This window comes from Acanthochromis polyacanthus, chromosome 24, assembly GCF_021347895.1.
Source record: "Acanthochromis polyacanthus isolate Apoly-LR-REF ecotype Palm Island chromosome 24, KAUST_Apoly_ChrSc, whole genome shotgun sequence".
Taxonomy (NCBI): Eukaryota; Metazoa; Chordata; class Actinopteri; family Pomacentridae; genus Acanthochromis; species Acanthochromis polyacanthus.
This window is the reverse complement of record NC_067136.1, coordinates 2,108,249-2,252,427: the sequence shown is the minus strand read 5'-3', so window position 1 is coordinate 2,252,427 and position 144,179 is coordinate 2,108,249. Positions and strand designations below refer to the sequence as shown.

General features: G+C 40.4%; 2 protein-coding genes and 4 long non-coding RNA genes across 24 annotated transcripts; 4 read left to right on the top strand and 2 right to left on the bottom strand.

Annotated features, from left to right (window-relative positions):
* Positions 1–24,722: 24,722 nt before the first annotated feature.
* On the top strand, positions 24,723–28,692 carry LOC127532537 (uncharacterized). Of its 4 annotated transcripts, none has more exons than XR_007939954.1 (7): positions 24,723–25,028; positions 25,131–25,230; positions 26,160–26,235; positions 26,842–26,948; positions 27,052–27,167; positions 27,300–27,418; positions 27,942–28,692. It is a non-coding gene; the product is annotated as an uncharacterized LOC127532537 (long non-coding RNA). The 4 variants fall into 4 exon arrangements; XR_007939952.1 differs by having other exon boundaries at positions 26,829–26,948; XR_007939953.1 differs by having other exon boundaries at positions 26,829–26,948; positions 27,296–27,418.
* Positions 28,693–36,549: 7,857 nt separating this feature from the next.
* On the bottom strand, positions 36,550–101,265 carry LOC127532539 (uncharacterized). The gene is made up of 6 exons (XR_007939959.1): positions 99,208–101,265; positions 97,184–98,331; positions 97,001–97,092; positions 96,731–96,885; positions 37,741–39,369; positions 36,550–37,646 (listed from the first exon to the last, which is right to left on the bottom strand). It is a non-coding gene; the product is annotated as an uncharacterized LOC127532539 (long non-coding RNA).
* Positions 48,706–94,201, bottom strand: LOC110972189 (butyrophilin subfamily 3 member A2-like). Of its 14 annotated transcripts, none has more exons than XM_051944341.1 (13): positions 85,794–86,340; positions 84,029–84,122; positions 83,534–83,875; positions 80,882–81,123; positions 64,365–64,404; positions 64,161–64,286; positions 63,965–64,011; positions 62,502–62,618; positions 62,135–62,203; positions 61,528–61,611; positions 52,853–52,933; positions 52,481–52,588; positions 48,706–52,385 (listed from the first exon to the last, which is right to left on the bottom strand). In XM_051944341.1, exons 1-13 carry the CDS (start codon positions 85,800–85,802, stop codon positions 52,248–52,250), a joined length of 1,497 nt encoding a protein of 498 aa, XP_051800301.1. In that variant the 5' UTR covers positions 85,803–86,340; the 3' UTR covers positions 48,706–52,247. The 14 variants fall into 14 exon arrangements, 12 of the variants coding, with proteins under 12 accessions (XP_051800301.1, XP_051800305.1, XP_051800303.1 ...); XM_051944345.1 differs by lacking the exons at positions 80,882–81,123; positions 83,534–83,875; positions 84,029–84,122; positions 85,794–86,340 and adding exons at positions 69,285–69,626; positions 69,780–69,873; positions 73,393–73,444; positions 85,395–85,785 and having other exon boundaries at positions 64,365–64,649; XM_051944343.1 differs by lacking the exons at positions 80,882–81,123; positions 83,534–83,875; positions 85,794–86,340 and adding exons at positions 69,285–69,626; positions 93,985–94,201 and having other exon boundaries at positions 64,365–64,649.
* LOC127532534 (uncharacterized) lies at positions 69,343–92,248 on the top strand. The gene is made up of 4 exons (XR_007939949.1): positions 69,343–69,498; positions 83,748–83,889; positions 88,932–90,429; positions 91,487–92,248. It is a non-coding gene; the product is annotated as an uncharacterized LOC127532534 (long non-coding RNA).
* LOC127532538 (uncharacterized) lies at positions 73,338–81,257 on the top strand. 3 transcript variants are annotated; one of them, XR_007939956.1, is made up of 4 exons: positions 73,338–73,509; positions 75,757–75,888; positions 76,674–76,784; positions 80,926–81,257. It is a non-coding gene; the product is annotated as an uncharacterized LOC127532538 (long non-coding RNA). The 3 variants fall into 3 exon arrangements; XR_007939958.1 differs by lacking the exon at positions 73,338–73,509 and adding an exon at positions 74,223–74,240; XR_007939957.1 differs by lacking the exon at positions 73,338–73,509 and adding an exon at positions 75,510–75,620.
* A 26,625-nt stretch (positions 101,266–127,890) lies between the features above and the next one.
* On the top strand, positions 127,891–142,329 carry LOC127532732 (uncharacterized). The gene is made up of 7 exons (XM_051944766.1): positions 127,891–127,949; positions 128,686–128,750; positions 130,353–130,682; positions 130,842–131,039; positions 137,130–137,291; positions 140,157–140,501; positions 140,571–142,329. Exons 2-7 carry the CDS (start codon positions 128,687–128,689, stop codon positions 140,816–140,818), a joined length of 1,347 nt encoding a protein of 448 aa, XP_051800726.1. The 5' UTR covers positions 127,891–127,949; position 128,686; the 3' UTR covers positions 140,819–142,329.
* Positions 142,330–144,179: the final 1,850 nt, after the last annotated feature.

Here is a 144,179-nt window from a genome sequence, read left to right as displayed (position 1 = left end):
CCCACTCGAGCGATGTGCCTGCAGCGCCGCCATCTTGGACCGGGGCCAGCCGAGGCAGCGGTGTATAGAAGTCTATGGAGGAGAGAGGTACTGCTGAATCTAAAAGTGGAATTATTCGCCAAATTTTGAACCGATTGCCAAACTGTTTGATTTTTAGAAACGTCACACGTGTAGCTACTACACAAGGTGCTCGGATATTTTTTTTACAATGCTGGTTTTGCCATAGATATATAGATAGATACTGCTATTATTACTACTGTTAATAATACTAATTATTATTACTACTCTTAATATTATATCAATTATTACTATTATTACTATTGTTTTTATCATTATTATTACTGTTATTATTACTATTATATCACGTGTATAAATCACGTTCTTTGGGAAAGCTTAAACATGTGAGAAAAAATAGTTCCATCATGAATCAGGGCTATTAGATCAATCAGATGCTGTATTCTAACCCACCAATTACTGCAGTAAGTTGCTAGGAACTAGATTCATAACATCGAATTTTAAACAAAAAATTGTCTCAGATCAGTTATTTCACCGGTAATCAGCTGTGTAATACACAGGATGATGCAGAGAGCTGTTAGATCATGGGTAGAAGCCAGACACGGAGCTAAGGGGTTCTATCCGTCTTCACGGCGTTTATTTCACTCTAGCTATTACAACCTGCTAACAATATATTATTCCTTACATACATCTTACATGTGAAAAGTAATCCCACATGCTCTTGTTCCCTTACAGCGCTCATTAGAGCATCCATAGGCTGAACAGAAGTCCGGCATCTAAGTGTTGAGTGGCAAAACCAGCTTTGTAAAAAAAATATCCGAGCACCTTGTGTAGTAGCTACACGTGTGACGTTTCTAAAAATCAAACAGTTTGGCAATCGGTTCATAATTCGGCGAATAATTCCACTTTTAGATTCAGCAGTACCTCTCTCCTCCATAGACTTCTATACACCGCTGCCTCGGCTGGCCCCGGTCCAAGATGGCGGCGCTGCAGGCACGTCTCTCGACAGCCTATGAGGCGTCTACCTATATATGTCTATGGTTTTTAGGCCTCGGAGGCAAGCCAGAGTCACTTGATTGGTTGAAATGCGGCGTAAACCAAAATGATACAGTTCAGCCGCCATTTTGACTCGCTTCATAAAAATATGGACAGAAATACAGTGAATATGAAACGCGCAGCGCCATCATGCGCCGCGTGCGCGCGCACGGAGCAGAGCTATTTGTGGATTATTTACTTATTTCAAGACATGTTTTGAAATAATATTATACTTGATAGCGTTTCCTGGATGCCAAAGCTTGGATTCTGGCCGGTTTTTGTGGATTATTTTCATCTTTGACCAGTAATAGAGCGTCCAAATGTGAGTTCTGCCCTTTAAATGTTTTGTTGTTTGTTGGAGAAATGTGTTTATATCACCCGCTGTGGTAATCACATCTGAAAGTGGTTTATACCGGCGGATTCATGAGAATCTAAGTTTTTCATGGGTGTATAGTGTTTGTATCATCGCATTTGCAGCTAAAAATGCTTATGCAGATAAACTTCAGCAGCCCGTATTCGGGCCGATGCAGCTTTAAACATTTTTCAAACTTTACTTCACCTGCATTCAAGTTATGTGATTTGAATGTCCGATTCCTTTTATGTTTGAAAATGGTAGGTATTGGGTGGTTTGTGAAGAAATTGGTCAGCGATACATTACACGTTATTACACATTCCCTTCTCAAGATTACACATTTTGACTTAAAGGCTACACATTGGTGTCTGGAGGGGTAAACAGGTCTGGTCTGGTGCTGCTAATCTTGAAAGGGAAGACTCAAGAAAGGACAACTGATGGTCCGGCGAGTATGTTTTGCAGCGGTACTCGTTTGTGCACGGTGTTTTCTTGCAGGATGACTGACGAAGTAAAGTGAGCATCCTGTGTGTGTTTCTGACTCTAACACACCTCTCATCAGTTATAGTTAGTTAAACATCGCGAGTTAACCACACAGCGTGCTGAGAGGATAAAGTGTGCCAGACTTCTTTTTGTTTCTGTACGTTTCTTTTGTCATGGGTAAAGTGCATCAGAGAGATGTATTATTTTACTGTCAGTGAGCTGCAGTGTGTTTCCTGTGTTTGTAGAGGCAATGAGGCAGAGGTTATATTATTACACTGAAACTATGCCATGTACATGTATATTCACTTAATTTTGGACTGGAAATGATTGTATTGAAATATAAATACAGCAACAGTAACAATTAGAATTAGAAGAATTTGAATTGTGATTTTCTCAACCTCTCATTTCAACATATCAGTATTTGTTTAGAACATTTGTATATGAATGTCTGTGTGTGTGTGTATATATATATATATATATATATATATATACACACACACACAAAATTAATATATATATATATATATATATATATATATATGATATCCATAAATATAAAATATATAGCTTTTATAACCTTGCTGTCTTGCGCAAAGTGGATAGTCAAATTCAATAAAAGCACAAATCAGTTTAAATACATGATTTCTACATCATTAAATAATTTTTTATGCTTTATTATTAGCACTATGAATAATAAAGGGCAGATTATGAATCAACACCATGGAGTAAATCTGTGGTCATACAGTGTATGTCTTGAAAAGGTATGAAATGTCACTGTGTGTGTGTGTGTGTGTGTGTGTGTGTGTGTGTGTGTGTGTGTGTGTGTGTGTGTGTGTGTGTGTGTGTGTGTGTGTGTGTGTGTGTGTGTGTGTGTGTGTGTGTGTGTGTTCTTGTACTTGCTACATGGTGAGTACCATTTTCTGCATTTAACTATCAAAGTGAGGACATTTTTACAAAGTGAGGACATTTTGGCCGGTCCTCACTTTGAAACAGCCATGTTTGAGGGTGAAGACTTGTTTTTAGAGAACAGGTATGAATTGAGGTTTGGTTAGGGTTAGAGTAAGGATTAAGTTTAGGCAATCAGTTGTGATGGTTAAGGTTAGGGTAAGGCTCTAGGAAATGCATTACGCCTATGGATGTCCTCACTAAGATAGAAGTACAAACATGTGTGTGTGTGTGTGTGTGTGTGTGTGTGTGTGTGTGTGTGTGTGTGTGTGTGTCAGATTGTGGTTTATCAATCATATTTCAATTTGCAGAGATGCCTCGTAAGGAGAGGAGATCGAAAGAAAAACAAAAGGAGCTGCGTGAGGCTGCGAAAGGCAGTGGATCACTCACCAGCTGGATCACAAAGAGCACAAAAGGTAAGAATGACACAGGTGTGACGTATGTTGTGATTTTATGTTTCATTCTTTAAGAATATCTGCTGCTACAATTCACCCAGGTATATTGTAGGTATGTTTCTGTGTGGTGTTTATGGTGTTTCAAATTCGTGCTCCATGTGCCCCCTTTGAACTTTGAGCACCTGCCCCTCCAAAGGTCTCTGCACGGCCCTGTATATATATATATATACAACAAAGCTGAAATATACAGCAAACTAAGTTATATAAAAGAGAAGGCCTCCACTAAACTCACTGAGTAAAACCTAGCCCCAATAAAACCACACCAAAAATAATTAAAACACCAGTGACTGTATAACATAAAAACGAAGCAGCAGCGGCAACTGCAAAGACAGAAATATGTTAGTTCCATATTTTTTTATACACACTGGGTGCTGAGTATTTACAAATAATAAAAACAAAATTACCTTGGCTGTACAGCACCCACCGACAACACACCGACCCCTGGAGATGATCGGCTTCTGTGATCTGGCAAGCAATAGTCCAGTGCAACAAGAGATGGTTCTGGTGTCTCTATCTGATGCCCATACTGAAGCAGAGCGTTTGTCCTTTCCCTGATTAGGAAACACACTGCAGGTAGTGATGGTCCTCTGATACCCGAGGCTTCAACACATGCGCGGTAGCTCATGAAGCAATCGTATCGAGCCACTGTGCCGACGCTTGATTTGGTCATGTGACTCGTGACGTTTGAATCACTTCAGTGACGTTTGAAGCACTCAACTGCTTCGAATCACCTGATTGGTTCGGTTTGTTTTGTGAATCACTTGGCGGGATTGAGTGTGTTCCGGGATAGGAGATCCCATAGTGTCGTTTATTTGAATGATTTTCCGCAGAGTAGGTTGGTTTTGTTGCTGCTGTTCGTTGCTTTGACAGTTAGCAGTGTATAGATAGCTATCTAGCTGTCTAGCTAGTTAGATAGATAAATAGATAAATAGATAGATAGATAGATAGATCTGCAGCAGGAGCCAATCAGGAAAAGGTCCTGTGTATGGCATAATTTCCATTTGCTGCCTGATATCAAGGTAACTACAACTGTTAAAAAAAATCGAAAAGAGTGGAAAGAAGATCTAAAGATGGACTTAACATCAGAGGACTGGGAACTGATTTGCACCAAAGCCCACACTCAGTCAATCAATACCTGATTTAAATTGCTATAATACAAATGGTTGTTGAGAACATGTATTACACCAGTTAAATTAAATAAATTTAACAGCAACATCCCAGATTTATGTGTTAAATGTAATGAGGCAAAGGGAACTTTATACCATTGTACAGTGCCTTGTGAAAGTATTCGGCCCCCTTGAACTTTTCAACCTTTCGCCACATTTCAGGCTTCAAACATAAAGATATAAAATTTAAATTTTTTGTCAAGAATCAACAACAAGTGGGACACAATCGTGAAGTGGAATGAAATTTATTGGATATTTTAAACTTTTTTAACAAATAAAAGCCTGAAAAGTGGGGCGTGCAATATTATTCGGCCCCCTTGCATTAATACTTTGTAGCGCCACCTTTTGCTGCAATTACAGCTGCAAGTCTCTTGGGGTATGTCTCTATCAGTTTTGCACATTGAGAGACTGAAATTCTTGCCCATTCTTCCTTGCAAAACAGCTCGAGCTCAGTGAGGTTGGATGGAGAGCGTTTGTGAACAGCAGTCTTCAGCTCTGCCCACAGATTCTGAATTGGATTCAGGTCTGGACTTTGACTTGGCCATTCTAACACCTGGATACGTTTATTTGTGAACCATTCCATTGTAGGTTTGGCTTTATGTTTTGGATCATTGTCCTGTTGGAAGATAAATCTCCGTCCCAGTCTCAGGTCTTTTGCAGACTCCAACAGGTTTTCTTCCAGAATGCTCCTATATTTGGCTCCATTCATCTTCCCATCAATTTGAACCATCTTCCCTGTCCCTGCTGAAGAAAAGCAGGCCCAAACCATGAGGCTGCCACCACCATGTTTGACAGTGGGGATGGTGTGTTCAGGGTGATGAGCTGTGCTGCTTTTAAGCCAAACATATCGTTTTGCATTGTGGCCAAAAAGTTGGATTCTGGTTTCATCTGACCAGAGCACCTTCTTCCACATGTTTGGTGTGTCTCCCAGGTGGCTTGTGGCAAACTTCAAACCAGACTTTTTATGGATATCTTTGAGAAATGGCTTTCTTCTTGCCACTCTTCCATAAAGGCCAGATTTGTGCAGTGTACGACTGATTGTTGTCCTATGGACAGACTCTCCCACCTCAGCTGTAGATCTCTGCAGTTCATCCAGAGTGATCATGGGCCTCTTGGCTGCATCTCTGATCAGTCTTCTCCTTGTTGGAGGTGAAAGTTTAGAGGGACGGCCGGGTCTTGGTAGATTTGCAGTGGTCTGATACTCCTTCCATTTCAATATGATTGCTTGCACAGCACTCCTTGAGATGTTTAAAGCTTGGGAAATCTTTTTGTATCCAAATCCAGCTTTAAACTTCTCCACAACAGTATCTCAGACCTGCCTGGTGTGTTCCTTGGTCTTCATGATGCTCTCTGCACTTTAAACAGAACCCTGAGACTATCACAGAGCAGGTGCATTTATACGGAGACTTGATTACACACAGGTGGATTCTATTTATCATCATCAGTCATTTAGGACAACATTGGATCATTCAGAGATCCTCACTGAACTTGGAGTGAGTTTGCTGCACTGAAAGTAAAGGGGCCGAATAATATTGCACACCCCACTTTTCAGGTATTTATTTGTTAAAAAAGTTTAAAATATCCAATAAATTTCGTTCCACTTCACGATTGTGTCCCAATTGTTGTTGATTCTTGACAAAAAATTAAAGTTTTATATCTTTATGTTTGAAGCCTGAAATGTGGCGAAAGGTTGAAAAGTTCAAGGGGGCCGAATACTTTCACAAGGCACTGTATGTGGGATTGCCCAAAGGTTAAAAAAATTCAGGGGGAAGATTTAACAAACAATGGAAAATATTATTTCTAAAAATATTACAATGAACCCTGCTCACTTTATTTTGGGACTTTATCCAAGGTGACATAAGTACACCAAGAGTGAGCGTATAATAATAGATTCAATCCTCCTGCATTCAAAAAAATTACATTACAACATTTTTTTGGAAAAAACTTGCATACCAAGATTAGTAGACTGGGTGAGGCAGATGTTAATAACCTTTCCTCTGGAAAGTGACACGTATGAAAAGGGAGACAGGATTTGCTTGAGAAAGCATGGGGACCCTTTATTGCTTTTTTGAAATCCATGAATTTAACAGATGAAAGTGATGAGGTGGAATGTACAGTTGTGATGTAAACCTCATGGAACTGCCAGAATGAGAAGAATGACAGGATTACCTGCTGTTCTGTATAAAGTACTGTATTTATGCATTTGCATGTATGAGAACATGTTTATTTCATTTTTTCCCCCCATCTCTTTCTCTTCATTTCCTTGTTTTATGAGGATCTGTTTAATATGCAAGTACCACATTATGTTTAAAAATATTTGCATAACTGAGTAAGTCTTGTAAGGTATACTGCAATGCATATATGTACCTGCATACAAAAACTGTTAATACATTGTTCACAAAAAAAATCCTATCCAGTTACACAAGCACACCCTCTTTACCAATTAACCCAAGACATACTTTGCCAAAATCCATAATATCATCTGTATTTGCACCAGCCTCATGTGAAAATTGCATCAGTCTGTACTTCTAGAGCACATCTCATGAATGTAGCAGCACCGTTTAAATGTTTCATAACACAGAATATCAGTGAAGAGTATATAGGGTTACAGACAGACATGGCAAATAAGAAACAGGCTCTTCAGTAGTTATTGTCATTATTATTGCTGGTATTATTATTTTTATTGTATCCACTATAACAGATACAATCATCTGATGTAGTGGAACAGGAACGTGCATGGCGAATCAAATCCAAAACAATCCATGAACCAATCAGAAACATGAATCAATTGCACTTCATTTTATTGACCACTAGATGTCCTACTCGAGTACTGAGTGTCAGTGAAGCCTCGAGTAATGAAGCATGTATTGGATAAAGTGTTGAAGCTTCAACAAAGGCTGAATCCCAAACCGCCCCCTACACACTCCCCCTACACTACCGAGTGTCACTCCAAAAGAAGTCACACTCGCAGCTGTGGAGGGCACTTTAATTGAAGGCGGAAGGTATAAATACGATCGTCAGGAATGGGACGCCCTGTCGCCTCACCGGAAAACGGAAGACGTCATCGCCATGGTAACAGAAAGACGCCTACTGTGCATGGCTGTAGCGCTGTGGCACAGGTTGCAACTAACAAGGATGCTGCTTCCAGAAGATGAAAGCGTCTTCGTTTGTTAGCACTGCTGCATCAGCAAGAGGTAAATGTTGCATTGCAGTGTCATCTGTGTATTTTGTAAAAGTGACATAATGTGATGCTACAAAACTCCGTGAGGGAATTCATTTAACTGTAAAATACGACTCCCGTCAGTTACACAAAACCTGAAATATCACATGAAATATGCACATAGGTTGCATCACCAAATTATCATGTCAGCTAATTATCGTGATGCATAAACTGTATACCACGATTGCAACTGATCATGACAACCCGTGCTCACGTAACGAAATGGTTTTTCTGTAAGTCATTTACGTGATGATGACAAAATGTGAGAAGATGGAGTTACTGATCAAACTGATATTTCTATATCCAGACAAAACAATAGTCTTTTCTCTTCCCAGGAAGGCACCATGCCTCCTTCACAGCATTTCTCTTCTTTGTAAAGAGGGAATCATGTGCTGTGCGGAGCCGCACCAGTTGTTTTGTTTTCTCCACCGTCCCTGTAAAAGCAGACAATCAGCGGGCAATGATGTAGGGGCTACATTCTGCTTCAAATAATTTGAAGTCATCCCACATGTTTTCCAATCCTATTATCTGGCATTTTAAATCCAACAAATGAATGAATAAATGAATTCTGTCAGTTGTGTTCAAATTTTAAAGTGTCAGGGGGTGCACAATTAAATCAAACGTCAGCAGCGAAGAAGGTTTGTTTCTTTTGTTTTATCTTTTTTCACCACTCTTTTTGTGATGTTCTGTCAGTGTGAAAAAGGCGTGGGAGAAATAAAGGACGCATGTGGAACTCACATCAATATGTTTGTTTCCTCCTCCATTTCGACGTTGCACTTCCTGAAAAATTTGTCCAGAGTGAGCATCGATGCAGACTCGCTATTTAAGGGCTGAACAGTCCACTCCCCCTCCGCACTACGCGGTTTGGGACAGCCCTTAATATGGAGGACCCTCCGCGGGAACGCGCAAACGGAGGGGTAGTGTGTAGGGATAGTGTGTAGGGGGCGGTTTGGGATTCAGCCAAAGCCTCGATCTCCCATCACTAACTGCAGGTGTGAGGCTGCCAGTAAGGCACCGGGAGGTGCCGGCATGTGGGGATGGGCACAGCGACCCCCAGTGGTGGGCGAACCCAACACACCGGTTACATCCATTTTCCCTGTAATGCCGTGCATGTTAAAAATAAACTTTTTTTTTACCTCGAGTATGTTCTAATTATTTTTTATGTTTACTTTAAAGTAATTTGAAATCCAAATTAATTATAAAAAATATACTTTCTGTGTACTGTTGAAGTGTACTTGAATGAAATACTTTCTGCACACATAATTAGTGTACTCACAGTATATTATTTTCAATGTGCTAACAATGTACTTAGTATACTAGTGATATATGATGAGACATACTAAAGTACAACTTAGTGTACTTATCTGTTCTATTCTGAGACACCATTAAGATGAACTATAATATACTGAAGTACAACTTTTTAATTTTTATTTAATTTTTGTAAATATATTTAAAATGCAATGACAACACATGAAGATTAAATTAGACTAAATTTATTAATAGTAACCTGAAAAGTGGATTAAAGTACACTGTAAATTCAACTAAAGAACATTATAAATAAGTACAGTATTAGTAGAGAAAAGTACTGAAGTATATTTAAGTTGATCTTAATGGTGTCTCAAAATAGTACAGTCAAGGATACTAAGTTGTATTTCAGTATATCTTAAGTATCAATAATGAATTATCATTAGTACACTAAGTACGTTTTTAGTACTCAAAAATAACACACTTTGAGTACAATAATTTTGTCCTCGTGAAGTACACTAAGTGTGCTTAAATTTAGTATGTTAAAGTATACTTTTTTTTCCGTCTGGGAGAGTTCATGTAGCAGCTCAGCTGGTTCAGAAGCAGGTTTAGAAAGAGTTGTGGGTTTAAAGCATGACTGGATATTTAAATAAAGATTCAGATTAAACTGAAAAGTCTCATTTACATTTTAAAGGATACAACTGATGATGATTTTTGTTATCGTTAGAAAACTTTATTGAAAACCAAACCAGTATAATGAACAGAAATCGTTATGATGATTACAGTTGCAAAAACAGTTTTAACACAAAGAACAGATACAAGTCAGCTACAGATCTGTAGATATTTAAAAACCACACAATGAAGAACATTCACTGAACTCTTGTTGCTGAAGTTCAGTGATGTGGAGGCAGATCCAGAGAGACACACTGGAGACTCAGATGACTTAGGTTGTGAGTAATGTTTACTGATATCAGGAGAAGTGACACCAACAGAGCAGCAGTACATGCAAGCAATGCCAGCAGCACTTCTGAGGATTCTCTCTGATCTTTGGCTTTATATTGGAGTTGGGAGAAGGTCAGATTTACATTACAGACCAATATGGAGACAACTGGTCTGCTTAGTCACATCACAATAGACGATATCTGATCTCCTGCAGTGTCTGTCTGTCTAAAGGCCATTATGACCTTAGAAAGGGGAAAGAGTCATTTTTCCTTCACAACTCTCATGACCTCAGATATTTTCTTACAAAGCTACAATATTAAATCCTAATACATCACACATCACTCTGAAATATCCAACAACATGCTCTATAAATGAATCCAGCTTTACAGGGATACGCTGATGTCTCTGCAGTTCATTACAACATTTTCACATGAGAAAGTTTTCACAGTTTAAATGTGTAGATTTCCACATGTATGTTGCATAAAATCACCTGTAAATCTGCCCTACCATGAATTTATCAACACAGCAACAGGATAAATAAGATATTTGTTCAGTTTTCTGAACAATTGACTCTGCTCTACTCCAAAACAATAAATGTCTCACATGACAGTTTGATATTTATTAGTTGGCTCTAACATGTCAACCGAAAACATGAACCTTCAAAGTAAAACAAATGAAAGATATCCTGTAAATACAGTTTACAGTTCATCCTTCTCGTCCTTCTCTTCCTCAAAGATGGTGTTGTCAGGCTTCTTAACCCATCTAAGTTTGAACCCTGCTGTGATCCCTTTCTCTTTCAGCTTCTTCTCCAGCTGAAAAACAAGTTCATGAGCAGAAAGAAAAGATTTTGATTCATCTTCTTGTTCTTACAGATTGATGTCCTCTTAAATTTAAATGTTAACATGAAACTATCTCATCTCACACTGACCAGTTTCTGGATGGCCTCCGTCACAGCGGGGTCATTCAGGTCCATTGCAGATTTCAGAACCCTCAGCTTGATCCGAAGCTGCTGCTTCTGTTTCTTCTGCTCTGTGGTCAAAATGGAAATACAGATTCATGAAAAATAGACTTGAGTGTCAGTGCAGCACAGTCAGTGTGAGTTTGTTTGAAGACAACTCACCGTAGTGGCACATGAAAGGACGTTTTTGGTCACAATGATCTTCTATCCACTTTCCAGCATTAGTAGCACCGATCACACTGGTAGCACAGTCTCCACTGTTATATGGTATGTTTCCAGTCAACCAGTTTTTGAATTCATGCTCTGTGCCATCTGACCAAGAGTACCAGGTTCTTCTGGACAGACCAACGAATACACCCCAATTTCCTGGTAACGCCTCCTGGATCAGTTTCCTCTCTTCTTCATTCCTGATGGAGGCCAGGTCTGTGTGGAACTTCCTGCAGTAGCTCTGAGCTTCCCCCCATGTCAGGGTCCATGAGGACTTATAGACATATGTTGGAGGAGAAGAAGCTGGCAAGAAATTTGAAAGTTCAGTCGGATTAATTTGCACACAAAAGCAATTTATTCTGACCAACAGTTTTAAACCATAAGAACCCACAGTGACACCAGTGAAACAAGCACTTTGAGTGCCCCAGTCTCTTCCTTGTAAAGCTTTATGTCTGACCTTAACTCATTAAATCCTTTAAGGAAAAATGGGTCTGGGTTCTTATAGGTTAAAATCCAATCTGCATGAAATCAAATGAAAAAAGTGTCAAATCTTCACATGTGAGTTACATCTTTACAAGACAAATGAAACAGTCAAAGCTGCCGTTCATTTCCTGTTTTGGGGCCTAAACACACACTTGAAGTAATAATTATACCACAGTCTGGAAAATGCACTTCATGTTACTGGATCACAGAAACCGAAACAAGTAACGTTTTACTCACCATCTGAATTGTCATAGCAGACAAATGGGCGTTGGCGGGAGCATGACATATCATACAGTAGATCTGTGTATACACCACTGCATATCTTCCACTCATCTCTGCGTTCATTTGGTCTACCACTGTCCCACTTGAGAAACAGCTGATTGTTGGTTCCGTAGTAGCCGTCATCTGTCATCGACCACGCCCAGCTGCTAGAATTGTCATACAGGCCAATCCATACTTTACCACTGTAGCCACTGCCAGCAGCTGCAATCAGTTGATCCACGTCTTCCATGTTGTCCACAGTAGCCAGGTCAGTGAACTTTTCTCTGCAGTACTGTTGGGCTTCACTCCAGGTCTTTGGTTCATCAATCAATTTGTAAAGATGAAGGCCTGAACAGAGCCCTGAAAAAGACACATTTTTCACCCTGAATGTGACATAATTTGTAGCAGTGACTGTTTCTCTGTGCTGCAGTTAACAAATCATTCACATTAAGGTTTAAAGTTTGTTGTTTTGGGTAAAATAAGCACTTTAACCTTTGAGTTTGGGTTAAAATGACTTGTTTGTTGAGGTCAGGACTGTCATGGTCCTGATGTCAACAAGTCAAATGATCACATGAATGTGACATAAAAACAATAATAAGACAGATGTGGATCAAACACACCCACAGGTTGGACACCAATGACTGCTGTGGACTGAAAATGGTCGTAAATGAAGCAAACGTGTCATATTTACATCATCCACATGTCTGAGGTTTGCTCTCCTTATTAAACCATTTTGTTCTGCTGAAATGTTTGATGCTACAAACATGCATTCATTCACATTTTCTTTTAAGAGTCTTCATAAAATTGTCTCTATCTTTAGATGTATCACATGGTTAAAGTTGGTGAAATGATAACAATAATAATACATATTATTTGTACAGCGCTTTTCAAAACACTCAAAGATACTTCACATATAAAATCATCAAACATTAAAATGATCGGGTTGGTAGGAGACAGATTCTTCATGGAACATGTTAGAAATCCAACAGTTGCTTCAAAAGTCAATGGAAAGAGTGACGTCAAGAACAGACATCAGAAATCAGATGTTTTACAAATGGGAATAAAATGACAGTTTCACTGTCTTCAATACACCAAAAATACAATTATTTGACATACATTTGCAGATGTTTTCACAGTTTTTGTAACTGTTAAAAGTCAAAATATTCCAGCATTTCTAAACATATTTGTGTGTAGCAGAACAACTTTTACCATGAATCCTACACATGCAGACTGACCTGATAAAAGGACGATGCACAGCAAGGCCCCGTTAACACCTGAGGATAAAACACATTCATCAGAACCTGTCAGCACATGCCAGCATTCTGAAGTTACACAAGATGTTGTTTGTTTCTTAACTTATCAGAAAAATACTACCTGGGTCTGATCTGTTGTCCTATTGTATGCACTGAAGAGACTAAAATCCATTTTCTTCTGCTTTTCTTATGTTTTTAAACATATTTCTTACCTGGTCTGCAGGCTGGTGACATCTCCAAACTCTCCACTTCTTCTCTCTTTATCTAAATCTCAGAATTTTAATGATTGTCCAGATTACAGCTGCAGTAATGTCTTCATGTCTCCCCTTTCCTCTCTCTTCTCCTTGTCTTGACCTTGCTTCTTCCTCTTAAAACAAATTTTCCTCCCTTGATTTGCAAAGCAATGAGTATCTCATCTGCTGACAGCAGTAATTAGATCCACCTGCCCCATGTCATGACATTTAGTTATTTGTTAAAGAAATAACTTCTGATTTACAGATGATGCATGTATGGATTAAAAAACAATTTGTCCCTATTGATGTGTAAAAGTCTCCCCATGGCATCATATTGTATCTCTTAAGAGTACATTTATATCCTTTCAGGTTTGTTTGCATGAAATCTTTTTAATTTTTGACACATTTTGTAAATTTTACAGTTATATGTGGTCATTTGTGTTTAATTGTTGTCCTTTTATGTCAGATTTTGGTCATATGTCAGATGTCGGTCCTAGTCCTGCTGGATCTGAGTGCTGCGTTTGACACAGTCGACCACAATATACTACTTAACCGACTGAAGAACTGGGTGGGACTATCCAGCACAGTACTCAACTGGTTCAAATCTTACCGAAAGAATAGGAATTACTTTGTGTCTATAGGTAACTTCACGTCTGAGCAGACAGTAATTACATGTGGAGTTCCCCAAGGTTCCATTCTGGGGCCTCTTCTGTTTAATATCTATATGCTCCCATTGGCTCAGATTATTGAAAACAATAATGTAAGTTACCATAGCTATGCAGATGACATGCAGATCTACATTACAATGTCCCCAGGAGACCATGGCCCTATACAGGTGCTGGGAAAGTGTATTGGACAGATAAATGAGTGGCTGTGTCAGAACTTTCTTCAGCTAAATAAAGACAAAACTGAGGTAATGGTTTTTGGAGCCAAGGAACGGTGATTAAAGGTGAGCCTAGCGCTTCAGTCTCTACAGTTAAAAACTGCAGACCAGGCCAGAAATCTGGGTGTGGTGATGGACTCAGAACTCAGTTTTGGAAAACACATTAAAGCAGTTACAAATTCAGCGTACCATCACTTAAAAATATCTCAAGAATTAAAGGGCTGATGTCTCAGCAGGACCTGGAAAAGCTAGTCCATGCATTTATTTTCAGTCGGCTTGATTACTGTAACAGTATCTTTACAGGTCTAGCTAAAAAAAAACTCAAACAACTGCAGCAGATTGAAAACTCTGCTGCTCGAGTCCTCACTAAAACCAAGAAAATAGATCATATCACTCAGCGGCTCGCAGGCGGGCCATTTTGATATCTGCATAAGCATTTTTCAAAATTGAACAAAACTGCAAACTCGATGATACAAACACTATCCACCCATGGAAAGCTTAGATTCTCATGAATCCGCCGGTATAAACCACTTTCAGATGTGATTACCACAGCGGGTAATATAAACACATTTGTCCGACAAACAACAAATCACGTAAACAGCATAACTCACCTTTGACGGCTTATAACTGGTCAAAGATGAAAATTTTCCACAAGAAACGGTCATAATCCAAGCTTGGGCATCCAGACAAAACTAGCAAGTAAAATATTTTGTCCAAAACATGTCTCGAAATAAGTAAATAATCCACAAATAGCTCGGCTCCGTGCGCGTACTCGTCGCGATGCGCGTTCCATGCTCCCTGAATTTCTCTTCATATATTTCTGTAAGTTTATGTAGAAATGTTTTTTTTGCGAACTACTGCTCAAAATGGCGACTGAACTCTAACCTTTTGATTGACACCGCGTTTCAACCAATCAAGTGACTCTGGCATGCCTCCCAGGCCTAAACAGCCAACCGTAGCCGAGACTGACAGATCTGGACTGACCTAATTTCCTTAGTAAATTCTGAGCAAATCACGTCGGAGGAAACTTTTGACTGACAGGTCTTGTAGCCAATGAGCCTGCTGAATAGCAGGATATAAATAGAGCCTCTGCTAGCAGGGTTGTGTGACTTTTCACACCTCTCCTCCGGGCTGCAGCAGCAGTCTCTCTCTGTCCCTCTCTGTCTGTGATACTGATCCACACTGAAGCTTATCTGAAGTGATTTTTTGAGTTCTGTATGAGTTTTTGGAGTGAAAATAATGTGAAAATGGACTGAAAAGTGAACATATACCATTGTGCCCAGGGAGTGCAGAGGGTGTACAGAGGGTGTTCAAAATTGACAGCGCCTGGCCATAGCCCTACAAATACATGTGTGAAACACTCATTTCTTGTAGTATTGCTCTGAAATTTTGACCTGAACTATGTAAGACCCCAGGCTGTTGCCCTCTTGTGGTTTCAAGCTCTCACAGTGCTGCCACACTTATTTTCAGGTGTTTTATTAGGGAAAAAATTTAGGCAAAAAAAGATTAATCCTAATTCAGTGTGTTCCAACTTAAAATATTCTGTGCCAGTAGCACCTAGAGTAATTCTGACTGCACTGGGTGAAAATTCAGGTCGTCAGCTTTCAAATGAGACCAGAACCATGCCTGTACTCCAAACAGTTCAAGAACAGCATTCAATTTACTTTGGGTGCATCTTCAGTAGAAATTTCAGGCGAAAATTGACTGAACCTTTAATGTCCTTACAGTGGCTTTGTGTCACTCAGAGGGTAGATTTCAATGTCCTGCTGCTGGTCTACAAAGCTTTAAATGGTCTAGGGCCAAAGAGTTCTAGATTATGTCGTCTTTCTTCAGAGGGCAAATTTAAATAGTCGTCCAACCACAGTTATGGAAAATGTTTCACAGCACAAAGTGGTCCAAATGAAGGTAAATGTGATAGTTGTGTAACAAAAAGGCCACTTCATGTCACAGACTGTGGCTCCATGCTTTGTTGATCAATGCAAACCAGATGTAAATCCACCTGTCCTCACCTGTTTAAACCAGTTTGCTAACATGAGGTTCCCAGTTGGGATACATGAAGAGACAAAAGAGAATACATTTAAAATGAGTCCAAAGACAAACATGATGGATCTATATTCTACAAGGCTCTTCATCACTCACAGGCCAAGTTGTTTTCTGTACCACTGGTTTCCACAGTTTTGAGCCCTGACCCTTAAAATAAAGAGATTTATGACTCCCACCATCTCTGGAGGAGAAACATGCAAACATTGTGCACACATGGACTAACAGGACAATCCAAACACTCCAAACATATCAACAAAACGACAGAACAAATAAGCCTCACAGCCTCAATATTCTGTAATTTAACAGAGGTTAGTCTCAGCATACATCATTTAAAGTAACATCCATGTGTAAACTATAGAACTGACTAAACATCCAGATTCGCGTCATGTCTGTCTTTGTGCAACAACAATCAGCATTTACATACTAATTTGTTTATCTGGGCTTAGGTTGTGATGACAACAGGTGAAGTAGGTCATTATGAGGGGTTCTGTTTCCACCACTGTCTTCCTGACAGGTTCCATCTCAGTTGTCGTCCTCTGGAGTGGACCCTCCAGATTCTTGTTTTTGACCTGCTCTTCAGACTGTCCTCACCACTGACCTTCTACTTGAAGGAACACCACATCAACTAGTGGTGGTAATGAAAGTGTTCCACATTATGTCGTCTTTCTTCAGAGGGTGAATTTAAATAGTCGTCCAACCACAGTTCTGGAAAATGTTTCATAGCACAAAGTAGTACAAATGAAGGTAACTGATAGTTGTGTAACAATAAGGCCACTTCATGTCACAGACTGTGGCGCCATGCTTTGCTGATCAATGCAAACCAGATGTAAATCCACCTGTCCTCACCTGTTTAAACCAGTTTGCTCATAAGTGGTTCCTGTTGGGATACATGAAGAGACAAAACATGAATGAAAATGAGTCCAAAGACAGACATGATGGATGTACATTACATAAGGCCATTCATCAGTTAGACAATAGACATGTTTTTTTCTTTACCACTGACTGGAGGTGAAACTTGCAACTTTATTCCTCACTGAGCCTTTCAATACTGAGCTGGACTGATAGAATGAACCACTCATGGTAGATAAGGATGTAAAAAAGAAGTCTAAATGTCCAAGTGTCAATCACACTCTACTCTAACTTCTGCCAGTGATTGGATCAACTTATGGTCCATCCTGTTCCTCCTCTCACACTGACTTCAAAGTTTTATTTGTTGGCATAAATGTGGATATTTTCCGTTTAATTGTTCTTTTTCTTGAAACTTTTTCATCAGAAGCCCAAACCTTTAGGAGCCACTTTAATGCTCCTGATTGTTGACGACATTTCAACATCATCTTGTTTCTACGTTGTGACATCAGACATCCGTATAACTCAGATTTTTTATGAATGAAAGCCTCTCTTGGCTGTGTGTGGAGGAGAGAAGGTGAGACCTTTAACCCCAAGAACACCAAAGCTACCATCAAGCATGGTGGTGGCAGTATCATGCTCTGGCTACTTTACACAAAGTAAATGAAACAATGAAGAAGGAGGATTACCTTCACATTCTTCAGGAATCCCAAAAATCATCATCAGAAAGTTGATCCTGGCCACAGTTGGATGTTTCAACAAGACAATGAGTCCAAACACACATCAGACGTGGTAAAGAAAAGGTTCCATCAGGATAGAATGAAGGTTCTAGACTGGTCTCCTCAAAGTCCTGACTTAAAGCCATCAAGAACCTGTGGACTGATGAAGAAACAAGTCTGAGGAGCTTCATAGTCCAGCTGTCTCCTCTGTAGATCTGTTGTTCAGCTGAATGTGTTTCCTGTTTCCTACTTCATTCTCCTGAATTAAATGTTTTCTAGAAAAGTCCAAACAGCCACAGTGTCCTGATGGATGTTCAAGTGGAAGACAATGCGGCGTCATTTTAATGTCTCTGAATCATCCTGTAGGCCTCCATGTTTTTCTAAATCATGGATGGATCTGGATTTTTGATGATGAACAATCTGGCAGACAGGTTCTTCATGTTGAGATCCTCTTTGATTACAAGCTCCGCCCTCTGTAGACAGATGGACGAACGGATTGACTGACAGAATGAACTAATCGTACAAACAAACAATAAACCACAGACAGTGAATGAATGAATCCAGATAAACATGTCATTAGTTTCCCCGATGGTCACTGGAAGCTGTTGGTAGAGTGGTGATCAGTTCAGAACTACTTTGTGAATCTGTAAATTCAGTCATTTCCAGAAGGACAATGATCACCGCTTGGCCTTTGTAGGAGGGAGAGGGAGGCTGCAGGATGAGGAGCTGAGATGATCTGCTGGATGAGTTGGTTCTGGAACGCAGAGACAAGGAGGAACTTTGGAAAAGTTACCTTGAAAAAGTGTTGAAGTGAAAATACTAAGAGTCAAATGTCAGAGTTCCAAAGAAAACCTTTGAGCTGTTGCATTATGAAAGTTAACTAAAGAAGGACAAAGAACCTTTTAAAGGAAGCCAAAGTTACAGAATAGAAGAGACGTAAAAATAAGCCAACAAAAGAAAATCCCCAAATTAATTAGAATGCATGTAAAAAGAAAGCCAGACAATTCAGTGACTTTCTTTTATCCAGAAAGTTTTGGAGCCAATTCAAAGCAGCATCTGACCAATCATGGATGTTTCTATCCCAAGGGGAGGTCTGGAGCTTCACTGTCCAGGAGAAGTCAGAGGAAAAACACCTTCAGAAGTTACTTTAAGATCATTTGTCAGAGCTAGAAATCCAGTTGGTAAATATCTCTGATGATCACGGATGTAAAATCTCACTAAACATGGAATCAAAATGACACCAAACATGAAATATTTCTGAGATAGTCAAAGATAGAAACATGCAGAGAAAGTGTGGATTTTCAGGATAGAGGACAGTAAACTTGTAATAGAAGTCAGGAAACAAGCATATCCATTGAACAATGAGAAGACTTTGAAACAGGAAGTGTAGATGCTCTGGATAAAAGTCTCTGTGTGTCTTTTACTGCAGTGACAGACAGAAGGAGGTGTTGCTGTTTCAGCTGTTCATCTTCCACAAACACTTCACATCTGATGTGTTCTTCTTCAGTCCTGGTCCTGATCCAGCTGCTATCATGGACTGAATCCAGATGTGGATGAATTTCCTTCATGTTCACACTGAAGCTGTTCACTTCATTATTGGATAGAAAGTTAATAGTAGACAGAAAGATGTTTGGGGGAGAGAAAGGTCAGGAGGTCACAGTGAAGAATGGAATCTCCTCCAGAGGTTTGCTTTTCCTCACTTTATGACTCTGATCAGGTTCTGGTGGAGGAAGGAGACGTCCTGTTGTCTCCAAGAGGACTGTGAGTGGTCATTGTGAAGGAAACATCTTTAGCTGTGTGACTTTTGGCTCTGCTGTCTTCTCAGATGGTTTCTGACCAAATTTCCAGCTGTGAAAAAGACTCTCTGGATCCTCAGTGTGTTGCTTTGGAATGTGTCTGTTGTTCTGCCTCAGTCGGCTCCAATAACCAGCACTGGTTGAATGGATTCACCTTCATTTCATCACACGTCTGTGGTCCAATCAGCTTTGAGAGCCCGCCTGCTCATGGACCAATAAGAGAGCAGCTGTTGAGGCCTGTTTCCTCTTTAAGCTGCAGGACAAGAACCACCACCACTCTGACAGGTGGTGATTTTCTGACTTTATTTCCTTTAAATGTTTCAAACTAATGGACTTCACTTCCAGCAGAAGCTGTTTTCTGCTGGAATCGTTGATTTAAATGAAGAAAAACAGCTAAATGTTGTGATTCATGTCAAACACAGTGAACCTCATGGTCTGACTGCACAGAAGTTCTTGTTGTCTCCGTTCCTCTTGTTCAGAAGCATTTTCCTCATTGTGATGCTGCATTTAAGTGAGAAACTACAAACATGTCTGATTAAATTAAACTGCAGCAACACAGGAAAAAGCTCATTAAAGAAATGTTAGTTTGAAGCTGACGACATCCCACCGTGCTTCTGTTGTTCATTCTAGGATGTTTTCTTCTATTTTTATACCAGTTCATTCCATCTGATGTGTTTGGTCTGGATTCAGTGTTTCATTTATTTTAGTTGTAAATTCTGTTGAACTCTTTTGCTGTTTGTGGACCCATGTGACCTGTTGTTCTGTTTGCATCCCTATGATCTAAAAAGCTTGTTATTCTGATGTTTCTGTACAGAAAATGAAGATTTTATGCTATAATTAGTATTTTCTGGTGACTGTGTTCAGTTCTATGAGGAAAGTTCTGCTGACTAAGTATCTGCTACATAAACTATTTCAACTGATTATTTTCTGGAGGTTTAAAGGAGGGAACAGAGAAAAAACTGACTTTCCACTGTGTGAGTGCTGTTTTTATTTCCACATTGAAGCTAAATGATACAGAAGGTGTTAAAAAGTTGTCATGTTTCTCTGCTTTCATGTAGATGAACCTTTTTGTGACTCTTTGAATGTAAATATTCCACTTTTATCTGAATTGTTTTTCTGCAGCATCGTTCAGATTTCATGGAGTCGCTGCAGTTTGCTGTAAAAGTTGACGGTTCTAAATAAGCTGCAAATGTGTTTTTGTGACATGAACTCATCTTTGTGTCTTTAGTGATGAATCTGCTGCTGTTTGGGAACCAGGAGCTGCAAAAATCCCTCTGATCCTCCCAGATGTGAATGAAAGTGTGATGAAGAAGAAGACGGAGTGAAAGACTGTAAATAGGTGAGAATGAATCAGGTAATGAGAAATCTGGAGGCTGATTCTCACATTTCATCCACAATCATGTCGTCTGCATCTCTGTTTGTTTATGTGGCACACCTAAAATTTGGTGACCACATTTTGTTTAATAAGACTTAATTTTTACAGTATTCCAGCCAGTACAATATTTTATATTAAACAAAGGACAGGAAAACAGCAGCATTCCAAGGGGGAACTGTTGACATGGGCACTGGGTCACCTTAGGTGGAGGGACACCGTGGCACCCCAGATGTCACAGACATAGGCTGTGTCCGAAATCGCATACTAACGTACTACTAATACTAAGTGTGACGTCAAAATAAGTATGTAGTGCGTTCACATTAGATAGTATGAAAAGACTGAGTACGCGAGAAATACCCGGATGTATACTATATCTGGAAAATTTTTAAGTATGCACGGTGACCACACTAGTCATACTCAACCGCCCCATAATGCTTTGCGAGCTATCCACCGAAATGGAAGCCTCCATGGGATATGTGGCCGGACCGGGGCGATTTTTATTTTATTTTATGTGGTTAAGTAGTCATCCTAATCACCCCACAGATTTGAGAAATAGGCGTTTTCTGACCAACGTTTTAAATTTGTCAGACGCCTCACAGCGTGCTACTGAATGCTAGCAGCTAGTTGCAGCAGCTAGTTTTACATACAGAACAAGTAGCAGCTACCTCCCATAGCCTGCAGCTACAACTGAAACGATTCGCATAATCTGGCTAATAACTGCATGAGGAGTGCCGGCTTGAAATTGCCACATTAATTATGCGACTGTTTGTTAGCGTAAAATCGACCTGAAGCCGGCATTCAGCCGAGATTATTTGATAGCTGTACTTCCGGTTTTTGTCGTCGGAGGTTTGAAATGCATTATGGGAAACGGAGCAGTATACTGCAGTGTGAACGGTCGGCATTCTAATCATACTTATAGTACGTAGTATACAGTATATACTCATTGAGAATGTAGTATGTAGTACGTTAGTATGCGATTTTGGACACAGCCATATATACATAGACGTCTCATTGACTGCGGCCGCCCACTCCAGCGGTGTGCCTGCAGCGCCGCCATCTTGGATCGGGGCCACTCGCTCCTACAATGCATTACTTCCATAGAGGAATGATGAGCTTATACAATTAAAGTTGTCATAAATCGCTCAATTCTCAAGGAATTTTGACGGGGTTTGCTTGTAACAAACACCAGACATGCTCCAGACATAGATTAGATAGATAGATAGATAGATAGATAGATAGATAGATAGATAGAGAGATAGATAGACAGAAAAAACAAACAAAAAACTATCAGAAAACATTCAGATGTGCTCAGGTTTTTATTGACTTTACATTTACAGCTTTACATTGGAGTACAATTATTATTTTTGTATTATTGTACTACTACTGTATTACTGTTATTGCTATTCATATAATTATCATTATATTCCTATAATAGTGCATGATTATTATTTATTATTTTTTATATTACAGTTACTCGTATTATTATTATTAATAAAACTATTACTTCTATTATTATTATTATTACTACTATTATATTACTCTTACCATTATTACTGCTATTATTATTACTACTACTATTACTATTATCATTATTGTTATTATTACTACTATTATTACTATTATATCAATTATTATTATTATTACTATTATTACTGCTATTATAACTATTATTTTTAATTGTTATTATTATTATTACTGTTACTACTACTATTATTACTATTATATCAATTATTATTATTATTACTATTATTACTGCTATTATTACTATTATTTTTAATCATTATTATTATTATTACTGTTACTACTACTATTATTACTATTATATCAATTATTATTATTATTACTATTATTACTGCTATTATAACTATTATTTTTAATTGTTATTATTATTATTACTGTTACTACTACTATTATTACTATTATATCAATTATTATTATTATTACTATTATTACTGCTATTATTACTATTATTTTTAATCATTATTATTATTACTGTTATAATTACTACAATTACTATTATATCACGTGTATAAATCACGTTCTTTGGGAAAGCTTAAACGTGTGAGAAAAGTAGCCAGAGATAAAGAATTATCTACAACAAAATATTTCCATCATAAATCAGGGCTATTATTAGATCAGATGCTGTATTCTAACCCACCAATTACTGCAGTAAGTCTGTTTTTTCTTTGTAACAGGCTGTTGCTAGGAACGCTAGATTCATAACATCGAATTTTAAACAAAAAATTGTCTCAGATTAGTTATTTCACCGGTAATCAGCTGTGTAATACACAGGATGATGTAGAGAGCTGTTAGATCATGGGTAGAAGCCAGACACGGAGCTGATGGGGTTCTATCCGTCTTGTCTGCATTTATTTCTCTCTAGCTATGACAACCTGCTAACAATATATTATTCCTTACATACATCTTACATGTGAAAAGTAATCCCACGAGCTCTTGTTTCCTTACAGCGCTCATTAGAGCATCCATAGGCTGAACAGAAGTCCGGAATCTTTATTTACCTTTATTTTTATTCATTTATTTCTTTTAACCTTTTTGCTTTTTTTCGTTTCTTGATTCATTTTATTTGGCTTGGTGAACTACCAGAGGTTAAAAAATAACGGTAAGGTAACTCAAGACTGAAAAATAATGTACATTTCAGAGTTCTACAGAAAGGCCTTTTTCAAGGAATAAGAAATGAGTGAAACACTTAAAGCTGTTCTGCAGTGATTGAGGTTGATCAAACCTTGAAAGTTGGTGCTACCAAACCCTACAGATGCCCCAATTTTTCTAGGTTACTTCCAACACCTCTGTCTGCAAAAAAATAGTGCTGGAACACACCGTGGCATCAGACCCTCCACAGCGTTGTTTAAAAAGTATTGTACTGCAGATAGTAGAGTGTTGCCATAAAAATGGAGAGAAAAAGGCTGTTAACAACAGAAGAGAGACAGACCATCAGAACACTTCAAAATGTAAGTTTTTCCCACAGAGAAATTGCAAATAAGTCAAGATGTCAGTGAGTTCAGTTTTCTTCACCATCAAAAGGTGGCGGCCAGCTTCCCACTTGGTCCTCCAACATGTTCCATCTCCATTGATGCCCTCCACAGTGGTCCCACCAGATATTTTGGTCTTTGTTCTGCCCTTCAGACTGTGTAGTTTTGCTTAGCCTTTAACCTAGAGTTGGTCTGTGTTGTTTCTTCCATCTCTACCAGTCCTTGTGTTCTCTTTTCCATGTTCCCTGTAGCTCTCCCAGCCTTGTCTTACCTGGTTTGTTCAGCCTCAGCTCTACATCCTAGCCTAGCCGCTAATTAATGTTGTGTCTTCTCCTGTGTGAAGCTATATGTGTTTAGTGTTTGTCCTCATCTCCCGACTCCTCTAGAAATTCATTTTCTTCATCGATTCTTTGCGCTGTGTCTTTGCTCCATGTATGTTGTCTCAGTTGTTTGTCTCTTGTATGTTTTATGGTGTCTTGGTTTTCTGAGTTCAGCCTCCCTAGTTCACGTCGCACTTTGTTTAGTTCGTTTAGTCACCTCTCCTTGCTAATTGGTTGTCTTGTCTGTTTCTGCTGGCTGCCCTTGGATTTCACCTTGTAATTCCATCCATCCATTATCTATCCATCGTCTTATCCTATGTGGGGTCTCAGGAGGGCTGGAGTTTATCCCAGCTGACTTAGGGTGAAGACAGGGGACACCTGGACAGATCTCAGTCCATCAAAGGGTCACACAGACAGACAACCAAGCAAACTTAATCTGAGCAAACAAAAATCTATTCTGCACTCAAAAAATGTATTTTTATATTTGCAACTATCCACATACACACACAGTCTTAATGCTTTTCACTCGGTTTTTCACTCTGCTCTCCTGTGGATCTCTGCTCTACGTCCTCGCTACGTCTCTCTCGCTCTCGCTCAACATCTGCTCTCTGCACACGCTCAAATCTGCCTTCACGCTCGGTCAACTCTGCACGGCGTTACAAATGTGCCACAATTCCAGCCAATCACAGACTTCTGATTCTATCCAATCGGGTCCCTGTTTCGGCCGCCTCTCGGAAGCGCTGTTAAAAACGATCGCTAAATCAACTGGAGTTCTGCTATATACGCTGGACTACGACAGATTTTCGGTGAGTATTGTTTTATTATTTAATTACATTAAATAAAGCACTATTTTGTTTAGTGTGTTGAATACAGGTGTAATGTTTTGGTACGGTTTTGCAGAAAGTCAGTCCTGCTTCCGCAACAAAACGAGGGATTTAGCAGATGTGCTAGCTAAACAACATGACAGATCCAAATAATGACAACCCAAATACTCCGCCACCATGTCAGGTTAGTTAAGATTTTTGGGTTTTTTAATTTTTTATTAGCTGTGCTTTTGATTAAACTTTCTATTAACCAACCTTTCAGATTAAAGCTGATTTACTAGCAGGAGTCAAAGCTGTAGAGCTTAAGCTAACCTAATAGCTAATGAAAACTTTGTTGGACATTAGTTTGATTTCAAAGTGTTAAATACTTTGTGTTTTGAAAGAACATATTAACTTTACATTTGGTATTGATTTAGGGTCAAAGTGCGGTTGAGTTAGCAGCCAGAAATCTAATAACTTTGTTGGTTAACACCATGGCCACAACTAGTTCACCAAGCCCTACAGAGACCAGACAGCCAGAGCCTAGAAATGGAACTGTACAGCAAGAGATGGCAAGGTTTGTGCATGTTTACTCAATCATATGTTTTTATTCATAATATTGTGAATTTGATGTTCTCATTTGGTTTGTGGATGTGTTTAACAGAGACATTTAAATTCATATATAATCAGAACTGAGAGAGTCTAAAAAAATCAAATTATCTAATATTTGACTATTTATATTATTTATAAATGCATACATATATATGTCCTGTACAGAGCTTTTCCAGGATACTTCAGATCAAACTTTAGTTGAGGTAAAAAGAGGTGTTTAACTTCCACCAAGCAGCCTCCTAGAACAACCAGCAAGACCATTACTCTCATTTTTTATCTGCTTCCAAAAAACACACTCTACACACCTTTGCCAGTTGAGGAGCTTGAACTCCTTCAAGCTGGCATGGGAAGACAGACGGTGTCGCTGCCTGACAACAGTGACCATGCAGAGGTACAGTAGTCAGTTCATAGTTTTGACTTTCCGTGTTTAAGGCGGTCATTGGGCAACACTTTTAACCCAAATTACAGGTTAACGTCTATATTGTAGTGTTTTATTTCTCTCTTTCTTTTCTTTGTTGTCAGATTTCAAAGGTCCTGGCTGAAACATTCCCAAAAATGGAAGATCTTTATGGGGGATGGCTCTTGCATAAGGCAACAGGTTTGTAAGGCCAGGATTGTGTATTTTTGTATCACATCCCACTCCTGTATTTGTAATTTATTTTAGTTGTACATAAGGGCTATTGCTGCTCAGGCATTTAGTTGTAAGCATTAGAGATGGCTCGTTGACCATAAATAGGTGTATTTTTAATTAGAATATGTTTGTGTTTCTTACAATAAATGTGGCAGTGGTCGACAGAAGCTCACTGTAATTCCACCAGAAGCAGAGAGTTATTCTGTAAGAACTCTGAGAGCTCAGTCAGTAGGGGGTAAAGCCACTATTTACATAGTGCCACTACAGGAGACATTAGACACCTCTCCTCTGCCTCCTGACTCGCAGCACTTTTCAAAGATGCCCAAGAAGACATGTTAGCAGTGTAATGAAGTGATGTCTCTGCAGATGCTTGCAATACACATTAAGACATGCAAAGGAAAATCACTTTCTGATGAGAGTGATGAAGAGGTGAGAAAAATAGTTTGTGTTTCATTGTGATGGAAATGACAAAACATAGTGTTTATTAAAGTGGCTGTTTTGTAAATCTGCAGTACTCTGAGCTATGCATACTTTCCCTTTCTACATTTTTCGCTTAACAGTGAACACTTTCAGGTTGAACATGTGGCTGATGCACAGTCTCTGATGTTGTTGGCTGATGAAGTTATAAACTGTGGATACACAAGCCAGATCAAGCTGGATAATAAACAAAACATCATTCGGTAAGAAACAACAACTGTCATTTAAATATTTTTGATTTTTAAACCAGTTTTTGATTTTTGTGTTCTTTCTTTCATAGTACTATTGTCTTGCACTCTACCACAGACTGATTCCAATGCTTCAGCCAGTGAGAAAGGGCATGGAACTGTATGGTCTGCTCAGTCAGAGGGCTGCAAACCCTGAAGCTTTACACACTCTTTGTTCCTGGGAAGATCATCAAAGTGAGCATTATTCATAACAGTTTAACTCACCGTGTTCTTGCAGACAATCCCCCTGTTCTGGATTTTGTTCTTTGTTATATATGTATATGAATTTTAACACCAATTGTATATTCACTTATTCTTTTTAGCCAGATGCTGATTTCATAATGATGAACTGCCGACCACAGCTCAGTGAAAAGGGGACATCTCGGGAGAGAACTGAAAGATTATAAACTTCATGCAAGATTTTTGCCAGGAGCTTGAAATATCAGGTACTATGCTATACAGGACTGCAGGCAAGTAACTAATAATCAGTACAGTTGAGGTATCCAGTAGGTCTGTTATGCTGTTATGCCACTTGTCCAATTTTTTTTAAATTTACTTATTTCGAACATGAAATTAACAGACAGCCGATGCAGCTTATACAAAATAAAACCGCAGCTAAAACAAGGCATCACATAAATTCACAAATCATACATGTTCGAAAGGGAGTGGGAAGAAGACAGAACTTATTTAATCCCACCCCAAACAAGGTTACTTTATTAACAATTTATTTCTATATAACCAAAATTAAATGGCAATAACATATAGCTATCTAACACACCAGAAGCAAGCGTCACAGCAAATCAGAACAAAGTGGTTCTGAGTGCTCACACTTATGATAGGGTTGTCTCTTCCAGGATGATAACCAGGCTATAAGATGATTACACGATTACTACATGATTATTTAAATTGAAATTCCTTAGTTCAAATTGTTTGTAACATGTTTTATTTCTTATATTTTAAACATCACAGTGCTGCAGTTGAGGAGCCCCACTCTCTTGGAGTTCAGCATGTGCTCCAGTGGTTGACTGGGAAAGCTCACATTCCCATCCTCCCTGATGAAAAGAGACATTTCAAAATAACATTCATGTTTGACCACGACTGCAGAGAGCCACTTGGAGATCACTCCATTTGTTACCAAACTGTGAGTGCATGCACTCGTACAGTAACTTTTCCAGTGCAGCATCTCAACACTTACACTGAATTCAGAAGACTTATGAGTGAAGCAGTTAGATATGGTGGTGGCTTCCACAGAGTTTAACAGAAACAGCCCTCTGGTAATCTGAAACAAAAAATGAGAAGCTATTTCTAAACATTAACTGATAGAATATGTTCATAGCTAATGAAAAAAGCAAAACAATTGTTCCTGTTAGCTCAGTGTTTGACTTCCTCTTCAGTCATACAGATTCCCTTTATACAGGGTTCTCTTGCTTTTATTAGTTAGAAAAGCTTCAATCATTTTTGTCACTGTGCTGGAATATTTGTTGACTTTCAAGTTCTTGTCCAAATGTCTATTGGTTGGACACCTGTTGCAAGAACCTGATGTATAAGTCACGACCATGTGACTCTGAGTGTTCCAGAGGGTTGATAGTTCTCTGAAGTTCTTCCAGGGCTTCATCATCCAGTGGGCACTCAAATTCAGGAACCACAACTGTGCCATGAGAGTCTTCCTGCAGCACAGCACTCTGCCAGTCAATGCCTGGGCCCTGAAGGTCCTTCGAATTCAAAACATATCAGTCAGGAATGGATACTTGTTGAAATACAGTTTTGGTATTTGTGTGAGTTTTTTTAATAATAAACACAACATTACAAAAAGTGATGCTTTATTTTTATTCATCAGCATAGAAATTACTTCATTAGAAGTAGAAACGAAAAAAAAAATCAGGATCATCCCACAAATCATGACATATTTCCTGATTCAGGCCTTATAAACAGTACAGTACTCTTCATTTTATGAAAATATGTGGGCTTTGTAAACTACAGTCTGTAATAGTCTAATCTTTCAGAATGCGTAGCAGATACGTACTGCTCAGTCTTACAATCAACTTCTTAAAATACATGTCCTACTTGTTTTTACATTGAACCTTGAGTCTCTCCCCCTCATCCAGATCTTGTAGACGTCCCATGCACCACAGCTGTTCAGGGGTGAGACCTCCCTCTGTCCGCAGAGAATGATTATTCCATCCTTCAATAAAGGTATCAAGATCTGCCCGGAGTCGAGGGACAAAGACGTAGTGCACACCAAAGAGAAGAGTGGCATCAGATATGTCAAGCAGACCATCCTCTTCCAGAGAGTGAAGAATGTCATGGTACTTTTTCCAGAGATGAAGCTCGATCTTCCTGTTCCTCGTGTGGCAAACATGAAATGTGCAATATCCAGGTTTTCTACTCCCTGATCTGCCCTAACCCTGTAACCAAAATAGATAAAGTTGTATCAGTAATAGTTAATGCAACTTATACAGATTTAATCAAACTTCATATAACTAGATAATCAGGTCAGAATACCTTGACGGTAAGCCATGAAGCTGGACCGATGTGATGAAGAATGAGAATGCAGCTTGTGCTCTGTTATTTGTTGCAGCATCCAAGTACAAGACCTGCAGTAAAACCACACGGATAATGTACAGATCTGTGTTTAGCTAACAGCATATTATAACATTGTTCTTTGTAGCATTTGGTATCTCATTTGTTGTGTTATTTTATTTTTAAAAAAACATCAATGTGGTATATCCTACAAACAAAAACACTCCATACAATGAGTTTATTAGACACATACAGCTGAAACCAAAGCAGCAAAATTTTTCATTGAAGCAATTGCACGTTTAAATAATATTCAAAAAATGTAATAAAGCAAAAAAAAATTGGATCTCAAATACACAACTTTATATTCATTTTACCTTCTGCAAAGTGAATGGGGCTGTAGTTCTGCCAACAGTTACTATCTGAGATATACTACATCTTTAAATAACTTTTTTATTAATGTTTTTGTGCTAGAAATGGTAGAAATGGTGAAAGTGTGACCAGCTCTGCTTCACTCGTCTCAATGATCATATACAGGGCACTTACAAAAAGACAATGTTTTTTTTTTTTTGTTTTTTTTTTTTTCTTTTCTTTTTTTTTTTTTGTCTGCAAGTCCGCTCAAAAAATGACACCAACCACTCATGGTGCCACTGCTTAAGCTTCATGTGCAATTTTTTTTCTTCTTTGTGACTGTGACCATCACCGGCCCTCATGGCAAATTAACCTACCATGTTTATTTCAAGCTGTTTTCTACATTATGCCATTGAGGGCTGTGCACACCCAAGTGAAACATAAAACAAACACAGGACAGACAGAAAGGTGAGGCATAGACAGTGTTCTAAGAGAAAAGGTGCATTTTATTTGTTTGTACTCTTTAATTCACACCTTAAAACCATTTACAAATCTAAAACCCTTCACAAACACCTAATACGACAAAGTCCCAACGGATCAATCATGAAGATGTCAGGAGGCCACAAGAAGGATAGATAGAGCAGAGTGAGATCCACAGACACTAACCCAGCAACCTCCACTGACTCAGCAACCGGAGGAACACACACTATTGAGTTTTGGTAGGTGCCGGTGTGGTGGGTCTGACATGCATGAAAACCTCCACCAAAAGGAGGGAGCTGTCCCCTCCAGCCCAAGGAGGTCCACCCAGCCCCCCCGCAGGAGCCACCAAGCGGAGACCCAGCCCAGGAGCCCGGAGCGACCCCCCCCCGACACAGCCAGAGCCCCAAGGCCCGGGCAGCAGAACGGGCCATAGCGGACCCCCACGGCGCCCCACCGGCCCACAGCCCCACTTCCCCCACGACCACCCGCCCTCCCCCCCGTCCCCCCCCACAACCCGACCCCCCCGCCCCCCAGACCCCAAACCCCCGCCCCCTCCACCGTCCCACCCCCCCGCCACCCACCCACGCCACCCCCCCTCCCCCACCATGCCGCCCACCCACAACCCACCCCCAACACCCCCCCGCCCCCCCACCAAGCCACCCCCCCACCCCTCGCCCAGCCACCCCACCCCACCCCATCCAACCACACCACCCACACCACCCACGCCACCCCTCCCACACCCAAATCCGGGAGGCCACCCGCTCACCGGAAAACAGCACCAAGGGACCGGGCAACGGCACCGAAAGGGCAGACGAGCCCAGCCCACCTCCGGCCGCCCAGAGAGACGTGACCCTGAGGGAGGGAGGGAGGGAGGGAGGGGAGGAGGGAGGGAGAGGAAGGAGCACCAGGGGAGGCGCAACAACCCAGGCCCTCGGGCCCGGCAGGGAGAAGCCCCGGAGATCACGCCAGTAAAACTATTGTGAGTTGCCCTGTTACTGAGTTCACCAGTTCCCCAACTGGTGAATACTCGCCCTGCACCGTGAATGTGACCCACCCAAGTGTATATACAAGTATGTGTGGTGTCTTAGGATTGGGGGGTCGGTGAGGCAGAGCACAGGGTAACGAAACCCCCACTCAGCCTCACCGCAAGCCCAAAATGTGAATGTGTATGTGGTGCGTTAAAATTGGGGGAAGAAGTGTCAGGGTGGGGGCATAGACGGGGGGCCACAGCACAACACTGCACTGGGGCCCATCCCGTCTAATGACGTCCCACCCCATAACCACCCACCCCCAGGTAGTGTGGTGCATTAAAATTGGAGGGGAATTGTGGAGTAGGAATATGACCTCTCCACCCCCCCCCGAGGGATATGTTGTGTGCCCTATGTGTATATTTACAAGTTGTATTGTGCGAAGCTTGTGAAGTGATTTAAGAGGAGCGATCAACGGGGCCCCACCCAGCCAGGCGGAGGAAGGTGCGCGCGCGCCCAGTGCCCCCCCATACACCCCCCCCACCCCAATCCCCAACCCCCCACCCTATTTTTCCAGTTAACAAGGATTGTTTTTTTGGCAATGGCGAGGGCTACAAGTAAACATTGAGATTGTTTGCGTGGTAGGTCCGTTGTTGTTAAGTCGCCAAGTAAACACAGACTTGGAGATAGAGGAATCCTGCAGTTTAAGATAGCGGAAAGTTTTTCTGAGATGTTGGTCCAGAAATTTTTTACGGGGGTGCACAGCCATAGAGCATGAAAATAAGTATCAGCAGTGTTCTGGGAGCACTGGAGACAGATGTCGGAGTCGGAGAATCCCATTTTGTTCATCATATATTGAGTAATATGTGTTCTATGGAGGATTTTGTATTGGATGAGTTGTAAGTTTGTGTGTTTTGTCATTTTAAATGCATTATCGCAAATTTGAGTCCAGAAGTCTGGTTCCGGAGATATAGATAGGTCTGACTCCCATTTAGAGATGGGTAAATGTATTGTATCAGTGCTTAAGAGTAACTTATATATTTTAGAGAGGTTTTTAGTTGTTGTCGGAGAGAGCTTTATGATTGCTTCAGCTAATGGCTGGAGCGTGCTTTGAAGTGTTGGGATTCGTTTCTTAATAATATTTTTAACTTGAAGATAATGTAAAAAATTCCCGTTTTTTATTTTGTATTTTTGAAGCAAGTTTGTATATGACATGAACGTATTATCTGAAAAGAGGTGGTGGAGATGTCTGATTCCATTCTGCTCCCAAACAGCTAAATGGAGCGGCTGATTGTTAACTTGAAAATCAGGGTTGTACCAAATGGGAGAAAACTTACAGGGCTCCAATTTAGAGTTTGCAATTTCTAATGCCTTCCACCAAGCGGTCAAGGTGGAGGAAATCATTGGGTTTTTAAAACAGTTATGTCGTTTGATGGATGTTGTAATAAAGAGTATGTCTGAAAGTCTGATGCTATTGCAATCCTTCTGTTCTAATTCTAACCAACAGTTGGCATCTATGGTAGGTTGTGTCCATAGAATAAGATATTGTAGCTGGTTAGCTAAATAATAATGCATAAAATTTGGTGCTTCTAGACCTCCTTCGGCTTTACTTTTCTGAAGAGTAGATAGACTGATTTTTGCTTTTTTATTATTCCAGTAAAATTTTGTGATAGCCGAGTCCAGCGACTGGAACCAGTTGGACGTTGGTTTGAATGGAATCATTGCAAAGAAGTAATTTATTTTTGGTAGGATTTTCATTTTGATAGTAGCTATTCGTCCCATAAGAGACATAGGGAGATTGTTCCAGCGCTGTAGGTCATTGGTGATGTTATCCAGTAATGGGGAAAAATTTAAGTGAGGTAATTCAGATAATTTAGGTGAAATTTTTATGCCTAAGTATTTTAAGTTGCCTGTAGGGAAAGAGTAGTGAGGGTCTTGGTCTGCAGGACTCCATGAATTTTCTGTGATCGGAAGTAATGTTGATTTTGTCCAATTTATGGAATAATCTGATAACTCTGAAAATGTAGTTATTAAATTAAATACTTCCCTTAATGAAATAGCCGGTTCTTCTAAATAAAGTAATATATCATCTGCGTATAAATTAATTTTGTGTTCTGTTGCCCCAGAGCGGATTCCTTGGATCCTGACATCCTGGCGCACAGCTGTTGCCAACGGCTCAATGAATATCGCAAATAACAAAGGAGAGAGTGGACAGCCCTGTCTGGTGCCTCTCTGTAAAGTGAAAGTCTTTGAGGCGATTCCATTAGTGGTGACAGTAGCTTTGGGAGAATCATATAGTGCTGATACCCAGTGAATAAATGACTCTCCAAAGCCAAGCTTATTTAAAACAGCAAAGAGGAAGGACCAGTTAACTTTGTCAAAGGCTTTTTCTGCATCCAACGATATAATAACTGCCTTTTTGTCCTGCCGCTGTGACATGTTAATCAAATTTAAGAGCCTTCTTACGTTGTTGGTAGAATGTCGACCTTTAATAAAGCCGGTTTGATCATTATGTATAATTGTTGAAATTACTGTCTCCAGTCTAGATGCCAAGGCCTTTGCAATAATTTTAATGTCGGTGTTAATTAGTGATATCGGGCGATAACTTGACGGAAGGGTCGGGTCTTTATCTGGTTTTAATAAAAGTTTAATTGCTGCTGTGTTCATATGAGGCCGTATGTGACCACTGGTTTTAATTTCTGTTACTAATCTAAAAAACAGTGGAGCCAGCGTTGACCAGAAGTGCTTCAGAAATTCGGCCGGAAAACCGTCTGGACCTGGTGCCTTACCATTAGGCATACTGTCTAGAGCACTGGACAGCTCATTTATGGACAGTGGAGCATCTAGGATATTTTTATGTTCAGTAGATAACTGAGGCATATTTAAACTAGTGAGAAATGCCTCAATATGCTCAGGGTTGGGTTTGTTATTTTCTGAATACAGATTCCAATAATAATTGTAGAAAATATGATTAATTTCTTCTGGTGATTGCGTATACTCACCAGTTGTCCCTTTTATCGCTGTTATAAGAGATTTTTCCCGATTGCGTTGGAGTTGGTTTGCAAGAAATTTACCTGATTTGTTATTATGCTCAAAGTTGTTGTATCTCAGTTGTTGTATTATGAACTCGGTCCTTTTGGATAACATCTCATCTAGCTGTATTTTTGTATTTTGTAATTCAGTCCATATCTGATTATTGGGGTTTGTTGTATATTCATCAGTTAGTTGTTTAATTTTATCTTCCAGATCTCTTTCTAATTTTTGGTCTTGTTTCTTTTTATACGATGAATATGAAATAATTTTACCTCTAAGTACTGCTTTCCCTGCTTCCCAGAGTAAAGATGGAGATGAGTTTGGGGAGTCATTCATTTCCAAATAGTCTGCCCACTCTCTCCTTATGATCTTATCGAACTCTTCATCTTTTAACAGTGAGATGTTAAAACGCCATGTCGGAGGTGGTTTAAAGGTGAGGTCAGTTTGTAAGGAGAGGGAGACTGGTGCATGGTCACTGATAATAATGGGGTGTATTCTTGTAGAAGCTTTCTCGGTAATAGAATTATTTGTAAGAAAAAAATCAATTCTTGAAAATGATCGATGCACCGAGGAATGGAAGGTGAATTCCTTCTTGGTTGGATTTTTTAGTCTCCAGCTGTCGCCAAGGCCAAAATCATCCATATATTCCTCTATTACTTTAGCAGATTGAGACTGCCTTGTACGTGTTGTGTTATTGGAGCGATCTACTGATGGATTTAGGACTGTGTTGAAGTCTCCTCCAATGATAACAGTTGAATTTGCTGTTAAATCAGATAGTTGAGAGAAAAATGAATGAAAAAAGGCCGGATCATCATTATTAGGGGCGTACAAATTCCCAATCGTATATTCTTTATTAAATATAGTTGCCTGGATAATAATGTATCTGCCTTCTGAGTCAACTATTATGTCATTTAAAGTAAAAAGTAGCCTCTTATGAATAAGTATAGAGACTCCTCTTTGTCTACTGTTATAAGAGGCAGAATAAACCTGATTGAAATTTAAGCCAGTAAGTAATTTTTCTTCAGATTTTTGTAGATGGGTTTCTTGTAGGAGACAAATGTCTGCTTTTAATTTTGAAAAATGGTCTAAGATTTTTATTCTTTTTGCCTGTGAGCGAGTGCCACACACATTCCAGGAGACCAGAGTTAGTTTATGCATATAGACAGTGTAAGTTCAGCCTTGGATGTATAGCTATGTGAGCAGATTACTGGTATTGGCATGTTATGAAATAAACTCAGTCTGCTGATAACGTTGGATGGGTGTATAGCAGGGTTTAGATCTATGATGGGTGTGGATAACAAGACTATAAAACATGTCAAACGTGAGCACAAAAAAACAAAGAACACTGGTGCCTCGACATATATAACAAACAAAAGATTTACATAGGGAGTTTGTGTGGGGGGAGAGGGGAGGTGTGAGTTTAGGTGGTTAGGGGAAGTAGAGGGAGGGGAGGTAGACAAAAAGGTGAACAGAAGGGGGTCAAACATAAAACAGTGAGCCATTATTATAAGTAGCCATTAAATACATATACATATATACATACCTTCATATATATACACACAATATATACATTATTTTATTGTAAATAAACAAAGCTCTTTCGTTTCACCATGCTGATCAGAACAGCCAGGGAGTGGTATTGGGGTCCCGGTACAGTTGGCCGTCGATATAAAGTTTATCTACAACCAAGGTAGACCGTTTCCCCTTCTGTCTGTTCTGCTTCAGTATGGGAAACAATACCTTCCGCCGCTCGTTTATCTCTCTCGGGAATTGATCGTTCATTCCGAAAGAGGTCCCTTTAAGCTCCCGTCCTTTACTTTTAACTAATTCTTTCTGTTTAAAATGTTCGAATTTAGCGATAATAGGACGGGATTTATTGGCTCTACGGGCTCCGAGCCTGTGAACGCGGTGAAAGGAAATATTATTCACCGTTTCCTGGGGAATTTTTAAAGCCGTTGTCATAAATTTCCTAATTTCTGTCTCCGGATTATCTGTGGTGCTTTCAGAGATTCCTGAAAATATTAAATTGTCCCGCATACTACGGGACTGGACATCCAGTACAGTTTCTTTAAGCGCTTTATTCTCCCTTTTAATCGTTTCCAGCTCGGTTGTAACTGCGGAAAAGTTAGAACGTAGTTCCGCGTTGTCCAGTTGGAGCTCACTTACCTGTTGATAAAAAAAAACAAAAAAAAAACAAAAAAAAAAAACAAAAAGACAATGTTGCTCTTCAGATTACTTGTATGTAAAAATGTATCCAGATGAGATATTAAATGTTTGATTACGTTATAATTATCATTAATTTCATACTGAAAGCCACTAGCTAAAACAAATACTCAAAACCAAGTTGAAAGGCTGGCATACTGATCTCTGTGTACTTGGCTGTGTTTCTTATTCCAAAGCCATCACCAATGATCTGTACCCTTTGGTTGAAGATTATGATCAAAGTACCTACAGTTTTAAACGGCTGTTCATAAAGCTAAGTCAGCCATGTCCAAGTTTCTGATATATACATAAGGATCAAATTACTCTGATTTATAGCTGCAAAACTTCACACATACAGTCATATAAATTTAAGAGTAAAAAATGACCTTCCTTGAGTAGCCATCCACTCCACCAAAGACTGCAATGTTGTACCTGTTCAAGATGGGGAGTACTATTTCAGTAAGGCTGCTCATGTGTGAGTCGTGTCAGCTAATTGCAGACTGTTCTAAATTGCAACAACTTTTTTTGAATGCAAATATTCTATTAAAAGATGTTTGGGGGACATGTTTAAATTAGGGGCTCCATAATGTATTCCCAAGTAACAAACAAGATAAACTTCACTGAAGTATTTTTAATGACATTCCTCTTTAAATGAAATAGTTAGTCTGAGCAAGCTTATTTACCTTATGAGTTTATGATTTGTGTCAATGTGGACAAGGGACAGAGGGCCTTGCACAGAGTAACTTGGTCAAACAACACATCCTATTTTAGTGAGCTGTGAGAAGATCACAGTTGAATATTACACGTAAAAACAAAAGCATTATTCTTAGATAGTGTATCTGTTCCATCAGTTTGTATGTTTGTCAAGTTTGTGAATTAATTGTTGCGGTGAGAGCTACTGATTGAGCTAGCAGCCAACAAATCTAGTGTCCCTTAGCAAGCGAATAGAAATATACAAATCAATGAAACAGACACACAGACTTTCATGCAAGCTTACATGACAAAATATGTTTGCAAAACCAACTACTTACATGTGGATGTGGTGCACCGTTGTGTTGTCGTTCAGGATCCGACATGGTACAGCTTTGCTAATCTTGGCTAATTAAACGAGGGTCCAGTGGCTCTGAAATGTGGATTTAAACATTACACTTGTACTTTAACACACTAAACAAAATAGTGCTTTATTTAATGTAATTAAATAATAAAACAATACTCACCGAAAATCTGTCGTAGTCCAGCGTATATAGCAGAACTCCAGTTGATTTAGCGATCGTTTTTAACAGCGCTTCCGAGAGGCGGCCGAAACAGGGACCCGATTGGATAGAATCAGAAGTCTGTGATTGGCTGGAATTGTGGCACATTTGTAACGCCGTGCAGAGCTGAGCGAGCGTGAAGGCAGATTTGAGCGTGTGCAGAGAGAGATGCTGAGCGAGAGCGAGAGAGACGTAGCAAGGACGTAGAGCAGAGATCCACAGGAGAGCAGAGTGAAAAACCGAGTGAAAAGCATTAAGACTGTGTGTGTATGTGGATAGTTGCAAATATAAAAATATATTTTTTGAGTGCAGAATAGATTTTTGTTTGCTCAGATTAAGTTTTTCTTTGCTCAAAATTGTTTTCTGTGCTCAAAATTTCACACTGTGCGCTCAGGATTGTGGCACAAATATAACTCCATAGAGAATAAGTTTCTAACCATTCAGTCTTCATTTCAACCAGATTGTAAACTGTGAAGTGAACGACACTTTAATTTTCACACATGAATATTTTGTTATATTTATTTTTATTACTCATTACATCTGATTGTAAATATTTTCCTTCATGTCAGAGTTCATGTAGCAGCTCAGCTGGTTCAGAAGCAGGTTTAGAAAGAGTTGTGGGTTTAAAGCATGACTGGATATTTAAATAAAGATTCAGATTAAACTGAAAAGTCTCATTTACATTTTAAAGGATACAACTGGTGATAATTTTTGTTGTCAGAAAACTTTATTGAAAACCAAACCAGTATAATGAACAGAAATCGTTATGATGATTACAGTTGCAAAAACAGTTTTAACACAAAGAACAGATACAAGTCAGCTACAGATCTGTAGATATTTAAAAACCACACAATGAAGAATATTCACTGGACTCTTGTTGCTGAAGTTCAGTGATGTGGAGGCAGATCCAGAGAGACACACTGGAGACTCAGATGACTTAGGTTGTGAGTAATGTTTACTGATATCAGGAGAAGTGACACCAACAGAGCAGCAGTACATGCAAGCAATGCCAGCAGCACTTCTGAGGATTCTCTCTGATCTTTGGCTTTATATTGGAGTTGGGAGAAGGTCAGATTTAGATTACAGACCAATATGGAGACAACTGGTCTGCTTAGTCACATCACAATAGACGATATCTGATCTCCTGCAGTGTCTGTCTGTCTAAAGGCCATTATGACCTTAGAAAGGGGAAAGAGTCATTTTTCCTTCACAACTCTCATGACCTCAGAGATTTTCTTACAAAGCTACAATATTAAATCCTAATACATCACACATCACTCTGAAATATCCAACAACATGCTCTATAAATGAATCCAGCTTTACAGGGATACGCTGATGTCTCTGCAGTTCATTACAACATTTTCACATGAGAAAGTTTTCACAGTTTAAATGTGTAGATTTTCACATGTATGTTGCATAAAATCAGCTGTAAATCTGCCCTACCATGAATTTATCAACACAGCAACAGGATAAATAAGATATTTGTTCAGTTTTCTGAACAATTGACTCTGCTCTACTCCAAAACAATAAATGTCTCACATGACAGTTTGATATTTATTAGTTGGCTCTAACATGTCAACCTAAAACATCAACCTTCAAAGTAAAACAAATGAAAGATATCCTGTAAATACAGTTTACAGTTCATCCTTCTCTTCCTTCTCTTCCTCAAAGATGGTGTTGTCAGGCTTCTTGACCCATCTAAGTTTGAACCCTGCTGTGATCCCTTTCTCTTTCAGCTTCTTCTCCAGCTGAAAAACAAGTTCATGAGCAGAAAGAAAAGATTTTGATTCTTCTTCTTGTTCTTACAGATTGATGTCCTCTTAAATTTAAATGTTAACATGAAACTATCTCATCTCACACTGACCAGTTTCTGGATGGCCTCCGTCACAGCGGGGTCATTCAGGTCCATTGTGGATTTCAGAACCCTCAGCTTGATCCGAAGCTGCTGCTTTTTCTCTGTAGATGGCGTCCTCCTGTATGAATGCATTCTTGAAATCTGCTGTTGAGATTCCTCATTGACCACTGCAACATCTCAGCTGGGATACTGTGAATTTCATCCTGAATTCTCTGTTTTAACTCATCCAGAGTTCTTGGTCGAGTCGTGTACACTTTACTCTTGAGGTAGTCCCAGGTAGATGTCAAGAATGCATTCGTACAGGAGGACGCCATCTACAGGAAGTCAATTTAAAAAAATGAAAATTCCATCATTGTTTCTTAAATGGCATGTTTTAACGTTTCAATTACTATGAATAAAATATTTTTCTTCCATCACTCTTGGTTTTATTAGATTGTTAAATGTTCCCGTTTTTTTTGTGTCACCCTGTATTTGTTAGTGAAGTTGTAGCACATCATTAATGCTGTGAACTCCAAGCAGCAGTTTGTGGATAGTTTTTGGTCCCGTCATGTTTTTCTTCACTGGTTCATCTTTCAATCTAAAGTCCTCTTTAGAACAAAATGTTGTCAGTTGGTGAAGTTGAAGACGTTGACAGAATCTGACTCTTAGATGAACGATTTCAGACCTGATGTGAGTTTTCTTCCTAGGTGCTGTTCTGTGTTTTATTTTAGATCCTGCTGATAATTTGAGCTTCTCAGACACAAACTACATAAGAAAATGTTCATATATATATTTTAGTGGTGGGACACAATTATAAAAATTGATGTTATTAATTACAGGCTTTGTAACGAATTCATCTCAATTAATCGCACTTTTGTCAAATAGTAATATTTGACACAATAAGTGAAGTTTTTCAATTCAGGTAAAATTGTGGGTGACAGTTGAATCAATGCATAGACATATGTGTTTAGAATATACACTGCTCAAAAAAATTAAAGGAACACTTTGAAAACACATCATTATTTCAATGTGGGGAAAAACAAACTGGATATGTATATTAATATGGACTGGATAATGTGTTAGGAATGAAAAGATGCCACATTGTTTGATGGGAATGAAAATGATCAACCCCCCAGGAGGTCTAAATTCAAGACACCCCAAAATCAAAGTGAAAAACTGATGTGGCAGGCTGGTCCATCTTGCTGAAATTCCTTGGCAGCAACTCAAAATGGTATTCAGTAGTTTGTATGGCCTCCATGTGCTTGTATGATGACTGACGATGCCGGGACAAGCTCTGAATGAGACGATGGATGGTGTCCTGGGGTATCTCCTCCCAGAACTGGACCAGGGCATCACTGAGCTCCTGGACAGTCTGAGGAGCAACCTGATGGTGTCGGATGGAACAAAAAATAATGTTCCAAAGGTGTTCTATTGGATTCAGGTCAGGTGAGCGTGGGGGCCAGCTAATGGTATCAGTTCCTTCATCCTCCAGGAACTGCATGAGTTCTCTTACCACATAAGACTGGGCATTGTCGTGGACCAGAAGGAACCCAGGACCATTGCACCAATGTAGGGTCTGACAATGGGTCAAAGGATTTCATCCTGATACCTAATGGCAGTCAGAATGCCATTGTCCAGCCTGTAGAGCTCTGTGCGTCCCTCCATGGATATGCCTCCCCACACCATCACTGACCCACCACCAAACCGGTCATGCTGAACAATGTTACAGGCAGCATAACATTCTCCACGGCTTCTCCAGACCCTTTCATGTCTGTCACATGCGCTCAGGGTGAACCTGCTCTCATCTGTGAAAAGCACAGGGCACCAGTGGTGGACCTGCCAATTCCTGTGTTCTATGGCAAATGCTAATCAAGCTCCACGGTGCCAGTCAGCGAGCACAGCGGGCACTAGAGGACGCTGGGCCCTCAGACCACTCTCATTACATCTCTTTCTGATTGTTTGATCAGAGACATTCACACCAGTGGTCTGCTGGAGGTCATTTTGTAGAGCTATTGCAGTGCTCATCCTGTTCCTCCTTGCACAAAGGAGCAGATACCTGTCCTGCTGATGGGTTGAGGACCTTCTACAGTCCTGTCCAGCTCTCCCAGACTAACTGCCTGTCTCCTGGAATCTCCTCCATGCGCTTGAGAATGTGCTGGGAGACACAGCAAACCTTCTGGTAATGGCACGCATTGATGTTCCATCCTGGAGGAGTTGGACTGTCTGTGGAACCTCTGTAGGGTCCAGGTATCGCCTCATGCTACCAGAAGTGACACTTACCCTAGCCAAATGCAAAACTAGTGAAAAACAGTCTGAAAATATTAGGAAGGAAAAAAATGTCAGTGGCCTTCACCTGTAAACTCATTCCTGTTTTGGGGGTTGTCTCATTGTTCCCCCTCTAGTGCATCTGTTGTTAATTTTATGAACACCAAAGCAGCTGAAACTGACTAAAAAGCCCCTCAGTTACTTACTTGACCAGATCAGTATCCCACATGTTTCACTGATTTGATGCAATACTTAGATTAAAAGGTGTTCCTTTAATTTTTTTGAGCAGTTGTCGTTCAGTATAGCCTTCTTTAACCCTTGCCTCAGGTTAAATCAGGACCAGCTCTCCGTTTAAAGGGTTAGATTCTATCTGCCTATTAGTATTCCACCTAACAGGTTTCAGCAGAATAATTAAGCTGGTGTCGAGGAATACTCGCCTAGGTCCTAACTGTCTTCTTCCAAACGTCTTACCCCTCTTACTCCAATAAATACTCTCTTACTAAGCAGCCCTCCTAAGTAGTAGAATTGATTTATTGACCACGTTTGTTAACGACAGCTTTCCTCTTAAAACTGTGGCACTTGTTGATATTCCTAGGTTCGTTTTAGAGGTTTGGAAAACTAACCTCAGGGGTAATGTTTAAATAACTAGTTGGATTAAAGTAACCTTTAAGAACCATTAGATTTAATGCACACAATCAACTTAACTTTTTACCACTTTGCAGAATAGGTGAATCATAATCATTTCATTAGACTTCTCTTTAAATGCAATATAGCGTTTTATTAAGCAAGTTTTAGCAAGGGCACAGCATCAATTCATGATTAAACAATTTAATTATTTCTGATTATTTCAAACTAAACTAAACTAAGCTGAGCGTACCTAAGAATCTTCTCTAATTAGTAAATTTAGGAGAGAGAGCGGACAGCCAGGCCTTAGCTGCCACGCCCGGTCTTGACCTGCGTCTAGTTGAACTCCTCCGTGGACCAGCAGACTCGGTACGAAGTCTTCTTTGTGGGCAGAGGGTGTTCTTCATAGGCAGGGGGAGTGGAGAGGTCCCGATAGCCAATCGTTGGTCTGGCAGTTATCTTTAGTAGCAGCTGGAACACAAGTGCGGGCGTCTCAGCTGTCTTCTCAGTCGGATGGTGGTGGTGGAAAGCCCCCGTCTCATCAGGCTGTGGTGGGTCACTGGGTCTTCCAGCCCCTGGAGTGGAGCAGCCCTCTGCTGCTGCCTCCTGTGCCTCTCTGGATGCCATGGGTGCTTGCCTCTCTTCATCTCTTTGGACAACTGCAGACCTCTCAGGACTCTCTGTCTGGCAAAGTGTGGTCTTCGCTTGTTGAACAAAGTCAGACAAAGACTTTGCCTCCAACGATGTTCTCAGCGAACTCTGGAGCCTAAGTCCTGCGTTGTCTTCACGTCTCTTGGGCAAAAGGGTCCGGTGAAGATTCTTCAGAACTCTGGCGATGCTCCCCAGCAGCTCCGGCGAGCAGCATCTCCCCCCTCCAGGGGAGAACTCCCAATTCAGTGTCTGTGTCTCTGGGTTTTATACCCTAGCTCGACTTCAGCTTAGCACATACACATTTTCACACACAATTCTAACTAATAGGTACGCCCAGGTAATTAATTCATAGGTTTAAGACACAACCTTCTTCCTATCACGCATACATCATTCTTTCCATCTTTTCTGTTAACACATCCACTTGTTACACACACTTCAGTTGTCATGACAATGTAGGCCTGAGCCCATCCTGTCATCCTGTGGAAACTCCAAGTTCCTCATTTCTGAGGAGACTTCTGCTTTTCCCATCCTGTCTGCATACAGCTCAGAACAGCACAGATTACTTCCATTCAAAACTCACTTAGTTACACTGAATCACTTCTTTAAATCATTTTTCTTAGCATGATCAAATAACTTATTTTAAATCATTCTCTTCTATAGCAATCATCATTTCCAGAATATATATCAGCCTATTAAAATCATTCTTGCATCAAGCATAAGCATAATCATGTGGTTAACTTATATAGTTTCTCATTTTAACTTTTCATTGGTCTGCTTAAAGCTTTTATTTAGGTGGTGGTTGCTCCTGGGATCTCAAATAACTAGGCCCCACTTGACACAGTGTATAAATTATATAAAGTAGGACATGTAGAAAAAAGTGATTTTGATTATTTAAAGCCTGCACTTAGTCGTTTTTCCCCCACTATAAGGCACATAACATCAGCATAAGTAGTTCTAGGACTTTCAAAAAGTTGAAAATCTACAGATTCACTCTGATTTCATAGTTTCTGAGTCTGATCAATCGTGTCATTTTGATGGGTCTTTTTTTTTAGGAATATACATTTTTATTTGTGTAATTTTTTAGAAAGAGAAAGTTTCTAATGAAGTTCTTATAGATAGTTTTGTTGTTTAAGTTATTCTTCTTCCAAATAGACAGAGCCTTGACAAAGTAAAAACTTAATTCGCAAAAGTGTTTGTTTGATTTCTATTTATCTGCATTTTTCATCTGTGTGCTACATTCACAGATTACTGCAAAATCAAAGTGCAATTATATTCAACATTTTAAGACTTTTTGTAAGCTCAAGCACTGTCTTGAAAAGCAGTCCATTATGGGATGGCTACACCGTTAGCCATTAGCAGGACTGTGGTAGCTAACATTAGCTCTGGGGCTAACAGCAACATGTTTTACATTGAGGTGATTCCGTCGGCTTGAAGTGCTGCAGTGATCGGAAAACTCTTTCGGCACCAACCACGTTTTATCCAAGCTGACATCTGGAAGATTTTTACAAGAAAACTTTCTGCCCAACAAGCTCAATGCGTCTCATCTTCCTCCACTGTTCACCAGTGCCTGACTTCACTCAGTGCTTCCTGGGCTTCTTCTTCATGGCTGGCAAACAGACTTTAGGTTCATTACCACCACCTACTGAGATGGAGTATTCATCAGAGTTACTGGTGTGGCAGAAGTTAAGGAACTGAGAAAAATGCGACTAAATGCATTAATTTATTTAGCGTGTTATTTTGGTGCAACTCCGCCATAGCCAGTCCCAAGCCCCGTTGAGAAAGGAGGAGGGTTGGGCAATGGGTTAGCACCCCATTCCCATGAAAGCTCAAACAGCTACAGAAACTGCAAACAACGAAACCACTACAAATCACCGCAAGGAAGGAGGCGGTAGAAGCTCAAGTCTACTGGTGAATGCGCGGGCTCAAAGTTGAAAGGCCGGCCAACACACAATGTGCCAGGTTCTGAACACCAACTCTTCAACTAACTTAGCAACCTGGAACGTGCAGACACTCTACCAGACTGGAAACCTGACACAGTTTCTGAGAGAGTGTGAAAATTACGAATTCGACATCTTGGCGATTAGTGAAGTGCAATGGACAGGCAGTGGAAAGATCAAGAGTGAGGGAAGGACCATGCTATACTCTGGACTTGAAAACAACCATCAGCGTGGAGTTGGATTTGTACTCAGCAAAACAGCAGCAAGAAGCCTTATTGGATGGAAGCCAGTAAATGAGCGAATCATCACAGCAAGGTTTTCGAGCACTCACATAAAGACTAGCATCATCCAAGTCTATGCCCCAACAGAGGATGCAGACGAAGCAGACAAGGATGCCTTCTACGAAAAGCTGCAGGACGTGTTCAATGAGCTGCCAAGTCATGATGTGAAGATCCTAGTGGGAGACCTAAATGCACAGGTGGACAGAAAAAGAGGAGGAATGGAATCCATCATCGGACCATGGGGAACAGCAAAGACCAACAACAATGGAGAAAGGCTACAACTGTTTTGCATGCTTAACAGCTTGTGTATCAGTAGCATGTACTTTACCCACAAGAAGATCCACAAGAGCACATGGCGGTCACCTGATGGAAAGACCTTAAATGAGATTGACTACTTCTGCATCAGCCAACGGTGGAGGTCAGCTATCCATGATGTCAGAGTTTACAGAGGCGCTGATGTGGGATCAGACCACTACCTTCTGGTAGCAAGATTCAAGCTGAGACTGAAGAAACGAAGCAAAATTGTGAAGCCAAAACCATTTGCTGTGGAGAAATTGAAAACTGATGCAGTCGCTCAAGAATTTCAACTCAAACTAACCAACAGATTTCAATGCCTCCAGCACCAGAAACAACAACAGCAATACCTACAACAGAAACTACAACAACAACAAGACCAACATGAACAGGACAATAACCATCAACAGCACCAGCAACACCACCATTATCAACAACAACCACAACAAGCACGCCAACACCAATACCAGCAGCAGCAACAACAACAGCAACGCCAACACCAGCCTTCTGCTGCTGGGCCGTGGGAGAGTTTCAGACAAGCGATGAGGGAGACAGCAGAGGCCACTATAGGCAGAAGAAGAGGGTCACAAAGAGAAAGGTAGATAAGAGAAGGAACGTGGGAACTGATAGACCAGAGAAAGGAAACGAAAAAGAAAAGGGACCAGGCAAAAACAGCAGTTGAGAAGGAAAGAACAGAAAGAGAATATCGAGAATTGGACCGAAGGGTGAAGCGGAGTTGCCGAGCAGACAAGAAAGAGTGGATGGAGGGCAAGGGAAGAGAAGCGGAGGAAGCAGCACATAGAAATGACACAAGAACTCTATATCGAATCGTAAGGGACCTCACTGGAGCCAGAAGCAGCGCAAGTGTACCCATAAAGGACAAACAAGGAAGAACACTACTGACCACCGAAGAACAAGATAAGCGCTGGATGGAACATTTCAAAGAAACGCTGAACCAACCATCACCAACAACGATGTACAACTTTAACAACATAACAAAAGAACCACCTCTGGCAGTCAATGTAGCAGCAATAACAGAAGAGGAAACAGCAGCGGCAGTGAGAAGCCTGAGAAACAACAAGACAGCTAGCCTGGATGAGATAGCAGGAGAAATGCTGAAACATGGCGGACCGGAGATGATCAAAGAACTGACAACTGCTGAATGCATGCTGGCAGGAAGGGCAAGTCCCGGAAGAATGGCAGAAAGGTGTGATTGTGAAACTACCAAAGAAGGGGAACACAGCTGACTGTAACAACTGGAAAGGAATAACTCTACTATCGATCCCTGGAAAGGTACTGTGCAGTGTTGCTGTTACACCGACTGAAAAGAGTATTGGACGCAAAGCTGAGAGAAGAACAAGCAGGATTTCGAAGTGGAAGATCATGCACGGAACAGATTTTCACCCTGAGGAATGTACTAGAACAGTGCATTGAACACCAGCGACCTTTGGCCATAAATTTTGTTGATTTCAAGAAATCGTTTGACAGCATTCACCGCGAATCAATGTGGAACATCTTGTAAGTGTACGGCATTCCAGATAACTTCATAACCATCTTCAAAAGTTTGTACCAAAACTTCACAAACTTTTTTGTACCAGCTTGTACCAGCTGCTGCATAAGAATGGAGTCAGGGACAACACCATTCTTCAACATTGACACTGGAGTCAGACAAGGGTGCATCCTGTCGCCATTGTGCTTCCTATTGGCAATCAACTTTATTATGAAGAAGGCAACAGAGGGTCAAGACCTTGGAATCAAATGGAAAGAGACAACAGGGAAACGGCTAACAGATCTAGATTTCGCGGATGACATCGCTCTGCTGGCAGAAACAACTGATGACCTACAAAAGCTAACACGACAACTGGAAGAGGAGGCAGGGAAGATTGGGCTCAGAATCAGCAATGAAAAGACCAAGGCTATGATGGTAAACAACAACAACAGCAACAATAACAACAACAGTAACAACTTAATCATGGTTGGACAACAAGCAGTAGAAGCAGTAGACCAATTCACCTATCTGAGCAGTGTGCTGGCAAGTGATGGAGGTGTAGAAGCAGACGTCAACTGCAGAATTGGAAAAGGTGCCGCTGTCTTCAGAAAAATGAATCGAATCTGGTCAACATCAACAACAGCCATCAAGCTCAAGCTGTACAACACTATTGTGCTACCCACGATGCTGTATGCCTGCAAAACCTGGAAAATGACTTCAAAAATCCTAAAGAAACTTGACGCTTTTCATCAAAGATGCCTGCGGAGGATCCTGAAAGTCAGCTACCGAGATAGAATAACTAACGAGGAGATCCACCAGAGGACCAACACAAAGCCACTACACGAAACAATAACACTGTGTTACGTCAAGCTGGCTGGGCATATCCTGAGGCTTTCTGAACAACGCCATGCAAAAACTGCGATGACCTGGGTTCCAAGTGAAGGGAAGCGCAAGGGAGGACGCCCAAGGACTACCTGGAGATGGACATTTCAAGCAGACCTAACAATAGCACAACAGCAACTTGAAACCACCATCACATGGGACAATGTCGAGGCGCAGGCGCAGGACCAATTGCAGTAGAGAAAGTTTGCGGCCCAATGTTCTACGCAGAACAGGCAAACCTAAGTACTAAGTAAGTAAGTTATTCTGGTGCATTGAATTAATCAGAATTAACGCGTGAAAGTCCCAGTCCTAATATATTTATAGTCAGCACAGTTCATCTAAAGGCTCTTTAGAAACAACAACAAGCTGAGTTTGACAACTTCAATATGAACTTCTACAGTAAATCAACCTTTAATCCTCCTGTTTAAATGACATTTATAGATGTAATATCAGGTTTTTCTTTTTCATGTCTCTAATGTGATGTTTTAGCTTCATTAAATGACCAAACATGTCCAGACCTGAATATTATAGAAGCTTTATGACATCAAGCAGAGAAACAAAATGTAGTGATCGGATGAGTACTATATTGAAGAATAATTAATGTTTCTCATTCCAGTTCACCACACAAACAGGTAAGTGTCCAGAATAACCAGGACGGGAGGCGGACAGCTGACAAAATTACAAAAATTTATTACAATATAAACAGAATAAACCAAACAGTAAAATTCAGATAATAAATGGGGCTACAGCTACACAGTAGTCAATACAATTGTGCAAAATATGCCAAAGGCAGAGGGCGATTGTGCGTTGTGAGTAAAATAGCAGCCTATGAAACAAAGAAGGAAGAGGGTAGGGCAAAATGGTAGGTGGGACCGACACATAAACAAAATCCCGTAGGATCTACAACCACTGCAACCGTTTAAGAATCACCAATGATCAAATTTCACATTAAAGGGGTCGCCAAATGTAAGGCCCACAACTTCCAACCGGCTATAACTCAGAAATTGCACAATGCCCATAAATATTGCACTTAGCCCACATAAAACAGATACCGAAAAGAAAGTAAACAAACAAAAACAAAATAAACCCAAGGCCCGTTAAAACTAAATCATGGAGTGAAAGAAAAACAGTGACAGTCACCGCACTTGCAGACAGTTCTATAAAACAGTCAGAGGTTAAGATATATTCGGCATATTAAAGATCAGTTCTGCTGATAACAATTAACCAATGTGCCGTACCTTTACATCATATACTCAATACTCAGACCAGCAGTGTGCGTAATATCATGATGACTGCCACTAAAAAGAAACACAGAATACATTTAAACATCGCATTTAAATAAATAGTCTCTTCAATAAACATGAATATACCATCACATGACTTACAATCAGTCTCTGCTCAAGGTTCGCACGGCAGCGTTCTGTACGCAGATGGCTGGAGAGATGCACAGTCTTTCCTTGATTTACTCCTGAGTTCGCATCAAATGTTTGGCATGCTTCATGCATCTAACTGCACTTCCCTGTCTGTCTACCGATAGCGAGAGGGGGAAAAGGGAGCACCGCTTCTACTCAGCCTCCCAAAGTCTCACCAACCTTGTCATAAACTGTCGCTTGTCTGAGTTCGAGTCAATTGTTTGGCATGCTTGACGCGTCTGACTGCACTTCCTTATCTGCGTACCAATAGCGAGAGAGAGAGAGAGAGAGAGAGAGAGGGAGCACTGCTCAAAGGCCAGACCTTCAAAGGCATCCCCGTTACATTCACCTCCACTTTGAAAGGTCACCGTCCCAGTGACAACTCAAACCCAAGGCCTAAATACTCTTTCAGGTAACTGGTTTTGAGCCTGGGGGACCTGTAAGCTTCCAACAGGGGTCGCAAGGGTATAATTTACAGATTTTGGGAGATGGAAGGGGTTAGTATGCTGCCCAGCTGTACGTCTTTTAGGCCGTCCCTGCAGTACACTAGGCTTGGCTGTCACCACAACATCTGCACTGTTTCTAGGGCTGTTTCCCTGTTCAGGACCAACAACGGAACGTGACGTGTCGGGACTGTACAATTCTGTCCCCCTCAAGTGCATAGCTGACTCAGGGGCAGAGTGGGAGGGGGGCTGCACTCGATGCCACTCTTGTTCCATGGTGAGTATGATTCCCTCCGAATCGCTGTCATCGTCGTTCACGGCATGGCAGTTTGACTGTTGGAGTGAGTCATCCATCAGACCAGGGTCAGGCAAAAATTGGTTTTGTGTTGAAGACATATTGACACTAGCAGTCGGTACTAGCCTGAGCTCCGATCTATTAAGATTCTTCTCCGAGCCAGTGCCGTCTCGGGGGCATATTTTATACACTCTGCCTTCTTCATCCAAGTTTTTCACCACCTCATAGACAACCGGGTTCCAGGCATTCTGAATTTTGTGACGCCCTGTGGGGTGACTTCTCCTGTAGACAAGTGTTCCAGGGGTGAGAATGGGACTTCCTGACGGTTGATGATGTCTGTTTCTCCGCTCCGCTGCCTGCTGGAGCTGGTCCTTCACTTGAAGATAGACTGAACTCAAATGCTTTTGATGTTCATCCACCCAGTCCTTTGCTGACCTGGACATGGGTTCCTCCGGTGATCCCCCCAACAAGAAATCCACTGGCAATTGCGCTTTCTGGCCGAACATGAGTTCATATGGCGAATAACCTGTGGATTGGTGCTCTGTTGTGTTGTAAGCATAGAGCACTTGAGGTAGATGTTGAGGCCATTTTCTTTTCTTTTCTTGTGGGAGTGTACGCAACAAATCGTGCAGCGTTCGATTAAATCTTTCACATTGTCCATTGCCCTCAGGGTGGTACGGTGTAGTCCTACTCTTTTCAATTCCATACAGGTGGCATAGTCGTTTCAACAGGTCCCCTTCAAAACTCTTTCCTTGGTCACTGTGAATGCGTTTGGGTACACCATAGGTGTAGAACCACTTTTAAATAAAATACAAAATTACTGAAGAAACCCTGAAGACAGTCGGCACATGAAATTTGAAGAACAGCAAAAGGAGGTTAAAGGGGCACCGAGGAAGATTTTAGCGGAAATGTAGCGTTGCCTACATTTCCCATGAGCCTCGGCGCGCACTGTCACAAACCATCATAAAAGAACAAGCGAGCCTCAGGAAAGCCGGCGGAGTTGAAATCATTGTTGAACAATAACGTGTACAAATGACTCCGCGGTCTAATGTTGTAAAACCGAGTTGTCAAAGCTGCTCCGAGCTATGGAGTTAACCGAACGTTAGGTAGCTTCGAGCTAACGTTACATTAGCCAATACCCACACAGTGTTTTTGCCACAAAGTTAGTCAACTAAACCAGTCACAGTCAAACGAATCCCATAGTCTACTAACCACACATCGCAAGCAACACACACAAAAGACAAAAGAATTGTATCAAACTTACAAAGAGCTAAAGTTACGTACTTGTCTAGGAGAAGCACAGCCAGCTCGGCATCTGTTTTGATTTCTTTTTGCTCCCGAAATTCTCTCCACCTCTGAAATGCCTTTCCAAGATTAACTTTTCTTTTGCTTCGTTGTCGATCTGACAACCTTTTTGCTTGCAGACTTTGCTCCGTTCGCTTCCTTTTGCGCTCCATGTGTGCTGTCTTCTCAACCAACTCTTCACTGTGCTACTGCTAAAAACAACTAGCTCCGCTCTGCTACGCTCCGTCAGCGCACGTGCACCGTATTTGCTGTAAATCGCTCCGTCTCTCACAGGAAATTCTGGACGAGTCGACAAAAAATTAATAAAATAAAAATATTTACAAAACCAAAATGATTCATGAATCGAAAATGGGGGCATTAATAAGTGTAAATAACGAAGATTCATCCACATTAATATGAGACTTTGTTACCAGCATAAAAATCTTCCTCGGTGCCCCTTTAAACTAAAAACTGACTTTAACCTGTAGAAGATATTTTGTTCAGATTGTTTTAATGTTGTACATATTTCTGGTCTTTTCTTGTTGTATTTTCTGTTCATTACAACTTTGATAAAACAACAAACCTGATGTGTTTTCCACAGAACTGAATAGGAATTTAATTTTATAAAAATACAAAATGTACATTTGAAAACAAGTTCTTGAAAATAAAACAAAAATGATGAAAAATAATGTTGAATTTGATATTTATTTTTTAAAAAAACCAAAGGCTCACTTTAATGCAGAAACTTAAAAAAAATGATGTTTCACATGTTTATTTACATTACAGCAGTCTGAAGATCTCTGTCTTGTTGCTGATGAGGTTCATCTGCAGTTTGTCTTCAGGTCTCCATTTCATCAAGCGCCACTTCTCCAGATCAACACCATCAGGATGGTCGCTGGACCAGACTTGGCGGCTCAACTGTAAATGTAGTAAATGCAACAATCACAGATTTACAAACCAAATAAAATGAGAAAGAAAGTAAAAATGTAACAAAGTCAAAAGTTCAGACTCACAGTGAGAATCCCTCCAGCCTGAAGTTTGAGTGACTCCTTAGATGTGTATATGGCTGGTTCTCTGTTGTTAATCTGTAGTTTTAACTTCCAGCCTCCCAGTTCTATCTCCTACAGGAGGGAAATTGAAATCAAAAGTAGAAAAACTAAATCATCTCCAGTGTGTGTTTCATACATGGTGTCCACAAATAAAATGATGACGTCTTTACATGTTGACCTACAGACAAAATACACTCTGATGTTAACAGCATTAGCTGTTATTTAATGAACCATTTAGAATATCTGTGGACATATTTGATCATCATGTTGATATAAAACTTATTGTACATGTTTACACAGTATTCAGAAGGTTCATCTACATGTAAACAACATTACCTCAGAGGAAATGTTCTTGAGACGGATGGTGTAGCCCCATTCATCGACCTCTACTAAAGTTATGGGTCCGATCAGCTCCAGCTGAGAGACAAAACACAGGACAGTTATTCAGGTGTGTGGAGGCAGGTTTTACTGATAGTGTAGGGACTCACATCTGTTTCCACAGTCGCATTACAAGGACACGGCTGATAAAATCTAATCTATGAAAGGACCTAAATTAATGATTTATGTGTTTCAATGATTTCATCACAGAAAGTTCAGAGTTCTCGTAGTCTTTTGAAATGGATTCAAACTTTTATTCACGACTGTAGGAGGTTGTGTCCATTTAACTCTGAACATGAGAACCAAACTAAATGAATTCTGTGTTTAAAAGAAGCTTCTTCTCATCTGTTAGTAACCATATTAGTGCTGTGAAATAAAGTAAAGTCAAACATTAGATTTGTTCCAAACACAGAATGTTCCTCTTCACTGGTTCACAGTAATGTTAACTGATTGAATGTGGAAGTAGAACTGACAAGACTTTCTGTTACGGAGTTGACACTTGTAGCTGCTGAACTGCAGTTAAAAGGGCAGGAGTCTTAAATTTTAGCTTTCGTTTTAGTTTTTGGGCTTGTGGTTATCCATTTTGCATTTGATGATTTTCCACAGGTTTTCAGTTGGATTTAGATCTGGTGATAGAGCAGGCCAAGGCATGGTTCCAATGTTCTGGTTCTCCTTCCAGGATTTAAGTGACCTTGCCATGTGAGCCATTGTCTTGTTGGAAAATTCAGTCATTGGAGACAGGAAAGAGTTTTTCAATTGATGGAAGAAGACTGTTTTCTAAAGTAGCCCCAAACATGACCTGGTTCATTTGCCCTGTTCCACCCAGACAGAAACTACCCCAGATGGTCCCTGATCCACCCCCATGTTTTACTGTAGGGACAGACAGTCTGGTTTGTAGCTTCTCCAGGCTTCCTCCTAACAAGTAAGTTGTCTGGAGTGGACATCAACTGAAAACTGGATTCATCCCTGAAGAGAACCTTAGCCTAATCATCAACAGTTCAATCCTTGTGATCCCAGCAAAGAGTAACCGGGCTTTCCTCTGCCTTTCCTTGATGAAGGGCTTCTTCCTGTCCTGTGGGACTTCAGACCAGCTTCAACAAGTCGGTTTCCAACTGTCCTTGCTAAACAAGTACTATTTCTCCACAGTACCCACTCAGTTTTAAGGTCTCTGAAGTTCATCTGGTGGGTAGAAAGACGCTTCCTGCTGTGACCAGCTAGCAGTTTGGTAGAACCATGTTGGACTTACAGCATTTTTTCTTGGTGTAATGAACGGCTGTCTTGGAGATCTTCGGTTTTTGTCGCTACCTGTCTCTCACTCATACCAATTTCCAGCAGTGCCAAGATGGCTGCTTTTGTGGCTTCACATAATTCTTTAGTTTTAGGTGTTATGTGAGAGCTGACAACTTTTGAGTTGTGCTACAACTTGAATGTAAGCAGGAAACCACTCTAGACCTTTACATGTGCAGTGCTGCTGATGAAATGAAATGGCCTCTTATATACCCTGGGAATACAATGAAGCTTAAGCATGTCAGATAGGACATAAAGTATGATGGAATCAGTTGCATTTTTGTCGTGTCCATCGCATTCTTCAGGTAATATACCTTTAGTGTTTTCAGGTATTTAAATTATCATGAAATTGAAGAAAACAAGGGTGGTCTCATAATTTTTCTTTCCATGACTGTATTTGAGCAGGTAAAACTGATCATTCTTGAGATTCATTAAGTTACTGAAGTAAAAAAAAAAAATCATTCAGCTTTATACACTATATCGCCAAAAGTATTCGCTCACCTGCCTTGACTCGCATATGAACGTAAGTGACATCCCATTCCTAATCCATAGGGTTCAATATGACGTCGATCCCCCCTTTGCAGCTAGAACAGCTTCAACAGCTTCAACTCTTCTGGGAAGGCTGTCCACAAGGTTTAGGAGTGTGTTTATGGGAATTTTTGACCATTCTTCCAGAAGCGCATTTGTGAGGTCACACACTGATGTTGGACCAGAAGGCCTGGCTCTCAGTCTCCACTCTAATTCATCCCAAAGGTGTTCTATCAGGCTGAGGTCAGGATTCTGTGCAGGCCAGTCAAGTTCATCCACACCAGACTCTGTCATCCATGTCTTTATGGACCTTGCTTTGTGCACTCGTGCACAGTCATGTTGGAAGAGGAAGGGGCCAGCTCCAAACTGTTCCCACAAAGTTGGGAGCATGGAATTGTCCAAAATGTCTTGGTATGCTGAAGCATTCAGAGTTCCTTTCACTGGAACTAAGGGGCCAAGCCCAGCTCCTGAAGAACAAGCCCACACCATAATCCTCCCTCCACCAAACTTTACACTTGGTACAATGTAGTCCGACAAGTATGGTTCTCCTGGCAACTGCCAAACCCAGACTGGTCCATCAGATTGCCAGATGGAGAAGCATGATTGGTCACTCCAGCGAAGGCGTCTCCACTGCTCTAGAGTCCAGTGGCGGCATGCTTTACACCACTGCATCCCACGCTTTGCATTGCACTTGGTGATGTATGGCTTGGATGCAGCTGCTCGGCCATGGAAACCCATTCCATGAAGCTCTCTGCTGAAGCACTGTTCTTGAGCTAACCTGAAGGCCAGTTTGAAGTTTGAAGGTCTGTAGCCATTGACTCTGCAGAAAGTTGGCCACCTCTTGGAGACTGGAAGTGACCTGCAGACGCAATGGTCGGAGGGTTCTAGAGCTCCTACTACCTATCCCTTGACTGTGATATTTAATCAGGTTACACATTTGATAACCTTGTTTACTGAGTTGGTAAAGCCGTGAAAGATGTTGGGGAGTAAGAAACCGGGTGGTTCGCCAGCCAAATCCCCCTCAGCGAAACGCAAACAGTCGGAGTACAGCCGCGTGGATGCTAACATTGCTAGCAGCATCAGCATGGCTATCGACTTAGCATTAGCCAAGCAACAAGATAGCCTGGAAGCAGCAGTGACACAGGCTGTCCAGGGTGCTCTCGACGGAATGAGAAACTCCATAGACAGCCTGGAGAGGAAAGCAGAAGCTCACATGGAAACTGTCAAAGGACTGGCTGTGAAAGTAGATCATGTACAAGCTGAAACTAGAGCCATGAAAAGGGAAGTGAACAACAACACCTCCGATTTGGAAAAGATGCAGCTGAAAATTGCCTCACTGGAGGACCAGGACTGCCGGAACAACATGAGGATTACCGGACTAGCTGCCGGCAGAGAGGGAGAGAATGCTATTACTTTCCTACAAGACATGTTGCCGAAGTGGATCCCCTCGCTCGGGGACGTTAACATCCAAATAGAGCGCGCACACAGGATTCGCAATAACAAGAATAACGGCCAGGCTACCATGATATTCAGAGTGCTCAGGTACCAGGACCGCAACATCATCCTGCAAGGGGCCCGCGAGGCGAGGAAAAAGGCTCCCATACAGGACGCCGGAAAGACAATACGATTCTATGCTGACTACAGCGCGCTCACGAGCGAGAGGAGGAAGGCGTACGGAGAGTTGATGAAGGAGCTGTACGAGAGAGGCATCCCGGCCTTTCTAATCTACCCGGCCACCCTTAGGATGACAATCAACGGTGAACAACGCACCTTCACTTCAGCACGTGAAGCCGCTCAGTTCCTGAGGAAGGAGGCCGGTGAGGGACCGCCATCGCGCCGCCAGCTGTTCACCATCGGTTCGGGGGAGGTGTCACGACTGGATCAGCACGGACAAGATTAAAGTCGATCAACGGAAACATCTGGACACGGACATCTTCTACTATTACCCGAGGAGGAAAAACTGCTACAGAAGGGTGACTTGTTTGCAACAACCCCAGACCTAATGACAAAGTTGAGGTGGGAGATTTATTTTTGCCAAGTATTTGCAACCTTACTCTTGATCATTTCTGAGACTGCCCCCATCTGACCACATTGTTATTTTCTTATGTTAGGACACCATGGTTATAAAAAGGTTAAATTATAGCTGTCAGATAAGCACTTTTTGAGGGGTTATATAGGTTAACCAGACATTGTTTTGATTCATGGCCAGAATTGATAACAGAGATCATATGTATATCTATGTGCCTATACTTGTTCACACCTGCATTTTACTTTGGCTATCTTATGGCTTTGGAGGGCTAAGCAATACCCTCCCAGGTGTATGTTTTACTGTTGTGAGTTAACCTGTTTGGAGGAAGTTATCTGCTACAAAGGAGGGATAGATAGGAGTTTATGAAGTCTGCTGAGCTGCATTATGTGGAAGTCACACGAGTCAGAACCACTATTTGGGGGGGTGGGGTGGGGTGGGGGGGTCTGAGGGAGCGGCAGGGGGAGAGGGGAGAATGGGCATCTCGGTCATGACTTTTACATCAGGGCTAAACCTCTCATTATCTCACTTGGAGCAATAGGTACCAATTTTGATAATGGTTAAGCTAACTGTATTGAGCTATAACGTTCGGGGTCTGAATGCAAAAGTTAAAAGAGCAAAATGTTTACATCTACTCCGTCGCAAGAATGTGGATGTAGCACTTATCCAAGAAACACACCTGAAGGTGGAGGATACATCATGCTTTCAAAATAAGCAATATAAAGTTGTAGCCTCAGACTGTGGGAGCTCTAATTCTAGGTGGACAGTTATCCTAACTAAAAGAAGCCTAGGCTTAGAGATAGAAAAGACTAACGAGGGAACATCAGGTCGCATAGCATATTTGTGTACATCCATATATGGAAAGAAAATTGCTTTTGTATCCGTGTACGTACCAACAGTCTTAGACCCTCTTTTATTTCCTGAATTTACCAAAGAGCTGCTGTCCTTACTAGACTACGAGCTGATTGTGGGAGGGGATATGAACGCAGTCTGTGACCTTAACTTAGACAAATCTACCCTATCAGTGTCCCACACCCAGAGGGCAGTGTCAGCTGCTCTTAACACCATGATAGAGAATATTAACCTAGTTGATATTTGGCACATTCAGAACCAGGGCGTTAGAGACTATACATGCTTTTCTGCGTATCATAAATCACACTCCAGAATCGATTATTTTCTGCTCTCTTCAAGTCTGAAAACAGGGATAGATCCGATACAGATGCTGCCGGCGATGCTATCTGACCACAATCCGTTGCTGATGACGATAGATCTTAGGCACAGATTTAATAAAACACCTAGATGGCGCTTTAATACGACACTCCTACAGGATGAGATATTTGTAACACAATTCAGGAAGATTACGGAATTTATAGCCAGCAATATAGACACGGTAGATGATATATCATATGTATGGATGGCCACTAAAGGCTGTATTAGGGACTTTACCTCCTCTTATGCATCTCATCTTAAAAAAGAGAGGAGCCATAAGGTCTGTGAGTTAGAAAGAAAATGCCATATACTTGAAAAGCGGTTAAAAGGTAAATATACTAAACCGGTGGAAAAAGAACTGAGAGAAGTCAGGGTGGAGCTCAGTGACCTGTTGAGGAGGCGGGCGGAATTCATCATGCACAGAGTAAGGCAGAACTACCATTTTAATGGGAGCAAACCAAGCAGGCTGCTAGCACTGAAGCTTAAACAAAGTGAATCCAGAGCATCAATCAGTACCATCAAAACAGCCAATAACAAATTTACATCTGACCCAAAAGAGATAAATGTCACGTTTCACTCATTTTATAAGGAATTGTACAAATCAACACTTGATTTTGACCCGGAGAAATGCAAGCATTTTCTAAGCAATCTGGATTTGCCCACACTAGTGGAACACGAAGCAACAGACCTCGATCGTCCCATATCCTTAAAGGAGCTGGAGAATGCGCTTAGGATGATGAATAAAGGGAAATCACTGGGCCCAGACGGCATACCACCAGAGCTCCTGCTACACTTCTGGGATATTTTGGGGCCAGTTTTGTTGGGGTCGATACGCTCAGCGGTTGAAAAGGGCTTTTTCCCTGCTCACAGTAACACTGCCCTGATCTCGCTAATCCACAAAAAATGGAAAAACAAAACTGATTGTTCTAACTGCATACCAATTTCGTTAATTGACTCAGACAAGAAGCTATACTCTAAAGTGCTGGCGCTACGTTTAGAGAGATACATGGACAAACTCATGCATAAGGATCAGACGGGCTTCATCAGGGGGTGTCTGGCAGCAGACAATATCCGACGCCTGATACATGTAATTCATGAAACTCAACAACTAAAGACCCCATGCGCGATACTGTCACTTGACGCTGAAAAGGCCTTCGATAGGCTCGAGTAGCAGTACCTGTGGGCGGTCTTGGAGAGGTTTGGCGTGGGGAGAGGGTTTATTGACATGATTCGTGCCTTGTACGCTGGCCCCACTACCACGGTGTCCACGAATGGCTTACACTCGAGCCCCTTTCCCATCTTCCGTGGAACTCGACAGGGATGCAGCCTCTCTCCAAGTTTATTCATTCTCTCATTAGAACTGTTAGCTCAACATCTGAGGGAGAACCAGGTCCTTGTTCCTATTCGGATCAAAACCTCGTTGCATGTTATATCGGCCTTCACTGATGACGTACTTATCTATCGGATATCAATAAGTCGATACCCTCTCTCCTGACCACGTTTGAAGAGTTCAGGATGTTGTCTGGTTATAAGATCAACTGGACAAAGTCAGCTTTGATGCCCCTAAATGAACCCGCAAAAGCATTAGTTTTGCCCTACAACATTCCCGTTAAATAAAGAGATCATGTACCTGGGCATCCAGATACAACCCTCACTGCATAATATAGTAAAAATGAATTATGAAAACATCTTTAAAGAGGTGGAGCGAGATATAGCTGTATGGACTAAATTACCAGCCTCACTGCAAACAAGGATTGCGTCCGTCTAAATGAATGTGTTGCCCCGCTTCAACTTTCTTAGCATGATGATTCCGCTCCCTCCTCCAATGGGATATTGGAAAAGAGTCGACTCTTTACGTCTAACATATGCGGTGTTGTATTGTTTTTAATGAATGGAATAAATAAATGAAATAAATAAATAAAATAATATCTGGAATAGTGGACATCCCAAAATTAAACTCTCCACTTTACAGTGACCAAAACAAGGGGGTGGGCTGGGCTTTCCAAACTTTATGAGGTATCATCAGGCCTTTCAGCTACGTCCGCTTAAAACATGGCTTGACCGCGCCTCTCAGGTAGCCTGGAGAGATATAGAGGATGCATTAGAGCTTCCATACAAACTTGAAGGGGTCTTATTTTCCGGACTAACTATCAACCAATGCATGTTACACTATTATTACCTATTATTACGAATTCAATAACAAAATTTTAAGATGGTTGAGAAGACTTTGGGGGGGAACTGGAAATGGCATTTGGATACGCCACTGTGGGGGAATAGGAACATTATCTCAGGGAATAAGCCGTTTGAATCAGCAGCATGGGCCTCAAAGGAGATGTATTTGACCCAGAGGGTATGCTTAGTTTCCAGAGACTGTGCTCCGTCTTTGGTCTGCCAACAACATCCCACTTTCTGTACCTCCAACTGCGGTCGGCTCTTTGCGCTTATGGCGTGTAGACGAACTCTAAACTACAAATACATCCTGTCGTAGGCTGGCTAACCACTATGAACACGAGAGGGCTCGTATCAGCTGTGTATGCACGACTTCAGACACGCACACAGAAAGAGCTACCTATGGCCAAAGCATGGTCCAGGGACTTGGCCATTGCGGAGGAGGACATTAACTGGGAAAATGTCTGGAACAACACACTTCACGCGTCCAAGAACCCCAACCATCAGTTGATCCATTATAAGTTGTGTCAGAAGGCCAACCCAACGCCACTCCTGAGATTCCATATGAAGCTGTCAACCAGCCCGAACTGTAACTTTTGCTCCCTGAACACACCAGGAACCAGAGGGGAGGGAAGGGTGGAGGAGTATATTAAAAACGTTTGCACAGTTTGAAATTGTAATGTGACATAATACGTTCAATAAAACAGTTGTTCACAAAAAAAGAAAGTTGGCCACCTCTTGGCACTATGTGCCTCAGCATCCTCTGACGCCGCTCCGTCAGTTTACGTGGCCGACCACTTGGTGGCTGAGTTGCTGTCGTTCCCACACACTTCCACTTTCTTATAATACAGCTGACAGTTGACTGTGGAATATTTAGGAGCGAGGAAATGTCACGACTGGATTTGTTGCACAGATGGCATCCTATCACAGTTCCACACTGGAATTCACTGAGCTCCTGAGAGCGACCCATTCTTTCACTAATGTTTGTAAAAGCAGTCTGCATGCCCAGGTGCTTGATTTTATACACCTGTGGCCATGGAAGTGATTGGAACACCTGATTCTGATTATTTGGATGGGTGAGCAAACACTTTTGGCAATATAGTGTAGATTTGTAATCAACAATTCATTGGAAGATGTGACTAAACTTGTGGTCATTCAAAGGTTGAGTTCAGATTAAATGTCTAATAGTCTGATAATAAGTCTGATATTTCTATGAACATTAAACCTGCTGCTCAGCAACACATTAACACAGGAGGAATGAGATCACATTAAACTTTGCTGCAGTCAAACTGGACTTCAGTCTCACTTATTAAATGTTTAAATGAGTTTTTATGGATGTTTGAAGTTGTCTTGTTCCCAACAACAAATCAGTTTCTTATGAAAAGAGACAGAAGAGAGATGACAGCAGATAAACCTTCTTGTTCATGTTCTGGAGTTCTGTCTTCAGGTTTCCAACAATCTCCATCCACTTCTGCTTCTCATCCTGTAGCTTCTCTAACTGGAGACAGAATAAAAAGACAGTTTATGTATTGAAGCAGAGAGACACATGACATGATTTGTGTAAAGATTCCTTCTTCTGATTGGTTGGAGAAAGCATTAAAGCATGTTCATGTAACATAGCTGAGTTCTGCTTAAATCTCGGTTTCTGTAGCTTTAGATGGTGACTTCTTCTGTGTGTTTGTCACATTATTGGACTTTCAGACTGATGGATGTTGATGTTTCTTTAGTGGTTTATAGCAGAAAGTAACAGTGAACCAAACTGGACTGTTGAAGTTTATTCTGTGTTCCAGATCATTTAGATTTATGCTCAAATGTAACTCAGTTCATAGACACCAGTCAGTTTCACTGTTAATAGTTTACATCAATTTAACATTTTGATCTGATTCTGTAGAAAGTTAACGACGTTTCATTAATCTGATAAACAGTGAACTAGTTAACTTTCCTGCTAAAACTTTACATCACAGTGAGTTCAGCAGACATATCAGTCATTGATTGAAAAAGGTTCTGATGGTGACATTCACCTCTTCCTGTTGATTCTTCTCATCGCTCCCAGTAGGGTCAGAGTTGGTACCAAAGTTCATTTCATTCAGCTGCAAATAAACAAACACATGCTCTGTTTTAGTTTCTGATTTTAAAGAAGAATGTTCACCTTAGAAGGAACTGATTTAAAACTTGTTCCACTTTGTCTGAGAACTAGTTTCATTTTTTCACCAAACATGAAAATAAAATCAGAATCAGAGATCACAGTGGAACTGAATCTGAAAACAGCTGTTTGTTGTCTTGTTCTTCTGGATATTTGAAGTTGTTTTGGTCTCAACAACAGACCAGAATTATATGAAAAGAGAAGAGAGATGAGAGCAGATCAATGAATTGAGAGAAAACATCAACCTCCTGGATCTTGTTCTGGACCACTGTCTTCAGTTTTCTCTCAGTCTCCATCCACTTCAGCTTCTCATCCAGCAAATTTATCTTGGTGTACATCAATTTTTCCTTCTCACTCATCCACTGGAAACAAGAGAGAGACAAACCAGTCTATTAATCTGAACACATCTGTCCATGACATCAATGTGTGACTTCTGATTGGTTGTAGACTCATTAAAAGCATGTTGATGTAACATAGCTGAGTTCTGCTTAAATCTCTGTTTCTGTAGCTTTAGATGGTGAGGACGTTCTCCTCTGAACCAGCTGCTTGGAACATTCAAACCAAAGTGTCAGAATAAAGGTTCCACATGGAGCATGAATCCTGGTCTCCTGGATGAAAGTCCTGTTCTGTTTTATGTCTTCTTCAGCAAACTTTGTGTCTCTTTCAAACTCTAAACTTTTCCTACAACGTCACAGTCTGAGAATTCTAGTGAGAAAATAGATTTGTGTGAAAAATGAGAATGTAGTTTAGTGGTTTATGAAGATAATTGTTGCTTTCAGAATGATGGATGTGGATGTTTGTGCAGTGGAAGTGACACCACAACGTTTCCAAACTTTACTTCCTTTTACTGACCTTCACTGATTTATGCTCACATTTAAAATATTTAGAAAATCATTGTTTCTGTTCAAGTTTACATCATTTCATTAATTTTATCAACATTACATCATGGTGAGACAGAGTTCAGTGATTCAGTTGTGAATGATTTTAAGTGATTTTACAGTTTTGCTCTCACTTCTGCTGTAAACTGTAACTGTTAGAATCTGCAGTAGATCAAACTTTACATTTATAAAGAACTAAAATTAACATCAGCACTCATTGAATTCAGGAGATTTTTCTGTTTCTGCAGGTAAAGTCAGAGTTACTGAACCTTCATTGATTTTCCAGAGATCTCAGATCATGAGTTAAACTTGTTAGTTTCCATCTTTTCCTCCAGAATCTACAGTTCAGTCTCCTTCTTGTGTTTTTCATCCAGAAGCTGCTGTTTCTTTACATACAACCATTAACTTCTTTTTACTGCTTCTTTGACTCCTGCTCTTTAGTTACTGATCGTCTGTTCAGGTTCACACTCTTTGGTTACAACAAATATGTCGTTATTAAATAGAAACCTGTGAGTTTCTGTTGAATATAAACGTTCTTTTCTCTCCACTGAAGTTTGCTAAAGCTGTTGTTCTTCTCTGTTTCTGTATTGAACCACTTCCTCTGTTCATTGATAAACTCCATCTGGTTTTTCTTCTCCTCTGTCCACATTCTTTATTGTCTTCCTGTCACAGCTTGAATACTGACGTCTGATCTGCTTTACAGACACAAACCTTCTTCCTTTATTCTATAATTGTCTGTTTTCATCAAACTTGACTTTACTTTCCACCATCTGATGATCTTGGAGTCTTTCTTCATCTATCAGTAGTCAAACTTCTCTTTCTGTACTTACTAGGTCAATCGTTTCTTGCTTGTCTTTTACCAAAATCTTCTTGTCACCTTTGAGAAAATAAAATCAGTATTTTAATATAGAAAGAACGAAAGTCTAGACAGTCGTGTATAATGAATTAAAATATCTCCTACTACAGTTTCCATTAAAGTCACAATACTTTGTAAAGGTCAAGAGCTTTATAATTAATGTGACTTACTTTTTTGTCTTCGTGTGCGAACAAAAAGAAAAACTGCTGGAATTAACAGGATGAAAGCAGCTACCAAACTAACAGCCAAACCAACTATAGTCGAGGTGTAACTGGACTGGACCTCAAAGAAATCATCTGAAACCATAAAACATGGAATAATGAGTCATTTAATACAAACTGAACAGTGGATTTGTCAAGTTGAATTCAAACTACCTGTAACTTGTATCAGAGCCTCTCTGCTCTGGTTGATGTTGTTCTGGACTCTGCAGGTGAACTTGTTGCCGTGTTTCTTCTCCACAGTCACTCTGCTGCTGACAGTATAGAAGCCATCAGGACCTCTGACTGTCTCTGTAGGTCCAGCAGAGAGGAGGTTTCCATCACCGTCCAGCCACAACACCTCAGGCTCTGGATACCAGCCTGCAGACTCACACTGTAACTCCACTGAGCTGCTGGTTCTACCAAGTCCTGCTAAACTGATGACTGGAATTGGATCAATACCTGAAGATAAGAAGGAAAACATCAGACAGTAGAAAAGGAGGACAGAACTATCTTACAACTTTACCAGCACTGGATGAATGTTTTCTAACAACCTCTTTAAAAAATTAGCATCAGAAAATGTTCAGACTCCCTCAATGTTTGCACATTTTGTTACAACTCTGTCTCAGAAAAATCATGTTCCTCTAAAGTAAAACTGCATTCTTAAAGGCATTAGAGGAGATTTAATTTCCTACGACTTTGAACGTAGCATGCGCACATACAACCTCTCCCTCACCCCTCTCTAACCTTCCCCCTCTTAGCATTTACGAAGAAACGCCCCCCTCCAGAAACTTGCGTAGGACTCATGAAGTTGTCTTTTACGGCTGGGTCCCCCTGGATCTTTATCTGCTATTATGTAAAAAAAGATGAGCAAAACAAGTCGCCAGCTAACTACGAAGCTATACCAAAGCAACACATACAGAAAACACGTACAGCCATGGCCATAAGTTTGGACACAAGTACTATGACGCTTGTGAATCTTAGAAAATACCACAAAATTGTCACTTACAATATACTTATGTTCTGTAATAGACATCAAAACAGACATAAGTCATGCCGTGTCCAAACTTATGGGCATGGCTGTATATTGTAAGTGACAATTTCGTGGTATTTTCTAAGATTCACAAGCGTCATGGTACTTGTGTCCAAACTTATGGCCATGGCTGTCGGCCTGAGCCGGAAGATTTTTGATTGACAGGAAAGGGAGCAAAGCAAACGCCTCGGTCCGAGCGCTTTGATTGGCTGATGTTTTTCAGGTCCTGCTATGTCCACAGTTATTTTTTTTAATTTTTTATTCTTTTAGAGACCATACATACAAGTCCACTAAAGGCCAGTATATTCATTTTATGTGAATCAGACAAATTAAACAACAAAAAAAACATCCTCCATAAAGCCTTTAATTGTGTTCTGAAAGAAACCTACAAGCAAGACTGACATGGGAGGTTTTAACTCTCAAGCGACCAAGCTATTTTAGTGACTAAAATGACTGACTGGGGTCATTTATGACCCCACTATATTTTACACAGGAATATGTCTACTTTAGTGCCTCTTTTTGTGCTTTCTTACCTATTCCACTCCACTTCTTTTATTATTCATGGATTTTAATCATTTTTGACTCAAAGCTAAAGTAAAACCATGTGAACAATATGACATATTGTAAGAAAGCAATAACATTTATTTAGACACGCTTTGTCTGCCACTTCTTTTAAAACTTTATTCCTTTATCTTCCTTAATAGTAAATCAAAAGTATATAGAAACAAAATTTACACAAACATCTTGTCTGTATGTGTCCAATGTAACATGCAGAGAAGTATTTAGATTAGGGGCGGCTGTGGCTCAGACACTTTACCCACCTTAGCTCCAGTGCTGCCACTTCCACTGGTGTATGAATGTGTATGCTGTGTAATGTTGGTGGTGGTCAGAGGGGTTGTAGGAGTGGATTGGCAGCCGGTCAGTCTGCCCCAGGGCAGCTGTGGCTAAAAATGTAGGTCTACCAGCTATAGTGCACTGCAACACACTGAAATATAGCGATTAGATGTAAAAAATAAACAAATAAAACTAAGGCCTACTATAGTGAAAAACCTATACATCTTTCTGGGTCATAAGTGACCCCAGACAAGTTTACATTATCCTTGTCACACCAGTTGGCTGATCTCTACAAAAAACTATGAGCAGCTGTAGGACAAGCAGATTGACAAATTCATGGTAGGAAACATTTTTCAGATAAAAGATATAAAAACAGCAAATAAAATTATATGGCTGGGGTCATAAATCACCCCACTCGGTCGCTTGAGGGTTAAAGGAGCTACAAAGTTCACCTGAGGCAAGAACTGATCTGTATTCTCAATTATGTTTGATTAGATTGAGGATTTATTTTTTAATTGTTTTTAAAGTTTTTCCTTCATTTTTGGGTTACCTGGTTGCTGAATCCTGCTTCATCTAACATATAAACAGTAATGCAATCAAACAAATGGGAAATATATGCTTGTATTTAAAGCTTCAAAGCTTCTTGGATAAACTCTATTAAAGGGACTGTTTGCTTCCTTGAACTGAACTTTCTCATTTTATCAGTTTGGTTGGACAGATAATGCCATCAAGAGTCCTGGTAGTTTTCAGTTATTGAGGCCTCCAGGCTCCTGGAAACTACACACGTGGACAAAATTGTTGGTACCCCTCAGTTAAAGAAGGAAAAACCCACAATTCTCACTGAAATCACTTGAAACTCACAAAAGTAACAATAAATAAAAAATTATTGAAAATCAAATAATCAAAATCAGCCATTACTTTTGAATTGTTGATTAACATAATTATTTAAAAAAAACAAACTAATGAAATAGGGCTGGACAAAAATGATGGTACCCATAACTTAATATTTTGTTGCGCAACCTTTTGAGGCAATCACTGCAATTAAACGATTTCTGTATTTGTCAATGAGCGTTCTGCAGCTGTCAACAGGTATTTTGGCCCACTCCTCATGAGCAAACAGCTCCAGTTGTCTCAGGTTTGATGGGTGTCTTCTCCATCTTTCAGCTCCTTCCACATATGTTCAATGGGATTCAGATCTGGGCTCATAGAAGGCCACTTTAGAATAGTCCAACGCTTTTCTCTCAGCCATTCTTGGGTGTTTTTGGCTGTGTGTTTTGGATGGTTGTCCTGTTGGAAGACCCATGACCTGCGACTGAGACCAAGCTTTCTGACACTAGGCAGCACATTTCTCTCCAGAATGCCTTGATAGTCTTCAGATTTCATCGTACCTTGCACACTTTCAAGACACCCTGTGCCAGATGCAGCAAAGCAGCCCCAAAACATTACTGAGCCTCCTCCATGTTTCACCGTAGGGACAGTGTTCTTTTCTTCGTATGCTTGGTTTTTGAGTCTATCAACATAGAGTTGATGTGCCTTACCAAAAAGCTCCAGTTTGGTCTCATCTGTCCAAAGGACATTCTCCCAGAAGCTTTGTGGCTTGTCAACATGCATTTTTGCAAATTCCAGTCTGGCTTTTTTATGACTTTTTTTCAGCAGTGGTGTCCTCCTTGGTCGTCTCCCATGAAGTCCACTTTGGCTCAAACAACGACGAATGGTGCGATCTGACACTGATGTACCTTGGCCTTGGAGTTCACCTTTAATTTCTTTGGAGGTTGCTCTGGGCTCTTTGGATACAATTCCAACGATCCGTCTCTTCAACTTGTCATCAATTTTCCTCTTGCGGCCACGTCCAGGGAGGTTGGCTACTGTCCCGTGGGTCTTGAACTTCTGAATAATATGAGCCACTGTTGTCACAGGAACTTCAAGCTGTTTAGAGATGGTCTTATAGCCTTTACCTTTAAGATGTTTGTCTATCATTTTTTTTCGGATGTCCTGGGACAATTCTCTCCTTCGCTTTCTGTTGTCCATGTTCAGTGTGGTACACACCTTTTCACCAAACAGCAGGGTGACTACTTGTCTCCCTTTAAATAGGCAGACTGACTGATTATGAGTTTGGAAACACCTGTGATGTCAATTAAATGACACACCTGAGTTAATCATGTCACTCTGGTCAAATAGTTTTCAATCTTTTATAGAGGTACCATCATTTTTGTCCAGGCCTGTTTCATTAGTTTGTTTTTTTAAATAATTATGTTAATCAACAATTCAAAAGTGATGGCTGATTTTGATTATTTAATTTTCAATAAATTTTTATTTATTGTTACTTTTGTGAGTTTCAAGTGATTTCAGTGAGAATTGTGGGTTTTTCCTTCTTTAACTGAGGGGTACCAACAATTTTGTCCACGTGTGTATTTAGAAATGGTTTAATCCTCTTCTCTGATCTTTACCTCACCATGGTTTGATCAACAACAGAAACTTCCTTCAACTTAAACTATGTCCAGTCAGTTCAGTTTGCCACAGTGGACTCCAGTCTAGTTCTAGATTCATCTGAAGAATGATTTAAAACTGATTACAATTTGGAGCTAAAACAAAGAATCTGATTTTTTTTGCAAATGAGAGACTTCAGTGTTTGAAACGATAAAATATTTATCCCAAAAAGGTGACAATTTGTTTGCAGTGAGCAACGATTGTTGAGAAAAAGAAAAGAATACATCTTCTAAGGTGACTGTATGAATCTATAAACTACATATGTAGAGAATCGAGTCTGAAGGAGATCTGAATGAACCACAACAATTATTTTGAAATTCACATAAATCTATTTTATCAATGACAAATGGCACATGTGAAACTTCTGGTGCTATAAAGCAGCTTTAGATTGTTAAATGCTGCTGCTGTGATGCTTTTGTACTGTTTTCCTGCAGAGGAGGAGTTTCTGAGGTTCAGGTTCTGTTTTAATTGATCTGATAAGAACAATGGAAACCACCTCCACAGAGGTGATGACATGAATTAGAAAGAAACAACCGACCTGAGAAACAACTGCTGCAATGTGGATCAACCAGTGAACTGACTGTAAAATCTCTCACTCTGTCTGACCTGCACTCATAAACAAACCCTAAAACTGGAGTAGTGACTCATTCCTACAGTCTTTATTCTGATCATACACAGAAATATGTTTAGAAAACCTGACAAACCCCAGTTATCTGAGTCTTGAACTTTCAGTTTTAACTCACCAACAACCAGTTCCACAGTAGCTCCTAGACCCAGTTTTGGACTGAAGCATTTGTATTTTCCCTCATCAGACAGTTTCACTTTGGAGATTTTCAGTGAAACGTCTCCAAACTCCAGTTTACTAAATAACATTGACGTTCTTCCTTTATAATCAGGATGCTTTAAACTTTCCTGTTCTTCTTTCTCAGACCACACATAGACATATGAAGGGTCTAGGTCTTCTCTGGACCACTCTATGGACATGTCTGAAGCATCAACGGCAGGTTCCAGCCGACATGATAAAAGAATGTCACCACCAACCATTGCCAGGACCGGCTGAGACGGACCGACCACCTGGGAAAGACCTGAAGAAAAACAGGTTGGGATTTTACAGCTTTTAAATGGAGGAAACAAATGACTACTAGTTGCGTTTTTCCTCTATAAGATGTTACAGAGCAGCTTCCATATTTAATCATCTTTGTATTTAAATGTACATTTTGATGGTGTGTGTCGGTTACCTGAACAGTTTTGTGTCAGAAGAAGGAAAACTAAAGCTGTGAAGGAACTGAGCTGAGTCCATGGTTTAGACGAAGCATCATGAAGTTCTGAAAACTGAAATAAATCACATGTTAAATGTACCAAGGAACATACTGATTGGAAACATCATTGTACATCTGAGCAACATAAGTCATCCACCAATGAGATTCTAGATCATCAAAGATCTCCAACATCTGGATCAGATAAAACACTTCAACTTTCCAGATCTTGAAGACACTGATCATTTTAAGCTGAATATCTTTTAGAACAAATAATCCTCCTAACACATAAAAGTGAAGGTAAATGTCACTTCTACTTAAACACATGTGGGGATGGTGCACATGTTGTGTCTTTTGGACAGTTTTTAGGGTTTTTATGTCATATTCTGGCTTTGAAAATTAAGTAAAAATGTTACTTCAAAGATAAAGGTGGTATTTTTCAAGACAACATCGCATGAAATTACATGAAAAAAGGTCAAAAAGCATCATGATAACTGGATGACAGATAGTTCCAGTACAGTGATATAGACCAGCAAACAGCTAAACTTAGCATTATGTTGTGTGAGTTGGGGATTTACCAATTTTATTCATCATTAATAAGTTTTACTTCTTCCCACTCCCTTTCGAGCTTTTTTGTTTTTCTTTTTTTGTGTGGGTTTTCTTTTTTTCATTTTTTTCTTTTTGTATTGACATGTTTGATATGTTTATGAGGTTCAAACAAATTGTATCAAAACATCTTGAAATAGTAGAAAAACTGCCAAAGTACTGTCCACAACATGTATAAACTTTACCTTGTAAAAGCTCGAAATAAACTCAAACTCAAACTCATTAGTAAAAACATTCAAAAATTTGAATTACAGAAAGCAATTATTTATTATAGTATAGTAGAAGCTGATCGTACATACTATTTTTTGTCATTACTTTACAATACATTCCATAGGTTTTGGTCAGAGGAGTTCTTGTTTTCTTCGTTTTCTTCTGTAAGGAGCTCAGTGTCCAAAATCTTGCCTCAGTCATTAGTTTTTCACAGGTTAAACATCAGTGGTGGTTCAAGACAGATTTTACTGAAGAGGAGAAGGTGGGACCAGTGTTTGATTACAGGAACACATAAAAAATGACAATAATGATATTTAATTAACCCTTTGCGCTTCAGTGCCCCTCAACTGTACCGCCGGCGGTACACCTACTAATTTGCATAGGAATTTCAAGAATGTCCAACGGCTGCAAACGCGATTATACAAACACTATACGCCGATGGAAAGCTTAGATTCTCATGAATCCGCCGGTATAAACCACTTTCAGATGCGATTACCACAGCGGGTGAGAAAAACACATTTGTTCGACAAAAGATGAAGTTATTGCTTAAGTTAATTTATACACACCAGTGTTTCCCCTCCTATATAAACGACGAGGCGGCCCGCCTCGCTGGAATAGGCTATCGCCTCATTAAAATTTTGCCGACACTGCCGCCTCACTGGTCCGCACCAAAAAAAAAAAAAAAAGTAATGCTAAATATTAGAAAGCATTGACACATAAGTCCGGTATATTCGCCGCTGAAATCAACAGAATGGCAGCCTTTTCTCGCCGTGGGTGAAGACAGCAAAGCACATCCCTGTTGGTCGGTAACACTCAGTTCTCGTATGACATCCCGCGAGTTCGTGTTTCAAATGTCGGTCGTTCCGATTGGCGAACAACGAGCATGACGGACAAGAAGCGGCAGCGCTCCATCGTTTGGTTTTTCGGGGCTAAAAGCAGGTGTGTATCACAGACATATGTCAAATTAAGTATCAAAACTATCGCATGTCATCAAAATAAAGTGAGCAACGCAGTGTAGGCATCGATCTCGCTTCCTTTACTGAGTTTGCTTACTGTTTTGTTGTCCGCGGCGATACGAATTGACAGTGACTGCAAAAATGGCTCCCGTTAAAACATTTAGGCACGACAAAACCCGTTCTCACCAACGAGACAAATGATTTCAACGGAATATAAAGTTCCTATTTTTTTTTTGTAAAATGATTTATAGAGTGCCTGAAATTATATCATTCAATGGCAAAACAAATTCTGTGTTCAAATTCTAGTTCTGTGTTCAAAAAGGTAACAGTTTTGAAAACAGAACTAACTCCTTCAGAAAACCAGTTGTTAACCCAGAGTTGAAGTTTTCTTTCACATTTTTAAGTAAAATGAAGGTCATGACATAACCTTTTTATTAAAAATAAAAATGAAGTGGGAATTTGGTACCTAACATGTAGTTGTTTTTAGAAAAAAAGTAAAAGTCACCACTTGATTCCAGATTCAAGTCCTTTGTCTTCTTTTTCAAATTTGTTATAAGAACTGATGTGGCATTTTGGAATGGCTTGTGGAAATCTGACCAGAATATAATAGACTGGACTAGTTGACATGTTTTGATCGCAAGGACAAGTGAGTTTATATTTGTCATATTTTCTCCCTATCACTAATTTTTAGAAAAGAAACATGAAAATTGTATTTAATTTAGTTTTTGGAAATGGCTACAAATACAACAAAATGTGCTCCAAATTGTGCCCGAATGCCCCATTTTGCATCTTGATTTTCAAAATTTTTACGGGGGGGCATGCCCCTAGACCCCCCTAGTTGCTTCATGCCTCCGGCGTAACCCACCACCTCACAGCCATTTCAACCCAGGGGAAACACTGCACACACACGCATATAAATATATAGACACGTGTGTGTAGCAGTAGTAGTAGTAGCACAAGAAACAAAGACTTTACAGAAGAAAACAACATTTTATGGACTCGGTGCTATAAATTGTAATGACACTGCAAACACACTTCCTACATCACAGAGCTGATGGTGATTGATCTCCTTAATTTCCCTCTGGTTGGTCCTCTCTGTTAGCCTAGCCGCGCTAGACCCAGCTCTGAAGGCACAAGGGTCTATGCACGCTCGACAGGGAGGGAGGCGGGCTAAAAGGTTGTCTATCAAATCACTCTGCAGCAATTGGGTAGGTATACAACCAATCAGCGCAACGAATAGGCTCCGAGAGCGCCGGAAATCAGAGGATGCGGTAGTTCGGTGAAGCCTTATTTATACAGTCAATGGGTGAAGCTCAAGTATATTACAGACATGTTAACAGAAAGATTATTCAGAGTCGGTGCTAATGGAGCTCAACGACTGTTGTCGTTTTTGTTGTCGACCCTGGCAGAGAATTAAATTCGTTGCCGTGGGTTGTCTAGCGCGGCTAGGCTACCTCTCTGTCCCTGCATGTTTTCCTCCTCTTCCTCCTCTTGAAGCTCCCTCTCTGTGACTTTCATTTCCTTCTCTCCATCCTCCTTTAACTCCTCTGCTTCTCCCTCTTCCTGCTCCTCAGCTCTCAACACCTTAACAGGACCTCGCTGCTTTCACTTATTCATTTTATTTGGGAAAAAAGGACGCAATGTCCTTTTCTGGCCTACAATGAGATAAAAACTGTAGAGGCATGCATACCGTTCATTACTTTACTAAACATCGCGAGACCAGACATTTACTAACGTGATTTCACTGTTGGAGCGGGAACAGCAGGAAAGCGGTCATGTTTTGCAACAAAATCACTTTATGAAGTTAAATCAATTCTGCTTACCGTGTGAGTGTTTAAAAACCAGCTCCTCCTTTGTCTAAAATCGGTCTCAAACCTGAACCAGACGTCCAGGAGGCAGACACAACTGAGAGACAGCACCGAGACACAGCTACAGTCTGGGTGAGCCTCTTTACTTTCGGTTTCAGATCTAGCGCTGATCACGTTATAAAGTGATCCATTTATGAATCATTTAGCGACGTTTGGACAGAGACACTGGTCCATGTTGGACTCGTGTAGAACCACCACAGTTTAACAGTTTAACAGTGAATATTCAGTTTGCAGCAGTGAAACTTTACATGTCAGCTCCAACAACTTTTCTTTGTCATTCTCTACACTTTCTGAAACACCGTTTAACAACTTGTATACCTAACAAAGTGATGATTTCCCTCTGATTGAAGCTATAAAATGCTTTGCAGTAAGACTTAATTTAACATAACCGACCTACCTCAGTCATGACTGCAAGCATTTCCTCATTTCTGAAATCAGAAAGACGACCGTTTTTCTCACTCTGATCCTCCGTCTACATCCGATGTTCCGATCAACTGGTGATAGCAGGGTTTCTGAGACAGATGTTTCGTAGGCGTGGCTTTTCAGGACTCCTTACCTACTGACCAGGAAATAAACAATGGGACAACTTCGTCTATAAAATGAGATTTCTGCTGTTCTATACATTTCTGTCTTGACAAAATAACTGAAAATAAGAGGCGTTCTCATTTTAAAAGTCATGCGCTGTCAGGCTACATGAAAGAAAAACTACGTAAACGCGGTTGGGACGAGTGGAGCTGCGATCTCTGTTTACTGGAGTTTACTGTTTACTCCTGTCAAAGCAGCAGACAGGAGACCAGCACACTGTATGCACGTTATTTAACAAGAAGTTCACCAAGCCGGGTGATAACAGAATGCCGAAGTGTTGCAGTATAAGATTAGTATATTGATAAGTATTGGCAGGTTTAGATCACATTGTAGCTACAATTTGCTAAATTGCTGCATATTGGATTTGAAATGCAGCCATTTAGCAAAATTCACAGGACATTCATGTTCAAACCAGCAGCAGAACTTTGTTGTGTCATACTACTCTAAACTGACATGTCATTGAGAAAAGACACCGATTCCTTTCAGTATAGCACATATACTGGGGCATCAGCTCAGGTGACTAAACAGGAGATCTATAAACAGGAGATAAACCTGACGCAGTGGACCGGCTTCAACTCCCGACTCATGGCTTTTTGCTGTAGGTTTTTTCCGTCCGTCTCTGTCAAATAAAGCTAATAAAAAGAAAAAAAAAACATTTATTCACAGCTATTGGTAGTCATAAGTATATATAAGTGTAAAGGTGTTCAGTGAAGAGGCAGTTTTTACTCTGAGAGGGAATCTGCAGATGGAACTTAGCGTGGAACCATTCAGCAAGATGATCTTATTTGGTCTGTTTTTATTCATTCTTATTTTATTGTTTCACGTCTTGAGTTGTGAGATCTTGTTTGTACAGCAGCTAGCTATATAGTTCAAGGGTGGGCTCGTTAAGGTTTGGTAGAATAAATATAATAGTCTATATTATTGTTCTACGTCTTTAGAAATATAAAAACCTTTAATTTTGTGTTCTGTAAAGTCAGTGCATTTAATTTGCAATGCATTGATTCTATAGAATACAATGTTGATTAACTTGCAATGCCCCAGTAAAATAAATAAATCCCGAATAACGGGGAAAATAGATGAAGCATATCGACGTTCTGAAGGCTGGAATGTGAAATCTCTGGTTAGAATGTGGTCAGATTGTTTATATGATGTCATTGTTTTTACTTAAAGTCTGTTTAAAAGTAGAACAACTCAGGTCCGACTGGTTTATCGCAGTAAGTTTTGAAAACGGTATTAGAACTCTTGGTGTTTTTGTCGGACTGAGGCCACAGACTGTCACCAGTTAATCTGATGGAGATCGTCACACTGCCACAGTGAAGAGATATTTCCACTCCGTTAGGTGGAAGTCCTCATTAAACCGAGTATTTTACTGGTAGACTGAACAGCCTTGAGTCCAAACAGAGCAATAACGACAACGTTAAAGCTGACAAGAAGAACATTTCGGAACAGTTTATTGACGTCTGTGTGTTTTGAACAGGCATCGGTACAGTCACCTATGCTATGTGTTGCCGTTGTAACAGCTGTCTCGCTCACTGAATGTCACCAGTTGATCAGAACACCAGTTAATCTTGAACACCGGAGGCTGCATTCTCAGAGCTGTACGTTTAGAGCATTATTTATAGACACCACCTACTGCAATAGATGATCACTGAAGTGCAAAACCTATGGTTTAAAGGATGTATTCCTCTCAAAATATGTTTAGAATCTAACGGGTTTCTTTCATTCTGGCTCCAGTACGTTTGTCTGCAGCTGATGGACCAGTTCTAGGACCTGCTGCTTCCTCTGGAGCCCCACAGTTTGTTCTCCTGCTGAGCTGGAGAAAACAGAGAAGCAGCATTTATCTGCATGATGGAAGACAGCCACAGCGTGAGTACTGGTTTAATTAGTTTAACATTATAAAACACATAAATGTTTGTTTATAATGTTTTATTCAGAAAACATGAACACCAGTGTTCAAACAAAACGACAACTCTTCAAGAATAAAACTAAGTACAAAACAGCAAATAATTCTTAATTACCTTGAATTAAACCTCAGTTCCATTAAAAATAAAATAGCAATATAAAACCAGAAAGACTTTACGTCGTGTTCACAAGAAGTTCTGTTTAGACTAAATGAAGCTGTATTTGTTATTGTCTCACTTTGACAGTAAATGTGGTTTTATTTGTGCAGCCTCTTTGTTTTCATGTGTCAGAGCAGGAAACTTTTGGAGGAAGTGAAGTCATAAAACGATGAGTTCTGTGATGCTGCAATCATTTAATGAAACATTTATTGTTGAGCTTTTTTTCCTTTAATGACACTCACAGAGACAGTATCATTAAACAGTATTCAGTTAGGGGTTCAGTTCTACAAACTCACAGCACACTACCAGGACCATGTCAGTGGAACATCTGCTAACTGCAGGAAGTTCAGACTGTGGACGTCTTTGACAGTATTTATGCATGTCAGTTTGTTCATCAGTCTGTTAGCTTTTCCATTCATTAGATGAACCTTTTTGTGACTCTTTGAATGTAAATATTCCACTTTTATCTGAATTGTTTTTCTGCAGCATCTTTCAGATTCATGGAGTCGCTGCAGTTTGCTGTAAAAGTCGACGGTTCTAAATAAGCTGCAGATGTGTTTTTGTGACATGAACTCGTCTTTGTGTCTTTAGTGATGAATCTGCTGCTGTTTGGGAACCAGGAGCTGCAAAAATCCCTCTGATCCTCCCAGATGTGAATGAAAGTGTGATGAAGAAGAAGACGGAGTGAAAGACTGTAAATAGGTGAGAATGAATCAGGTAATGAGAAATCTGGAGGCTGATTCTCACATTTCATCCACAATCATGTCGTCTGCTTCTCTGTTTATTTACAAGCTGTTGTTCTGAAGCAGCTGCTGTTAAACTCTGAACAAATGAACGTCTTCAGGAGAATTTGATCTTTTCTGTTTATTTTCTTCTACTTCAAACTTTGACCACAACCTCCACAGACTTTCTGCAGAACCACAACATCTCTGCTGCTGTTAACACACTCTGACTGTTTGTTTGCTTTTCTATAAACCAGATGAGGACATTCTACATGAATACAGACACACTCTGATAAAAACATGCTCATTTTCTATGATTTCCTGGTTTTAATGGCAGTAAAAACATGTGGACTCTGTTTAACTTGGTGTTATTCTGAATGAAGCCTGCAGGGGGCAGAGTAGGACTGAAATCAGACACAAAGACGCAAGAAAAGAACAAATCCAGATGCTGATCACATATGTAGCAGGTTTTCTCCATGTTTCTGTAAATATTTTCTCTCAGTGATAATAAATGATGTGAACTGATGTTAAAACTAGGATCAGTTTTCCATGAATTCTAGATGGAAGCAGAAGAACAACAAGCTGACACTGCTGCACATGGACTCACTATGAACTCTCACATTTATTTCACTATTTCACAGTTCTTCTGTTTAAAAGACATTCATGGATGTAGCATCAGGTTTTTCTTTGTATTTTCTCTAATGTGATGTTTTAGCTTCATTAAATGACCAAACATGTCCAGACCTGAATATTATAGAAGCTTTATGACATCAAGCAGAGAAACAAAATAAAAACAGTTCAAGACTAAAGAAGAACTCTGTTTAGTGAAAGAAGATTTATTGAATAAAATACAAAATTACTGAAGAAACCTGAAGACAGTCGACACATGAAGTTTGAAGAACAGCAAAAGGAGGTGAAACTAAAAACTGACTTTAACCTGTAGAAGACGTTTTGTTCTGATTGTTTTAATGTTGTACATATTTCTGGTCTTTTCTTTTGTATCTTCTGTTCATTACAACTTTGATAAAACAACAAACCTAATGAGTTTTACACAGAACTGAACATAGATTTATTTAGATAAAACTACAAAATGTACATTTGAAAACAAGTTATTGAAAATATAATAGAAATGATGAAAAAATGGCGTTGATATTTGATATTTATAAACAGAGGCTCACTTTGATGAATGCAGAAATCAAAGTGATGTTTCACATGTTTATTCACAGCAGTCTGAAGATCTCTCCATCGTTGCTGATGAGGTTGATCTGCAGTTTGTCTTCAGGTCTCCAGTTCTTCATGTCTGACCACAGCAGATCAACATCATCAGGATGTTTGATGGACCAGCGTGGGCTCCGTATCTGTAAATGTAGTAAAAACAGTCACAGATTTACAGTCAGAATAAAAAATGAGAAGTTTAAAAAGTAAAAATGTAACAAAGTGAAAAGTTCAGACTCACACAGAGAATCCCTCCAGCCTGAAGTTTGAATGACTCATCAAATCTGTGTGTTTGGTTCTCTGTTTATATCTGTAGTTTTATCTCCTGCAGAAGGAAAATTAGACATCAAAGGTATAAAAACTAAATCATGTCCAGTGTGTGTTTCATACATGGTGTCCACAAATAAAACGATGACCTCTTTACATGTTGACCTACAGACAAAATACACTCTGATGTTAACAGCATTAGCTGTTATTTAATGAACCATTTAGAATATCTGTGGATAGATTTGATCACCATACTGATATAAAACTGATTGTACATGTTTACACAGTATTCAGAAGGTTCATCTACATGTAAACAACATTACCTCAGAGGAAATGTTCTTGAGACGGATGTAGTAGACATGATCAGCGACCTCTTCTAGAGTTATGGGTCCTTTCAGCTTCAGCAGAGAGACAAAACACAATGTCAGTTATTCAGATGTGTGTGCAGACAGGTTTTACTAATAGTGTAGGGACCCACATCTGGTTCCACAGTCGTATTACAGGGACACGGCTGATAAAATCTAATCTATGAAAGGACCTAAATGAATGATTTATATGTTTCAGTGATTCAATCATAGAAACTTCAGAGTCATAGGAGTCATTGGAAACTAAATACTGTCATGATATGATCTTTACAGCTGGATGTAAACTTTTGTTTACAACTGTGTAAGGTTGTGTCTGTTTAACTCTTAACATGAGAAAGTAAAGAGAAAAGTAAAACTGACAAGACTAACAATTACAGAGTTTACACGTGTAGATGCTGGACTGTACTTAGAAGTACTGGAGTCTTTATTTTTAGTTTCCTCCAGCTGAGATGAAAACACATATACTTGTTCAGTTAAAGCTGATCATTTTTCTTACTTTTTTAAGGGCAGCATTTCAAACCCACCAGCAGCTTCTGGGGTTCAGAGCGTTAACCTAAACTGAAAGTGAAGACCTCAAAGTGGGATTCCTCTAAAGGATCTGATACAACACAAACATTTCCTTAAAGTCTCATCAATAAAATGAAGAGTTTCTCAAATCTTCTCTCACTGGACGATCAAGTTCATGTCATTGAGTCGATGAACTCACAAGATTTAACTGAATTCTTCTTTCGAATTCATTGGAAGATGTGACTAAACTTGTGGTCATTCAAAGGTTGAGTTCAGATTAAATGTCTAATAGTCTGATAATAAATCTGAAAATGAATACATGAATGAGAATGTCGTTTAATGGTTTATGAAGATAATTGTTGCTTTCAGAATGATAGATGTTTGTGCAGTGGAAGTGACACCACAATGTTTCCACACTTTACTTCCTTTTTTCACTGATTTATGCTCACATTTAAAGTTGATATTTAGAAAATCACTGTTTCTGTTCAAAGTTTACATCATTTCATTAATTTGATCAACATTACATCATGGAGAGACAGAGTTCAGTGAACATGGCAGTTATTTGGTTTAGAAAGATGAAGATGGTGAGATTTACTAGTGCAAAAGACAAGAAGTTCCAGATGTGAGGAATGTTCATTGATTTACTGTTTTACAACACTGTGGTTCAGTGATAGAACAAAGGTTGGAGAAGACCCTCAATAGACAGAAAAAATAAAACTAAAGAAACAATAACAGTAAAAATCCTGATTTCTTAACTCAACCAAATGACATGTAATTTGAGATCATGAGTTAAACTTGTTGGTTTCCATCTTTTCCTCCAGAATCTACAGTTCAGTCTCCATCTTGTGTTTTTCATCCAGAAGCTGCTGTTTCTTTACATACAACCATTAACTTCTTTTTCCTGCTTCTTTGACTCCTGCTCTTTAGTTACTGATCGTCTGTTCAGGTTCACACTCTTTGGTTACAACAAATATGTCGTTATTAAATAGAAACCTGTGAGTTTGTGTTTAATATAAACTTTCTTTTCTCTCCACTGAAGTTTGCTAAAGCTGTTGTTCTTCTGTTTCTGTATTGAACCACTTCCTCTGTTCATTGATAAACTACATCTGGTTTTTCTTCTCCTCTGTCCACATTCTTTATTGTCTTCCTGTCACAGCTTGAATACTGACGTCTGATCTGCTTTAGAGACACAAACCTTCTTCCTTTATTCCATAACTGTTTGTTTACATCAAACTAGACTTTACTTTCTGCCATCACCTGATCTTGGAGTCTTTCTTCATCTATCAGCAGTCAAACTTGTCTTTCTGTACTTACGTCTTGAACTGTCCTTTCCAAAGTCTTCATTTTTCCTTTGAGGAAACAAAATCATCAGTGTATAAAAAAAGAATGATCATCTAGACAGTTCTGTATAATGAATTAAAATCTCTATCACAGTTTCCATTAAAGCCTCAAGATTTTTAAAGGTCCAGTTTTTTTATTATTAATGTGACTTACTGTTCTGTGTTATTCCACAAACAAAAAGAACAATGAACAGGCCATAGGCAACAGTCAAACTGACTATGGTCCAAGTGTTACTGGACTGGACCTTAAAGAAATCATCTGAAATAATAAAACATGGAATAATGAGTCATTTAATACAAACTGAACAGTGGATTTGTCAGTTTGAATACAAACTACCTGTAACTCGTATCAGAGCCTCTGTGCTCTGCTTGATGTTGTTCTGCTGGACTCTGCAGGTGAACTTGTTGCTGTGTTTCTTCTCCACAGTCACTCTGCTGCTGACAGTATAGAAGCCATCAGGACCTCTGACTGTCTCTGTAGGTCCAGCAGAGAGGAGGTTTCCATCACCGTCCAGCCACAACACCTCAGGCTCTGGATACCAGCCTGCAGATTTACACTGTAACTCCACTGAGCTGCTGGTTCTACCAAGTCCTGCTAAACTGATGACTGGAAATGAAACAGCACCTAAAGATAAGAAGGGAAACATCAGACAGTAGAAAAGGAGGACAGGACTATCTTCCAACTTTACTATCTGGATCCTTGTTCCAGCCTCTCATTTTCTCTGTTTTTTTTTTATACATAAATTCTTTTTCATTCTCTGCCTGTCTCTGCTTGTTTTCTGTGTCGACATTTGGGTTCTAGCCCCTGTTGTAACACTTTACCAGATTAATGTTTTCTAACAATCTCCTTAAAAACAGTCGCATCAGGAAGTATTCAGAGTCCTTCAGTGTTTGCACATTTTGTTATAACTCTGTTAATGTAAAGTAATATACTCTAAAGTAAAACTGCATTCTGAATGATGTCCTGAAAGAAACCTACAAGAAAGACTGTGACATGGGAGATTTTAAAGAAGCTGCAAAGTTCACCTGAAGCAACTAAGTCTCCTCAAAATTATGTTTCTTTCCAACTCATCTGCATTCGCAGTTATGGTTTGATTGGAACATATTTTCTGATGAATTATGTTTATGTGTCACAGACATGCTTGTCACCACGGTAACCCAGCTTGAAAAGCTTCAAACATGGAGGAAAAGAGTCGTATTTCAAACTACGATCTATTTGGTAAAAATCTAGTTTCTCTTTTATGCTTCCATTTACCAGTCTTCCCTCCTAACTTGGACTTTCTGGTCACCTTTTCCTCCTTTAACATTGCAAATCAGAAATTACATTTCAAAAACTTTATTTAGAATATGGTTTAGTTGAAAAGAAATGTAATGTTGAGTAGACTGGGTTGATTGAAGAAACATAATGGGACTAAAGGTCAACAACAGGACAGTCAACATGTAGACTGGGTTTACATCCATTGTTGTTGGACGTAGCTCTAATTTCCACTAGTTTTATTAGATTTAGGCACCAAAAGTACTCAGGCTAAGGAAAATATCACTTTCACAACAATAGCTACTCATTAGAGGCTTGGTTGAGTTCACGCATCAAAACTGTTTGGTAAGGTTGAGGAAATGTTAATGGTTTGGTTTAAAATACAACCCTTTAGAAGTTGTTTGAAATTTTTCCTCAGTTTTTGGGTTTCCTGGTTGCTGAATCCTGCCTCATCTAATGTGTGATAGATAGATAGATAGATAGATAGATAGATAGATAGATAGATAGATAGATAGATAGATAGATAGATAGATAGATAGATAGATAGATAGATAGATAGATACCTTTATTAGGACCTTTATTGATCCCAGAGAGGAAATTTACATTGTTGATTAGAAATGTGTTTGTGATATGTCACAAGCAAACATCATTGAGAACGCATTTTAGTTGAATCAGAATGTACATTTCAATTTAAAAAGAAAAAAAATAAAAATTTTAAAATAATATACTCCCAATAACTCTTGAATTCAAAGTCACAGCATGTTTTTAGAATATTTTCTTTATTTTAATAAGAATCAAAAACTGACATCTCTCTAATAACCATATCTAGACACTTTGTTCATCACTTTGTAGAAGCCCTTTTAGTTGCAGTTAAAGCTTCAAAGCTTCTTGGATGAACTCTGTTAAATGGACTGTTGGTTTCCTTGAACAGAACTTTCTCATTTTATCAGTTTGGTTGGACAGATAATGCCATCAAGAGTCCTGGTAGTTTTCAGTTATTGAGGCCTCCAGGCTCCTGGAAACTATTCAGAAATGGTTTAATCCTCTTCTCTGATCTCTACCTCACCATGGTTTGATCAACAACAGAAACTTCCTTCAACTTAAACTATGTCCAGTCAGTTCAGTTTGCCACAGTGGACTCCAGTCTAGTTCTAGATTCTTCTGATGGATGATTTAAAACTGGCTGCAATCTGGAGCTACAACAAAGAGTCTGAAGTCCTTTGTCAATGAGAGACTTCAGTGTTTGAAACTATAAAAACATGACAACGTGCTACCATTGAGGGTAGATTGATCAGAAAAGAGACATATTTTGTCAGTTTAAGCTTCAGGTGACTGAATGAATCTGTTGATTATATGGAGAAATGCTGGGCTAATAGAGATCTGAATTAAGCCACAACCTGTTTATGGTTGACAAATAGTACATGTATGTGTCTGATCTGTAAGGCTGTTCAAACTCTGTAGACTGAATCATTCAATCCCATTGTTTCTCATTATATTTGCTCTCTGATACCAAAAACCTGTTTGATTCTGTATAAACTGAACCTTCTGGTGCTATAAAGTAGTTCTGTGTTGTAAAATGCTGCTGCTGTGTGAATGTGGATCAACCAGTGAACTGACTGTAAAACCTCTCACTCTGTCTGACCTGCACTCATAAACAAACCCTAAAACTGGAGCACTGACTCATTCCTACAGTCTTTATTCTTAACCATACACAGAAATATGTTGAGAAAACCTGACAAACCCCAGTTATCTAAGTCTTGAACTTTCAGTTTTAACTCACCAACAACCAGTTCCACAGTAGATCCTCCACCCAGTGTAGGAATGAAGCATCTGTATTTTCCCTCATCAGACAGTTTCACTTTGGAGATTTTCAGTGAAACGTCTCCAAACTTCAGTTTACTAAATAACAATGACGTTCTTCCTTTATAATCAGGATGCTTTAAACTTTCCAGTTCCTCTTTACCCCACCACACATAGACATATGAAGGGTCTAGGCCTCCTCTGGACCACTCTATGGACATGTCTGAAGCATCAACGGCAGGTTCCAGCCGACATGACAAAAGAATGTCACCACCAACCATTGCCAGGACCGGCTGAGACGGACCAACCACCTGGGAAAGACCTGGAGAAAAGCAGGTTGGGATTCTACAGCTTTTAAAGGCAGGAAACCAATGACTACTAGTTGCGTTTTTCCTCTATAAGATGTTACAGAGCAGCTTCCATATTTAATCATCTTTGTGTTTAAATGTACATTTTGATGGTGTGTGTCGGTTACCTGAACAGTTTTGTGTTAGAAGAAGGAAAACTAAAGCTGTGAAGGAACTGAGCTGAGTCCATGGTTTAGACGAAGCATCATGAAGTTCTGAAAACTGAAATAAATCACATGTTAAATGTACCGAGGAACATACTGATTGGAAACATCATTGTACATCTGAGCAACATAAGTCATCCACCAATGAGATTCTAGATCATCAAAGATCTCCAACATCTGGATCAGATAAAACACTTGAACTTTCCAGATCTGGAAGACACTAATTATTGTACAATCAGAGTTTATTACCAATGATCTCACATTTAAATGACCTTATTTTTATTCTTATTTCATGCTGATCAATACTCTTAAAGGTGTGTTGTGTAATATCAGATTTTAAGTTTGCAGATTGTAAAACTGGGTAATTTTTAGCTTAATATGTTTTAGAACCATTGATATTCCTAAAGAAAGTCAATTTAAATGCAATCAAATTGAAGGGAAATGTCACTTCTACATAAACACGTGGGGATTGTGCGTAGGTTGTGTCTTTTTGACACTTTTTGGGGGTTTATGTCATTTAATGGCTCTATTAATGAAGTAAAAATGTAAGTTTAGGGATAAAGGTGCTGTTTTTCAAGACAACATTGCATGAAATTACATGATAAAAAGCATCATGATAACTAGATGATAGGTTCCAGTACAGTGATATAGATATATTGTGTTAGTTGGGGATTTACCAGCTTTATTCCTTTATTTGGTATTTGAAAAAACACTCAAGGGAGGCAGGTCCAAACTTTGACCAGCACCAGTTTATTCATCAAGCAAACAGGTCAACAGCTGATGTCATCACCACTGCCTTCCACACCACCGTAGGCCACTGAGAGAAACTGGGCAACCATGTCAGGATGCTTTTTGTGGATTTTAGTTCAACATTTATTATCATCCTGCTGGACATTGTTGTCAAAAAGCTTGTCTCTGTCCCTGCATGTTTTCCTCCTCCTCCTTCTCTTGAAGCTCCCTCTCTGTGACTTTCATTTCCTCCCCTCCATCCTCCTTTAACTCCTCGGCTCCTCAGCTCTCAACACCTTAACAGGAACTCGCTGCTTTCACTTATTCATTTGTTGTAAAGAAAAAAAGGATGCAATGTCCTTTTCTGGCCTACAATCAGATAAAAACTGTAGAGGCATGCATGTGTCATTTTTTAGCTCAGGTGGACGCCGTACGAAACATCGCGAGACCAGACATTTACAGACGTGATTTCATTGTCAGAGGGGAAACTACAGTAACATGGTCATGTTTGCAACAAAGTCATTTCACGAAGTGAAATTGTTCTGCTAACGTGTGAGTGTTTAAAAACCAGCTCCTCCTTTGTCTAAAATCTGTATCAAACCAGAACCAGACGTTCAGGAGGCAGACAGCACCGAGACACAGCTACAGTCTGGGTGAGGCTCTGATTTATATCGGCGTACAGCCGCTTTACTTTCGATTTCAGATCCAGCGCTGATCACGGCTATAAAATGATCCGTTTATGAATCAGACCGTGACATTTGGACAGACACACTGGTCCATGTTAGCTTCGTGTAGAACCACCACCGTTTAACAGTGAATATTCAGTTTACAGCAGTGAAACTTCACATATCAGCTCCAAAAACGTTTTTGTCATTCAGTACACTTTCTAAAACACCGTTTAACTTGTACACCTAACAAAGTGATAATTTCCCTCTGATTGAAGCTAAAAAAAAATGCTTTGCAGTAAAATTTAATTTAAAGTCAAACGTAACCGGCCTACCTCAGTCATGAATACAAGCGTTTCCTCATTTCTGAAATCAGCTCGAAAAGTTTTTCTATCTTGGATCCTCCCTCCACATCAGATCCGGAAGTTACCCTCTCAGAGCTGCACGTTTAGAGCATTTTAATTGACAGATCCACCTACTACAATAGATGATCACTAAAGTGCACAACTTATGGACCATAAGTCCACTTTCACAGGGGTGAAGGTAACTCGGTACCGTCAAAGATCCGGTGACGGTACGCCTGCTATCGACCGTTCACTCAGCAGTACGTCAGTGCGCATGCGTGTCTACTTCCGTAACACAGCGATGGCTATGGCCAGTAGCAGCCAACATAGATATATACAAACACTAGGGCTGAATCCCAAACCGCCCCCTACACACTACCCCTCCGTTTGCGCGTTCCCATGGAGGGTCCTCCATATTAAGGGCCGTCCCAAACCGCGTAGTGCGGAGGGAGAGTGGACTGTTCAGCCCTTAAATAGCGAGTCTGCATTGATGCTCACTCCGGACAACTTTTTCAGGAAGTGCAACGTTGAAATGGAGGAGGAAACAACATATCGATGTGAGTTCCACATCCGTTTATTTCTCCCACGCCTTTTTCACACTGACAGAACACCACAAAAAGAGTGGTGAAAAAAGATAAAACAAAAGAAACAAATCTTCTCCTCTGCTGACGTTTGATTTAATTGTGCACCCCCTGACACCTTAAAATTTGAACACAACTGACAGAATTAATTTATTCATTTGTTGGATCTGAAATGCCAGATAATAGGATTGGAAAACATGTGAGTGAAAAAAAGTGGGATTCTTTCGTCTTCTGGAAGCAGCAGCGATCCTTGTTAGTTGCAACCTGTGCCACAGCGCTACAGCCATGACAGTAGGCATCTTTGTGTTACCATGGCGATGACGTCTTCCGTTTTCCGGTGAGGCGACAGGGCGTCCCATTCCTGACGATCGTATTTATACCCTCCCCCTTCAATAATAGGTGCCCTCCACAGCTGCGAGTATGACTTCTTTTGGAGTGACACTCGGTAGTGTAGGGGGAGTGTGTAGGGGGCGGTTTGGGATTCAGCCTTGATGGCTCATGAGCGCTGTCAGCCTATGGGGAGCAACGTCGCCACATGGCGGCCATCTTGGGACAGGGCTGCTCGATCACTCATAACATTAAAGTCAATGGAGCATGGATTTTAAAATCACTGTAGATTGCTCAATTTTCAACCGATTTTACAACAGCTTGGTTTGTTATAAACGTCAGAGATGTACTTGTTTTACTGCTTACATAAGAATAATTAAAACCATTGAATTCATATAATAATGAACACAGATATCATCTTTTTTCAGCATAAATGGATGTAAATGTAATTTTATTATTTAGCATTGCACTTCTTTATTACTATCAGCTTTCTAATGCACAGATAAAAACAAAGCTCAACCAAAATCAATGCACAACAAAAAGAGATGATGTCTTTTCTTTTCATGAACCTGGTGCCTACATTACCCACAATGCATTTCGGCTGCAGGCTAACTAATCCAGGCATAGATGTATACAAACAATAAGTCTAAGGTCTCAATCAAAGCCTCTTAACAAGCAAATAAATACAACCACAACCACAAAGAATGTAATTTCGCCTAAAGATTCGGTTCTCAAAAACGTTGGTCTCAGGAAAACCTCATAATTGAAAATCAGATTGTGAGTAACACCATCTTCAATGTGAGTAGCCAGGCAGAAAAGACACACAACTACGCCGCATTTTTCAAAACGAAAAGCTGCGATTTCGGAATTGAGCCCGAATCACAGCCACGATAATAAGGTTTGTAATAAACTAAACCGTTTGTAAATCAATCAAGAATTGAGCGAGTTGTGAGTGTTAAAGTGAGGAAATCATCCACCTTACCATTGACTACAGTACAGTGCGCCAGAGCAGTCCCCTGTCCTAAGATGGCCGCCAAGTGATGACGCTGCCGACTCCGTCTTGAGACATCTAGGCTGAATCCCAAACCGCCCCCTACACACTCCCCCTCCACTACCGAGTGTCACTCCAAAAGAAGTCACACTCGCAGCTGTGGAGGGCACCTATTATTGAAGGGGGAGGGTATAAATACGATCATCAGGAATGGGATGCCCTGTCGCCTCACCGGAAAACGGAAGACGTCATCGCCATGGCAACACAAAGATGCCTACTGTGCATGGCTGTAGCGCTGTGGCACAGGTTGCAACTAACAAGGATCGCTGCTGCTTCCAGAAGACGAAAGAATCCCACTTTTTTTCACTCACATGTTTTCCAATCCTATTATCTGGCATTTCAAATCCAACAAATGAATAAATGAATTCTGTCAGTTGTGTTCAAATTTTAAGGTGTCAGGGGGTGCACAATTAAATCAAACGTCAGCAGAGAAGAAGATTTGTTTCTTTTGTTTTATCTTTTTACACCACTCTTTGTGATGTTCTGTCAGTGTGAAAAAGGCGTGGGAGAAATAAAGAACGCATGTGGAACTCACATCGATATGTTGTTTCCTCCTCCATTTCGACGTTGCACTTCCTGAAAAAGTTGTCCAGAGTGAGCATCGATGCAGACTCGCTATTTAAGGGCTGAACAGTCCACTCTCCCTCCGCACTACGCGGTTTGGGACAGCCCTTAATATGGAGGACCCTCCGCGGGAACGCGCAAACGGAGGGGTAGTGTGTAGGGATAGTGTGTAGGGGGCGGTTTGGGATTCAGCCCTAGTGTTTGTATACATCTATGGCAGCCAATAGCAAATAGCTGCGCTTGATTTATTCACCTTATTTTGCAGTTTCGCCAGGGCGGCGCCATATTACAGCATTTTGTCCTGTAATTTCCGCTTCAGACCAGAAGTGCAGTTGTCAACAAAAGAACGAGCGGTGTAAGCTAACCAGCTAGCGATTTTATTTCATCAAGATGTCTAGTATTGTGTAATAACTGGGCCAAGAGGAGAGAGTTTTTGAAACAAACCTGTTTTGAACATCATGTGGAGAGAACGGAGTGTTGTGGGGCACCATATAATCTACATCGTCCACCCAAAGATGAGGAGCACATACGACTGTGGCTGAAAGTGCTAAACCTTAAGTGGCCACCAAAGCGCCGTTATGTATGTTCGTTTCATTTTGTGGACAGAGAGCCGACAGAGGAGCACCCTGACCCTGAGAAATGGCTCGGCTATGATGCTCCAGTAAAGAAGCCACGGCGGGCTTTGAAGAGGCTGTCAGATAGGGGGGAGTGAGATGTTGTTTAGCCTGACGTAAAGTTCCCATGATCCATCCTGTGATTACATTTAATGATCAGTTATGAACAATTAACTGAAACCATTTCTAAAATTACATTTTAAATGTTATTAAGATGGTGGTTTTGAACACTGATCAGTCTTAATGTAGCTTACATTATTTCTGGATACGTGTAAGACTTAAAGTTTGCAGCGTTGGTCAGTCTCAGTATTTTAATTCTTGCTAGTCTGTACTTGTCATTATGTGGACCTTAGCAACACTTTATTTTATAGATTGTTCATTCAGAATCTTTACAATATATAGAATAATCTTACCTGTTTGTAAATAGTCATTTTTATTCATTTTTACAGTGAAGAATGATTTTACCTGTTTGCAAATAGTTATCTGTATAAACCTTTAGAATATGAAATGTTCTTACCCATTTCTGAATTTTAATTGTCAGAAATCTTTACAATATAACTGTAATAAATCTTACAGTATCTGACCTGTCTGTAAATTGTTTGTTACTAACAAATGTTATCAATGTGTTTATGTTACAAATACTTATTTTTCAAACACTTACTGCTGAAATGACTGAGTGTGGCCTTAAGTGTAGACATCAACACAGAAAAAAGTACTGGAATTTATTTCTGAAGTGAAAGCTTGATATAAAGGAAAAAGTGCATTTTTGTAGGAGGAAAAGAGAGTTTCTGCAGGATGCTGGCTGGATTGAAGCAGAGGTGAGTTTGGTAAGCAGACAGACAGATATGCAGTTGTCCTAGGGCTGAGGGAAAAAAGGCTGAGTGTCAGAATACATCAATAAGAAAGCAATGTTGTCTAAAAAAACAAGGAACCTAGGAACAAAACGAACATGTTTTGCATTTATACACGTTTTGTAAATACTGCCTTTTTATTACAGTAAACATTTCATCCAAAATTGTTGTAAACTACATGACTGTTAGCAGTTTTGTCTCTGTAGTCTCGACCCACATTTTGCACGTACTGCATTTGATAGAAACTGTTTTTTCCATTTCAGCATGCAGTTGTTCAGAAATTATACTTTAATTCATTGGAGACCACTTGCAGAAATTACAACTTAACTAATATTTGGCATTCAGCAGTTCGGCTCTGTCTTTTAAGAAACGCATTCCAGCAACGTATTCCTAATACCATTTCTAATTATTGACTAACTATTTCCTGGACACAGATTTCCCTGGGCAACACGGGGGTGCAGGTCAGCAAAATCTGTTTCCGAAGACTAAACCGAACAAGAATGTCCCCGTTCACACAGGACTTAGCTGTGCTCATCTTTGGGCGGGACGTTTTGGCATCCTCGACTCTCACAGGAAAAGCAGGGCCTACTGGAAGAGTGAAAGAGCAGCTAAATCCGGAAAAGCTGAGTGTCCTTGTTGGTAGGCATGGGCCAGTTATCGGTTTTAAGGTATACCACGGTATGAAAAAGTCACGGTTTCAAAACCACTAAAATTTTCCGTCATACCGTTCCTGCGGTATGAGCGTTTTTTTAATGTGACGTCTCATCAGGGAGAAAGTAGAGGTCCCTCACGCTGTGTGAAGCTGCAGCCTAAAGCGCCCCTCCCCCCGCTCACCTGCGTTTGTTGTGAGTGACAAGCAGGCAGCTCTGCAGGCTGTGTGATGGCTGAAGGAGGCGAGCCCCCGGAACTTTTTCCGCCGTCCAAGCGGACTAAGTCGGCTGTTTGGGAATACTTCGGCTACCGTAAAAAGCCAGACGGCCACGGCTTGGAGGAAGAAGGTCGCCCGACGTGCAAAACGTGCTTGAGGACAGTGGCAGCCCGAGGAGGCAATACATCGAATATGATAGCGCATCTACGGGAGCACCACCCATCGCTGTATGCTAAATTAAAGGTAAAGTTAATGCTGTCTTGAAATGAACGAGCGTCTTAGCGTCTGACATTAGTGAAATGAGCTTGTTACCGAGGCAGATATGGTAACTACCATATCTTATCTTTTCTTCATCTCTATCTTTTAGTAACTTTTTTTTATATTTTAACTGAGGCAGATATGGTAACTAGCTTGCTAAGGATTTATCTTAGCATGCCAGTTACCATATCTGCCTTAGTTAAAAAAAAAAGTTATCCACAACTTTTTTCTTTCATCAATCTTTATTACCAAGATGGATAACAACAGCTAGTTTACTCTAACATTTTAGAGCTGCAATCATAATACCGTGAAACCGTGATATTTTTGCCTAAGGTTATCATACCGTCACAATCTCATACCGGCCCATGCCTACTTGTTGGTAAGTATTGGTTAAGTCTATTTTTCCTTATTTTCATTTAGTTTTTATGCCTCTACCCTTGCCTTGGCCATAGCCAGAAGCAACATGTTTCAGATTGCCCTCATGTATGTTTGCCCCCTTCTTGCTAATGTGATAACTCTGGAAAAGCAGGATTTGTAAAACCATTTTATTTGTCCTTTTCTATTTTACAGATACAGTTATTGCTGAATTTCCAGGAACAAATGTGTCTGATGTGAGGCAGTGATGCGGAGAAAATGTGACAATGAGAATTTTGTGAGCAAAAAGAAACAGTAAGCAGTAACATCAGGAACTGTTTGTAATCGTTTTTCTTTGTTTTTTGGTGGACATACATTTTGAAAAACTGTGTCAATGTTTCACATGTAAAAGTTTCAAAAGTCAGTTTAATGTTCATCCCTGTCATTACTAGCGTCATTACTAGCAGGGTAGTGCTAGCACAGCTATTGTTTCTTTTCCTTTTACTATTGTCTTTTAGTTAACTTGTTAGAGTATGACTAAAAAGAATTCTCTGGGGTCAGATGATCCAAATTTGAATAAAAATGTTACGATGAAGAGAAACTGTTTGAAAATGTTGTTTAAGACGTTTTTAAAGATGTACTTAAATGTACTTTATTATGCACATGTCACCCAATAATGTCTCAGCTAAGGAGTAAATGACAACGCCACTCTGGAAAGGCCCAGAGACTGTAAAGAGTTACTAAAACTAAACCTACACAGGTAAGTTCCACAAAGAAAACAGAGACGTGGTTTATAATTCTATAAAGCAGGAAGGGCCATCCTTCTTGCCAATTTTATTCAAATGATGTGGTTAGGGAGGAAAAAGGAATAAACTTAAGGTCACTAGGCCTCCGTGATTCCACAATAGTAAGAGGAATGGGAAGGTGAACAGATCTAAAACATACAATATGCAGAGGTGTCGCCAGTATTTAAAACAAGGGCAGCATACAAAAACAAACCATGCAAGAAAACTACAGGTAAACCCACTAAAACCAATGGCAACAAAAATAAAAACCACACGGCTACCGAACAAATATTAGCGCTGATACCTCTGCATAAGAATAGATATATATATACTGGCACGTGCAGGGAGGGGGGGGGGGGCTGAAGCACCTGCCCCTTTTGCACCTGATGCCCAAAGTGCCCTTTTGTCAAAGTTTTTTTTTTTTTAAGTGTGTGTGTGTGTGTGTGTGTGTGTGTGTGTGTGTGTGTGTGTGTGTGTGTGTGTGTGTGTGTGAAAATCTGTGCGGTCCAAAATAATAAATAACTCAAACAAACAAAAAATAATAATTCAGGTCTACCCTCAGTCGGTCACATGATCCAGGTAGACGTCAGTCACGGCCCTGACGTGCCCCAAAGCTCACCGTTAGCGCTGCTAATTTAGAAACGAAAGACCCGAAGGCAGACAACCAATGGTCTGGTGCTGCTAATCTTGAAAGGGAAGACTCAAGGAAGGACAACTGATGGTGAGTATGTTTTGCAGCGGTACTTGTTATCAACCAGCAGGGAGGAACAGATGGAGACGTTAAGACCCGCATCGGGAAGGCAAGAGCAGCATTCATAATCCTAAAGAACATCTGGCGATCCAACCTTATAACATGTCGCACCAAAATCCGCCTTTTCAACTCCAACGTCAAATCAGTCCTTCTGTATGGAGCAGAGACGTGGAGAACAACAAAGACCACCATCAAGAGAGTTCAGACCTTCATCAATTCATGCCTGCGAAGAATTCTAAAGATCCACTGGCCAAATACCATCAGTAATGTCGATCTCTGGGAAAGAACCAACCAAGTGCCAGCAGAAGAAGAGATCAGGAGAAGAAGATGGCGATGGATAGGGCATACCCTGAGGAAACCATCAACAAACATCACACGCCAGGCCTTGACCTGGAATCCTCAGGGGAAGAGAAAGAGAGGCCGACCAAAGAACACCTGGAGAAGAGACCTGGAGGCGGACGCCAAGCAGACCGGTTGCACCTGGGGAGAGTTGGAGCGAATCGCCCAGGACCATGGACGCTGGCAGACTGTTGTGAATGGCCTATGCCCCTCTAGGGGTTCAAGGCCTAAGTAAGTAAGTAAGTACTCGTTTGTGCATGGTGTTTTCTTGCAGGATGACTGACGAAGTAAAGTGAGCATCCTGTGTGTGTGTCTGACTCTAACACACCTCTCATCAGTTATAGTTAGTTAAACATCGCTAGTTAACCACACAGCGTGCTGAGAGGATAAAGTGTGCCAGACTTCTTTTTGTTTCTGTACGTTTCTTTTGTCATGGGCAAAGTGCATCAGAGAGATGTATTATTTTACTGTCAGTGAGCTGCAGTGTGTTTCCTGTGTTTCTAGAGGCAATGAGGCAGAGGTTATGTTATTTCACTGAAACTATGCCATGTACATGTATATTCACTTAAGCGCTGATACCTCTGCATAAGAATATAAATATATACAACAAAGCTGAAATATACAGTAAACTAAGTTATATAAAAGAGAAGGCCTCCACTAAACTCACTGAGTAAAACCTAGCCCCAATAAAACCACACCAAAAATAATTAAAACACCAGTGACTGTATAACATAAAAACGAAGCAGCAGCGGCAACTGCAAAGACAGAAATATGTTAGTTCCATATTTTTTTATACACACTGGGTGCTGAGTATTTACAAATAATAAAAACAAAATTACCTTGGCTGTACAGCACCCACCGACAACACACCAACCCCTGGAGACGATCGGCTTCTGTGATCTGGCAAGCAATAGTCCAGTGCAACAAGAGATGGTTCTGGTGTCTCTATCTGATGCCCATACTGAAGCAGAGCGTTTGTCCTTTCCCTGATTAGAAAACACACTGCAGGTAGTGAGGCTGCCGGTAAGGCACCGGGAGGTGCTGGCATGTGGGGATGGGCACAGCGTCCCCCAGTGGTGGGCGGACCCAACCCACCAGTTACATCCATTTTCCCTGTAATGCCGTGCATGTTAAAAATAAACTTTTTTTCTACCTCAAGTATGTTCTACATAGGCGTCAGTTTAGGGGGGGACGGTGGGGATGTGTCCCCCCCACTTTTTGTCAGGGGTCATTTTGTCTCCAACACATTCAAATTCTTCACATGTAAGCCGTTGTAAACCCAGTTATTTTCAGCAGTATAGAAAATTCCGACGCTCCTGAACGCACCATCCGTACTCGGCCGAGAGTTGCACAGACATGCAGCACACCTTCGTGAGATTAGAAAAAAACCGCGCAGATGCTAAATTTGCGCCCGTGCCAAGTGGAAGCTCTGACCAGAGGTGTGCAGGGGCAAAATTTTAGCCCACATGTACCGATATCTCAACAGGTTGAGCCTCCGCCTTCGGTGTGGTGGTTGTGAGTTCGAGCCCAGCTTGTGGTATTTTGCTGCCGTTTTCTCAAAGTGTTGTATGAGAAAAGCAGGCGTGTCGCACCAATACTAAACTTTGATCTCAAGTAGAGGGCCACAAAATATCGTCCCACGGGCCGCAGTTGGCCCGCGAGTTTGAGACCCATGATTTAAAGCATCATTATTATTATTATTATTATTATTATTATTATTATTTTATGACTGGAGCAGCCCAACAATAAAGCGGCCCACCGAGGATATCCCCGGTGTTCCCGATTACCCAGCACACCACCCAGGGTGTGCATTTCCATCTGACAATGGCTGTGGTCTCCATCCCCCCCACTTTTAAAAACAAACTGACGCCCTTGATGTTCTAATTATTTTTTGTTTACTTTAAAGTAATTTGAAATCCAAATTAATTATAAAAAATATACTTTCTGTGTACTGTTGAAGTGTACTTTAATGAAATACTTTCTGCACACATAATTAGTGTACTCACAGTATATTATTTTCGATGTGCTAACAATGTACTTAGTATACTAGTGATATATGATGAGTGCTGCTTTAGACATACTAAAGTACAACTTAGTGTGCTTATCTGTTCTATTCTGAGACACCATTAAGATGAACTATAATATACTGAAGTACAACTTTTTAATTTTTATTTAATTTTGGTAAATATATTTAAAATGCAATGGCAACACATTAAGATTAAATTAGACTAAATGTATTAATAGTAACCTGAAAAGTGGATTAAAGTACACTGTAAATCGAACTAAAGAACATTATAAATAAGTACAGTATTAGGAGAGAAAAGTACTGAAGTATATTTAAGTTGATCTTAATGGTGTCTCAAAATAGTACAGTCAAGGATACTAAGTTGTATTTCAGTATATCTTAAGTATCAATAATGAATTATCATTAGTACACTAAGTACGTTTTTAGTACTCAAAAATAACACACTTTGAGTACAATAATTTTGTCCTCGTGAAGTACACTAAGTGTGCTTAAATTTAGTATGTTAAAGTATACTTTTTTTTCCGCCTGGGAGAGTTCATGTAGCAGCTCAGCTGGTTCAGAAGCAGGTTTAGAAAGAGTTGTGGGTTTAAAGCATGACTGGATATTTAAATAAAGATTCAGATTAAACTGAAAAGTCTCATTTACATTTTAAAGGATACAACTGGTGATGATTTTTGTTATCGTTAGAAAACTTTATTGAAAACCAAACCAGTATAATGAACAGAAATCGTTATGATGATTACAGTTGCAAAAACAGTTTTAACACAAAGAACAGATACAAGTCAGCTACAGATCTGTAGATATTTAAAAACCACACAATGAAGAACATTCACTGAACTCTTGTTGCTGAAGTTCAGTGATGTGGAGGCAGATCCAGAGAGACACACTGGAGACTCAGATGACTTAGGTTGTGAGTAATGTTTACTGATATCAGGAGAAGTGACACCAACAGAGCAGCAGTACATGCAAGCAATGCCAGCAGCACTTCTGAGGATTCTCTCTGATCTTTGGCTTTATATTGGAGTTGGGAGAAGGTCAGATTTAGATTACAGACCAATATGGAGACAACTGGTCTGCTTAGTCACATCACAATAGACGATATCTGATCTCCTGCAGTGTCTGTCTGTCTAAAGGCCATTATGACCTTAGAAAGGGGAAAGAGTCATTTTTCCTTCACAACTCTCATGACCTCAGAGATTTTCTTACAAAGCTACAATATTAAATCCTAATACATCACACATCACTCTGAAATATCCAACAACATGCTCTATAAATGAATCCAGCTTTACAGGGATACGCTGATGTCTCTGCAGTTCATTACAACATTTTCACATGAGAAAGTTTTCACAGTTTAAACGTGTAGATTTCCACATGTATGTTGCATAAAATCAGCTGTAAATGTGCCCTACCATTAATGTATCAACACAGCAACAGGATAAATAAGATATTTGTTCAGTTTTCTGAACAATTGACTCTGCTCTACTCCAAAACAATAAATGTCTCACATGACAGTTTGATATTTATTAGTTGGCTCTAACATGTCAACCTAAAACATGAACCTTCAAAGTAAAACAAATGAAAGATATCCTGTAAATACAGTTTACAGTTCATCCTTCTCTTCCTTCTCTTCCTCAAAGATGGTGTTGTCATTCTTCTTGACCCATCTAAGTTTGAACCCTGCTGTGATCCCTTTCTCTTTCAGCTTCTTCTCCAGCTGAAAAACAAGTTCATGAGCAGAAAGAAAAGATTTTGATTCTTCTTCTTGTTCTTACAGATTGATGTCCCTTAAATTTAAATGTTAACATGAAACTATCTCATCTCACACTGACCAGTTTCTGGATGGCCTCCGTCACAGCGGGGTCATTCAGGTCCATTGCAGATTTCTGAACCCTCAGCTTGATCCGAAGCTGCTGCTTTTTCTCTGTGGACAAAATGGAAATACAGATTCATGAAAAATAGACTTGAGTGTCAGTGCAGCACAGTCAGAGTGAGTTTGTTTGAAGACAACTCACCGTAGTGGCACATGAAAGGACGTTTTTGGTCACAGTGATCTTCCACCCACTTTCCAGCATCAGTAGCACCGATCACACTGGTAGCACAGTCTCCACTGTTATATGGTATGTTTCCAGTCAACCAGTTTTTGAATTCATGCTCTGTGCCATCTGACCAAGAGTACCAGGTTCTTCTGGACAGACCAACGGATCCACCCCAGAAGTCTGATACAGCCTTCTGGACCAGTTTCATCTCTTCTTCATTCCTGATGGAGGCCAGGTCTGTGTGGAACTTCCTGCAGTAGCTCTGAGCTTCCTCCCATGTCAGGTTCCACCAGGAGTTGAAGACATATCTTGGAGGAGAAGAAGCTGGCAAGAATTTTGAAAGTTCAGTCAGATTCATTTAGACACTAAAGCAATTTATTCTGACCAACAGTTTTAACCCATAAGAACCCACAGTGACACCAGTGAAACAAGCACTTTGAGTGCCCCAGTCTCTTCCTTGTAAAGCTTTATGTCTGACCTTAACTCATTAAATCCTTTAAGGAAAAATGGGTCTGGGTTCTTATAGGTTAAAATCCAATCTGCATGAAATCAAATGAAGAAAAGAGTCAAGTCTTCACAGGAGTTACATCTTTACAAGACAAATGAAACAGTCAAAGCTGCCGTTCATTTCCTGTTTTGGGGCCTAAACACACACTTGAAGTAATAATTATACCACAGTCTGGAAAATGCACTACATGTTACTGGATCACAGAAACCGAAACAAGTAACGTTTTACTCACCATCTGAATTGTCATAGCAGAGAAAGGGGTATCCTTGGGAGCATAAGATGTCTCGCAATAGACCTTCTAATACATAAGTGCATATCTTCCACTCATCTCTGTGTTTATTTGGTCTACCACTCTCCCACTTGAGAAACAGCTGATTGTTGGTTCCGTAGTAGCCGTCATCTGTCCTCGACCACGCCCAGCTGCTAGAATTGTCATACAGGCCAATCCATACTTTACCACTGTAGCCACTGCCAGCAGCTGCAATCAGTTGATCCACGTCTTCCATGTTGTCCACAGTAGCCAGGTCAGTGAACTTTTCTCTGCAGTACTGTTGGGCTTCACTCCAGGTCTTTGGTTCATCAATCAATTTGTAAAGATGAAGGCCTGAACAGAGCCCTGAAAAAGACACATTTTTCACCCTGAATGTGACATAATTTGTAGCAGTGACTGTTTCTCTGTGCTGCAGTTAACAAATCATTCACATTAAGGTTTAAAGTTTGTTGTTTTGGGTAAAATAAGCACTTTAACCTTTGAGTTTGGGTTAAAATGACTTGTTTGTTCAGGTCAGGACTGTCATGGTCCTGATGTCAACAAGTCAAATGATCACATGAATGTGACATAAAAACAATAATAAGACAGATGTGGATCAAACACACCCACAGGTTGGACACCAATGACTGCTGTGGACTGAAAATGGTCGTAAATGAAGCAAACGTGTCATATTTACATCATCCACATGTCTGAGGTTTGCTCTCCTTATTAAACCATTTTGTTCTGCTGAAATGTTTGATGCTACAAACATGCATTCATTCACATTTTCTTTTAAGAGTCTTCATAAAATTGTCTCTATCTTTAGATGTATCACATGGTTAAAGTTGGTAAAATGATAACAATAATAATACATATTATTTGTACGGCGCTTTTCAAAACACTCAAAGATACTTCACATATAAAATCATCAAACATTAAAATGATCGGGTTGGTAGGAGACAGATTCTTCATGGAACATGTTAGAAATCCAACAGTTGCTTCAAAAATCAATGGAAAGAGTGACGTCAAGAACAGACATCAGAAATCAGATGTTTTACAAATGGGAATAAAATGACAGTTTCACTGTATTCAATACACCAAAAATACAATTATTTGACATACATTTGCAGATATTTTCACAGTTTTTTGTAACTGTTAAAAGTCAAAATATTCCAGCATTTCTAAACATATTTGTGTGTAGCAGAACAACTTTTACCATGAATCATACACATGCAGACTGACCTGATAAAAGGACGATGCACAGCAAGGCCCCGTTAACACCTGAGGATAAAACACATTCATCAGAACCTGTCAGCACATGCCAGCATTCTGAAGTTACACAAGATGTTGTTTGTTTCTGAACTTATCAGAAAAATACTACCTGGGTCTGATCTGTTGTCCTATTGTATGCACTGAAGAGACTAAAATCCATTTTCTTCTGCTTTTCTTATGTTCTTAAACATATTTCTTACCTGGTCTGCAGGCTGGTGACATCTCCAAACTCTCCACTTCTTCTCTCTTTATCTAAATCTCAGAATTTTAAGATTGTCCAGATTACAGCTGCAGTAATGTCTTCATGTCTCCCCTTTCCTCTCTCTTCTCCTTGTCTTGACCTTGCTTCTTGCTCTTAAAACAAATTTTCCTCCCTTGATTTGCAAAGCAATGAGTATCTCATCTGCTGACAGCAGTAATTAGATCCACCTGCCCCATGTCATGACATTTAGTTATTTGTTAAAGAAATAACTTCTGATTTACAGATGATGCATGTATGGATTAAAAACATTTTGTCCCTATTGATGTGTAAAAGTCTCCCCATGGCATCATATTGTGTCTCTTAAGAGTACATTTATATCCTTTCAGGTTTGTTTGCATGAAATCTTTTTAATTTTTGATACATTTTGTAAATTTTACAGTTATATGTGGTCATTTGTGTTTAATTGTTGTCATTTTATGTCAGATTTTGGTCATATGTCAGATGTCGGTCCTAGTCCTGCTGGATCTGAGTGCTGCGTTTGACACAGTCGACCACAATATACTACTTAACCGACTGGAGAACTGGGTGGGACTATCCAGCACAGTACTCAACTGGTTCAAATCTTACCGAAAGAATAGGAATTACTTTGTGTCTATAGGTAACTTCACGTCTGAGCAGACAGTAATTACATGTGGAGTTCCCCAAGGTTCCATTCTGGGGCCTCTTCTGTTTAATATCTATATGCTCCCACTGGCTCAGATTATTGAAAACAATAATGTAAGTTACCATAGCTATGCAGATGACATGCAGATCTACATTACAATGTCCCCAGGAGACCATGGCCCTATACAGGTGCTGGGAAAGTGTATTGAACAGATAAATGAGTGGCTGTGTCAGAACTTTCTTCAGCTAAATAAAGACAAAACTGAGGTAATGGTTTTTGGAGCCAAGGAAGGGCGATTAAAGGTGAGCCTCGAGCTTCAGTCTCTACAGTTAAAAACTGCAGACCAGGCCAGAAATCTGGGTGTGGTGATGGACTCAGAACTCAGTTTTGGAAAACACATTAAAGCAGTAATTCAGCTTACTAGCACTTAAAACTATCTCAAGAATTAAAGGGCTGATGTCTCAGCAGGACCTGGAAAAGCTAGTCCATGCATTTATTTTCAGTCAGCTTGATTACTGTAACAGTATCTTTACAGTTGGGCTGTCCCAAACGACGCGTCGACGAGTCGTCTGAGCACGATACGTCATCAAAAGCGGAAGTGAGCGTGCAATGCACCAGAAATTCCCTTCCGACCAGAGCGCGGAACATGGATGAACGTCGGCGCGGCATCGTGCATGTATTATGTATGCACGCTGCAGTGCAGACGTCCGCGTTTAGATACAGCTGTATAGTAAACGCTGATGTAGTGGCTAATGCTAGTTAACAGTTATCTCTGGTTTACTCATGTCCAATCCCAGTTGCATTGAACAATCCAGTCCAAGTCCAGGTTTTGATGAAAAAACAAGAATGTATTTATTTACATTGTGTCGCTGATTAATCCACAAAAAAGGCTTTCAAAACAAACACAGGATGGGACACGGTAAGAAAACCGTGTTTCTCCACTGCTAACCTGGTGTTTTTCTGCATAATCTCACGTTCTAGTGAGCCAAGCTGCAGGCTCTTAAAGCTACAGTACCACCAAAAATTAAACATAAAGTGAACAGTCTGTTCCAGTCCAAAAGATAAACAAATAACCATATTAAATTAGCATTACTCTGAAATAACTATTAAACCAATATGTAAACTTAAGATTCAAAAGTTACAGCAAAAATTATATTTACTGTAAATAACATAAGAATGAAATGAGAAAATCAGCAAACTTATGATTGCCTCATACATATCCGGCCCCTAATTGTTCTCTAATTTTAGAAACAATTACAAACAACAAGAATGAAGTAACCATGGGGCAATTACAATTCAAAAACAAACTTGAGTCCTGTCTCCTTTCTTCTGATATGTAGAGTCAGGCCAGCCTGAACTTCTGCTTCATACTGCTTCCAGAAGTAAACAGACTTTGGTGATGAGTCTGACCAGTTCACCAGTCTTGGTCTTCAAACGAATCCTGCGAACCAGTCCATGTTCATCTGGCACTGCTTCGACGACCTTGCCAATGACCCAGGAGTTTCTCGGCGCAGTCTCATCAACCAGCAACACAACATCTCCTGGCACAAAGTTGCGTGACACTCTTGACCACTTCTGGTGCATTTGGAGCTCTGGCAGGTACTCTCTCACCCAGTGTTTCCAGAAAGGATCCACCATATACTGGACCTGCCTCCATCTTCGACGTGCATAGAGGTCCGCTGTCTGGAAAAGTCCTGGAGGTAGAGATGGCTTGGTCCTCAGTAGCAAGAGGTGATTTGGGCTGAGAGCCTCTAGGTCATTGGGGTCACTGGAAGGGGTAGTAATGGGTCTCCCATTAATGATGGCCTCAGCTTCACACAGAAACGTCTGGAGGCTTTCCTCATCCAGATTTTGAGTCTTCAGGGTAGCATTGAGGATTTTCCTAATGGACCTGATCAAACGCTCCCAAATTTCTCCATGGTGAGAGGCAGCTGGGGGATTAAACATCCATTTAATGCCTCGGCAAAGCAACATGTCCTCTATTTTGGAGGTGTTCCACTCTTGAATAGCTTTCTTGAGCTCTCGCTCGGCTCCAACAAAATTGGTCCCTTTGTCCAAACGCAACTCCAACACCTGACCTCTTCGTGTGATGAATCGCCGAAGAGCATTAATGAAGGAGTCTGTGTCCAGGGATGCTGCCACTTCCAAGTGGACAGCTCGAATGGCTAAGCACGTGACGATAACTCCATATTTCTTCACAGTAGCTCTTCCTCGTTTTACTTTAAAAGGACCAAAATAGTTCACTCCTGTTCTACTGAAGGGCGGTTCATCAGGTAAGAGTCTGTTTCGTGGCAAGTCTGCCATTTGTTGTTGTCGTTTAGCACCATGCAGCCGTCGACACACAACACACTTGGATAGGACTCTTCTTATTGCTGCATTAGCATTTGGGATCCAGTATTTCAGACGCAGTTTGGATAGGACATGATTGCGTCCACTGTGACCTACTTCCTTGTGGATCTCCTGAAGGATGAGCTCTGACACCCGAAGGTCTTTAGCCAAAATAGCAGGATGTTTTGATTCTTCTGGTATAGATGAACGGTTGAGCCTGCCTCCAACCCTCAGAATACCATCTTGCAGAACCGGGTTTAGCTTGTATACGTGGCTACTTCTTCTGATAGGTTCGCCCTTTTTCAAAGAATTGATTTCCTCTTGGAATCTTCTTCTGTGACAGTGACGTATAATCTCCAGTTCAGCCTCTTTCAGATCCTCCACTGTGAGGGTTTCTCTGCCAAGGTTTGTCTTGTAGTTCGTCATAAACTTGTGTAACTGTTGTCTTTGTTCTTTGTCATCTGCATCAGACAGCGCAATAGTCACTCTTTGCTTCTTTCTTTTCTTGACCATGCAGAGCAATCTGTTCTTCACCTTAAGAATCCATGCCACAGCTTTCTTAAGGTGCATCCATGAGGAGTAGTACTCAATCAGGTTCTGCATTATGTCAACCTTTTCTTCGGCTGCAAGAGCGTTTATGGCGGCATGTTTCTTGATTTCTGGATCAGCAGTGTTCAGATCAGTCAGACGATCAGGGTTCTCTGGCCAGTTGTCAGACGACTGTGTGAGAAAGTCAGGTCCACAGATCCAAGCTTGATTTTGCACGAAGGAATTCACTTTCTGTCCTCTTGATGCATAATCAGCAGGATTCAGGTGCGTGCTGACATGTCTCCACTGAGATCCTGTTGACGCCTTACGAATTTCCGCCACTCTATTGGCTACGAATGTGCGGAATCTTGTCGTTTCATTGTTGATGTACTTGAGCACAGCCGTGCTGTCTGCCCAAAACATTGAGTCAGCAAGCTGTAGCTCCATTTCCTTCCTCATCAACTTCTCCATGCGCACTGCCATGGTTGCTGCTGTCAATTCCAGGCGTGGGATGGTGGTTGGCTTGAGAGGGGCAACCCTTGCCTTCCCTATGACAAACGTACTATGGACGTGGCCTCTGCTGTTGTGCTGGACCAAGTAGGTAACCGTGCCGTAGCCCTCTTCACTGGCGTCACAAAAGTGATGCAGTTGTGCATGTGTAGCTTTTCCAAAATGGGCTGGCTTGAAACACTGATCAACTCCAAAATCAGCAAGCAACTGCAGATCCTTAATCCACTCCAACCACTTCTGCGCAAGATGATCTGGAATTATGTCATCCCAGCTGAGCTTTAGCCTACAGAGTTCTTGCAAGATCTTCTTAGCAAGCAAGACCACCGGAGCCAAGAATCCCAACGGATCATAGACTGAACTCACCAAGGAGAGAATATTTCTTCTGGTGGGAGGTTTTTCTTGGATGACGATCCGAAACCTGAATTGGTCGGACTCGACGCACCATTGTACTCCCAGTGCTCGTTCAATAGGGAGTGAATCTTGATCCAGATCAAGATCTTTTGCTTCTTTCGCCATTTCCGTGTCGGGGATGGCTCCCAGTACCACTCGACTGTTGCTAATCCACTTTGTTAACTTGAAGCCCCCCTTCAGACAGATGGCCTTCAAATTGCGACACAGCAGCACTGCCTGTTCTTCGGAGCTGACTGACTTAAGGCAGTCGTCGACATAGAAATTGTGCAATACTGTGCTGGTTACTGAAGATTCAAACAGGTCCCTGTTGTCTTCAGCACATCGTCTGAGGGCGTAGCTAGCACAGCTCGGTGATGAAGTAGCACCAAATAGGTGCACAACCATTTTGTGTTCCACCAGTGGTCCGTTCACATCTCCACCAGGCCACCACAGGAACCGAAGGAGGTCGGCATCTTCATGTGGAACCTTTACCTGGTGGAACATGGCTTCCACATCAGCCATGGTGGCCACAGGTTCTTGACGGAATCTGGTGAGAACTCCCAGCAAGGAACAGGTGAGGTCGGGTCCCTGAAGAAGTTTCTCATTCAACGTGACTCCCTGATAAGAAGCACCACAATCATATACAACACGCAGCTTGTGTTTTTTAGGATGGTACACTCCATGGTGTGGAATGTACCAAACCTTCCCATCGTCGCGGCTCAGCTCTTCATCAGGAACCTTCACTGCAAAGCCTTTAGCAATCATGTCACTCATAAAGGAAGTGTACTCCTCCCGGAATGAGTGATTCTTGAGAAGCTTCTTCTTCAGGTTTAGACCCCGCTGTTCTGCTACAACACGATTGTTAGACATTTTCAGCTCCTTGTTCTTTAGTGGTAGACCGATGCAGTAATGACCCTCTACCAGTTTGGCTGACTGTGAAACACTGTCCATGAATTGGAGATCTTCTTGGGACATCTCCAGTTACTCTTGGTTAATCTCAGGAAAGTCGTATTTGAACTGTTGATTCCACAGCTCATCCAGTTTAGCCACGGATATCCTGTTAGATGTAATGTATCTTCCATTTCCAGCAGGTTCACCATTATTTTCTCTCAATGGCCCATTCACTGTCCATCCAAGGACGGTTCTCACAGCGTAAGGCCCATTGTTGACACTTCGGATGACCTCCTCTGGTTCCATTGCCCTAGGTACATTGGTCCCAATCAGCAGACCTATTTCTGCGTCGATGTGGGGAATTCTCACTTGCTCCAGATGAGGCCACCTGTCCACGTCTTCCTGCTGTGGAATGTTCCTTTTGTTGGCTGGTATAGTCTTTTGAGAGAAAACTTCCTGTAGATCAATGAAGTTGTGACCTTCCAGGCCACACACTTCCATGCCTGTTACAACATGGCTGCGAACAGTCTTTTGCTCTCCCATGGTTGTTAAGAGAATGTCAATCTTCCTCCCTCTGAGGTTGAGCTCATTCATAAGCTCCTCGGTGCAAAAGGTAGCCGTACTGCCTGGGTCTAAAAAAGCATATGACGTTACTACCTTGTTGCCTTTCTTCGCCTTCACTTGTACTGGAACAATGGCAAGGATACTGTTTGTGTCCCCGGCCCCAGTATCAGAACATGCTTTGTTTGCTTTGTCTACAAACCCACTGATCACAGACTGTGGCTCACCATCGTCTGCTGACTCTTCTTTAGGCATAGCCTTTTCCTTGCTCTTTACATGCAGCACAGTGGGATGAAGCAACGAGCAGACCTCACTGTGTAATTTCTCTTCACAAGACTTGCTCATGTGTCCCTGCTTCAAACAACTGAAGCACAGTCCTTTCCCACGGAGAAAGTCTATCTTCTCTTTGTGAAGCGATTTCTTCAGCCTCTTACATTGTGCCATGCTGTGTTCACCATGACAAAAAAGACAGGGCTTGGAAAAAGCACTGCTAGAGCTTGTAGCACTCCTTTGACTTGGCATTGACTCTGTGCTAACACCTGGTTTAGTACTCACGGGTGTTGCAGATGTGGAAAAGATTGTCTTGTGACTCCTTCTCTCTGATGTGAGTTTTACTGGAGGCCCTGATTGTCCCTTGTTGCTGTCCTTTATGTCTCCAAACAAAGGGTTTAGTGCAACTTTAGCCTGCATGTTAATGAACCTGACGAGATCCTTAAACTTGGGTCTTCTGGATGTTCGCTCCTGAATGTCAAAGGCAACACCCCTCCACTTCTCTTTCAGTTTATACGGAAGCTTGTTGACAATGGCACGCATGTTGGCCACGTTATCCAGCTCTTCCATATCATCCAGGTCTGACATGGCATTGTTACAGCTGGTGAGGAAGAGAGCCAGTGCATTAAGCCCTTCACCATCATCAGGCTTGATTGTAGACCAACTCAGAGCCTTGTCTATGTATGCCACAGAGATCCTGTATTCGTTTCCAAAATGTTCCTTTAATAGTTTCTTTGCCTTGTGATAACCTCTATCTGGATCCATATGTAGACAACTTCGTATCAACTCTCTGGGCTGTCCACTAGTGTACTGTTCCATGAAGTACAAACGATCCTTGCTGCTCTCCGTTTTATCTTCAACACCATGCTCGAATGCTCTGATGAAGAGTCTGTATTCCAAAGGATCTCCCTTGAAGATGGGGATGTTTTGTGGTGGCAGGGCAGAAAGTTTTTGCTGTTTAATCAGTAGTTCTGTAATGTCCCTTCGACGTCGTCTTCCAATGGGTAAGGCCTCTGCACCTGTTACACTGACGGCAGTACTGCTGCTTAAAATGCTGCATACGGAGGACTCGTCATCGTTGTCATCATCGCTTATGGCTGGTGGACATACCAATTCAGCATTTGAGAGTGATGGTGACTTATTTTTCAGTTGTGTATTCCCACGACGTTCAGTGGTCATATCATAACCTGTTTCAGATTGTCCATGTCTTTTCCATGATATAGCTGTCTGCTTCTCTTGTGGCTTAAACTGTTCATTGTCCTTTTGTTGAGCATCTTCTTCTGTGTACTTTTTCAAAACTTTAAGTTTAGCATCTGCAGCCGCTAAAGCTGCCTGAAGCTCAAGTTCTTCTTTCTCAGCTTTAATCTTTACTTCTTGCTTTTCCAAGGCTTTCTTCCTTTTCAGTGTAGCTGCCTTTGCCAAAAGTGCAGCCTTTTCCAGTTCTGCTTGTAAGCGCGCTGAAGAAGCTGAAGAGCTTGCCTTAGACTTGTTAGACCTTTGGGTCATTCCAGGTGAAATGACCAGATATTCCTTGGGGGTGTTGCTGCACCATCTTCAAATTAGTCCTAAATTCGTATGCCATTAGACAGTCACAAAAGTACTTTCTATGCAAAATTGCATGCCTGTAGCTCAAATAGTTTCTGAGTTGTGGGGGTCTGAAATTTTCAGAATTTGGGCTATAAAAAGCCTCGCCTGCGTTTTTTGCGTCTTTAAATTGTTATTTCTCAGCCTCTAGACATACCAGAGAGCTGTGAGTTGGTAAACAAGGCCTCTGCATGTAGCTAGTGCCCCACAAACATCCTCAGGTGTTTCCCTACACTCTGCAGGCCATGGGGGCTTGCTAAAAATGCTAAAAATTAAGAGACACCTACTCACGAGTGGAGTTTGGGACCTGAAAAGTACTAGAAATACTGCACAGAAGTGTTCTAACACCCCTGGGTTCCATTCTACACAAACTTGTGTGATAACTTAGCAAACTGGAGCTTTCTAGGTACCTCAGTTTGGAAAATATGAAAAAATCTCGTCCAAAGTTGGACGAGATTTTAAATTGGCTATTTTTGGTGGCAAAAATCTCAGTGTGGGACAGGTACCAGAGACCCCAATTTTTTCTGCAAGACAGTTCTGTCGTCTATCACTGTACAAAAAAGCAGCAGGGTTATATTTGTAGTTACTGAGATATTCTTACTCAAAATGGCATGGATAATGTCAAAATGTTTTTTGCTTTTCAGTACTTTAAATTGGGATACAAGTATTAGTAGTCATTCCAATGGTAGTATTATGTATGTTTTGTTCTTTTTGAAATGTTAGTTGTTAAAGGTGACTACCTTCAAAAAGTGTAATGGTATAACTTAGGTATACCTAAGTTATAACTTAGGCATAGGTTCTTTTGCTTGTAACATGACATTGTACAATTAAATTTAACATATTTAATCCCACTGCACTGATACTGTAAAATTCAACATTATTGTTGTATTTTTAAATTAATCAACCATGAACTACTACAGAGCTCCCTGAATTCAAGTTAGTACATGTAATTTGTATGTGTAAGTTATAATTACATGGATGCATTGCAAATGGGTGTCATTTCTTCAGTGATAGACGACAGATGGAACTGTCTTGTAGAAAAATTTGGGGTCCCTGGTACCTGTCCCACACTGAGATTTTTGCCACCAAAAATAGCCAATTTAAAATCTTGTTCAACTTTGGGAGCTCATATTTTCCAAACTGAGGTACCTAGAAAGCTCCAGTTTGCTAAGTTATCACACAAGTTTGTGTAGAATGGAACCCAGGGGTGTTAGAACACTTCTGTGCAGTATTTCTAATACTTTTAAGGTCCCAAACTCCACTCGTGAGTAGGTGTCTCTTAATTTTTTAGCATTTTTAGGAAGCCCCCACGGCCTGCAGAGTGTAGGGAAACACCTGGGGATGTTTGTGGGGCACTAGCTACATGCAGAGGCCTTGTTTACCAACTCACAGCTCTCTGGTATGTCTAGAGGCTGAGAAATAACCACTTAAAGATGCAAAAAACGCTGGCAAGGCTTTTTATAGCCCAAATTCTGAAAAATTTCAGACCCCCACAACTCAGAAACTATTTGAGCTACAGGCCTACAATTTTGCATAGAAAGTACTTTTGTGACTATCTAATGGCATACAAATTTAGGACTAATTTGAAAATGGTGCAGCAACAATGCAAAAACATTTTCTGCACAGTGAAAAGAACCAATTTCCCCTCTTTTGCCCATCTTCCCATGCGAGAGTTGAGGCATATTAATTTATCTGCTCTGGTGAAACCACACGGAATGACCCTAAAGTAAGTTCTGAAGGTGTTTTTCCTCTGACTTCTCCTGGACAGTGAAGCTCCAGACCTCCACTTGGGATAGAAACATCCATGATTGGTCAGATGCTGCTTTGAATTGGCTCCAAAACTTTCTGGATAAAAGAAAGTCACTGAATTGTCTGGCTTTCTTTTTACATGCATTCTAATTAATTTGGGGATTTTCTTCTGTTGGCTTATTTTTACGTCTCTTCTATTCTGTAACTTTGGCTTCCTTTAAAAGGTTCTTTGTCCTTCTTTAGTTAACTTTCATAATGCAACAGCTCAAAGGTTTTCTTTGGAACTCTGACATTTGACTCTTAGTATTTTCACTTCAACACTTTTTCAAGGTAACTTTTCCAAAGTTCCTCCTTGTCTCTGCGTTCCAGAACCAACTCATCCAGCAGATCATCTCAGCTCCTCATCCTGCAGCCTCCCTCTCCCTCCTACAAAGGCCAAGCAGTGATCATTGTTCTTCTGGAAATGACTGAATTTACAGATTCACAAAGTAGTTCTGAACTGATCACCGCTCTACCAACAGCTTCCAGTGACCATCAGGAGAAACTAATGACATGTTTATCTGGATTCATTCATTCACTGTCTGTTGTTTATTGTTTGTTCGTAAGATTAATTAATTCTGTCAGTCAATCCGTTCGTCCATCTATCTACAGAGGGCGGAGCTTGTTGTAGTCAAAGAGGATCTGAACATGAAGAACCTGTCTGCCAGATTGTTCATCATCAAAAATCCAGATCCAGTCATGATTTAGAAAAACATGGAGGCCTACAGGATGATTCAGAGACATTAAAATGACGCCACATTGTCTTCCACTTGAACATCCATCAGGACACTGTGTGGCTGTTTGGACTTTTCTAGAAAACATTTAATTCAGGAGAATGAAGTAGGAAACAGGAAACACATTCAGCTGAACAACAGATCTACAGAGGAGACAGCTGGACTATGAAGCTCCTCAGACTTGTTTCTTCATCAGTCCACAGGTTCTTGATGGCTTTAAGTCAGGACTTTGAGGAGACCAGTCTAGAACCTTCATTCTATCCTGATGGAACCTTTTCTTTACCACGTCTGATGTGTGTTTGGACTCATTGTCTTGTTGAAACATCCAACTGTGGCCAGGATCAACTTTCTGATGATGATTTTTGGGATTCCTGAAGAATGTGAAGGTAATCCTCCTTCTTCATTGTTTCATTTACTTTGTGTAAAGTAGCCAGAGCATGATACTGCCACCACCATGCTTGATGGTAGCTTTGGTGTTCTTGGGGTTAAAGGTCTCACCTTCTCTCCTCCACACACAGCCAAGAGAGGCTTTCATTCATAAACAATCTGAGTTAAAATGATGTCTGATGTCACAACGTAGAAACAAGATGATGTTGAAATGTCGTCAACAATCAGAAGCATTAAAGTGTCTCCTAAAGGTTTGGGCTTCTGATGAAAAAGTTTCAAGAAAAAGAACAATTAAACGGAAAATATCCACATTTATGCCAACAAATAAAACTTTGAAGTCAGTGTGAGAGGAGGAACAGGATGGACCATAAGTTGATCCAATCACTGGCAGAAGTTAGAGTAGAGTGTGATTGACACTTGGACATTTATACTTCTTTTTTACATCCTTATCTACCATGAGTGGTTCATTCTATCAGTCCAGCTCAGTATTGAAAGGCTCAGTGAGGAATAAAGTTGCAAGTTTCACCTCCAGTCAGTGGTAAAGAAAAAAACATGTCTATTGTCTAACTGATGAATGGCCTTATGTAATGTACATCCATCATGTCTGTCTTTGGACTCATTTTCATTCATGTTTTGTCTCTTTGTGTATCCCAACAGGAACCACTTATGAGCAAACTGGTTTAAACAGGTGAGGACAGGTGGATTTACATCTGGTTTGCATTGATCAGCAAAGCATGGCGCCACAGTCTGTGACATGAAGTGGCCTTTTTGTTACACAACTATCAGTTTCCTTCATTTGTACTACTTTGTACTATGAAACATTTTCCATCACTGTGGTTGGACGACTATTTAAATTTGTCCTCTGAAGAAAGACGACATAATGCAGAACACTTTCATTACCACCACTAGTTGATGTGGTGTTCCTTCAAGTAGAAGGTCAGTGGTGAGGACAGTCTGAAGAGCAGGTCAAAAACAAGAATCTGGAGGGTCCACTCCAGAGGACGACAACTGAGATGGAACCTGTCAGGAAGACAGTGGTGGAAACAGAACCCCTCATAATGACCTACTTCACCTGTTGTCATCACAACCTAAGCCCAGATAAACAAATTAGAATGTAAATGCTGATTGTTGTTGCACAAAGACAGACATGACGCGAATCTGGATGTTTAGTCAGTTCTATAGTAAATAAGATCATTTGTCAGAGCTAGAAATCCAGTTGGTAAATATCTCTGATGATCACGGATGTAAAATCTCACTAAACATGGAATCAAAATGACACCAAACATGAAATATTTCTGAGATAGTCAAAGATAGAAACATGCAGAGAAAGTGTGGATTTTCAGGATAGAGGACAGTAAACTTGTAATAGAAGTCAGGAAACAAGCATATCCATTGAACAATGAGAAGACTTTGAAACAGGAAGTGTAGATGCTCTGGATAAAAGTCTCTGTGTGTCTTTTACTGCAGTGACAGACAGAAGGAGGTGTTGCTGTTTCAGCTGTTCATCTTCCACAAACACTTCACATCTGATGTGTTCTTCTTCAGTCCTGGTCCTGATCCAGCTGCTATCATGGACTGAATCCAGATGTGGATGAATTTCCTTCATGTTCACACTGAAGCTGTTCACTTCATTATTGGATAGAAAGTTAATAGTAGACAGAAAGATGTTTGGGGGAGAGAAAGGTCAGGAGGTCACAGTGAAGAATGGAATCTCCTCCAGAGGTTTGCTTTTCCTCACTTTATGACTCTGATCAGGTTCTGGTGGAGGAAGGAGACGTCCTGTTGTCTCCAAGAGGACTGTGAGTGGTCATTGTGAAGGAAACATCTTTAGCTGTGTGACTTTTGGCTCTGCTGTCTTCTCAGATGGTTTCTGACCAAATTTCCAGCTGTGAAAAAGACTCTCTGGATCCTCAGTGTGTTGCTTTGGAATGTGTCTGTTGTTCTGCCTCAGTCGGCTCCAATAACCAGCACTGGTTGAATGGATTCACCTTCATTTCATCACACGTCTGTGGTCCAATCAGCTTTGAGAGCCCGCCTGCTCATGGACCAATAAGAGAGCAGCTGTTGAGGCCTGTTTCCTCTTTAAGCTGCAGGACAAGAACCACCACCACTCTGACAGGTGGTGATTTTCTGACTTTATTTCCTTTAAATGTGTCAAACTAATGGACTTCACTTCCAGCAGAAGCTCTTTTCTGCTGGAATCGTTGATTTAAATGAAGAAAAACAGCTAAATGTTGTGATTCATGTCAAACACAGTGAACCTCATGGTCTGACTGCACAGAAGTTCTTGTTGTCTCCGTTCCTCTTGTTCAGAAGCATTTTCCTCATTGTGATGCTGCATTTAAGTGAGAAACTACAAACATGTCTGATTAAATTAAACTGCAGCAACACGGGAAAAAGCTCATGAAAGAAATATTAGTTTGAAGCTGACGACATCCCACCGTGCTTCTGTTGTTCATTCTAGGATGTTTTCTTCTATTTTTATACCAGTTCATTCCATCTGATGTGTTTGGTCTGGATTCACTGTTTCATTTATTTTAGTTGTAAATTCTGTTGAACTCTTTTGCTGTTTGTGGACCCATGTGACCTGTTGTTCTGAAGCAGCTGCTATTAAACTCTGAGCAAATGAACGTCTTCAGGAGAATTTGATCTTTTCTGTTTATTTGTTTTTATTTTCTGGTTATTTTCTTCTACTTCAAACTTTGACCACAACCTCCACAGACTTTCTGCAGAACCACAACATCTCTGCTGCTGTTAACACACTCTGACTATTTGTTTGCTTTTCTATAAACCAGATGAGGAAATTCTACATGAATACAGACACACTCTGATAAAAAACATGCTCATTTTCTATGATTTCCTGGTTTTAATGGCAGTAAAAACATCTGGACTCTGTTTAACTTGGTGTTATTCTGAATGAAGCCTGCAGGGGGCAGAGTAGGACTGAAATCAGACACAAAGACGCAAGAAAAGAACAAATCCAGGTGCTGATCACATATTTAGCAGGTTTTCTCCATGTTTCTGTAAATATATTCTCTCACTGATAATAAATGATGATGGGATCAGATGTGAACTGATGTTAAAACTAGGATCAGTTTTCCATGAATTCTGGATGGAAGCAGAAGAACAACAAGCTGCCACTGCTGCACATGGACTCACTATGAACCCTCACATTCATCATTTCATTTTTTCTGGGCTTTAGTCAGGGCTGTACAGTGCGAGCATTTTACTCGCATATGCGCCTAAAAATAAATCGGTGCGAGTAGAAAAACTAAAAAGGGAGCACGCGTGTGAGTACAGATGTCTCTGCTCTGCTCCTGGCTGCTGCTGCCGCCGGTGCTCAGCGAACGTCCAGCTCCAGCGCAGCGGCTTCTCTCCTCTCTGCCGTTTATCTGCGGCTTCTCGGTGCCTCAATCTTTGTCCGCGGTTATTTCATTTATGTCAACCCTATCATTCGCATTTTGCTCCGAAAATAAATCCACACAAAGTGGATCAAACTCAAAGTCATAGTCTTCTTCAACAACTTTTTTCACATCGGCACGCTACAAAACGTAATGACGCGCGCTAACGTCTGAGCCACACAAGGTCCCCTCACAACAGTCACCCACCTAGGTAACATCAACTACGCCATTTCTGTCGATTGGGAACATTACAGCATTTTTTGCGGGAAAGAGACATGAAGAAAATAGAGTCGTATTTTTAAAAATGTGGAACCAAGGAGGGTGAGAGAAACTGTAGTAGAAAATGTAGTCAGTTATCCCAGATTCCCTGTGTCAGTGCCAGAGATGCCGGCAGCTAGTGCTTGTGCTAGCACTAGCGTCAGCGACACTGCTGGTAAAGTTTATAAGTTTAACTCTGATTGGCTCAAACTCTTCCCTTGGCTAGAGTTTGAGGAAAACCTTATGTTCTGTAAATACTGCAAAGGGCAGAAGCAAGCAGGTAATTCGGCGTTTGTGACTGGAAACTCCCATTTGAAAAAAGACAGCCTCACAAAACACAACCACTCCAAGCGACACATCATCTGCAGAGACAGTTACGTGATGCGACAAAACAAGCTACCGTCGACGGTGACTGCAGCCCTGGATAGGCAGGTAATGATTTCCGAGGTGGAGAAGAGAAGGCAGCTCAAGATCAAAATGAACATCGCCTACTTTATCGCTAAGGAGGAAGAGCCTTTCGTCAAGTTTGGACCACTTATTACACTGCACAAGAAGAACGGCGTTGATATTAACCCGACCTATGACAACCATGTCAGGTAATATTTTCCAACAATAATAATGATAATAATAATACCTGGCATTTAAAAATATAACGCTTTTCTAAACCCAAGCAATGTAATGTAATTCTGGCATGTGTATAAGTAACATTATTATTAGTAATGTAATTGTATGTGATGTGATGGTAGTCATGTTATGTGACTGTATGTGTAGCCCAGTACATGTGTGTACGGCATGTAGTATGCCAAGCTATGTATGTTATACTAATCTTTGTGGAACCCAGTCCCAGGGTGTGTTGTGGTTGTTATGCAAAACTGCTTATGGGGATCTAATAAAACTACAAACTATAAATTATAAGTGCTTTACAATAGTTATCTCATTCATACAGGTGTGCAGAAATGATTGGACAAATTGCCGATCTTTTGAAAGAGAACCTAGCTGCTAAGCTGAGAACAGCAAAGTACCTTGCAGTTCTCATCGATTGAGACACTGACATATCAAACACAGAGTGTGAGATTGTCTATGTGCGCCTAGTGGAGGGTGGGAAGCCAGTCACCCTCCTCGTTGGACAACAGGCCCTTAACCACTCCCATGTCATTGGTAGGTGGTCACTGTCTAGCAGCTAGAGTGTAACCTTTATTTTTGTATAGTTTCATACATGCATAATTGAGTCATTATACTCTTTGTTTTAATGCTACAAAAGTGTTCTTGTTGTCTAGTCTAGTTTTTGTGTTGTCCTTTAAGGTGTTCTGGATGCAACCAAGACTGCATTTCATGCAGTGTGCCCAGAGGACGATGGCGGGTCATGGATAAAGAAGCTGATCAGTGCCTCAGTGAATATGGGCCACCGTGGAGGAGTGATTGCTCTCCTGCAAAGAGAGGCAGGGGAGCATATTATCGCTATCCACTGCATGCCACGCAGGTTTGTAACTAAAAAAAATTGGTTGTGTGTTAGCAGTCATATATGCACATTTGTCACGTGTGCATGTACACACACTAATTATGTGACCGTCACACGTGAACAGGAACACAGACACACAAACTACTTGTGTAGCAGAGAGGGGGAAAAGAAGAAGGTGGATAGTTTTTACTGTATTTTGGCTTTCACAGACTAGAGCTGGCAATCCTAACCCTCCAGAAAAAGAGCCAATGGTGAGCCTGGTGTATGACCTTCTGCATCTTGTCTGGAAGACCTACCACTTCAGTGGAAAGTCCAAGAGAGAGCTCCGTCAATTAGGACAAGAGCTTGGTGTGGATGTCTGCACACCATCTACTGTCAAAGGGACACGCTGGGTCCCCCATGTCCACAGGGCCCTAAGAGTGTTCCTGCAACATGTAGCAGAGAAGGACCTCGCCACAGACCATGGCCAGTACTCCGTTGTCCTTCAACACATGGAGCACCTGACCGTTGCAGGTTCAGTGGAGGTTCATGGACGGGCAAAGAAGGTCAGTTTTACACAATACATTAAATTAAAAAATGTGTTTAAGTCAAATGACAATTCAGACTTGAATGATTGGTAGGGAAGGTGGTGGCCAGTAACACAGCACTTATTTTGTATTAATCTAATCACTACTAAACAGGTAAAGAGAGAAATGGAGAGTGCACTCTTTTGTGTATTCTGCCATTTTCTCTCTGACATGTTCGAGGAGCTGTCTTCACTTAGCCTCACCCTGCAGAGAAATGATCTGATCCTCCCACAAGCCACATCAGAGCTTAGGAAGACTGTGACCAGGCTAGAAGGACTTAAATCAAGGACAAAGTCAGGAGGCATGCTGGAGAAGATCCAGACCATGCTTGCTCAGCATGGAGATGATGATGAGTGCAGATTCCAGGTGTGTTAGGATAAGTTTGTTAGGATCTAAGAAAAAGAAATGTGAAGAGCAGATGTGTGAGAATCAGTCACTATATTAGAATTAGTGTAGGCCTATTCAATTTAAGGATTTGGAGAAATGCAGTGTGTGATTGTGTGTGTGTGTCTCTCAAAGGGAATACCACTGAAGGGGAATCTGACAGGCCTCACAGACCTCACCCATCCCCAGTTGAAGAAACACATGGAGGCAGCAATCAATATCGGTGTGGCAGAGCTAAAAGCCAGGTTTGGTGGACTCCTGAATGATGAGGCAGAAGTCAAGACCCCGGTGCAGGCCTTCAGAGTCTTCAGGGCAGCCTTCTCACATTTGGTGATGAATGTGTGGCAGACCTGATGAGGCATTTCAGAGAGTCTCTTGAGAGGTGAGAATGTATTTTGCACTGCTGTGCCATATGATGCGAACAATGAATGTCTGGGTATTTGCTAACTCCCTCTGTTCTTACAGATCAGGGTGTGACCCAGCAGCTGTTCCGAACGAGTGGCAGGGACTGAAGATCTTGGTCAGTCAAAACTTCAAGGACAAGTCCTACAGTGGCCTGTGGGAGACCATGCTGACCGAGGAGCCATACAGGGAGGATTACAAGGTAAGTCAACCTTGCTTGTTTGTAGGCTGCCCCCTAGTGGTGTAGTCTATGTGATACTCAGGCATACCCAGTAAACCTACTGAAAATGCTGAAATATTTCAGTACCCACTACAACAAAACTATATAGCTACACACGTGGACAAAATTGTTGGTACCCCTCAGTTAAAGAAGGAAAAACCCACAATTCTCACTGAAATCACTTGAAACTCACAAAAGTAACAATAAATAAAAATTTATTGAAAATTAAATAATCAAAAACAGCCATTACTTTTGAATTGTTGATTAACATAATTATTTAAAAAAACAAACTAATGAAACAGGCCTGGACAAAAATGATGGTACCTCTATAAAAGATTGAAAACTATTTGACCAGAGTGACATGATTAACTCAGGTGTGTCATTTAATTGACATCACAGGTGTTTCCAAACTCATAATCAGTCAGTCTGCCTATTTAAAGGGAGACAAGTAGTCACCCTGCTGTTTGGTGAAAAGGTGTGTACCACACTGAACATGGACAACAGAAAGCGAAGGAGAGAATTGTCCCAGGACATCCGAAAAAAAAATTATAGACAAACATCTTAAAGGTAAAGGCTATAAGACCATCTCTAAACAGCTTGAAGTTCCTGTGACAACAGTGGCTCATATTATTCAGAAGTTCAAGACCCCACGGGACAGTAGCCAACCTCCCTGGACGTGGCCGCAAGAGGAAAATTGATGACAAATTGAAGAGACGGATCGTTCGAATTGTATCCAAAGAGCCCAGAGCAACCTCCAAAGAAATTAAAGGTGAACTCCAAGGCCAAGGTACATCAGTGTCAGATCGCACCATTCGTCGTTGTTTGAGCCAAAGTGGACTTCATGGGAGACGACCAAGGAGGACACCACTGCTGAAAAAAACTCATAAAAAAGCCAGACTGGAATTTGCAAAAATGCATGTTGACAAGCCACAAAGCTTCTGGGAGAATGTCCTTTGGACAGATGAGACCAAACTGGAGCTTTTTGGTAAGGCACATCAACTCTATGTTCATAGACTCAAAAAGCAAGCATACGAAGAAAAGAACACTGTCCCTACGGTGAAACATGGAGGAGGCTCAGTAATGTTTTGGGGCTGCTTTGCTGCATCTGGCACAGGGTGTCTTGAAAGTGTGCAAGGTACGATGAAGTCTGAAGACTATCAAGGCATTCTGGAGAGAAATGTGCTGCCTAGTGTCAGAAAGCTTGGTCTCAGTCGCAGGTCATGGGTCTTCCAACAGGACAACGATCCAAACCACACAGCCAAAAACACCCAAGAATGGCTGAGAGAAAAGCGTTGGACTATTCTAAAGTGGCCTTCTATGAGCCCAGATCTGAATCCCATTGAACATATGTGGAAGGAGCTGAAACATGCCATTTGGAGAAGACACCCATCAAACCTGAGACAACTGGAGCTGTTTGCTCATGAGGAGTGGGCCAAAATACCTGTTGACAGCTGCAGAACGCTCATTGACAAATACAGAAATCGTTTAATTGCAGTGATTGTCTCAAAAGGTTGTGCAACAAAATATTAAGTTATGGGTACCATCATTTTTGTCCAGCCCTATTTCATTAGTTTGTTTTTTAAATAATTATGTTAATCAACAATTCAAAAGTGATGGCTGATTTTGATTATTTCATTTTCAATAAATTTTTATTTATTGTTACTTTTGTGAGTTTCAAGTGATTTCAGTGAGAATTGTGGGTTTTTCCTTCTTTAACTGAGGGGTACCAACAATTTTGTCCACGTGTGTATAGTCTATGTGATACAAGTATGGACAGTTCACCCACCTAAAAAGCAACAAAACAGGCCACACCACTGCTGCTCTTCTATTATTTTGGTGGTTATAGATAAGTAAGGCCTATCTTTATTCTCCCTAGAACATACTGCAGTTGGTGCAGCTGATGATGGTGCTGCCCATTTCAGCTGCCCAGTGTGAGAGGGGCTTCTCTGCGCAGAACCGCATAAAGGGCTCCAAAAGAAGCAGCCTTGCAGTCTCCACCACCGAAGACCTCATGAGGATCAGCTTGGAGGGGCCATGTCTTGAGGACTTTGATCCAAGTCCTGCTGTGGACCGCTGGATGAGCTCAGCCAAGCGAGCCAGGACGACTTGAATACAAAAAGATGTGGGACAGGGATGTTCTCTGTGCTAAATAACTGAGCCTACTGCTTGGCTTGTTGTGTGAATGTTAATAATAAAGTTGTGTGATTCATAGTGAAAACTCATAGTGCTCCTAAATTTTTTTCTGTGCTCCTAAATTTTTTGATTTCGGAGCACCTGTGCTCCTAGTGAAAAAGCTAAGCGTACAGCCCTGGCTTTAGTGCAGAAATCATTCCAGCAGATCTTCCACAAGTAAATATTTGTCAGTGAAGTTGTTGCAGGTCATTAAACCTGTGAACTCCAAGCAGCACTTTGTGGATAGTTTTTGGTCCCGTCATGTTTTTCTTCACTCTGGTTCATTTTTCAGTCTAAAATCCTGCAGTTCTTTATAGAAAAACGTTGTCAGTTGGTGAAGTTGAAGACGTTAACAGAATCTGACTCTTAGATGAACGATTTCAGACCTGATGTGAGTTTTCTTCCTAGCTGCTGTTCTGTGTTTTATTTTAGATCCTGCTGATAATTTGAGCTTCTCAAACACAAACTACATGAGAAAATATTCATATATATTTTAGTGGTGGGACACAGTTATAAGAATTGATGTTATTAATTACAGGCTTTGTAACAAATTCATCACAATTAATCACACTTTTGTCAAATAGTAATATTTGACACAATAAGTGAAGTTTTTCAATTCAAGTAAAATTGTGGGTGACAGTTGAATCAATGCATAGACATATGTGTTTAGAATATATAAATTATATAAAGTAGGACATTGTAACAGTTGAGGTTGTGTGACGTACCCTTAGGAAAGACTGTACAACGCCACCAGAGGGCGTGGTTGCCATCTTTTTTCACTCTCGTTATGGACGCATTCCTGACGCTGAGCTCTCATATTTATTTTCTACCACTGGACTCACAAGTGATGCATGGATTCGTACCAGCGATTTTGTTTGTATGATAAAATAGCAGCCGTGTAACGGGGCTTGGTAAGGTTATGTCTGCCTTTTTGTTGTAATAAATAAGCACATTGTGGAGACCCCAGACCTGCGTGGCTGTGCACTTTTGTGTACGTTTCCTAACTTTCAACGCTCTCAAAACCTCACTAAATACGGAAATACGGATCCAGACCCATCACAACATATAGAAAAAAGTGATTTTGATGATTTAAAGCCCGGACTTAGTCGTTTTTCCCCCACTATAAGGCACATAACATCAGCATAAGTAGTTCTAGAACCTTCAAAAAGTTGAAAATCTCCAGATTCATTCTGTTTTCATAGTTTCTGGGTCTGATAAATGGTGTCATTTTGATGGGTCTTTTTTTAGGAATATATATTATTATTTCTGTATTTTTTAGAAAGAAAGTTTCTAACTAAGTTCTTAAAGATAAATATTTTTGTTGTTTAATTTATTCTTCTTCCAAATAGACAGAGCCTCGACAAAGTAAAAACTTATTCCACAACAGTGTACACACAAAACAAAAGTAAGCTCAAGCACTGTCTTGAAAAGCAGTCTATTATGGGATGGCTACACCGTTAGCCATTAGCAGGACTGTGGTAGCTAACATTAGCTCTGGGGCTAACAGCAGCATGTTTTACATTGAGGTGATACCGTCAGCTTGAAGTGCTGCAGTGATCGGAAAACTCTTTCGGCACCAACCACGTTTTATCCAAGCTGACATCTGGAAGATTTTTACAAGAAAACTTTCTGCCCAACAAGCTCAATGCGTCTCATCTTCCCCCACTGTTCCTGTGCCTGGCTTCACTCAGTGCTTCCTGGGCTTCTTCTTCATGGCTGGCAAACAGACTTTAGGTTCATTACCACCACCTACTGAGATGGAGCATTCATCAGAGTTACTGGTGTGGCAGAAGTTAAGGAACTGAACTCTATGCACTGCTTTATCCTCACTAGGGTCATGGGGGGTGCTGGAGTCTATCCCAGCTGACTCGGGTGAAGGCAGGGGACACCCCGGACAGGTCACCAGTCTGTCACAGGGCTACATATACAGACACACAATCACACTCACATTCACACCTACGGACAATTTAGAGCAATCAATTAACCTCAGCATGTTTTTGGACTGTGGGAGGAAGCCGGAGTACCCGGAGAAAACCCACGCATGCACAGGGAGAACATGCAAACTCCATGCAGAAAGATCCCAGGTCCAGGCCGGGATTTGAACCGGGGATCTTCTTACTGCAAGGCGGAAGTGCTAACCACTACGGCACTGTGCAGCCCTGAGAAAAGTGTGACTAAATGAATTAATTTATTTAGCGCGTTATTTTGGTGCATTGAATTAATCAGAATTAATGCGTTAAAGTCCCAGTCCTAATATATTTATAGTCAGCAGAGTTCATCTAAAGGCTCTTTAGAAACAACAAGAAGCTCAGTTTGAACTTCAGTGTGAACTTCTACACTAAATCAACCTTAATTCTTCTGTTTAAAAGACATTCATGGATGTAACATCAGGTTTTTCTTTGTATTTTCTCTAATGTGATGTTTTAGCTTCATTAAATGACCAAACATGTCCAGACCTGAATATTATAGAAGCTTTATGACATCAAGCAGAGAAACAAAATAAAACAGTTCAAGACTAAAGAAGAACTCTGTTTAGTGAAAGAAGATTTATTTAATGAAATACAAAATTACTGAAGAAAACCTGAAGAGTCAACATGAAGTTTGATTATTGATGTTTTAGTGAATTTATATGCAGGTTTTGGATGTTTAGGTGAGTTGATGTAAAGATTTTGGAGAAGTAATATGCAGATTCTTGATGTTTTGATGAGGTCATATGCAGGTTTCAGATGGTAGTCTCGTTAGCATCCAGGTTTGTTCTTTTTTTGTTTGTTTCTGTCCAGGTTTGTGACATTTCAGAGTTAACATCTATTCACAGCCTTCTTCAGTCTGACAGGTTGTTATGAAGCAGAGCTGGATGGAAATCACTTTGGGTTTTTGACAAATCAAAGTGAAATGAATGTTACTGAATGAATATTCTCTGTGATAAATACCAACAGATCAGTTTTCTAATCTAATCTTCTATCAGCTGCACTTTAAACGGACCAAACCGGTTCAACACACCTGAGAACACTTTCATCTCACACTCTCTGGTCTTTCATCTTCATTGACTTTTTGTCTCCTTTGTTATAGAGGTCACTATGTCTGCAGACCTGGAGGCTGCACATTTACAGTCTTTTTTTTTCAAGACAGCGCCACCTACCACAATGGATGTCACTAAAGTGCACAATTTACACTTTTTAAGGAGGATTTCACTCAGAATATACTTAGAATTTGAAAGGTTTATTCAGGGAGTATCCACAGAAAGTACTACTTCATGTCCAAGTATGTACAATATTAAAGGTTAGTTCCACCCAAATCCTGCTTATTATTGTTATTATTATTATAAGTTGGTTGCTCAGACTTGCATTCAGACATGCTGTGGAATTCTACTTTTGTCATTATCATGTGACATGTTGGATAAAATAATGAACACATGAATGAATGCAGTGAATTCAGTGCTGAAGTGATGAAAACAACCAAATGGGGACATCTAGTGTCCAACTCCTGGCTTTGCATTGGAAAGACTGGAGTCAAAATAAGAGTAAAACTTGTCAGTGTCGTACTAAAAATGGGTTTAATTTTTTAAATAACACAAACCAAAGAACCTGTTCAGTGTCTGTTTGATTCAGAGCTGAAAGAAAATAAGATTCATGTGATGATTTATTGGATAAAAAATGTTGAAGCATCAAAATGAATTCAGTGTTGAACAGAAACAACTTCATCATGAACAGAAAATGAGTTTTATTGAAGCTTATTCATGTTTCTCATGATAATTATTTAAACAGAGGTAAATTACATGAAGAATAAAACAGGTCTGAGGAAAACAAAGGGGAAGCAAATATACATTCTGGATTCAGTTTAGGAAAACATGGACAAATGAAAGAAGCTGAACGTTTTAGAAAATCCAGAATTGATGATGTTTTACAGTCTGAACTGTGACAGAATATTTAGTCAGTGGACAGAATCACAAGCAACTTTATGGAGCAAATATGGGAACAGACTGAAGGAATTTGGTTCCAGTTGTTGTTGATTCTGATGAAAAACAGATAAAATACAAAGAAATGTAGAAATTATTAATAGAAAAATACAAACTGCAGAGTTTACAAGCAGCATCCAGATCATATAAAACCAGTCCTGTACATAAACCTAGTTTTCTTTTTTCCCCTGAAACAAACTTTATTAACAGAAGAAAGCCATTTATTGGAACAACACAATATTGGAAAAATAACACAAACACCTGATACAGAAACTAAAATCAGATTATCCCTGTTGTTATTGTCAGAAACTTCCTGTCAGGACTTGTTCACCTCCACCGTATTTCAGTGACGTTTCATTTAATTCTCTCAACACTCAGATTCCACTCAGATTCTCAGAGTTTTTGTTCTACTTGCAAACTCTGTGTAGCTTTTGGTGATTCGGTAAAGATGGATGTTTCAGAATGATCACATGATCACACCATGTGACTGATGGACTCAGAAGTGATGCTCGATGGCCCTGAGGTCATCAACCAATCCCTGCTCAGCATGGAGGGGAGGAGCTGTTTCCATGGAAACTGTCAGAGGACGTTAGAACAGATATTAATGAAGGACTAAAAACCATCATTGACTGATTGATTGACAGGTCAGTGATTGATCAGTACCTGTAGCTCTGTGTCGATACAAAGACACCATGAGGACAGTAGAGATGAAGTATGGACAGAACACCACCAGGTGGCAGAGCAGCCTGAACACAAGCTGGAGGGAGGAGGAGACAGGGGGCGGAGCCGAGGAAGGAGGCGGAGCTGAGGAAGGGGGCGGAGCTGTGGTTGTAGGTTTACCTGTAGAGAGAAGAGAACCTGATCAGGTGACTCATATCATGGATGACTCATGAAGACCCTCACTGCCCCCACCAGCCTCCAACACCATCTCATTCACCCTACAGGAACATGAGGCGATGCTGAAGGCCAGGAATCCCAAAATCAGTAAAGTGTAACAGGATTGCAAATTTGATGGGTCACTTCTATTTGTTGGCCTTTTGTCGGCTTTATTAGAGAGGTACAGTTGAGAGGCAGACAGGAGAATATGGAGAAGAATGGGGAGAAGACCTGCAGTAAAGGTCCATGAATGGAACCCAGGCCGCTGTGTTGAGGACTGTATCCCCTGTTCATGGACAACTAACAGCACTGCAGTTGTTCAAAAGGCAACACCTCCAGAGACTACTGAGGAAAGACCACTTTGAGAGGAGGTTGCTGGCAGCCTGCTACCGTGCAGCCATCCACAACATTCTCATATTCAGCATCACAGTGTGGTTTTCTAGGAGTTCTGTGGGAGATAAAAAGGTCTTGCAAAGGGTCATAAAAACAGCACAAAGATGACTGGGAGCCCTTTGCCCTCATTGAAGGACGCTGCTCAGAGCATCGTTAAGGACTCCACTCATCCTGGTTAACATCTGGTTGAGCTGCTGCTCTCTGACAGACAAAACACAGCATCCAGGTCCAGAACCACCAGGCTAAGACAGCCTCCAGCACTTTAAATAACAATATACACCAGAAAGATCTCATGGAACTAATCATATCCATGAGGACTTATTTTTAACTGGGAATATCTCCAGCTACCTATTGCTGGACATTATTTACGTCTCTCACTGTCTACCTGTTTTAACTGAACGTATCAAATCCATGTCATCATCCTCAACCATGCAATAACCATAGTCATTTTCAGTGTGCAATATTCCATCAGTCATCTTTTTAAACTGTGCTGTAAAGCCTCATTGTGTCATTTTACCAGGGCAGTAACCATGGTGATCTATTTTAACCTTTAGTTACTGATCATAACTGTTATTTTACTGTTGTATGATGCAGAGTGTTTCTTTGTTGATGCTGATGAGCACAACGAAAAGCAACGCAACGAGCTCTGCTGTTTGTTTTGATATAATGACAATAAGTCTATCAATCTATCAATCTGTTTATCTTTCTTTGTGTTAGTTGTGTGTCTCTCCTCATGCTGTGTGTCTCTACTCATGCTGTGTGCCTCTACTCATGTTGTGTGTCTCTACTCATGTTGTGTGTCTTTCCTCATGTTGTGTGTCTCTACTCAAGTTGTGTGTCTCTCCTCATGTTTTGTGTCTCTACTCATGTTGTGTGTCTTTCCTCATGTTGTGTGTCTCTACCAGGCGTGAACTAACCGTGACGTCACCCGTTGGTTTCAACACCGAGAAAATGAAGCCCAGATTTTGCTACTTCCTGGTCGCCGTTTTGGATTTTTTGGAGCCAGTTACGTAAAAAGCGTCATCAAACAGACTGGACCGGAGAGCAACTAGGGGAGGACCAGTCTATGGGCGAGCCAGACTGAGAGCTGAAGACCTTCTTATCCCGCCCACGTTTTACCGCAGAGGCTTCTGTTGCTGTCTATCAAGTATAGCCACGCCCCCTGGCTCCGCCAACTGTAATGATTTATTTAAAATTCAGTATTGATTTATTTTAAGATCGGCCACCTGATCTCTCATTTTGACCATGAAAACTAACGGGAAAAAAATCCTGAGCTGTAGAACATCAGTCTATCAAATTTTATTTTTTCGGATGATGAATTGGGGTCTATGGAGCAAAAGCTTTTTGGAGCCAACCCTAGCGGACGGCGTGATATTGCAAGTTTTTGACACTTCTGGGTGGGCTTCAATTCTGGAGCCAGATGCTACGTCTACTATATATACAGTCTATGGACTCTACTCATGTTGTGTGTCTCTCCTCGTGTCGTGTGTCTCTCCTCGTGTCGTGTGTCTCTCCTCATGTCGTGTGTCTCTCCTCATGTCGCGTGTCTCTCCTCATGTCGCGTGTCTCTGCTCATGTTGCGTGTCTCTACTCATGTTGTGTCTCTCCTCATGTCGTGTGTCTCTCCTCATGTCGTGTGTCTCTCCTCATGTCGTGTGTCTCTCCTCATGTCGTGTGTCTCTCCTCATGTCGTGTGTCTCTCCTCATGTCGTGTGTCTCTCCTCATGTCGTGTGTCTCTCCTCATGTTGTGTGTCTCTTTCAGTAGAAGAATCCTGACCTGTGACAGAGATCCAGCTGGATGGAGACTCTCTGTGACTGCTGATGTTACACCTGTAGAGGCCTTCATCAGACCTGGAAACATGGAGGATGGTCATGTGACCTCCGGGCTCAGTCCTGATGAGGGAGCCATCTTTATAGAAAGCAGCTGGGAGGGGGGAGTCCTGGTTTGATTGACAGCTCAGAGTGAGGGGCTCTCCCTCCATCACAGGGAGGACAGGACTCTGCAGGATCACTGATCCACCTCAACACAGAGACAAACTACAGCATTTCATCCATTCACACACAGCTTCATCAGCACTGACTGCACAGCTCATCTTACCAGAAACAGTGAGGTGGATGCTCTGACTGGCTGCTGCCTCCATGGACTCACACCAGTAAACTCCACTGTCACCTGGAACCATGTAGCCGATGGTACAGCTGGAACCAGATGGTTTTCCCCATCCATCTCCACACTGAGTTCTGGTTCCTCTGGTTATGTTTCTCCTCAGAGTCCATCCAGCAGATCTGTCTTCATCCTCACAGCTCAGAGAAACAGACTTTTCTTTAAAAAACTGAGATCTGTTGGGACTCAGGTTCAGCTTCACCTGGTTTGTTCTGCAGCTCATCAGTGAGAGCAGAACTAAAGAGACATGAAGGTTAGTCTGAGACACGACAACATTTCATCTCCAACATAAATCCTCCATTGAGGCCAACAGAACAAACCTCCATGGTTCTATTTCCAACATTTAAAGAAGCTTCTTCTGATCTTTGTAGCAGAACGTTCAACACTGGAAGTCTCACTGACCTTTACAAAGACTTCTCATGAACTTGAATTATTGTTGTTTATTTTTGAGCCAAACTTTGCTAAAATCACACAAACCTCCAAAGACAATCAGAGATAACTTACAGATCCACAGCAGAGATGTTCCCTCCATCCTGATCTGCTGATATAAACCCTCCTCCTTCCTGCCTCTCTGCTGTGGTTTCCTCTGATGTGAACAGTTTCTGAGTTTGACCAAAATGAAACAGAGAACTTCAGGTGAAGTTGAGGCTCTGAACAGGAACGTGAAGCAGAAACACACAGAAACCAAATGTGGAGAATCAATAAGTGGCAGCAGAACCTGAATCAGAACATCAGCAGCTGTGTGATGCCTTCACCGACAGCGTGATGCCTTCACCGACAGCGTGATGCCTTCACCGACAGCGTGATGCCTTCACTGACAGTCTGAGCAGCTCTGAAGGACTGTTGGAGGTTTGGTATGTTCATAATCATGAAGCAGCTCTGTAGATCTGTAACTTTCTCCACATTAATAACAGATTTACTGATTGTTATCTTCAATCTTTGGTTTCATCATTTCATGCTGGTAGAAACAAACAAACCATCTGTAAATGACAACGGTTCCGCTGAGAGGAAGTCAGACGGAGGTTTTGCTTCTGCAAACTTCAACCACTGAACTGTGGTCAGAAGAAGAGGCGAGGCTGCAGGAAGTCGGTGGTTGAAGTCACTCACAGCTTCATATAACTTGGTTTCGTTTTTTTTTTTGTTTGTGAGCAGCTTTTGTGAACTCTGGAGATCAGATTTCCAGTGACCTGCCTGGTTTTTATTAACTATCTCTGCATTCTCTGACAGATGAGCTGAAAAAAGAGCTGAGGTTTGATCCAGAATCAGAGGAAACTGATGCTGGTGTCTAACTGACAGCTGTTAAACTTTAAACCTTAAAACCTTTTTTTGACAAGTCAGAGTGAAATTCAAGTGATTGATTGAATATAGATTTCTAACCAGTGATCTCTCAGCTGTAGCTCCAGCACACTGAATGGACCAAACAGGTTCAACACACCTGTGAACACATTCATCCCACTGGGTCCTTCAGTCCTTTACTGGGTTTTTGTCTGCCTTTCTGAAATAGTGCTGCTCACACTCCAACACAGTAGGTGGCAGTAACACACCACCTGAAGAATTCTGTTGCTTCACTTCCTGTGCCCTGCCCCATGACTGGATGAAAATCACAAACACACCTGATCGGCTTCAGGTGAGTGAGATCGGCTTTTGTGTAGCTCATGTGAAGACTGATGGCATGAAGACTGACAACATGTGTTTAGTGAAGAATATATTCACTACCAGTCCAAGGTTTGGACACACTTTCTCTTTCATTTCAATGAGAAAATGTGTCCAAACGTTTGACTGGGAGTGTCGTAGTTCAGTAAATGCTGTCAGGTGTCCAGACTCTGGTTGCTGTACGTAGTGAATTTATTTAATAAAATCACTGGAGCTTTCAGAACTATTTAACTCTGTGGTGTTGAACTGTGTTAGATTTCACTGGTGTTTCCTGTTCCAGTGGTGTTTGATTGTAAAGACAAAAAACGATCAGTAGCAGATAAAACCAGCAGGTGGCAGCACATGAGCACAGTTTGTCCAACAACCAGTGATGGTTTTAACTCTTCAGTCTGACCTTCATACTCTAAACACCTGCAGCAGGTTCTGGATGTCTATTCCTCCTGCCTCATTTTTGTCCACTGTGGTTCATTTTTCTGTCTAAAGTCCTGCAGCTCTGTGGAAACAGAACAACATGAAGAAGGAGAGAACTCAGAGATGTCTTCTGTCAGTAGGACTCAGTTATAATAAAGACAGACTGAAGGCCGGTAGTTCAGAGAGTTAAAGACTGTCTGATGCCAGATGTAATATTTGGAACAAACTGAACTCAACAGATTTGTATAAACTTCCATTGCTCACAGATTTGTGGTCTGACTGTATGAGTGTCTCCACAGCATGTTCTGGTCCAGGTTCTGGTTCTGGATGGTGCTGGTGGCTGCGTTAGCCGTCCCCCTTCAGGGTGAGTTGCTCTTATTAAAGGACTGTGTATGAATCCAGCTGTGACACTGGGAGGTGGTCTGTCCTTCTGTGAACCTGTTCTGAGGATTCCACCTTCACTCCAATGACAGCCAACCACAGTTCTTCAGAGCTGGAACTGGGTTCAACTGCTCTCTGACTGAACCACAGAATCACCACCTCATTGTGAGGTTTGACTGTCTCTGTGATCAGGGTTAGGGTTAGGACAACAGTCCCTGGTAGGGTCCCCCAAGACCTACTGGTCAGGGAGAGGAAAATATGAAACAGAGCCATTCAAAGAATGACTGAAGGTGCTTTGCCACTAGCACCTACTTGGCTCGACTCAGTTTAGGTCATTTTCTGTTACAACTGAGTACCACCTCATCGTGGGTGGAGTCGTCATAGCGTTAGCGTCGATGGCTAACTAGCTATCTTATTGTCTGCATACAGGAGACAATAACATTACTTTCAAAATATCCTTGTTTGTTTAAAGTGAGCTTTCTACCAATGGGATAAGACATGTAAAAGTTTCTTGAAGTCACGAAACATTCTCTGGTTTTCATGAAGGAGTCGCTCTCGTGTGTCGTCACTTCCTGTCCAATCAGTGGTCTTAACTCTGTAGATGTCACATTATCCACTCAGGTCGCTTAGAACCCTGGCCAAGTAGGTACTAAAACAGTACCTAGTACCAGGAACTACGGCCTAATGGAAAACCTCACAAACCAAGTAGAGTCAAGCCGAGTAGGTGCTAGTGGAAAAGTGCCATAAGTGTACTGAGAAATGGAGGCCGGGGCCCCTGCTGGAGCTGGGACTGAGAGGGGACCTCACCAGTCTGGTGGTCAAGTTTCATTCAACAGGATTCAGTCGGTTAAACCCTAAAAACAACATGGAGTCATGACCACTGGGATAGGCATCGATGGGCAGTCATGTTGACCCACAGCATTGTAGATTGTTAGCTGGGCAGTGGGACATCACCTCACTGGTGGGGAAGGAACCGGAGCTGTGCAGGAGATGGACTAGTCCCATCTAGATTTATTTATTCTACCCTCCACACACCAGGACCTGGGACACTCTCCTTGTCTAGAGTTGTCCAAGGTGACAGGCTCCGGGTGGTTGTGAGAAGAATTAAATCTCACTGACTGAGCTCCACTTTGTGATAGATAGATAGATAGATAGATATTATAAACTGATAGAAACACACTTTCTTTAACTAGACATGGGACAGTATCTCTCATTGAACATTTGACAAATTCTAAGGAAAATTACAGCAATACAGAACCAATACATCGTTCTCCTAAAGACCAAACCTACATAATGTCAGAAATATATTCCCTGTAATAAACCTGAATTTAACAGTTTCATCTGGCAAATACAGAACAAATATTTAAAAAATGGAGAATTTGTGAATGTGCTGAATAAAAAAGCTTGAACCTTCTTTAAATAAAAGAAACTAAAAAGTTATCTAATTTAAAAGTTTCCATTGTATTTTACTCTAGATTTTTCTAATTGTATTGATATTGACTTGCATTATTTCAGTCCTGTTGCTGTTTGGTGTCATTGAAACGTTACATACTGACTGCTCTCTGCTGTTTCTTCTCTCTTTCAGAAAAGAAATACATCACAGCTGTCGCTGGACAGAATGTGATTCTACCATGTAAAGTTCCCAACAACAACAAACCCATCACAGCTGTAGAGTGGAGCAGATCTGAACTGGATCCAGAATTTGTTCTCCTGTACCGGGATAAGCGCTTCGATGTAGACAACCAGCATCCATCTTATAAGAACCGGGTGGATCTGCAGGACAAAGAGATGAAGGACGGAGACTTTTCTCTGGTTCTGAAGGATGTGACGAAGAACGACACTGGAAGATACGAATGTCATGTTTCTCAGGGAGAAATAACCTCTAAATCCATCTACCTGGACGTTTTTTCACCAGGTGAGTTTGTGTTGAGAGTTCAGTTTGTGTCTGATGAAGCTGCTTGGTCTCAGATCAGATGTTTGTGGTTTATAAAGATGCTGATGATGAGACTTTGGAGAAAACAGATGATCTGACTGATGTTCAAACACCTGATGTCTCTGATACCTTGGTCTGCAGCAAAGAAGATTGAAAACACTGGAGGTGGAGTGATCAAGGTTGGAGGAAACAAGGATGAAGGATACAAGGATGGAATCAATGTAGGAGCAGCAGTGGGTGTTATACTTCTTCTTGCTGTGGCTTGTGTTGGCTTTTGGTTCTATAGACGACTCACGAAGAAGAATGCAAACCTCCCAGTTCCTCCTGAAGAACCAGTAGGTCAGCAGATGTTATGAAATTCTACAATTTCATTTAGCAGACGCTTTTGTCTAAAGCGATGTACAACACAAGCAAGAATTCAGACATAAGGAAAAACCTGTAGGAAGTGCAAAAAGTGCAGAAAGTGCGATTGGTCAAAGGTGTTGCCATCAAGTTGCAGAAGAATTGCCCACCCCCCCCACCCCCCCTTTTTTTTTTTGCTTTTTGTTTTTTCAACTTTGTCAGCGCTAAATAAGTGCTGGGTTTTGGACCACCTGACTTATTCTACCCCTAAGGTGGAGTCAGATTAAGTGCCCAGGTGTTCTCTGAACAATTGAGTCTTCAATTGTCTCTAAAAGTAGAAAGGGACTCAGCAGAACGCACAGAGTTTGGTAGATTGTTCCACCATTTAGGAACAACAGAGGAAAAGAGTCTGGCTAGCGATATTGAGCCGTGCTGGGCTGGAAGCACCAGGCGTCTCTCACATGCAGAGCGAAGTGGGCGTGAAGGGGAGTAGACCTGGATCAGGGAATCCAGGTAGGCTGGGGCCGTTCTTGTAAATGTTTTTTAAGCCAGGAGGAGAGTTTTGAATTTGATTCTGGCTGCAACTGGAAGCCAGTGAAGGGAGATGAACATAACCTGGCAATAGCCAGATGAATAATTGTGTAGTACTTGATAGTACTCCACAATATCAATCTGGGACCGCTCCATGTAAATCCTTTCGGAGGAAAGAGGCACGGATTGGACATTGCAACAGTATGTCCCACCTCTGACAGGTTTGTTTTTAGCCAATCGCAGGATCTTCACAACGAGCGGAGCCAATTGGTAGATTAAACTCTTACCAAAACCCGTAGGTAAAAAAGCACAAACATCTTTACCATCCAGAAATGCGCAAAGCGCCTCTCGTTGTTCTTCCTTCAAAGAAGCGATAGGAGATTCAGCTAAAACTGACTTAATAGCAGCATCTACACGATGGTTGTCCTCCGTTGCCATGTTTGTTTTGATCTACTGGTGCTTGGTGTCGTCATCACACCCGGATATCCCGCCCCACACACGAATACTGCTGCGTGATTGGCCCGAGCCAACTTGGCTCTGTACGAACAGTGAATGCAGGAGCGGAGCAAGATGGTTTCTTGAGAGATTTGTGAACTCACAAATATCGCGAGAAATCAACTTGCTGGCAAGGTTAAGATGAACAGGGGAGTGATATGAGCTCTTTTGGGCTGGTTGAAGACCAGACGTGCTGCTGCATTCTGGATCATCTGCAGAGGTTTGACTGTACATGCAGGGAGACCTGCCAGAAGAGAGTTGCAGTAGTCAATGCATGACATCACAAGAGCCTGAACCAGAAGTTGTGTGGCCTGTTGGGTCAGGAAGGGTCTGATCTTCCTGATGTTGTAGAGGGCATAACGACAAGATCGAGAAACTGAGGCCACGTGAACCTTAAAGGTCAGCTGGTCATCAATCATGACACCCAGGTTTCTGGCTGAGTTTGTGGGCACAAGTAGGCTCGAGTGAAGTTGGACATGAAACCAGACATGAAAGTTTTTCTGAACAGCATCAGAACAAACCAGAGCTTGTGTAACTTTGATGGAAGCAGCAGCAGCAGAACAAAGAGAATCCAGGTGTGGACCAACCATGTGGTCTCTCCTTTAACTGCCACCTTATGGTGGTGGAGGGTTTGTGAGCTCAGAGGATGCTGGGAGCTCTGCTGTCTGGAGCTCAGCTCCTGCTAGGGTTTCTATTGGCAGTTTTTTCCTTCCTGCAATATTTAATCTGGTTCATTGTCAGTAGAATATTTTTGCTGTAAAACATCAGAAACGTAAACAGACTTATAGAAACAGATCCTGAACCTTCTGAACATTGAGCATAGAGGTGAATTTGAAATGCATTGTCTTTTACATTAATCATCATAATTGCTCCATTTATAAGAACCTAAAACTGTCAAAACAGAAAGAATCACCTGATTTTTAACTTTCCGATGGTCCTTGAACTGCTCACCCATCAAAAATACAGATGATTTTCTGTGACAGGATTCAGTGAAAACTATACATTGAGAGAATCCATTAGTGACTCATCCACACCAACGGTCATATGAAAACTACACAGAGTTTTCAGGTGAACTGCAGACAGTGTTTACACAGAGCAGACGAGACGAATGTGGACACAGATTAACAACATAAATATTGACAGAATTTAGTCACCACTTTATTGTCAGTGTTTTAGCTGTTAGCTGATGTTCTGAACTGTTCTACAGAGTAAAGGTGCAGCTTGTTTTATAATTTTTTTTAAATACTGCTGAGAGGTTTGTGTCACTTTAAGGTTTTGTTTGTTGCTTTATGTTTTGTTCTGTTACTCTCCAGAATATCTTTGCACTGACTGACTTTACAGAAATTATCTGAACCCAAGTCAAACTGATGATCTTTATAAAGAAGTGTTTTTAATGTTTTATCTGTTTTACAGTATAAATGTGGAGCCAATTTTATATATTTTCTATATTAGAATACAGAATAGAGAATGTACTGAGGTACTTCACAGAAATCATTGTTTATATTGTAAGACTGTAAATAATGAACGTTTTTGCACTTCTGGTTTGATGCCAAACTCAGTGTCTTAGTACTTGTCCTCTGTACAATGATAATAAAGTTAAATTTAATTAGTGATCTGTGTTTAATTATAATCTCTAGATCTGTAAATCTACACACATTGATACTCCCTCAAACCCTTTCAGCTGTAAACATTAGCTGTTAGCAGCTCTGCTAGTGTTCTGGTTCATGTTTTTCACTAACAACGTGATGATGCTTCACTGATTTTTACAGATTTTTTACCGCAGAGAATAAACTACATTTTTAACTAAAAGTGCAGCTCTCTGGATGTTTTCATCTGCAAATAACTGATTATGAAGCTGACACTAACCCAGTTCATTGTTGGTTTTTGCTTGTAGAACAAAACAACGTTGCGTCAGAAATGTTTATTTTACTGGTTTGATGATGTTTTCCTGCTGACACCAGTGTAGAAGCTGGACAGAGGATTAGTTGTTGTTCATAATCAATCTAATTAGAATTTATTTGACTGTTTTGTGGCTTTTGGACCAACAGATGCTCCAATATTATGTAAAAGACGTGTTATTAAGTCTGAGACGCTGAATGATCATGAACTGTCTAGAAAATCTGAGTTAAATGATAAAAACATCTAATTTTACCACAAAGGAAGAAGACGATGTTAAAATGTCGTCAGCAAACAGAAGCATTAAAGTGACTCCTTAAGGTTTGGGTTTCTCCATGGAACTGTGTCCAGAAAAGAGGATTTAAAATGGAACCAAGTGTCCAGATAAACTTGCCTCCAAAAACAATATATAGTCACTTTATCAGTATGTGCAATTTATCGCTCCTGTTTTTCTATAATTGCCATTTTTTTGTCATTAGATTTTATTGTACTTTTATTAGATTTTATTCTATTTTTATTTATTTCTTTATTGTATAGATTTTTCTAAGCACCAGATGGGGCAGCGCTCCCAATTTCAGTGTATACCCGTTATACAATAACAGTTGTGAAGTCAAAGATCCTGGTCATCATAAGAGGTAAGACACAGCTGCTGTTTGGACCGTGAGGACGACTGAATAAGAGGACTTGAAATGTTTATTTTGTGTGAAGACATTGAAGTTTAATTTAACAAATTTGGTTCACATTCAAAAAACTATTGCATTGAAAGTCAATTAAAGTTTATTTAGTAAATGTGTAAATTTAATTTCTTTGGTTTAAAAAACGTGATGTTTGAAAACACCATGTCTTTTTCTATTTATATTGAAGGTTATCAAGGTGTCAACTTTCATTCTATCTTTAAACCAACAATTATCAATAAAACAAAGAAAAAAGACAGAGTTGTCCCTTTGGGTTCCTCATGGTCAAACAGGCTTTTTTCAAGTTTGGCCAAAGCTGTGTTGAAACACGTACAGAACTTGACAATAATAAAGGCATTCTATTAAGTCTGTTTCAACAAACAAACATGTGGAGTCAGTGTGAGTTTATTAAAGCGTTGTTCAGGATCCAAAACACATGCAAGTATCAGCTGTTTCTGTTTTTATCACCAAAAAAGACCCACCACTGATATTCATCAACAGCCTGTTTCCACATAGTCTGAACTGGATGAACTGCGCCACCTGGTGTTGAAGGCAGGGAGACACAATTCAATGCAGATAGATGTAATAATCTGACTTTATTCCTAAAGCACATTCTAGAAACACTTTAAAGAAGGCTGGTCAGTCCGAACATGGAGAAAGATCCTCAAAGTAAATCAATATTACGGATAAATAAAACATAAAAAAAAATTACACATTCACAAGATTTCATGTCAACAGAGACCAACGAAGCTAACTAGCTCGTTAGCTAATTTCCACAGTATGTCTGGAGGTTTTCAGAGGAGTGAATGGAGTTCTGATTTATTCGTGTACGAACACAGAACTGTGGAAACAAACAAATGTTTTATAGTAGCACAATGTGATATTAGAAATCTTATACACACAAAGGTTAGCTCATTCATAAGGAAAAACATTAAAGATTAATCTCTTATTGTTGTCTGGACTCTGTTTCTGGTCAATCTGTGGCTTCCTGCTAACTTAGCTGCTAGCCGTTAGCACAGCATTAGCCACCATAAAAGCAGATGATGTCCTGATTTGTTTAGATGTTTGTGCTTCTTATTCAGTTTTTGCAGGTTGTGTCCATCAGTCATAACAGATTATTAAAGTTAGTCTATCTTTAAAAACATATCACAGTACTACAGTTAGCATTAGCCGTGGTGGGCCACTTAGTGATAGCGTTGGCCTAGCACTGCACCGACATGAACAGGTGAATTATTCTGGTGTTTTCAGGGTAACAGGGTGTTTGTCGAGGATTGTGGTGTTAATTAAACCTTCAGTAACAACATTAGCATCTCTGGCTAACAACCCCAACTGTCGCTAATCAGGTAAATGAACTACGATGCTGCTGTGCTTGATGCTAAACCGCATCCACGTGTTGTTCAGCATCAACAAAGACAAGAAACACACCAATTAAACTTCACTAAAGGTTTTTGTTCCAGTTCAAGATACAGAAATTGATCATCAAAATCAACCTCATAGTTTTGACTATTACAGAAACAAAATGGCCACAAGGACACAAAATGGCTGTCTAACCATGCACAGTCACACTCACTGGTTGGTTCTAAACCCCTTCACTCTGCGTTGTGTAATTTTTCCTATAGGAAAGTTGGAAGGCTGAGACGTCTTCTCAGTGTCATTTATTCTGGTAAATATTAGAAAACCTCTGATCAGTGTGAAAAAGGGAGCAGTATGTTCATTAGGCTGATGTCTCAAACTGCCCAAACACATATTCAAACATAAAAACATTAAATAGATGTCAACACACTCCAGTGGACATCTGAGGAGATCATAGTGTACATATACTCATAAAATAAACAAAAACACATTAAGAAAACAACCATTTCTGACCCTGCTGTGCTCCACAACCTACCTCATGTACGCCTCTGAGGAACTGACAGTAAGTTACACACTACAGCTCCAGAGAGGGCGCTACTGAGCTAACAATAAATGAGAACCAAATTACAGCAAATGGAATTATTTACCATACATATACTGTTACAGCTGCAGGGACACAAAACGATCACAAAAACACAACAAATACAGATAACAGAGTATTTTTCTTCTTTTAAAATAGCTTTACAAGTGTAACAAAAGATTAAAAATAGGCCATGAGTTTAAATGTTTACAGTAAAATGACATTACAACCTCTAACAGTGAATAACAATAAAATGTACACTGTTTTTATCAAAAGAAAACTGAAATCTTTTACTAAATACGTGACATCCCAGAGGTTTTTGGGAGACATTATGTCAGCACACTGCTTTACTGTCTTTTTTAAAACTACTTTACAAACTTTTCCAGCCACAAGAAACCTGTTGGTCAAAATAAAATTCACTAAAAATCTAAATGCACGAAGAATTTTGCAGTTCACTGTGATAAAAGTCACTCATGCATGTTTTTAAATCAGCATACCAATAATAAACAGCATTTATTGTCTGCAGTTTGACAGATGACCCAGCTGATGTCTCCACAGTACAGCCAGCACTTCACTTCCTCATATTCCCAGCAGGTATAAAAACAAGCAGCTTCCATCAGCTGGAGTCTTCAGTACGTTCAGCCGTCAGGTCAGCAGCTTCCTTTGGTTCTAGGGGATTGTTAATTTTTGCTTCTGCTGGTTTCATCGTGTGCAGCTCAGGTGTGTTTTCTTTTAACCTGAATCACATCCTTCTGCTGATCTGGATTGTTGCTCAGCACCAGTAATCTGATGTTTTACAGTTTTGAGCTCCTTCATGTGAGTATTTCCATGTTTTTCTTATTGGACTTTCTACTCCACTACATTTATTTGCTTTTTAAAAAGCAGATAGCAGAAGGAGCTTTTAAAACACAGCACATAGTGACAGACAGAAATTATAATGATTTCTAGTTATATATATATATATATATATATATATATATATAAAATACAACACCTCCTACAAATATCATTAAGAAAAAAATTCCAAATGTTTTATTAAAACAAGAGTAGAAAGTCAAGAAAATGCCCCAAAATGTTAATATCTGCTAAATTTCAGTGTAAAATGTGCAAAAAAAATATAGAAAAATATTTTATATGTTCTAAAAATTGTCCAAAAGTATTAATTGATGTTTCAGAAAAAAATAATGTAATGTGCCAAATAATAAAATATGTATAAAGTGAACAAAATGTAAAATTAAGTTCAAAATTCATGAAATGTCCCAAAATATTCATTAAAGATCATACATAAATAAAATATCCAACAATTAGTTGAAAATGTTTAGTTTATATGTATTATAATAAAAATGTAATATATAATATATAATAAAAATGGTATGTATATAAAATATTAATATAAAAGTTTTATAAAAATGTGTGAAAAAAATCTACTGAAAATGTTCTTAACGTGTTCCACCAAATGCCCAGAAATATCAATAAATCCTTCAGAAACATATCAATAGAATGTAAAAATAAAAACGATAAAATATAAATCTTCAAATTACGTAAAAATTAAATACTAATAAATGGTTCAGTAAAGTATAAATAATAATATAGTAATATTATTATTATTATTATTATTATTATATAAAATAATAATAACTTTTAAAAATTACTAAACCCACAAAGTGTATCGTGTCCAGTGTGTAAATTTTGAGAAATAGATTTTTAAAAATAGACTGAAACATATTTTTAAAATGTCCCAAAAAAATGAATAAAATGGGCTAATATATAACATCCCACAAATATTTTTAGAATTGTATTCAAACTGAATTTAAAGTCATATAAAATGGTTCCCTCTGTGGCTTCATCATCAATATTCTAATGATTTATCAGTCATAAGGACCAAACCAGCATTTATATAGTAAAAAAAACACGTGTAGTTTTAGTGACGTAGTTTAGGTGACGTAGTTTTGTTGCGCATGCGTACATCGACTTGTCTTCCATATTGTCTTGTGACTGGTGCAATTATGAAAATTTTACGTTTATTTTGCATCATGGAAATCATCTTGGCCGTGTTTCCTGGTGAGTGTTTGTTTGGACCCGTCTACCAGTGACCTCTGGTCACACGCAAATATCTGTAAATATCTGTATATTTGTATGTTGGGTACCATGCGGTCAGCGCTACGTCCGTTCCCACATGTGGTAGGCCACAAGCCTGCCGACCGCTGATCTTTGTTCTCCTAGACTGGGCTAGTTTTACATTATTCTGTGCAAACCTGTGACTTTTATCGTCTCTGGAGCTGCTGCTGTAACTCTGGAGACAGTTTGTTTCTAAGTTGTTATTGTGTCGCCGTCGGACTCGATGTGACTCAGCAGGAAGTCTGACGAAGGTTTCAGACTTCACTCTATCATCATCTCAGACAGTTCTGATCCTATTTGTATGTTTTCTTACATTTTTGATTATTTTACATCTCTACTAAGATTAATGAAGCAGATACAGTTTTGAACAAAGTTTCCTGTCCTCCTGGAATCACTGAAACTCTTTGTCCAACAACAATCATTCATTTTAATTCCTCACCTTTATTCATAGATTTATTTAAGTGTTCTGGAAATATTTCAGAATCTACTGGCTCAGAACTAAACATACAGGAATGTAATATCTGGTTAAATGTCTTTTGGCCATTTTCACCTCAGTACTGGATGGTTCTGGTTTGATCTTTGACTCCTCTGGACAGAATTGGTAGTTTTTGTCCGAATCAAAGATAATCTGTGTTCCTGATTGAATGCTCTCTGTACTAAATACTAATAAATGATCAATGTTCTAATCAGTGATCTACAGCTGCAGTACCAGCATTTTAAAGGACCAAACATAAAAACATATTGATGTGATTTCTGCATCAGGGTGGGCCATAAGTTTCTATACATCGGAAAAATAAACATTTTATGTTGGACAACTGTTTTTATTTATATAATGTGCTCTATATGATCACCATTGTTCTGAAAACATACTAATACGTGTTTTCCACTGTTGATGATCTTGCATTAGCACAGTTGAAGTTATGCTTGTAATGGCAAATATGACAAAATCTACTGGATCTTAACTGAAAAAACAGAAACACTAGCATCTGGTTAAATTTCTCCATTTCCACCTTGGATAGATTCTTCTGGTTTCAATCTTCTGGTTTATCTTTGTCTCCTCTGGACAGAATTGGTTCAGTTGAACTAAACTTGTCGTCTTTCTGACTCAGACTCGTTTCTTCATCACAGTACAGGGCCCCCAGCTGCTTTAACTACCATTATTAGAACGTTTAGCTCACAGATGTAAAGTCTGTTCACATTAAATTCTACTAGAAACACATAAATCAGTTTGAGGACTTGATTATCGGTCCGTTCTGGCAGCCCTGGCTGGGTCCAGGTCATTTAGGTTGAACATATCGACTGTAAGGTCAGACACTAAACAGAATGATAATAGAAAAAATACAAGTAAAAGAACAAAAAGAAGCTAATTTATGATTTAAACGCAGCAGAGAATAAAGTTGATCCATGTTGTGTTTATTGTTTGAGTTTGTCAGAAGGTTTCTAAGATTCTGTTCCTGTTGTGTTCAGATCATCGGGTTGATGTGAAACCTGGAGACAATGCTCTGCTTCCATGCAGGGCTCCTGGAGACGAGAACATCAAACTGGTCGACTGGCAACGAGTTGGGCTAAACACAAGTCCAGCTGACATCTTGGTCATCCGAGATGGAAAGAAACTCCCTGACCAGCATCCATCTGTTCATGGCCGAGTGGAGCTGAAAGATCCTCAGATGAAGAACAGAGATGTTTCTGTGACTCTGAAGAACGTCACCATCAATGACACTGGAACGTACGAGTGTCGCGTTAAAACAGACAGAACCATCGGAAGCCCACCTGAGCTTATCAACACCATCCAGCTGAGAGTCAATCACTCAGGTGAGTTTCCAGTGATGAAGACAGGTGAGGTTGTAGAGATAAAGACTCACATCTGTTTCTGCTTTGAAGGTCAGCCTGAAGACTCTGAAGATGACGGAGCCAAGAATGAAGGACCCAAGAATGAAGGACCCAAGAATGAAGGACCCAAGCATGAAGGACCCAGTGACCCAATAGCAGTGTTGAAACTATTGTGTATTCTGTTTGGGCCACCTTTAGTTATAGTACTTTGTTTGTCTGTACTCGGAATTGTTTGTGGCATTCTGGCAGATTGCCAGGAGGCCTGCAGCACTGAGCTAATGGAGGTCATTCCTGTTTAAGTTATGGTGAAGAATCCAACACTTTTGACCACAAAGTTACCTCCAAGTGCTCCAAAACAAACAGTAGCTACAGGACAGAACTCCAGTTCTATGTAGGAAGCAGTAAAATGAGGGTTTCTTAGTTCATGCGGTGAAGTTTACGTTGCTGATGGAGATGTTAGAAAGGAGAAGACTGCTGCTGGACAGAACAACAGTATCTCAGGGCATCTCAGAGGTACAGACCCTGCAGCAGGTAGTTTCCTCCCCTGTAAAAGAATGGATCTGAACCAGGTTCTATTAGGACTGTTCTCCACGCACACTTATGGTAGCATTCACAGAAAGCGAACATCACATTGGTTTAGGTTTGTAACAGTACGTATGTCAGTAAGTCCACGATGTTTAGTTTGACACCTCCTGGGATACAAACTAGAGCTTCCAACAAGAACATTTTGGCAGAGCACCAGTTGTGGTGTATTTTCTGCATGTTTCAACCACAAGAGCCTTCCCTGTAGAACCCCTTTGATAAATAACTTCACCGCTATCAATCACTTCTATGCTGGCTCAAAGATAAGTTCTGTTTTTCTGTAGCTGTCACCATCAGCAATGTATAATTCTCCATGTAGACTAACATTATGACCCTCACTGTTCTGTTTCCTACATGGAGTAACGTCCTGTGACTTCATATTGTTTTAGTGAACTAAGAGTTACATCATGGGTCTTCCACCACAATGGTAACAGAAGTGCTTGAAACGGCACCTTGCTGCACTGTTTGGGATGTTTTATGGTTGTTGTTTTTTTTTATTTTTAGTCCCTTAGAGGATGATGGTGATTTTGGGTAAATATTGGGAAAGCTACCAAGATGATCTTACAGTAAATGGGAAAATGTATATTTAATGAAGCACAAAGGTAGCTCATCACAGCTAAATCATTGTTATTTTAATTATTACAGGCTTGAAACTGACTAGAAATGGGAAAAGTTGCCAAGATTATCTTATGGTATGGGGATATAAGCCAACACTTTCAACTGTTTATGATTTCAGTTGACATTTTCAATTGTGAGCCAGAGCTGTAGCTAACATGTTTAACGCATTAAGAAACTACTACAACTGTTTGCATCAAGTTTAGGCAACATTTTCAGCTTAAATCACACTTTAAGATTACATGTTCTGTTAGCCACAGTTTTAGCTTGCATGTTCAACTGTTAGCCACATATTAAGCTGAAATGTTCAACTGTTGGCCACTTTTAGCGAGCATTTCTAAATGTTACTCACACTTCTAGCCAACATTTTGAACTGGGAGCGTCAGTTTCAGCTAACATGTTGAACTGTTAGTCACATATTTAGCTGAAATATTCAGTAAACATATTTGATAGAAATATTAGAAATGGATTTCTGTTTCCTCATAATAAATGAGTTAATGCCATAAAATGTTCATCAGTGATTCCTCTTCAGTGTGAAACTTTTACTTTGCTGCTATATATTTTAAAAATGTTCTTCATTTTACGGTAAGACATTAAAGGATGGTTAAATGAATTTAAGGTTTAACTGACTGAAATCTTTCAGTCAATGTTGTGTTTCTTTCAATTTGAAATATCTGGATTTAATGAATACAGCTCAGTCAGTTCCATTTTTATATTAAGAATTCTTATTCAGTTTAACACTAGATGACGCATCAGTTCATTGAGTATTTCAGACCCAGTTTTTTCTTTTCAATTATCTGTATTTAAAGTGATGTTATTAAAATATAATTACAATGAAACAGCAGCAACATAAATGACCAAATATTCAAAGGAAGTGCAGCTATTTTAATATAAAAAAAAGATCTATCAGAACACGGTGAAAGTGCAGCTAAAGTTAAGTTAGCGAAACTACAGATAAGTAAAGTTTCCTTTTACTTCCAGAAAAATAAAAGCCTCATATTGCTATTTATTTTTTTAAAAAATCACTAAAAACAACACTTCCAGGCTACGTTTATACGAGGACCATCCTAACAGAAAACGTAAAAGTGGCGTCCTGTCATTTCACGTTTAGACGAGCGGTTTTGAAGGAAATCTGCGTATATACGGTGACTCTATAGTGTGTGGAATTCGATTGGATATGCATGCCAAGCAGCTGGGTGGCGCTGTGATAAAACTCTGCCATGTCTACGCGCATGCTTACTATCTCCCTTTTCGGATCTCCGCCGCGGTAAATGTTCATGAATGGAATCTGTACAGATTCTGTACGTTTGTTGGTACGACTCCTGTAGTGTACATAGAGCTGCCAGAGTTGCTTGAAGGTATGAAGGATGGAAATAATCACACATCTTTGTTTACGTCCTTGTACCGGCCGGCAAACCAAAGCACCGGCGCACGTATGTGATGTTATCGCGTACGCGACGTGGTCAGATCTCGGCAAAGTTTTGTGTTTTGCTGTTTAGATGGAAACGTAACAGCGGAGCGTTTTCTACTTTTCCACTCTGGAGGTCGGTTTCAAATTTTTGCGTTTTTAAGCCCCCAAAATGCCGTCCTCGTATAAACGATAGGGCGTTTTGTTGAAATATTTTGACGTTTTTACCTGCAAGCGTCCTCGTGTAAGCGGCCCCTCAGTTTGTTTTAGTTTGTTGGTATTTATCGGTGGAGCAGCAGCACATTTTCCACAGACAGTTTTACTGTCTGTTGTCTTGTTTTTATCAGTTTGCAGTTCAGTAATTCAGTCCTTCGGCTGATTGGACCAACAGACACTGAAGGACTAATAAAATAATAAATGATAATTTACTGATCGGTGCCAGTTTTAATGAACTTTATGTCCAACTTCAGCGTCAGATAGCAGTGAACCCCAGGAGTTGGTGGAGTTTATTTGTGTGTGTTGACCAGAAAAGAGAGTTAGCATCCAGTAAATATTAGCTTTAATGTGAATTAGCGATGCTAACCGAGCTAGCTGAGCAGTCCTGATTAGCAGCTAAATGTAGCATCAAGCTAACGATGTTTGTGTTGTTTTCTGTCAGCAGCTGAAATGTGTTGTGTTCCTGTAATGTGGTTCATTAAGTTCATAAAACTGTGGCTGGTTGATTTTAATGTAATGTTCAGGAAACTTAAATGCGATTAAAACAGTAACGTTAATGTTCTAGTTGTCAGGAATCAGCTTTAATTTGATTTGACACTAAAACAGACTCTGATAGTTTTAAATTACATCAGTTTCATTAATTTGTTGAAAATGGTCTCATTTGTTGTTGTGATGTTGCTGCTGATTCATTCAAACCAGATGATCCGTGTTGAAGACATGTTTAGTTCTAGTATCAGAAGTACAAGAAAGGAAATGGAAGTTTAGTTCTGCTACGTCAAAGATTTCAGGAAAAAAATAACTAAATGAGTCTTTATGCCTCCAACTTTATTTTACAATAA

Excerpts from the sequence above, each read along its gene's own strand:
- LOC110972189 (XM_051944336.1), bottom strand. The coding sequence starts at position 73,855 with ATGCTTGCAGTCATGACTGAG. Across the intron at positions 64,012-64,160 it reads TCGCACACGAAGACAAAAAA|GTGACAAGAAGATTTTGGTA; the intron begins GTAAGTCACATT and ends ATTTTCTCAAAG. Across the intron at positions 61,612-62,134 it reads AGAAGAATCAACAGGAAGAG|TTAGAGAAGCTACAGGATGA; the intron begins GTGAATGTCACC and ends TTCTGTCTCCAG.
- LOC127532732 (XM_051944766.1), top strand. The coding sequence starts at position 128,687 with ATGTTCTGGTCCAGGTTCTGGTTCTGGATGGTGCTGGTGGCTGCGTTA. Across the intron at positions 131,040-137,129 it reads TCCTCCTGAAGAACCAGTAG|TACAGCCAGCACTTCACTTC; the intron begins GTCAGCAGATGT and ends ATGTCTCCACAG. Across the intron at positions 137,292-140,156 it reads TTTCATCGTGTGCAGCTCAG|ATCATCGGGTTGATGTGAAA; the intron begins GTGTGTTTTCTT and ends TGTTGTGTTCAG.